General features: G+C 43.5%; 3 protein-coding genes and 3 long non-coding RNA genes across 9 annotated transcripts; 4 read left to right on the top strand and 2 right to left on the bottom strand.

Annotated features, from left to right (window-relative positions):
* The first annotated feature begins 37,812 nt into the window (after window positions 1-37,812).
* Window positions 37,813-43,112, top strand: LOC129678736 (uncharacterized). Its single transcript, XR_008720440.1, has 3 exons — window positions 37,813-38,366; window positions 38,450-38,588; window positions 41,347-43,112. It is a non-coding gene; the product is annotated as an uncharacterized LOC129678736 (long non-coding RNA).
* Window positions 43,113-44,268: 1,156 nt separating this feature from the next.
* LOC129678738 (uncharacterized) lies at window positions 44,269-46,794 on the top strand. Its single transcript, XR_008720442.1, has 3 exons — window positions 44,269-44,388; window positions 44,881-45,009; window positions 46,735-46,794. It is a non-coding gene; the product is annotated as an uncharacterized LOC129678738 (long non-coding RNA).
* Window positions 46,795-47,277: 483 nt separating this feature from the next.
* On the top strand, window positions 47,278-50,880 carry LOC129678737 (uncharacterized). Its single transcript, XR_008720441.1, has 4 exons — window positions 47,278-47,337; window positions 50,258-50,448; window positions 50,712-50,779; window positions 50,868-50,880. It is a non-coding gene; the product is annotated as an uncharacterized LOC129678737 (long non-coding RNA).
* Ccdc25 (coiled-coil domain containing 25) lies at window positions 49,316-79,784 on the bottom strand. Its single transcript, XM_055609625.1, has 9 exons — window positions 79,609-79,784; window positions 76,898-76,945; window positions 73,037-73,076; window positions 67,604-67,655; window positions 63,928-64,003; window positions 61,422-61,525; window positions 61,047-61,249; window positions 55,857-55,902; window positions 49,316-50,757 (listed from the first exon to the last, which is right to left on the bottom strand). The coding sequence occupies exons 1-9, from the start codon at window positions 79,634-79,636 to the stop codon at window positions 50,728-50,730; spliced, it is 627 nt and encodes a 208-aa protein (XP_055465600.1). The 5' UTR covers window positions 79,637-79,784; the 3' UTR covers window positions 49,316-50,727.
* Window positions 79,785-82,033: 2,249 nt separating this feature from the next.
* On the top strand, window positions 82,034-99,119 carry Esco2 (establishment of sister chromatid cohesion N-acetyltransferase 2). 2 transcript variants are annotated; one of them, XM_055609809.1, is made up of 11 exons: window positions 82,034-82,375; window positions 83,442-83,519; window positions 85,135-85,888; window positions 87,192-87,282; window positions 88,744-88,798; window positions 89,827-89,953; window positions 91,280-91,411; window positions 93,467-93,556; window positions 94,028-94,168; window positions 96,115-96,275; window positions 98,186-99,119. In XM_055609809.1, exons 2-11 carry the CDS (start codon window positions 83,455-83,457, stop codon window positions 98,334-98,336), a joined length of 1,767 nt encoding a protein of 588 aa, XP_055465784.1. In that variant the 5' UTR covers window positions 82,034-82,375; window positions 83,442-83,454; the 3' UTR covers window positions 98,337-99,119. The 2 variants fall into 2 exon arrangements, with proteins under 2 accessions (XP_055465784.1, XP_055465785.1); XM_055609810.1 differs by lacking the exon at window positions 82,034-82,375 and adding an exon at window positions 83,216-83,263.
* A 1,098-nt stretch (window positions 99,120-100,217) lies between these two features.
* Window positions 100,218-112,870, bottom strand: Pbk (PDZ binding kinase). 3 transcript variants are annotated; one of them, XM_055609855.1, is made up of 8 exons: window positions 112,683-112,870; window positions 109,444-109,521; window positions 106,863-106,956; window positions 105,212-105,354; window positions 104,278-104,447; window positions 103,232-103,361; window positions 101,448-101,627; window positions 100,218-101,031 (listed from the first exon to the last, which is right to left on the bottom strand). In XM_055609855.1, the coding sequence occupies exons 2-8, from the start codon at window positions 109,508-109,510 to the stop codon at window positions 100,832-100,834; spliced, it is 984 nt and encodes a 327-aa protein (XP_055465830.1). In that variant the 5' UTR covers window positions 109,511-109,521; window positions 112,683-112,870; the 3' UTR covers window positions 100,218-100,831. The 3 variants fall into 3 exon arrangements, with proteins under 3 accessions (XP_055465830.1, XP_055465831.1, XP_055465832.1); XM_055609856.1 differs by having other exon boundaries at window positions 112,694-112,870; XM_055609857.1 differs by lacking the exon at window positions 101,448-101,627.
* Window positions 112,871-136,530: the final 23,660 nt, after the last annotated feature.

Genomic DNA, 136,530 nt, shown 5'->3' with positions numbered 1-136,530 from the left:
TTCACAGTGAGATGAACTATTGGCAAGCTAGCAGTGAAATCCAGTGGTCACTGTAGCCACAAAAAAAAAAAAACAGCTCCACCCGAGTCCAGCTTGGAGGCTCAATGAGTTCAATTGAAATTACTTACAAGAGCACGGGCGACTTACAGGCAAATACACCGCCAAAGAAACATGCTTTCTCCAGCAACTGTTATCCACTTCCATATCCTCCAGGAAGGACTGAGCCCCTCCTGAACCCTGTGAGTCCTCCTTCCGTTTCGTTCCGTAAGAGAATGTTAGGTGGGCCCAACCTTGCAAAAGTCACTTATGAGCAATCACAGCTGCTCTGCTCTGATTACAAAGTGGCAATGACCATGTCATGCCCAGAGGCCGGAGGGCCACACCAGACAACACTGATAATGAGAGCAAACAGCAATGGTAGAGTCAGACAGAGGCCACATACCATCCCGGGCACTTCAAGAATAGTAACTCACCATTACTAACAGTAAACTTTGTTACCATGCCTAACGTGTAATGTTCAGTCTCTGCCTCGTAGTTGGGGAAACTGGGTTTTGGAGCAATGCATTGACTTCCCTGGGCCACAGACATAACTAGTTTTTCAGACGTCTCCATGCGGAGACAGCCCTGGGTAAGCTGTTTAATTGCTCTCTAGTTTCCTCCCATGAGACTGCCGGGAAGATCTTCCCGCCAGTTACTCGGGGTATTTGGTTAGCAACTCTGCCACTAGAAAACCCCAGACTGCAAAACAGAAATTTATTGTCTCACAGTTCAAGAGGCTGGGAAGGTTACAATCAAGGTGCCAGCTCTTCCTGGTTCATAGGTGAGGATGTGGCACAAAGGCAGACACAGCCTGAAGCCCAACCCTGCGGTTTCACTTAAGCTTGATGATCCCCTGAAGAACATGACTCCAGATAGATAGTTACACTGACTGGATCGCTGCATAAGTCAGTCGAGTACCCAGCAACAGTCAGTCTTCCATAGACATCAGCCACCATCCGGGTGGCAACCATTGCCTGGAATCTAAGCTTCGTAAGCTTCATTGGACACTCACCACCCTCTGCCAATGAACAGTCAGAGCAGGAGGCCAGCCCATTCCCTGCACTGTGAGAGGCCTGTGCTTCTGCCCTTTCTCTCTGTCAACCCTCATCCCTCTCTCCCATGTCATCACACAGTCCTTTAGAGTGTCTGACCTTTTTTTCAATTCTATTGAAATTCCAAAGAGCTTAAGGGGGTTAGGAATTGGCAGTCCTACCCATAAATCCTGAAATAAATGGCATGACTTAGCGTACTATCTTGTGAGATGGAGGCTTCCTGTGTGAGAGTGGAATGGGCCACCTGACAGGGTCCATCAGTGGACATAGAGCTGGGACAGGCTGTACTCCAGCCCTGCTGGACCCTTCTTCCTTGAGGGACCACAGGCCCAGCACTGACACCCTTGAACCTTCAGATTCTTCTTCAGAAAACAGAGTGGGCAGTCTTGACTGCCCTGAGCCTGGAGCCTCACATTTATCTGTCCTAATCAAGCTGTCTTCCTCCCCACCCCAATTCCCCACCCCTTATACCCCACCCCCCAACCCCACTCTGCTCAATTGCTTCACTGAATCTTACTAGAGCCCAAGATAATAAAGCTTGAATCTTTGTCGACAGGCTATATAGCCCGTGAGATTTCAGCTACAAGATTCAAAGCATGAACTTTGCTGTTGGTGTGCCTTTAACTCCAAAGTTTACAAAGCCCTGAAATTGTTCCTGAGCTTCCCAAGGAGAACACAGGACTTCCTAGAAGCCACATGCCCAAGCCACGGTCTCTCAGGACCTCTGAAAACTCCAGGCTTCTCATTCCACCCTGGCAAACCCTCCCTCCTTCCTGCAGAACAGGACAGGGCTGGGCAGACCTCTTGCCCTTCCCCCAGCTGTTCTCCTGAGGCTAGGGCTGAGCTGGCAACCTTTTGCTGCACCAACCCTGGATACACCTGTCAAAACAGAACCACTGGAGAGTCGAGCAAGAGCTGAAAAACATGATCTGACCACACCGAACTTTCCATCAGGGCCAGGCTGCCAAGGGCTGGCTTTTCCCGAAAGCCTTTCCCCCACGGGTGACTGAGCAGCCTTTTGGGGACTACTTAACTATGCAAGCACAGGCTATTTGGTTTCCTAGCCTTCACCTGTCCACTCCTTTTGTTTTCTTTTAAACTTCCAAGTTCAAGAGCTGTGCTTGATGGGTCAGGAGACATTCAGAGGCGTATGTAATGCCTCCCAGCAGGGATCACCTACCATGGTGCAAACACCCAGAGCCCCATCAAAATGCACACTCTATGCTTGGACCCCAAACCCACTGATTCGGAACTGTGGAGATGGATGAGAAGTCGGAGTGGGAGGGAATGAGCGCTACAGACCAAGACCCGGGGGAATTTGACGCCTCATAAATTTAAGGTCCACAGGTGTAGGAGATAAAGGAAGGAACACACTGTCTTTATCTTGTTTCATCTTCATGAGCATGGGTCACTGGCGTGTTCTAGGTCAGAAAACAGAGGCTGGGAAATGGGGAGTAGAGTTAAGTGGGGGCTAGAGAGATGGCTCAGTGGTTAAGAGTGCATACTGTTCTCGAAGAAGGCATCCAGTTCCCGGCACCCATGTTGGGGGCGGACAACTGCCTGTAACTCCAGCTCCACGTGATCTGATGCCCTCTTCTGACCTCCATGGGCACCTATGTGTATGCATATGAGTCTATGTGGAAATATGTAATCATAGACACATATGCATACACATAATTTTAAAATAAGTAAGTAAATAAATTAGGTGGTTTTGAGAAGATGTCCAGTCAGGCGGATGGAGGTTTTACTGATATCTTGGTTTTACTGAGATATCGCTTCCAGAATGGTGGGTTCGGGAGGTCAGTGAGCTCTGTGTTTTGGAGGAATAAATCCACAGAAAGGGACTTCCTCTAGATCTCAGAGTATGCTAGTGACAAAGCTGTAACGAGGCCACAGATAAAGGACTGCCAGCATCCCCAATTTCAACTGCTTTGTACTAAATCCCAGGAGCAAGGGGCTTGCAGGAGCTGGACTCAGGAAGGGGCTTTCTACCATGAGAGCTGGAAGGCTTCTCAAAGGGAGTCATGTGCTCTCCTCCAGGAAAGCCACCACCCAACCTTGTTAAAATGCAGACTCAACTCCACCACTGAGAGAGTTGCACTAAACACTGGAACTTATTCTTATAGCGTTTCCTCAATCCCATGCCATCTTTTTAAAAGATCCGTTTGAACACCACAGACTGAAGCCATCTCTATTGCTTCTGATGGGAAACGGCAGAAGAATCTCCGTGGGATGGTTTTACTCAACACTTGTGACCTATGGCTCCTTCTCCAGAAGGAATTCCAGATCCTCGCCATTTCCCAGGACAAGCCTGTCCTAGCCCCAAGTGGTAAACTGCTACTCACTTGCTCCCCATTATCCATCACTGTCCTTACTCAAAGAACTCCCTTCTTCTAGACATAGAAACATTCCAGAGTTTAATAGGGAGGTGAGGACTCCAGGGAACATGTTCACACATTCATCCAATGGTCAGCTGCCAGCAGCTGCTGCTCCATACGCAGGAGGTACGTGAGAGACAAGCACCAGCTCCTCTTCAGCCTCTCACCCGAGGCTTCTTCCCAAACCTCTGTACAGAGAACAAGAGTCGCTAGGGACGGGGGGAGGTTCTCAATCTTCCTAACACTGAGACTTAAATACAGTTCCTTATGCTGTGGTGACCCCCCCACCAGAGAATTATTTTATTGTTACTTCATAACTGTATGACTATAATGTCAATATCTGATATGCATGACATCTGAGATGCAACCCCCAAAGGGTTGAGGCCCACAGGTTAAGAGCCACTGCTCTACAAAAAGCAATGGTCTCACAGGAGGAAGAATCAGAAGTCAGGGATTGGGGCTGGGCATAGGCTGGAACTGGGTACTGGTCAAGGCACTGGGCAGGAAGATTCTGGGTAGAGAAGGAGCTCATGAATCTGTGGAGATCTCTCCTTGAGCAGTTGGTTCTGCAAGGTATGAACCGAGAGAGCTCGGAGCTGATAGACACACTGAGCAAGCACAGTAGTGAGGCGCTTTTGGAAATCTGACCAACTCAGCCTTGTGAGCCTCACCAAGCATTCAGCTGAGACAAAACAAATCCATCTCAGGCGGCTCACAACCCAGAAACTCCAGTTCCAGGGAATCTAACACCTTCTTCTGGTCTCCTTGGGTACCTGCATGCATGTGCCCCCATAGGTATGTATGTATGTATGTGTGTGTGTGTTATAGACTCAGTCACACACACACATGAACACAAAAAGCATGTAACTATCTCTCAAAAATCAGCAACAAGGAAATAACAGGTAGCAGTGACATGAAATGTTCAGCAATATTTCACTAAGAATACTGCAGTACCAGAAAAGATGGCCAATATCACTAGTGATCATGGAAATACAAACACTACACATAGACTAGAAAAGTTAAAATTGGCATCACAGCAACCATTGTCAGATATACAGCAATGAGTTGCTCAAACAGCACTAGTAGGCTTGTGAAATTATACAAGCACTTCGCAAACAGGTTAATAGCTTTTTACAAGCTAAACATACAGGCTGAAGAGATAGCTCACGTGTTAAGAACGCTTGCTGTCCATGTAGAGGACCTGTGTTCAGGTGGCTCTCATCCACCTGAACTCCAGTTCCACAGGATCCAGTGCCCCGTTCTGACCTCCACTGGCCCCAGTAATTCACATGGTACCTGTGCATGTATAGAGGCAAACATTCACACACACGTAAAAACACATTTTAAAATCTATCTCTGAAGCGAAATATACACCTCTCACATGCTTTACTCATCCCCTTCTTAGAAACGTATCCAAGAAATAAAATCCTGTACCCCAAAATACTTGCATAAATATTTTACGTAGAAGGCTAACGCGTAAAAGCCAAACCTAAAAAGGAACCAAATGCCCATCATCAGATGAACGGATAAACAAGTTATGACATATCTGTACAATGAGACAACAGTCAGACGAGAAAGAAACAAACGCCACTAAACACAAACTCGTAGGTGAATCTAAAAGAAAATGGTGCTGAGTCAAACCATTTGGAAAAAAAAAAAAGTACGCGGTGTGTGGTGTGGGGGGTGTAACCCCATGAGGATGAAACTCTACACCGAGATAGAAATGAGGTTAGTAGGATTTATCTGGCCTTGCAGGGATACATGGTCACTGGACTCTCCCAAACCCTGATTGGGGTAGTGGGTTTATATTTGTCCTGACACACCAATCATGCATGTAAATGCGCACATTTTACTGTAGGTAAAGTATATGCCACAAAATTGATTTTTTTTTTAAACAGCTAGGATATTCTCTAGCATCATAAAAATTGAAAGGATTTTGAAGGTGATGTGCTGGAGAGGATTTTTCTTGTGGGAGCAAAAGTTAGGAGATCCTTTGGGGGGAAAAGTTTGGCTTCTTATGCAGGTAAACAGGGGCCTACCTATGACTCAGCATTTCCACTCTTAAGTGTTTGCCCAAAAGAAACAGGAACAAGCTACACCAAAAAAAAAAAAAAAAAAAAAAAAAAAAAAAAAAAAAAAAAAAAAAAACAAAAAAAAAAAAAAAAAAAAAAAAAAAAAAAAAAAAAAAAAAAAAAAATCACATTTACAGCAGTTGTCATCATAACTGAAAAAGTAAAACACAACTCTGGAGGGAGTCCACATATGCATCCATTGGAGAAAGAGTAAGTCATGCTATTTGTGTGACAAGGAGCACTACGAAGAAGGATGAAGAAGAGAAGGAGGGGGGAAGAAATGGAGAAGGGATGGAAAACAAAAAGAGGAAGTATAACAATGAAATAAAAGCAACAACATGAGCAAAACAGCCAAACAAAACATCCCACTACAAAGAGGTCAAACAAAACAAAACAAAACAAAAACCCAAGACAAAGACAACATGTAACATGGTTCCACTTGTGTTAGATTTTAGAAAAGGCAAAGATGCTACAAGATGCGGAAATCAGAATCGTCACTGCATGTGGATGCGCTGGAAACAGCAAGGATGCGAACCATCCCTGTGCCAACGAAGTTCTAATTGACACAGCTGTGAGTCTGGTAGAACCTGTCTAATTAGATCCATCATCTATGCCTTCCACTGAGTACAAGCTAAAACTCGCTGTTTAAAAGCAATCATAAGACAGCAACTCACTTCCAAAAAAAATCGTAACAGGAGTTAGTTTACATAAATATAGAATATATTTTTGTCAAACTGTTTGATAAGGAGACTAGGTTGGAAGCTTAGGAATGTAGCTGAAGCAAAATTAAAGATAAAATTAGTACCCATAAAATATTGTTTCAGACAAAGAAGAAACGCTAGGATGTCAGCTTAAGAAGTGTGGAAATGTAAACCAGAACACAGTAAATTAGAAAGAAAGAACTCATAAAGATGTAGAGATTAAAGTGTAAAGACTGAAGTTTGGGATTTAATTAGGAGACAGTTTCCTGTATTCTAGGTTGGCCTTGAGCTCATTTCAGAGTGGAGGATGGTCTCTAACTGTGATCCTCCTGCCTCCACATCCTGAGTGTTGAGTTTACAAGCATGTGCCACCATGCCCAGTCTGTAAGAAGAAAGTCTGGAATAGACAGGGTCAACAAAGAGTATGAAAATTGAGATACCCTAGAACAGTGGCTCTCAACCTTCCTAATGATGTGACCCTTTTATACAGTTCCTCATGTCGTGGGGGCTCCCAACCACAAAATCATTTCTTTGCTACTTTTTAACTGTAATTTTGCTACTGTTATGAATTATATTGTAAATATCTGTGCTTTCTGATCATTTTAGGCAATCCCTGTGAAAGGGTCGTTTGACCCCAAAGGGGTCATGACCCATAGGTTGAAAACAGCTGTCCTAGACAATGTTGGCCAGGAAAAGTGTGTGAAGGCATAAATGGAGAGGGTTAGCATGGAAAAGGTAAAATTAGGAGGAATCATGAAAATCCAATGCCAATAATTTTGAAAACTCAGATGGAATAAATAAATTTGTAGGAAAATATAACCCACCAAGTAAACTCAAGAAGTAAAAAAAAATCCTAAAAGGTCTGAAACCACGTAAGTGGTTTAAAATGCTCCCACAAGAGAAAAACAGCAGGTCTGTGGAGAAAGACTCACAGGCAAACCCTACTAAAACACTCAAAGACAATGTTCCCATCCAACACAAACTCTTCCAAAGAACAGGAAAAGTAGTTCGCAGTTTCCTGGCTTGGTCTATGAGGATAGAAAGAAAATATTTTCCAAAATCAGAAAATAAAATAGATAGATACAAAAACAAGGCTTAGTAAATTGAGGACCTGGAAACAACTTTTACAAAATTGTATCAAATTAAGAATAAATATGTTCGGCCTAATACTTAGTATCTACCAGAAAATAATTATCCCACAGCAAATACCTTTCCTAAAGATGAAAAGTTGAAAGCGTCCCCTTTAAAAGAGCCAGACATCAGATGTTTCCTGGTAGGACACCATAGCAAACTTGTCACCAAGAAGGCGATTTGCCAAAACAGAAAACAGACCCTTATAAACAGATGCTTATAATTGAGCATCTACAGCATCCTCCAGTTTATAGCCAACACCCAAAGATAGAAATATGTTAAACCACATCTTCATGCTGTTGAGGTGATAGGCAACCAAACCCAGACAGATCCAGTTTATTTCTTCAACAAATAAACAGCATGGGAGCTAAGAGCAAAATCTTATACATTAAATAGACTTGAAATTAATCTTCAAATAAAAGTCTATTGAAAAGAAAGAAGTTAAAAAAGAACAAACACACACACATACCAACAGATGCAAGCTGCTGCCAGAACTTAGACCTTACTTGGAACAAAACAACTTATAAAGGTATTTTTGAGAAAAGTGAAATAAATCTTAACCCCAATTTAATAGGAGACCACATTAAAAGCAGTGTTAAATGTGGTGTTGTATTGTAACTACAGGTTTTAAGTGTCTCTGTGTTTTAGAGATCCATTAGTACTGGTTAACGAAGGAGTTGGATGCAGACATGGAGCTTTAGAAAAGTGATTGGATGGCAGGGCCTCTGCCTTTGTTGATGGATTAACCCAGAGATGGATTTAATTTATTAATTTAAATGTTTTCTACAACATATTCTTATTCATATTCATATTCTTCCCCCTTCCCAACTTCTCTCAGACCCTCCTCACCTCTCTATCCACCCAACTTCAGGTTCTTTCTCTCTTTTTAAAAACAAAACAAAACAAAAAAAAAAAGAAAATCAAAGCTAACAGACTAAAATACAGAAAACTAATAAGACCAACAACAACAAAAAAAAAAAACAAAAAACAAAAAACCATACACACATACACAAAAACATGGAGTCTGTTTTGTGTTGGCCAACGAAGGGGCCACAAAGACTGCCCTTGAGTATGGTTGACGTAACCGTTGAGACCCCATTTGAGAAAAATGAGGTTTTTCCTTTCCCAGCAGGAATCAATTTGCAAACAACTTCTTGGTTAGGGGAGGGGCTTTGTGTCCACTTCCCTGTCTCAGTGCTGGCATTTTTTCTGGTTTGAACCTTTGCAGGTCTTGTGTGAGCTGTCACAGTCACTATGGGTTCATAGGTGTGTCAGTCCTTTTGTGCCTAGGAGGCTCTGTTTCTTTGGGAGTCCTCCACCACTTGTAGTTTTTACAATCTTTTTACCTGCTCTTCCACATAGATCCCTGAACTGAATGGAGGGATTTGAAGTTGACATCCCATTTAGGGCTGAGTTCATGCAAAATCTCTTAATCTCTGCACACTATTCGGTTGTGTATCTGTGCTAATTACCTCTACTTCTAGAAGCTTCTCCGATGAGAGTTGATGGTGTACTTACCTATGTAAAATAATAATACGTCATTAGGAGCCATTTTGTTTGGTTGGTTGGTTTTGAAACAGGGTTTCTCTGTGTATCAAGCCTTGGCTGTCCTGGACTTGATTTGTAGACCAGGTTGACTTCAAACTCACAGAGATCCACCTGCTTCTGCCTCCCAAGTGCTGGAATTAAAGGCATGTGCCACCATGCCTGGCTGTTCAGAGTCATTTTATTGCTATGTTTCTTTATCAGGACAATGGAAGTAGGTTTCTGCTAGGCTCATGACTGATCTAGTCTCAGGTTCTTGGCCAATTTAGCAGTGTCATGGATGAGTACTCTCATGGAGTAGGCCTTAAATTCTATTTTTTTTTAAAAAAAGGTGGTTGCTTACTCCTATAACATTTGTGCCACTATTGCACTAGTATATTTTGCAGGTAGCTCTCTGTTGTAGGTCACAGAGTTTGTAGCTGGGAGATGTTGACACTTATTTTTCTCCTCCAGTAATGTACAACATAACTTTCAGTACTGTGAATGTTGGTAAGCATGGGTGAAGTTGGGCACCAGCTCGATTTCTCCGTGTTCAAAGACATAAGTAAGTTGTGTCTTCAGCAATAGGGGTTTACCATGAGGCTATGAAGTGTAACCAATATCCTGTGATATTTGATGGAGTATATTGTACCACGTTAGCCAATGACTCAACAAGATGTAACTTTATGTATTCTTTTTTTTTTTTTTTTTTTTTTTTTTTTTAGCTAGGATCTCACTATGTCATTCTGGCTATGTCCTAGAACTCACTATGTAGAACAGGCTGGCCTCAATCTCATAGAGATTCATTTGCTTTTGTCCTCGATGCTAGGGTTAAAGATATGAGCCACCATGGCTGGCTTTCTTGCTGTGTTTTAAATTTGAATAGACTATGATATGTAGGGGTGATAGAATTATGACAAGTAGGGACTCAGAGGAAGCATGTCACTGGGGTCATCCCCTGCGTAATAGTTAAGCTTCACTTTCAACCTGACTAGATTTGGAATCTTAGTGTGTCTCCGAGGGTGTTCCCAGGGAGGGTGGAAAACTCGCCTGAATAAGGACTGCGCCATTAGACAGACTGAGGTCCAAATAACAAATAACAAAGAGGAAAAGAAGGAAAACAACTGAATACCAGTATCCGTCTCCCTCTGCTTCCTGACTGTAGATATGTGTCCGCTGCCTCCTGCTCCCTCCACCATGCCCTCCCAACCTGCCAATGGAGACTGTACTCCCAAACAGTGATCCAAAATGAACTCTCCCTTCGTGCTGACATTGTCAGGTGTTTTTACCACAGCAATACAAAAAAAAGTAACAGGTACATCCTGGGAAGACATATTTGTCCCTTGCTGCCTTCATGCAGCACTCCCTGCTTCCTGGCAACCACGAGGAAAGAAGCCTTCCTCCACCGTGCTCCTCTCCAAGCCCAGGAACACACTGCAGGGTGACTGTGGACAGAAACCTCCGGATCCATAAGCCAGAGGGAGGTTTTCTTTCTTTAAATGCTTTGTCTTAGGTACTATGTCACAGCAATGGAAAACCGGTTGACACAATGCCTGACAGGTTCAGAGGGAGCAGGACGTGATGGCTGGGGTTCATCTTAAAGCACTCCATGAGGAAAGACAAGCAAGTTAAAATTGGCAGAACATTCATAATTGCAAAGCTGGGTGGCAAGCCCATGTGGATTGCTTATCTGACCTGCTCTGTCTTTGAGTTTGTTTAAACTCTTCCACAATGAAACTCAAAAGATGAGAGGAATGGCGTGAAAGTGAGAGCTACAACATAGGCTATTCTGAAAAGAGTAGCTGCCCTCCTCCTGCCATCCTGTAGCCCCAGAGGACAAGGCTGCTTGCTAGTTAACTGTCTCCAGTCCTCACCGTGTGCTTTTCTCATGTCCTCCCAGAATGCTTTTCCTTTCTATTACTGGAGTTCACCTCAAGTGATTCCTGTAGCAGATAGTTGTACTGGTTTGCCAAGCAGCCTTTCCCTCCACTTCAGAGATTAGCACCCCTGTTCTGCGGATAAACACTTTTAATAACACCATGTGGTTCACATAGGACTGACCTCACCACCCACATCTCCTCCAGAGCATAACAAGTGACTCAGGTCTGGCTGGTGATAATGCCACAATGACTACAGCAACGGGCATGTTGCCAAGGCTACCCATGAGCAGCAGATTATCTCCGGGACTTACTGGCAGTATCGGATAAAAGGTACTTTTTCCCCACTGGTTTACTAATTAATTCAGAAGGTGAGAGCCTGGACTCCTTGAGGCTATTTGCCTCAGTGTGTGAACACATGCTGCCCAAGTCAGAAGCCACCATAGAGCAGTGGCTCAGATACTGGTGCTTAACATAATCATACAGACACCCAAACTGGCCTCCACCTCAGTCCTCCAGTATATTAATTCAGAAAAGACCCCTTTGCCTGAAAGAGGATGGACGGGTAGAACAACAAAGATGGGGTAGAATAGAGGGGGAAAGATGATGGTGGTGATGGTGATGATGATGATGATGATGATGATGATGATGATGATAACCATAACAACAGAAAGAGGAAGAAATGACGGAATAGAAAGACTGACAGAAGAAGAGATGGAGGAAGAGGGAGAATTTACCTTTGGGGACCAAGAACAGGACAACTAGAGTACCAACCACCAGGACTGTATTTGTCAATGGAAGGGATGCCCTGCAAATTTCAGAGACGGAGAAGAAAGGAATGGTAAAGGATTCCAAGGGGCCGACTGCTGTTCGGAGATGCTTCTCCGCCTCTTACTTTCCACAGAGCTGTGTTAATCCAGGCAGTATCTTCCTGTGGCAAGTTCTCATGGACAGAAACTGAATGCACCTGGTTTCTGTGTGGTTACTACGCACAGTCAGGAGATCTTATCCCGTTATGTCTTAGTTACTTTTGCTTCACGATGACAAAATACCTGACAGAAACCATTCCCAGGAAGACGGGCTTATTCTAGAACACAGTTTCAGGGGTTTTCGTCCACCATTGCATGGCAGAGCAGCCCGGCTCGTGGTGTGAAGAGCGTGTGGGAGACATCCCAGAAAATGGTGAAGGAGAGCTAAGACACTAGTTATGACCTTCCAGTCCTGCCTTTAGAGGCCTACTTCTACCAGGCCGGCCCCGCCTCATGAAACTTCCACAGCCTTCAGAATAATGCTACCAGCTGCTCAACAAGTGTTCAAAACAGGGACCTGTGGGGGCCTTTTAGATTTAGACCATTGTTTTGGTCTTCTCACAGTCCATCTGGCTCCTCTGGAGGGTTGACAAGATGGCTGGCTTATCAGGTAGAGGTTCTTGCCACCACACCTGATGATGTGAGTTTGATCCTCAGGACCCACACGGTGGAAAGAGAGAACTCCTACAAGTTGTCTGCTGACCTCCACACACACACTATGGTAATCACTTGAGCACCCATACTGATGAATGAATGAATGAATGAATGAATGAATGAATGAATGAATGATTTTTTAAAAGAATTTAAATAATTCTGGGAAGAGGTACCCCCTCTTCCCTTCTAGAACCTAGAAGCAGAATGAGACTTCAGCCTAGGATGGGGGCACAGAGAAACTGTATCCTTGAGTTCTAGGTTCGAATCTCAGCTCTGACCATGCGGTCATTGAGGGATATGACTGAGATGATAAATGTGCACACACTTCCGAGTCTTACTCTTTCTATCCTTCTACTGAAGGTTCCATGGACCAGACTGAGACTACCAGGCTCGTCTGTAAAGTGTTTTTCCTACTGAGCCATCTTGCCAGCTTGAATCCACACATTTTACAGGGCTCCTGGGCTGTGCTTGCTGAGGACCTGCTGCTCTGCGGACTTCTCCATCCTCTCTATCTTTCAGCCTCTTCTCTTCTTTTCTCAAACATGTCAAATTCCTGGTCTTTCTCACGTGGGCCCAGCAGGTACCATCCTCAGAGAACAAACATAAGCGAATGTCCTAGACTACTATTCTTCCCTATGACCTTTGCATGGCTGCCTCCTTCCCAGCCTTCAGAACTATTCAAAAGTCAGCTTCTCCTTTGAAGGGGTCTCCCTGATCACTCTTCCTAAAATGGAGAAATTATTTAGTATGGGGGTGCTGACTTAGATGAAGCACGTTTCACATGAATGAGGAGTACTTTTCATGTGTAACTGGCACCATAGTGATGTGAGCACATAAGCACTCTGCTGACAAGCTGTAAGATATCCGGGGACGTCTCTCCCTCTGCAGACTCGGGAAAGATGTTTGGTCTGTGTGAGCTGAAGCGGAGAAGATATGATCTGAGCTAGTGGTCTCAGGGAATTTTGTGTTACGCTGCTGCCTGCTTGCCCCTCAGCCCCTCAGCCCCAGATTCAGTCCTCCACTCTGTACCCTCTTTACTGTGCTGGCCAAGAACTCTTCCCGAGCCCAACTGCATCCCTCCTGCCTAGTTGGCTCTGCCGTTTAAATGCAGAGCACAGTCCTGGAGTTCAAAAAGAGCTTCACCTCCCCCCCCCCATCTGCTTGCTACTTGCTGCTGGCCACAGGACAGGGTTCCCACCTATGAGCCCTTCCCAGCCTCCCACTTCATTCCATAAGCACAGTAGCAGTTCCTTCCCGTGGCAGTCAAGGAACCCAGCTTAGTTTCCCCAAGACAATCATGTGTTCACCCTGCCCCCATTGAAAACCCTAACACCAGCCTCTTTTTAGATGCCCAGAACTCCTTCTCCAAGATCAGAGGCACCAGAACTGAGACCCCTCTTCAGACAGCTCTCTTTCAGCTCATGGGGGCCCTCCTCAATGTTTCTTAACTTTGACAATGCAGACTTTTCCCCTTGTTCCTACAGCCTAGGGGAGTGACAAGGCTTCCTAGGGCTGCAGCTTCTGTGACATTGTAAGGTTTTCCCTTTGCCTTTTCTCTAGGGGATAAGTCCCTGTCACTAAGTCTTTGTATCAGACTCTCTCACTACCTACTATGGTCTCTGCTCCCAAGTGGACTATGGATTGTACAGCCACTCAGAGAGGCCAAGAGGGACAGAGGATGTGAGGGTAAGACAACAAGGAGAAACGAGGAATGGCTAGAGATCTAATGGGCTTTTTAGGGTCCATGGGAAGAGAAGTCTAGAGCAGAGTAACAGAGATGAACCCAAGAAGCCCATTCATCCGAAGAGATGTATTAAATGCCTCTTATATTTCATGGATTCTGGCATTTGGTAACTGGTCTTTGTGTCTATAATTAATGACGCATTTGGGGTTTGTTCTCTGTAATTGCTCCCATCTACAGGAGGAAATGCGTTATACTCGTGACTGGTGGTAAGTGGTGACTAATGATGAGGAAGAAAGGGATAAAGGGGACAAAAGGGACCCAGAAGGGAGAGAATGGTTTTATAGAGCCAGAGAGAAAACAGGACAATCCATGTCTACATGCAGTGAGGGCATCTATGGATGTGTCAGGAAAGGACACACTTGAATGAACATTTTCCAGACTTAGAAAGGGAAATCTAACCTGCAGCTTCCACATAGAAAGTGACCAGAGAGGGCGGTGCTGGGAGCTGTTAGGGGGTTCCCATATCCTACTTCTTGACCTGGGTGAAAAGGGTACAAGTATTAATTCATAATTATTTTTAAATATGTGTTTTTCTACCTTTCTGGATAAATATTTCATAATCTAAAAGGAAGGAAGGAAATGAGGGAGGGAGAGAGAGACTGAGAGAGAGAGAGAATGGGTGTGCACATGCGTGCACATGCGCACGCACGCGCGCGCGCGCGCACACACACACACACACACACACACACACACATGCACAGAACAAGTGTGGAGTTCTATGTTTGATGATGCTTTTTGTAACGGCCCCCAGATAAGATCCTTAGAAGCTGGAAGCTATCAGAAACACTCCGAACACAAGTCCAGAGCCAGTCATTAAGAAGAGGCCCTACAAGCCAGGCCAGAGTCTTTTTTTTGCAGAAATAAAGCCACCTTCTGGGGCCAGGAGTCTCTAGACCCTGCTCCCAACCAAATGATGGGCCTGGAGGGATAGTAGAGATTGTTCTTGCTCACACCAAGCATATTAAGCAAAACAGGACTTTGTGCCTAGCTGGGGATGGAAACCTCTGTGGGACAAGGAAGTGAAACAGGAGCTGTTGCTACTCAGGGTTACTCTGTGACCCTTCCAAGCTGAGCCAGTGACCCAGTGCGGCACTGATGCTGTGCATTGAGCTGTGGCATATTTGTGCCTCATTATCTTCCCACGACACAGACAAGGGACTCAAGTGGGAGAGCAGGATTCCCAAAACCCTGGGCTTGGGAACAAAAGTCTTATTGTACTTGGATGTAAAAGTTCAGAAGATATCTAATCGATCTGGAATCCTGGGGGGGTGGGTATACCTGTGTCTGCAATGGTGGCCTAGCCAGGTCATCTTAGCCCCCAGGCCTCACAGAAGTTGGTGGCATAGAAGACAGCACAGGTGCGCTGGCTTGGCTCTACTCAAGCTGAGGACCTTGGGTCCACATTCAAGACCAATTCTGTAAGAGATGAATATTTTCAGAAACCAAATAGATGGCACTTATTGTCTGGAGACCTGCCAACTCTCCTAGCACGCATGAGCCCGAGGAACTCAGCAGAAGTTGACCACTTACTCTGGGATTTCTAGAACCTTCTAAGCTTGACTGTCTGGAATGAAATAAATGGATTATATATGTATCAACATAGGGCATGCCTTCGTGCTAGAAGAGCTGAGGCAAAATAACAGCAAAAATAACACTCTTTGTGGCCCGTTTCCATGGTGACCAGCATAGTTTACATGCTGCTTCCACCTGTTCACACACAGGCATTTAAAAAGAGAAAGCAGTTTCCATATTTTAGAACACCCATGATCTTTGACCCTGCAATCCCATGCCTGCTCCTTCATTCTCTTACTCTCTTATTCTCTCCCTCTCTGTGTCTCTCTCATGGGAAATGATGCCTTCACAAAGCTGTCTATAACATCATAATATAATAGTAAACATTGGCAATTAATAGTAGACTAGGTCAACTGTGATACAGCTGTGAGATGGGAAATTATGGGATGTTGAAAGAAAGAAAGAAAGAAAGAAAGAAAGAAAGAAAGAAAGAAAGAAAGAAAGAAAGAAAGAAACTAACAAAGCCAGATATGGCAGTGCATGTCTGCAATCCCAGCACTCGGGAGGAGGAGTCAGGAGAACTGTACATTTCAAGTCAGACTGAGCTGTAAACTGAAACCCTGTCTCAAAAACAAAACAACTACAAAGGGGTTTAAGGTGTAACTCAGTGGTATTGGAACACTTTTTAAAAACTCTTTAATTTACATTTTTTATGTCTGTTTCTCCCTATTCCACTCCAATCCCTTCTAACACCCCAACACCAGGTAGGAGAGAGAAAGGTTTAGTGGGGAGAGGGGACGCAGTTCTCTTAGCTACTTCCTGCTGGTTAGGGTCGTAGGGTTCCTTGGAGCCAGTCCAGTCCTCATTACAGAAGATCTCCAACTTCTTGCCTCACTGCAACAACAGCAATTAAGAGCCTTAAGAGGGAAGCAGTGGTAGCCTTGTTTCTGGCATTTATTCTTTCCCCAGAGTCCTCAGATTAAACCAGCTGTCAAAGAGTGCCTCTCAGAGCCCACATGATGCAAAAAGTTTGCTGCTGTGGACTCTCTGAATCAGTCCCACATCACATGCTTGGGATTAAAACAGAAACATGTTTATTTCCACTACACAGCGGTTCAGTGGTAGAGTACTTGCTCAGCATGCATGAGGTCCTCAATTCAAACTTTTCAAAACCTATCATTTTAAAAAGAAGTAATCCAGCACTGGCAAGATGGCTCATCGGGTAAAGACGCTCACCACCGAGGCTAATGACCTGAGTTCTATCTCTGGAACCCACGTGTTAGAGAATCAGCTCCTGCAAATTGTCCTCTGGCCTCCGCATGAATATCACAGCTCACACTCCCATCCTACACATAAAATAAACAAGCAAGAACTTAATAGCTTTTATAAGTAATCAGACAGTTGTCTTCTGGGCCAGTAAGGAATCAAAAGACATTATTTAAAAGCTAATTCTTTCTTAAAGTATACATAGAAATGTCCAAAAGAACATAGTAGGCTTCTACATGAAAGCTTCTAATGCTGAGGGCCCCATGAAAGCCTCCATCAAGCCGGGTGACAGAAGCTGCCACTGACAAAGGATTTAGGAGCAGAGGCACCAGGGAGGACAATTTTGTTCTGTCCTGTGTGCTCTGTGTGACGCAAGCTGGACCGTGATGGTGCTGATCTCAGCACTCAGGAGGTAGAGGCAGGCAGATCTCCGAGTGTGAGCCCAGCCTGTTCTACAGAGCGAGTTCCAAAACAACTGTGGGAAGCAACTGTTTTAATTTTTAAATATTTATTTAAGTCAAGATGGAGCTGGGGATATAGCTCAGTTGGCAGAACATTAACTAAAGATGCACAAGACCCTGGGTTTGATCCCGAACAGCACAGACCAGACATGTTGATATATCCCTGTAATCCCCAAACGTGGGAGGTGGGGACAGGAAGTACAAGGGCATCCTTGGCTACAAAGGGAGCTTGAGGTCACTTGAGAGTAAGACACTTTGCCTCCCCCAAAACCTGCCTCTGCCAAAAACCAAAACAAAACAAAACAAAAAGTTAAGCAGGTAGGCTGCCTTTACAAAACAGGAAGTATTTACTTTTAACCAGCTTGGGGACAGTTTGGAAATTCAGCAGCTCAAATTTTTTATTCAATGTGACACTTGTCATGACATCATGATTTATTTCAACACACTTTCATGGCCTCGGACACTTAGTCATTTCATGGATGGCAGTGACTCACGCTGGCAGCCCCTGCCAGCAAGGGGGAGGCTGGTTTCCCACTGCATTGCTCTCACTACCCTTAGGCTGCTTGTAGAAAGGCACTTATCTGCTACATCTGTTACCTTAAGCCTGTCTCCCGCTGGGATTCCAGTAAGTTAAGTTTCAGTACACATGACCCCTGTCCTTCCTCTGACCTCATTCAGCATTGCAACACCCGTTTTTTTTGTGGGTCCTACAATTATCTTCCTGCCTTTTGCAGGTACCTGAATCTCTGCTCCCCTCAGGTGAGTTTCCTACCCTCTGCTTGTACCATGTCTGATCACAAATCCCCCCAGGTCACTCAGGTCACTCAGGTAGGAACTTACAGTGAAGGACTCCTAAAGTAACCGCCATTGGAAGAAATCAAAGCCAGACCATGAGTCTGCTTCCCTGCTTCATGCCGAAATCTCTCTCTCTCTCTCTCTCTCTCTCTCTCTCTCTCTGGAAACTATTCCCAGATGCCATGTGAAAACACTGAGTATCGTGATGCACACTTGTACTTCCAGCTCTGGGGGACAGGAAGATTCCAAGGGCTTCTGGCCAGCCAGTCTAATCCAAGTCTAATCCAATTGCTGAACTCCAAGCCAATGAGAGTTCCTGTCTCAAAGGAGATAGACAATGTTTCTGAACATAACATTCTCTGACCTCCACATGTACAGTCAGGAATGTGCTTGTGCACACACACACACACACACACACACACACACACGAACACACCACACATACACACACATTTATTTTTAAAAGTTGTTTTTTGTTGGCTCTTTTAGAGTCTAATTAAGATACAATAGTAGCCTGACTGAGCATGGTGGCACACTTCCTTTATCCAGCAGGTAGAAGCAGGTAGATCTCTGTGAGTTTGAGGCCAGTTTGGATTACATAGTAAGTTCCAGCACAGCCGGGACTATGCAGAGAGACCCTGTCTCAAAAATATGATACAGTAGTAGTCTTGCATAGTTTAGGAGTCAGAGTTGAGTGTGAGGCAGCTCAAGCAATTGTGATCTGCAGGCAGGGCACTGGGGAAGAGAGAGGTATGCAGAGTAGAGATCAGACATTGTGTTTGGGCCATCAATGGGGCCGTACAAAAAGCAGTGCTACACACACACACACACACACACACACACACACACACACACACCCAGGAAAGCACTGCACAGGGTCAACAGAGAGGCTGATGATGAGTTAAGAATGGCTTTGGAGCCAGCATGGTGTCACACACCTATAATCCCAGCACTCTGGGAGGGAGAGGCAGGCAAATACCTGTGAGTTCCAGGCTAGCCTGGTCTACAGAGTGAGTCCAGGAGAGCCAAGACCACACAGAGAAAACTTGCCTCAAAACAAAAGAACAACAACAACAACAAAGAATAGCATTGGATGGAAGTCTTGGTGATACTAGAGATCTGGACCAGAGAGGAGGGACAGAATTTCATCAATGAATCATTAGCGTCTTTAACATTAGGCTGAGGTGCACAGAGGCTAAAGACCACAAATTACAATAAGGTCTGTCATCCATCCAAAAGAAAGACTCCCACCTGTAATCCCAGCAAACTGGGAAGCAGAGACCAGGCAGATGGCTGTGAGTTGGAGGCCAACCTAGTCTACAAAGCGAGTCCAGTACAGCCAAGGCTACAGAGAGAAACCCTGTCTCAAAAAACAAACAAAAAAGAACCCTAAAGACAAACCTCCCCCAAAAAAGAAAAGAACCTAAGAATTGAAACATGAATTTAGAGGTTGGGAAAATGTGTGGGTTTTTCTCACCGATTTGCCTAAAATAATTCAAAGCAAATGGGAGAGGCTAAGCTGGTGATTGAACTGTGCAATGGAACAAAAAGTAATGCTCTTCAGGGAAAAATAAGAGATCTTGTGGTTTCTAAAAGTACGACATTAGCAATGTCCAGTAAAAATTAGAAGCTTTATAAACTTGGGAAAAAAAGTGACCATGTTGTCAAAAAAATAGAATAAAAATTATAGATAACAAATGTTAGCAGACAAAAACAAAAACAAACTTTGATAATAAAAATGTTCAAAGAACTAAAGTAAAATATAGCCATAATGACTGACTAAATAAATAATCTTAAAAAGAACCAAAAGATTGTTTTAAAAAATGGGAATTCTAAAACTGAAAATTAGAAAAACAGAAATGCATGCTGGATGTCTTCAATGACTCAGTAGAAATGGACATGTAATGTATATATTTGAAAACAAATCAGTAAAACTTACTCAAACCATAGAACAAAAACAGTCAAAACAACAACAACAAAAACAAAAAGCAGACCTTCAGGGGCAGGTGGAAAATTTTCAAATTCTAACACACACACGAAGCTGGACACTCAGTGAAAAAAATTTAAATACAAAGGAAAAAAATCACCCCTGTGTGGTGATATATTTTCTGAGAATATCTCACCTTCAAAGAGACTGAAGTTTTCCTGGACCTTGCAGCCAACTCAATAATATGTCTTTATATTGCTTAAGACTGTGTACTTAACCTGATGTCTGACTATGTGCGCGGCCTTTAAGAGAGCGATGGAACCAACCTTAGAATGCCTTGGATATCTTCTACCTCACTTGAGGCAGATTCTTCTATCGGTTACCATAATAAGTGACTGTGACGTGGGAAGTGGGAGTAGATAGCGAAATGTGAAAGGGAACAACGTGGGCTCTGAATAGACATTTTAGACTAGAGGTAACGGTTAGCCTGTCAGCTTGATCAAACATGAAATAACCTGGGAGCAGGGCCACTGAGGATGCCTGTGACATGATGATGCCTCGATTAAAGTAACTGAGATAGAAAGAGCCACCTGGGGTGGGAGGCGCCATTCCCTAGGCAGGGGATCCTGAACTGTATCAGAGTGGAAAAGGTGAGCTGAGCACTAGCATCTCTTTTTTTTATTAAATTTTTATTTTTTATATTAATTACAGTTTATTTACTTTGTATCCCAGCTGTAGCCCCCTCTCTCATTCCCTCCCAATCCCACCCTCTCTCTCTCATCTCCTCCCTGCTCCTCTCTAAGTCCACTGATAGGGGAGGTCCTCCTCCCCTTCCATCTGACCCTACCTTATCAAGTCTCACCAGGACTGGCTGCAATGTCCTCCTCTGTTACCTGCTTAGGCTGCTCCTCCCACTGGGGGTGGGGAGGTCAAAGAGCTAGCCTCAGAGTTCATGCCAGAGATAGTCCCTGTTCCCCTTATTAGCGAAGCCACTTGGATACTGAGCTGCCATGGGCTACGTCCGAGCAGGGGTTCTAGGTTATAACCATGCATGGTCCCTGGTTGGAGAATAAGTCTCAGACAAGCCCCTATGCCCAGATATATTTGGTCCTTGTGGAACTCCTGCTCTCTCCAGGTCTTACTAACTCCCCCTCCTTTCATATGATTCTCTGTGTTCTGCCCAAAGTTTGGCCATGAGTCTCAGCATCTGCTTTGATACACTGCTAGGTAGAGTCTTTCAGAGGCCCTCTATGGCAGGCTCCTTTCCTGCTTCTCGTTTTCTCCTACTTCCAATGTCCATCCCATTTGTCTTTCTGAGTGAGGATTGATCTTCTTACCCAGGGTCCTCCTACTGCTCTCTTTTGACTGTAGGCATAATGTGACCAGCTGCTCAAGCTCCTTCTGCCTGGACCTTCCTTCCACCTTGATGGACTGTACCATGAACTGTGAGCTAAAATAAACTCTTGCTTCCTATAGTTGTCTTGTTAGAGTAGTCCACAACAGCTACAGGAAATGCAGCCAAGACACTAAGGGTGCACATTATTTAGTGCTTGAAAAAGCACTAAAATAAAATGTGTTGCTACTAAGCCAAAACAAAATAGAGGGGAATATTTAAAACTGTTCTGTTAACTCATGAGGAGGCAAAAACAGAGCAACAGATGAGCATGAAGCAGAACAAACAAATGGGGAAGAGGTGGTAGATGGGATCTCTACTGTAGCCATAGGCATGCTAAATGCTGAAGGACTAAATATCTAAAGTTCAGAGATTGCTACTTATGTATGTATTAAATAGCCAGGGGCTGGGGAGATGGCTGAGCAATTAAGAGCCCTTGCTGTTGCAGAGGACCTAGGTCTGATTCCCAGCACCCACATGGCATCTCACAACCACCCATAATCCCAGTTCCAGGAGACCCAGTGTCCTCTTCTGACCTCTGTGGGCAGCAGGCACACACATGGTACACAGATGTAAATGCAAGGAAAACACTCATAAAACAAAAGAAATTACCCAACTTGATGCTACCTACATAAGGTACGCTTTAACTACAAGGGTAGATTTGAAGTAATGCTTGGCAAAAGATACATCATAAAAAGTAGTATATGCAAGAAAGCCGGCATGAGAGCTGGGGCTGGGGCTCAGTTGGTAGCATGTTTGCCTAGCATGTGCAAAGCCCTGGGTTCAATCACCAGCGCCTTACTCTGGTGCATGCCTGTAATCCCAACACAGAGGAGATGGGTGCAGAAAGGTCCAGAAGAGTTCAAGGCTAGTCTAAACTACTCAGAATGTTCGAGCCCACCTTGGGCTATATGAGAATTATACCTAAGGTAAACAGAAGTAAAAAGAGCAGTAACTGTGAGAACAGAAATAAAAAACAACAAAAAGTATCTCCACAGGCAATAGTTATCAAAGCCAAGAGTTATTTGAATAAACTAATAAAAATTGATGAGTCCCCCCAAAAATGAATATATGAGAAAAACGTAAACTTCAATACCATAAAGAAATGATGCTATTACATAGACCATACAGTGAAAATACACTTATACATAAGTGTATAAATGTATAAGTGTATAAAATACATTTATACATAAAAAGTATAAATATGTACTAATATCTTTGATAACACATGAAAGAGAGATATTTGAATAACACAACTTATGAAAATTACCTCGGGACAATAAAAATCTGAACTGCTGTATCTTTTAAAGATATTGATTTTTTTCAAACTAAAATAAAAAGTTCTTGCAAAGAAAATATGGCTTTATGAGCTGGAGATATGGCTCAGAGGTTAAGAGGACTGATTGTTCTTCCAAAGGTCCTGAGTTCAATTCCCAGCAACCAAATGATAGCTCACAACCATCTATAATGATATCTGGTGCCCTCTCCTGGCATGCAGGAAGGATGTTGTATAAATAATACATAAATCTTTAAAAATTTTTGAAAAGAAAGAAAATTGGCTTTAATATTTTCACATGGTTTAAAAGATTAAAGCATGATATAATACAATTTTTATGAATGCTGAGAAAATAAAAGGTAACTTAAGCTTGTGTCATAAGGCCAACATACATCTGATAATAAAAGCAGACAAAGGCAATAAAGAAAATTGCAGACAATCGCCATGAAGAACTTAGGAACAGAATTTATTAAGTAGTACAGTTAACAATTATTAAGAAATCAAAGGGTGAGGAGATGGCGTAGTTAGTGCCTCGCAAGCTTGAGGACTTTGTAAAAGTAACTTTTATTTGCCTGTTGTAATTATTGTCTTGGAGGCTTACTACCTTTGTCTGCTAACCTAGGCCTAGTCCTAGAAGCTTCTACCCTCCATACACCCTAAATCTAGGCCTAGAATGCTTTCAGCCTCTGAGATCTACTGCTGAATAAGCTCACCCTTTTTAGCTCTTTCTGAATTTTTTTTTTTGCTGGCTAGTTCAGCTCAGCTGTTTGGGCTCAAACTGCTCTCCAAGATGACTGATTCAAACTGGCTTCTCTCATCTCTGACTAAATTGCTCTGATTGGCCTCAGACTAACTCTAACAGACTGTTCTAATCTTCTGGCTTCATTCTCTGGCTTGTTCTGTCTTTGCCTGCGTCTAGCTTGTTTTCTCTTCAACCTCTCTCTGTAACTGTCTCAGTAAAACTGCCTCTGATTTCCACAAACTGAACTGCCATGAACTCAGCCCTACTGTACTGGGTCTCAACTCAGTGACTCACCCGAACTGACTGAACAGGACTGGAACTCAGAGACCTGATGGCTCTGTCTCCTGAGTGCTAGAATTTAAGGTGTGAACCACCTTTAATCCAGGTGTGTACACCTGGATTCAAGCTTTTCTTTACCTGAATCTTGCTCTATACCAGGTGGCCTTGAGTGCAGAGATCTGCTTGCCCTCTTTCTCCTTTGGTTAAAGGTGTGTCTGTAATCCAGCCAAATCACATAGATGTTGAAGGTCTTTGGGTGTGATCTCTTGCCAGAGCAGCTATGTTCTGAATTAAAATTCCTCTACACGACTTGAGTTTGATCCCCAGAACCTGTGTGTAAAGCCAGGTGTGGCAATGTCCACGTGGAATCTCATCATCAAGGATACAAAGGCAGGTGGCTCCTGGTGGTTCACAGGTCAGGCAGTCTAGTCGGCCAGTAAGAGACCATGTCTCAAAGAACAAGGTGGAGCACTCGTGAGGAACCACACCGGAGGTTTGCCTCTAGCCTCTACACACATATGCACATGTGGGTGCATGGGCACACACACACACACACACACACCAAACTGAATATAATAGGTGGAAAGAAAAATATAGTGTATTCTGACCAAATAGGCTTCATTCCAGCAATGTAATACTACTTTGACATTTGAAAACCAATTAGTGCCATTCACCACTCATGTGAATGACAGTGTAGGACAAATGAGAGGAGGAAGACTACTTAGCCATTTTAATAAAAAAAAAAAAAAAATCACATGACAGGTCTCAAAAGCCCCTTTGAATGTCAAAAGCAAATAAAAAATAGAGGGAAACTTTTCATAATAATGAAATAATGAACTTAATAATGAACATTGATGTGTATTTTTAAATCTATAGCTAATCATACACTCTGTGGTAAGAGGGGAAACTTTTTTTCTCCTAAAATCAAGAATGAGGTTTCCGTTTCTATTGCAGGATATTTGATCCCACTCTGAAATCTGAGATTTCACTGTTTACTGGAAAAACCTGTTTCTAGTTGTGGTGTGGCTCAGCCCTAGTGCACACCTTTAATCCAAGGCAGGATCAAATAAAATCAACCACAGGTCAAGAGGCAGAGCAAGCAACCAGTTGACAAGGAGTGAACACGGGGGAGAAAAAAAGAAACATAGAGAGTAAGAGGAAGTCAGGACAAATAGAGAGATGCACATAGAAAGGAGAAACATTTTAAACATAATGGCTTCCATTTTCTTTTGGGGATGTTGACTGAGGAGGAAGGTCAGCTGGGTGCTTTCTCTGCCTCTCTGAGCTAGCAGGCCTTCACACCAGCATCTGGCTTCCAAGTATTTTTTGGTAACACTGAACGATTAAGATTTTGTTCAAAACAATGCTTTACTGGAAATCATTTCTGAAAGCAGAGACAAAATTGCCTTTATTCATAGACCTCATAGACAAATATAGAAAATCCCGAGGGATATACCAGAAAAAAATAGTAGTAAGTGAATTTACCACTGTTACAATGTAGGATAAAATACAAACATTCTTCACACTGCTATATTCTAAGAGCAGAAATTAGGGATATTAAACAGTCATGCAGTAATTACATAAAGCACACAGAGAAATGAAATTATTAGGGATGTATATGACCTTCGTTACAAAAAAAACTACAAAACTGCTGAGAGAAAAATGTTAAAGGTTTATTGTTGTATTGCTTGTTGTTGTTTGGGGTTTTTTGTTTGTTTGTTTGTTTGTTTGGTTGGTTGGTTGGTTGGTTTTGTTTTGCTCTTTTTGAGACAGAGTCTCTTGTAGCCCAAGCTAGTCTCTAACTCACTTTGTAGCTGAAGATGACCTTGAACTTCTGATCCTCTTGGGGGAGTGCTGGGATTACTGGTGAGTAGATTAATGAATGAACCTTAAAAACAGGTTGAGCAGAGGCAGTCAGTTGAAAGAGAACAGAGTGTGATTTCAGAGTAATAAAATAGGCGCAGTGTTTCAGAAGCCAGGTGAGATGTGCAGGGCTGACTGTAAAGATTCAGGACAGTTTCTTGGATAATTTGGAGGTTCTGATTAGTAGAGCAACAACTTTGTATATTATATGCAATATATTATATATTAGAATATTATATATTAGAATATATATATATATATATATTAGAATCCATTGACTTGTGCATGTGTTGGGTGTAAATAATGCCTCAAAACAGCCCTTGTCTTATTTTGTTTTGTTTGAGATAGGGTTTCCCTGTGTAGCCCTGGCTGTCCTGGAACTCACTGTCCATCAGGCTGATCTTGAACTCAAAGATTCATCTGCCTCTGCCTCCTGAGTGCTGGTATTAAAGGCATACACCACCACTTCCTGGCCTTTTTTTTTTTTTAAACAAAGTATCTTTTTTCTTAGAAATGCCTTTATTTATGTATTTTATGTACATGGCTACTTTCTCTGCTTGCAGATGGTATCAGACACTTGTGAGCTGGTGAATGGGTGCTGGAACTTGAACTCGGGACCTTCAGAAGAACAGTGAGTGCTCTTAACCACCGAGCCGTCTCTCCAGACCCCCAACAGTTCATTTCTTAAACTCCATAAGGGTCCCCAGTGTCTACCTGCAAGATGACATTGCCTTCCTTCCAAAAGCACATCTACCCTCTCCCAAGCCCCATGCCTGCATATACTCCTTGGCATATGGCTTCCAGACTGGAAGCTGTTTGGTTCTGGGGCTCCATGAGCAACTCTCCAAGCCTGCCCAGAGCTAAGAGGTTGCCTGAACCTCCAGAGATAGTACAGGTACTGGATCAAAACTGGGAAAGTCCCAAGCAAGTTGGAGGGCTGGTTATCATCGGCAGACGCGTGTAGCCCTGTGTCTCCACCCCTGGGCTTGGCAGCAGGCATGTGATGTATGCTCGGTAATGTTTGCCCAAGGCCTAGAATAGACTTCAAAGTTTAACCTCTGTGGCCACTGCTGAGCAGAGACAGGAAGCCTAAGGCAGTGACTGGCTGACCTCCCGGCAGACCCAGGGTCACCCAGAACCTCCCGTGGGCTTGAGCTCTTACCCCTCTGTGGGGTGCTCTGGAAAGCAGATAACCTGCCGACCTCAGCCCTATTGAAATAAGCATAGGATAGCCAGAGTATTCCAGAAACAGCCTCCCTCCGCTTGCATGCTCATTTCCCGATCCAGTGAAGTCATCTGAGCCTGGGGGTGGAAGGTAGGGGCTGTAGTTTCCTTTCTCTCCACACCTCCCAAATAGGCTGTCCAGTCCCAAGCCGCCTGGGACCAGGACTGACCTTTCGGAGCAGTTTGCTCAAGTGCCCATAAGCAAACAAAAACAGCCTTCTGATTGCCAGGGCTGGCAGCCTGGGATAAAAAAAAATAATAATAATAACCAGCTGGAGAGAGAAAGGCTGGTGAGTGCCCTTGCCTTCCTGAGACCCTGGACCTCTGTCCTCCCAGCTCTGTCCCTCAGGTCCTCCTTTGTCCGAACTCTGGTCTCTGCTGGGGTTGGGGACAGGAGGGGCTTTGAACAATGCCACTGTGTCTGGCCACACCAAGCCTGTTTGACCTGATTAGGGTTCTGAGCCTGGGGCGGGGACCAAGGCAGCCTTCAGAAACTGTTTTCCACCCGGGCGGGCAGACTGTCCCTCCTGCCTCTGCAAGCGGCTCTTTTTTGGTGAAATAGGCCGGTTGATTCCTTTGCACAGTGGTACGATGGCCTCTCTGATCTCTGCCTACCCAGGCGCTGGGACCTGCCGGTCTACTTACTCTTATTGCCCTTCCCACTAGGCCGCTCTCCAACAGTGTTTTTCTCACTGCAGCTCTTGCTCTGGCCCTGCCAGGCTGAAGGCACCAGCACCAGAGTCCAGCTGGCACCCACTTGAAAGCCTTCCTGCTGAGAGCCTCAAGGTCGCCCACACCCATAGCCCTGGCCCTGGGGCCTGAGCATAGGGCCACGGAAACTTGGCCAAGAAACTCCAGAAGAAAAAAATCATCCCCCAGCCCCAGGAGGGCACCTCCCATCCCCTTACCCAGGTGGGCACCACAGTCCTCAGCATGCACCATTCCCATTTTGCAGCGCCTGTGCCTGGGGACACCCGAGGGATGCAGAGCGCGCTGGGCCAGCGCTTTTGAGTTTGTTGGTACAGATGGATGGGAAGCCAGAGTGCAGAGATTTCCAAAGACTTTGCAGAAACGGTGAAAGTGGAGAAGGCTAGGGTGAGGCCCTAGGATGGGAGGGGTGGCTCGGTGCACCCAGCAACCTGGTCTAGCCTTTGTATGTTGGCAAACCGCTTCCATCAGAAAGCTTCCTTGACAGAAACATCTGGTCTCTCAGCTTGCGACGGGTGTCGTTACCAGCTGACATTGCCAGGACTGTTTCCAGGTGAAACCTGGAGAAACTGAGTCAATCAAGATCACCCAATTCTTTCAAACCCAGGCCTCCACTTAGGAAGACTCTTTTTGCTTGTTTTCTGGGTTTGGTTGGTTGGGGGTTTTGCCATTGTTTGGTTTTGTGTTTTTCTTTAGTTAAATGGTTATAGTGTTTTGCCTTGCATGTATGTTATGTGCAACACATGTGTGCAGTACCTGAAGAGGCCAGAAGAGGGTCTAGGGTGCCCTGAAACAAAGAGTTACGGATCATTGTTATCCACTGTTTGGGTGCTGGGAACCAAAACCGGGTCCTCTGCAAGAGCAGCACCTGATTTTAACTGCTGAGCCATCTCTCCAGTCCTGACTTTTTTGAAACAGGGTTGCTCTTGGGTGACCTTGAATCCCTGATCCTACTACTTCCACCTTCCACATGCTAGGATTACAGGCCTCTAGTATCATGCGTGGCCTCCTAGAAGATCCTGAAGTGCTCATTGGTAGACAGAAATTTGAGAGACTATACAAAAGGATGTCGGTGTCAACATTGAGTTGCTTCATTTTCTAAGTTGTGTTTTGTTTTGTCTTTTGCTTAGCTATGCATCCTGTTGAAGAAAGAATGATTCAGGCAAAAAATGGAGGGAAAAGGGCGTTTTGATCCACGAGACAGCGGGAACTCAGCAGAATGAGGGAGATGGCCCTAAATAACAGATAAACAATATAAACTGAAATATAAAAACAGAAAACAGATAAACTGCTTTCTCCCCTCTACCTGAGGGGAGAAAGCAGAGGGAAAAGGAAGCAGAGAGGAAGGAAAAGGGAAGAAGAGGACCTTAGCTAGGGATGAGGCTCAGTTGTAGAACATTTGCTTGGCTTGCACAAAGTCCTGGGTCCCATTCCCAGCACTCCAGAAACTGGGAGTGGATGCCAGCTTGGGCTAGAGACCTTCTCTCAAGCCCCAGAGGAAGGAGAAAGAAAGATTGAAAAAGAGGAAAGAAATCAATGCCAAAGGAGAAGGGATAAGAGAAGAGGGAAAGAATATATAGACAGCAACCGTAGAGAACCTTCTGGGTTCTCAGGGCTCAGAGTTGGCCTTTTAAGACAGAATCAATGTTAGTCAGTGCCCACCCTGTCACTTTCCTTTGGGTCAGTGTTAGAGACCCTGGGGTGGGCTGGAGGGAGCTTCTTGAACTAGTCCTTCCAGCTGTGAATCACTGTATACACAGCCCCTGCCTGTGGTGTGCTTTCTATGTCTGGTTTCTGGGTCTTCTCCCACCTTTTATTCCTCTTCTTTCCTATGCTTGGAGTTTCTCTTGCGCTCTCTCTCTCTCTCTCTCTCTCTCTCTCTCTCTCCTCTTTCCTCCCCTTCCCCCTCCTATCCAGAAGCATCTTTTCTCCTATTTCAAAGTGTTTTTCTTGTCCCGCTCCTAAAATAATACACATGGAAGCGGGAGGGGCCTCTCCTGCCAGCACCCTGCAGGGCAATCAAACTATCCTCACTGACATCATGTTTTCTAAGTCGATGTTTGCTTTTAAAGCTGCAGAATAATCTAAACTTCCAGCCCAGCATCTCCCCAGAGATGCAACATTATTTGGATTTGGCCAGATAGGAACTCACACCCCTGCTCACGAAAGGGACCATTAGTCCACCAATTAGTGAGGACTTTTCTCATACTTTCCACCCCTTGTCCCTATAAAACTCTGCACAGTCTCGTATGTCCCTGGGTGCCAGGGACAGAGAAAATGAGGGCTGTAAGGGAGAGGCGACGGGGAGACCAAAGAAGCCTGGCACTGTAAGCAGAGTGACCTCCACCTGCCTCCCTCCAGGGCTGGCATCTTTGATTATGGGGCACTAGTTGACAGGAACTTTCTGCTAAACTTTGGCACACTCAAGCGAGACCAGTTAGAGATCAAGGCTGATGGTAAAGCTACCCCAAGGGACCAGGGAATTTAATCCTCACTGGGTGGAGAGAGCCAAAGTCAACAGCTCAGTGCCAGAGGCTGGGGCCTGGGAAGACATGAGCAGCTCTGAAGATGGTATACCCCATCACCAAACAAAGCCCCCAGGCTTGAGAGCTTACGGGGCTTCAGGGTCACCCCAGTGACCTTAAATTATTTGCTTGACTTCTTCAAAACTGTTTGTTGTTGTTTGTTTGTTTGTTTGTTTTTAGAGAGGGTTTCTCTGAGTAGCCCTGGGTATCCTGGAACTCTCAGGTTGATCAGGCTGACCTCGAACTCAGAGATCGGCCTTTCTCTGCCTCCTGAGTGCTGGGATTAAGGGCGTGTGCCACCACCTGGCTCAAACACGTTGTCCTAGTTACTTTTCTATTGCTGCGATAAGATACCATACCTTATAGAAGAAAGGGTTTCATTTGAGACTTACACTCTTGGAGGGTGAGAGTCTGTGAGCATCATGGCAGGGAGCATGCCATGTGCTGCAGCAGTGAGTGTCTGAGAGCTCACATCTTGAGACGTAACCACTAGGCAGAGAGACACTGGGAATGGGGAGGGTCTCTTGAAACCTCAAAGCCTACCCCAAGGTCACACCTCCTTCAACAAGCCTTCATTTCCTAATCCTTCCCAAGTGGTTCCAACAGCAGAGAACCAAGTATTCAAATATATAATCTTCTGGGGGCCTTTTGCATTAAAACTACCATATGTATTTTTTAACCTGACCATCAGAATCTGATTATTTATTCATATATTCATTTGCTGGGCAAGTGTTTCATGTGTGTCCTTTACATGTCAGGTGCTACGCTAGGCACTTGGAGACATAGCAGGCATCAAATTTCTATCCCTGAAGTTAGAGAACATAGATATTACGGACTTGGTTACTTTTCTACTGATTTTTCTACTTTTCTACTTAGAGAAGAAAGAATTTAATTGGGCTTATTGTCCAGGAAGGTTAGAGTCCATGATGGTGGAATGAAAGCATGGCTAAAAACAGATAGAAAAATGGAGAGTACAACAGGCAGGGCCCATGCATGGCTTTTGAGCTCTAAAAGCTCACCACCACTGACATATTTCCTCCAGCAAGGCCACACCTCCTCATGCTTCCCAAACAGCTCCAGGAACTGGGAACCAAATATTCAAACATTCTGAGTCTATGGGGACCTTTCTCATTGAAATGATTGGGGTGGGGGGAGGGAGAACGACAGAAGAAGGTTTGCAGAAGTGACTTCTAAGTTGGGATTTTTTTTTTTTTTAATCAAGCAAAGAAGAGGCCTGGGAAAGGAAATGGAAAAGAAATGGGGGTGAGTGAAAAGAGCTGGTGCAGAGGGGACAGCATGGCCGTGCAGAGGATCAGAACAAGCTCAGAAGATGGAGTAGTGAATGTACTATGAGGAGAAATCCAGAAGGAAAGTAGGAGTGTAGGCATGGAGGCCCTGTGGGCCATGCAAGAGGAGCCTAGATTCCACCCTGAGTTCGCACTTGAATGGACAGTTCTACTGAATGCAGTCTTAGTTGAGAAGAGGGTGAAGAGATGGTTGGAAGGGGGCTTTGGGTAAAAACAAATCAAGAGACAACACATTTGAACAGAGAGAACATTGAGGGCACCGAGGAAGAAGGTGGGAAATGTGAGCAGTGATGGGGAAGAGGCAGCCATGTGCTTTCTGGAGGAGAGACGCGGAGGCCTGGCGGTGGGAGGATGGTAACTCTCCCAGCACGAGGAAGCAGGTGCCAGTTTGGAAGGGTGCTTCTGGGAGAAGCTAGCCCACCTCACAGAACCGGAAAGAAAGGCTCAGAAGAACGTGAGGGTGCTGAGTAGGGAGGAGGGTGGACAAGAAATGGAGGTCACAGAGTAGAAACCTCTCGCCTTCTAAGTGCTAGTGCTCAGATACCTGCTCCTTGGACTGCGGACTGGGGCTCCATCTCAGGAGGCAAGAGGCTAGGACTCCAGGCAACCCATCATGCAGATAAGATTTAAAAAAAAAAAAAAATGATTGACAGAAGTCTAGCCATGGAACAGTCAGGCTCCCTTGACCTTCCTCTTGTTATCTTTGCCAATAGCCATTTTTTCCCTGGAAAGTGAGACTCTTTGAGGAGGTGACAAGGACTGGCACCTCCAAATGGAGGTCACATGTTATTTAAAGGCAGGGTTCCTTCTGAGAGACGGGTCACCAGATAAAGTCATCATTACGTGAACAACACGGCGACTGTGTCAGGGATGTTGCTTAGTGGTGTAGTCTGTGCCTGTCATACTCAACGAGCATTGACTGGGTATGGTTGAGTATTGAATGCTCTAATGCCCATTCCCCGGTGAGGGCACCAGCCAGCTTAGAGAACACGTATAGCAAGAACAAGAGGGACCCTGCTTCAACAAGGTGGAAGGAGAGTCCTCTGACCTCCACATGTGCTCTGTGGCAAACATGCCATCCCATGCACACACACATGCACACACACACAAATAAATTTAATTGAATTTTAAAAATTAGAAAGTTACTGGTCCAAACATAAGACCTAGGTAATGGGCTCAGGAAGAAGGGAGTTGAAGATCAAGTCAGGAGAAGGCCCTGCTCTCCTGGCCACACTGCTGCAGACACTCTTTTCCCTACTGCGTGGTTTTCTCTTCAGTGAACCCCAGTGAACCCTAGAGCCTGCAGTCACACACACCCATGGGTAATTGAAATTCAGTACTGGGGTATTGAAGAAATGGGGAGGGCAGGGGTCACAACCTTTGGAATCCAGTTCAGACTGACCTGCTCACTCTCTGATTCCTCTCAGGCCTGAGAAGCAGTGGGCCTCCTTGGCCAGTTGTCAGCTGCTGGGCCCTCCTGTGTCCAGAGGAATGGGGTGCTGGCTTAGTCTGGAGCTGGAAAATCCAGCTGTGCTATCTGCCTGACCCAGATGCCTGAGATGCCTAGCCACAGCCAACTCTGATTCACACATTTCAACCCTTTGCCACATCCCAGACACTCTCCCTGCTCCTCTCCCTGTCCCCTAAACACCCTCTCTGCCGGTGACTGACATGCTGCTCCCGTCTCTTCTACCCTTGGAAGCAGGTGTTGACACACCACTGGTCAGTGAATTTGACAGCCATTGATTGCAAAAAGTCAAAGAGAAACTTCTCTTATGCTTGAGCAAGTCTCCCTTACTCCCATCGCTTATGTTCTTATAGCTTGGGGGCCAAGAACAACCCTCTCTTGAGAAGGAACTGAAAATGAAAACAGGCTCGCCTTTGCATACCATTTTCTCCCTGCAAACTCTTTTACATACATTATCTCACACAGCCGCTGTCTGTATTTGTCAGAAGCTCCACTGTCCCTATCAACTTCTCTCGCAGGTAGGAACTCGGGGAAGGAGGTCTACAAAGGAAACACTACGGACACCTGAAAGGAGCTCAGAAGCAAGGGGAGCTAAGCTTCAGGCCTAGAGCTATGGAGGCAGAAGTCTTCGGCACACGCTGGCTTTAGTGACTCATAGAAATATGTGCGATAGAAAACAGCCACACCTGGGCCAGAAGACAAAGGCTGATCTCAGCATTAAAGAGACTTTGATTTGTAGTGAATGGCAGTAAATGCAAAGACACCGTGGCTGCTCCAGGTGCTTAGACCAAGTGATTGAGGTGCTTAGAATAAGCACTACTTATTCTGCTTCTAGGCCCTGAACAGGACATTTGTAGCACGCCCTCTAAGGTTCAGACAACATCAGAGGAGTGAAAAGAATGTAAGAATTGGAGGTCAGGGAGAAGGACTTTGGGCATGACACAACCTTGGCAAATGAGCTCACAGCAGGTACAATTGCCTGCGCTGGGCCTGCACAAGACTGCCGTGTCAACAGTCAGTAATGGATGAAGGAGGGGCTCGTAGGAACCTGCCCCTCCATGCTGAGCTATTGCATGGCCTCTGGGGGAGGGACAATCATTGTCTTCAGTTGTGTAACCAATAGTGAGCAGACTCCTGGTTAAAATCAGTGTGTCCCAAAACAAAACTAAAAGGCATGAATGTGGGAAAGAGACTTGTAGGGAGGAGGAGGGGTGACAGGGAGATTAGAGAGGGTTGGGCAGAGAGTAAACAGAAGATACTTAATGCATGTCAGAGAATAAATTTAACCAATAAAAGCAATCCAAAAAGAAGAGGAAAACACAATACTTAGGAAAAGTGAAAAGCTCCATGAGCCAGGGGCTCGAGAGATGGCTCAGTAGTTAAAAGCACTGTCTTCCCTTCCAAAGGATCCAGGTTTAATTCCCAGCATCCACATGGCAGCTTACAACTGTCTGTAACTCCAGAGATCTGACATCTTCACACTAATGCACATAAAATAAAAGTAAATAAATTATTTTGTTTAAATGGGGGGGGGGAGGTGGCTCAATTAAGAGCACTGACTGCTCCAGAAGTCATGAGTTCAATCCCCAGCAACCACATGTTGACTCACAACCATCTATAATGTGACCTGATGCCCTCTTCCGGCCTGCAGGTGTACATGCAGATAGAGCACTCATATATTCATATACAGTAAATAAATAAGTCTAGAATAAAAATACACGAGACACAAATCCCAGTCATAGAATGGACAAAAGTAAATAAAAAACGGCAGCCATGTTCAGTTGGGCCATTGCTTGCACCCATCATTGGCTGTGCCCTCACTACCACAACTCCTGTTGCCACAAAGGGATTCTTTAAGGCAAAGGCAGAACACCACCCAATACGAGGTCAGAACTCCCACATCCATTTGACGTCTCTGGGTTTATAGGCTGTTGCTTCCCTTTCCCCTAATAAAGGCCATTTGTTAAAGAAACCAGGATATTTTCCCTACAGAGTTTCCACCTTCTGGAGTAGGCTGTGTGAACTGAACGAGCAGCTGCACCTGTTAGACTATTCTGAGGGTGGCTGGGTGATGATAATCAATAAAGTCTGTGGTTCTAGAGAGCCGGAATGTTAAAGGCTCGGAATCAAGTTATCTTGGGCTGTCCTTGGTTTCCTGATAGCGTTTATTGTGATCTGACATCCTTGAGCTGATTAGGTAAATCCTTTGGAATGTGTAAACAGACTCCCACCGCCTACCAACCCGAAGGCTAAGAATGTCACCACAAGTTCCCACGCAGCTGTAACTCACCACCAACCCAATATTCCCACCAATGGTGTTTTTAAAGATGCCTTGGTTAGTGGCTTTGGAAAGATGGCTCTGCAGTTAAGAGCACTTGTTGCTCTTGCAAAGAAACTGAGCTCCATCCATTTCCAGCACCCACATGGCAGCTGACAACCATCCGTAACTCCAGTCCCACGGGATCCATCTCCCCTTTAAGGCTTCCAAAGGCACTGCAAATGTAATCTACTGATAGAAAAACAGGCCAAACACCCACACTCATGAAATAAAAATAAATATTTTAAATGCCTTGATTCGGGACCAACAATATGGCTTTAATGAATAAAGATACCTGCTGCCTGCCAAGCCTAAAATCCGGGTTCCATCCCTGAGCTCCACATGCCGGAGGGCAAGAACTAACCCCTGCAAGTTCTATTCTGACATGTACAGAAACCCACACACACGTGCACGTAAGTAAGCAAGCAAACAAATAAGAAATATTCAAAATAGAGACCTTATCACGACTCCCCTCTTCTGTTACTACAAGAACGTCACAGAACTTACAGGTTGGAACGTGATATTTGAGGTAACTTGAGTCTGTGTCCCTGAGCCATGGTTGGTCACTCACATTTGGCTCTAGAGCAAATTCTGTTCCCTTTAAGGTGAAAGCTATGTTTTTGTGTCAACATGTTTTAAATACTATAGTGTCTTAGATGTATCCTGAAACGTGATAGAGCCATATAGACAGAGCAGGAGATGAAATTCTGAGCGAAAGTCCATCGTAGAGTTTTAGGAGACACATAATGTTTACTCTGATTCTGTGATATCCGTGGACATGGACAGCCATCATTAGGTTCATTGGCTCATCAAGAGTTTATGAGATGGTTGTGCCAGTATTAACACCTGCATTTAGTAGCTGGGATTCCTCCAAAGAGAAGCCTTACCTCATCACTCCGGGAAACAATTGTCTTCCGGTATACTTCCTCTCTGTTGACCCTGTACAAGAGGGTTTGTTTGTTGAGACTGTTGTTTTCCAGTTTTCAGAATGAGTTTGCTTGACCTTTACCATACCATCCAAAAATGACTTATAAACTACTTTTTGTGTTTACAGTAAACTTATTGTTTTTAACAAGGTTGGTGCATTTTTCTGTCCATCCTACTGATTACTTTTATTTGCGTCAGTCCTTCTCCTCTTGGCTTCTTGGAATTTGCTTATTCTGCTAAACCTCTAAATTAACCTTCCTTCCTGAAAGGTTAATTTATTATTTTTAAGTTATATTTTTGGTTATGTGTATATGTGTGTGTGTATGAGTATGTGCACATGAGTAAGGCCAGAAGAATGGAATTGCCCTGAATCAGATGGAGTTCAGGTGGTTGTCAGCTACAAGGTATGGATGCTGAGAGTCAAACTCTGGCCCTCTGGAAGTACATACTCTTAACTGCTGAGCCATATCTACAGCCCAAGAATGATGTTTTTAAGTTCTTGTATTTTCTTTACTCTCTCCTGTCTTAGACAGTGTTTGAGGGACCCTGACTCCTTTCAGTGGTGCCTGGGGACTAGTATCAGGGCGCTAGCTGGACATGTTGTTTAGAAAGTGTCTATTCTATCTCTTAGACCCAGGATTAGCCCAAACCATCAGAAACAAAGGGAACATTATTAAAGTCTAGCAGAAGCCTCAGTTTTCCTCATTTCATCTTTCACCTCTACCTGCATACAGATTTGTCACTTTGTAGGGGACAAATATCCTTCTCTCCATCCTGCCTGCTGCCCCTGTCCTAGTCTATTCTCAATAAAAGGGATGCCTTCCAACAGCTATTCAAAACCTAGATGCCATAAAAAAAAAATCATTGCATATAAAATATAGTCTATGTAAATCCAAAGACAACATAACAGGGAAAATGCATTCAACTTGTATCCCAGCAAAAATCTTATCTTCCTGTAATTCAAAAGGTCAAAGGGAAATTAATGAAGAGATAGAAAAATAAATATAAACAGCCAGTAAAAGGATCATGAGCAGGCCAGGCATGATGGCGCACACCTATAAACCCAGCACTCAGGGAGGGGGAAGCAGGTGGATCTCTGTGAGCTCAAGGCCAGCCTGGTCTACAAAGTGAGTCCAGGACAGCCAAGGCTACACAAGAAAACCCTGTCTCAAAAAAAAAAAAAAAAAGAAAGAAAGAAAGAAAGAGAAAAAAGAAACACTGTGGCAGGTGGGATGAATCGATAAGTGAGAAGGTTTGCAGCCAGATCTGATCACCAGAGCTTGATCCCTGGACTCCACATGGTAGAAGGAGAAAACTGACTCATGCAACAAAACTGACTCCTCTGATCTCTAACATACGAAACTTGGCATCTGCGGGCTCACACACGCATGCACAGAGAACAAGTAAACATAAAGGGAAGAAGAGGGCATAATCAAGATTTTTTTTTTTAAAAGAATGAGGATGTTCTTTGTATATTGATAAGAAAGATCTCCAGGGCATGCAATGACTAACCACAGTCTGGAAACAGAGTCTATGTGTGTGTAGCAGGCACTGGCCAGCTATTGTCCAAAATGTTTCCTGTTTTCACGTGGGCACAGTGCAAACATGACTCTCAGCCTCCTTTGTAATAAGATGGGTTATTGACTGAGTTCCGACCGACAGGATGTAAATAAAAGTGACTGAATGCCACTTATCACAGGTGGCCAGTACTGGAAAGCCTCATAAAAATGAATCAGGGCTTATGGCAGGGAAGTCCAGCAGCTGGCTGCATCCCCAGGTTGAATAAAAACACATGGGACAATGGGGACAGCTCCCATGCTGTCAGAGAAAATAGGTATGAACAGCAGAGGAGAGAAAGCAAGGCCCAGTCATGGAATGGGCTGGAATTGGGAATGGTGGAGTGCCCTAGTTTAGTAAAGAAAGAGGGCCAAGAGGGAGGAAGAAAGGGAAGGAGCACAAAAATGAGGCAGAGGGGCCCGAAGGCAGCGAGGCTCCCAGGGAAATCAGTGCTCTCGAGCCTGACATTGTGCAGTATTAAAAGACCCAAGAGTCCATGGAAAATGACAGAGTCTATAAAAAATATATATAAGATGAACTTGAATTATTTTTAAATACAAGAAAATAGGAAAATGTTCACAGAATAATGAGGACATACGAAAAGACTGAAACAGTAGCTTGAATGGCTCCTGCTGGTCCGATAGTTCAGCCCTAAACACATGTGCATATTAGCGACAATAAATGGATCCAGTAGGTTCATACATGTATGACCACACCACGTGGGAACCTGGGAATCGAACTGAGGTCCTCTTGCAAGAGTAACAAGCTGTCTAAACTGCTGTTCCAGCTCTCCAGCCTCTGATACGTATTTACATTTAAACCCAGCCTGACAGAACAGGTATGTGTAGGAGAGAGAGCGAGTAGAGTCATAGCAGGGCCAGATTTCTCAATATAAACTATCGCTTTTATTTTGAACTATAGAGTTATAGCAATTCTCTGAGATATAAACCAGTTAGAAGACTGATTGGATTACACTTAGCACCTGAATGGTGACCAGATGAGAGCACAGAAGAGGATGGGCAATTCCTAGGCTGGGGCCAACAAATTTTCTACAGAGAAGGTATGTCTTCTTCATTATCATTACCCTCTGTCTGTCTGTCCATGCCCCTCACACTTTCCCTGCTGTCCTAGTCTCTAGTTATATCCACTCAAGCTCGCCCCCAGACCCTTGAACACTCCACACACTGTGGTGCTGTCTGAGTCACCTGTGGTCACCCTGTGGCATTCTGAGCAGCCCTTGGTGAATAGCATCAAACACCACTGTGGAGAAATTTAGTTGGTTCTGGTCTGGGAATCTCCCCTCCTCAGTGCTCCCAGGGCCCTTTGTCATCTGTTCACCATTCAGCTACTAAGACATCAGACTGCGGTGACCTCACCAGGAAGACTCATCTCCTTCACCAAGCACTCAGGCCAGTCCGGAAGGGGACAAGCACCTCGTGAATTTTTACTTAATTGACCTGAATGGGGAAAGTTTGTCTGAAAATACCAGACCAGAACAGGCAAGAAAAAGATGGATCCGAAGGAGGGTGGGAGGCTTGGGACACTTCAGACTCCCCAGAACCCTGGTGCTCAGCCTGTGGGGCCTCTTCCTCTAGTACTCTCCTGCCCCCCCCCCTTCAAGAAATACAGGGAGGTAGAGGTTCTGATTTTGGGTTTCTTGGGAATGAGAAGGCTTTCTTGGCAACAGGTTGGAAAAGAATAATTGACGCTGGCTCAGAAGCAGCTGCTGCTGTGTGAAAGTAGCTTTTCTGCTTCAAAGATAGGGCAAAGGCGATAAAAATCCTAGACAATAAAAATCCCAGAGAACTGTATAAAGGCAAAAAGCACAACCCTTTGCCTCCCCCTTCTCTGAGGTCAGATGTCTGTGCTCTCATAACCACAGAAACTCAGAGGACAATCCCCATGTGCTACTTTTGAAAGGGGAAGAGCCATCACCTCCCTCCCTCTGAATCCTCCAAGTTCAGTGTCACCCCGAAGCCTGGGCGAAAGAGGCAGCGGTTCTGTCTGGAATGTAACAAGCATGTAGAAGGCACATCGGCCCCTTATCAGCAGTTTTTTTTTTTTCCATGATCTCTTACCGGCTGTGAACTTCAGTCTGAAAATATTAAATGGAAAACTTAGAAATAAGCAATCTGTAAGTTGTAAAGAACTTTCATCAGAGTATATTGCTATCATTGTGCCTAGTTTGTGAATTAAACATAACTGTGAGTGTGGGCATATAGGAAGACACATACTGTACCATGCATGGATGGAGTCTGACCTGCTTGTCCATGGCTCTAGAAGTCTCCCTTAGCCTAGAGTGAATTTTGCTGTTTGGTATCGAATAACTCGACTACAACGAAATGCTTGTGAGTGGTAAGTCTGGAGATATAGTTGACTAATGGGCATTATGTTATATCTGGCTTTTATAACTTTAAAAAAGGATGTATTCGTGTATCTTATGTATGTGGGTATTTTGTCTGCATGTATGCACACCACAAAAGGACATCAGATCCCATGAGACTACAGATATAGCAGTTGTGAGCCACCATGTGGGTTCTGAGAATTGAACTCAGGACCTTGTGAAAGAAAAGCCAGTGCTCCTAATCACTGAGCCATCTCTCCAGGCCTGTGGCTGGCATAAATGATTATCCTGTGGCCGCTGTTTCAGTGTGGACGGCAGGGCATGTCACATGTCACATGTCTGTTCTAAGCCACTGAAAAGGTGCACATTGTGGCAGTGGATAAATTCCCATTCATAGACTCCTCCTGCACCCTCACTGTAGGGGGGGGGTGAAGCTGAATAAAGACCCCGGATGTGCCTGCCCATGATACACTCCTGGCTTATGGTCAGAGCACCTGCCTTTGGGTTGGGTTTCTGTTCTTAGTGAGGTCATATTTTTCCCAGAGGGAGGCTGTGAGTCAGCATCAGAGATCTCTAGGCCTCACACCCATCTGCCAGCCCCTTGTGCCTCCATCCACATCATGGATGCCATATCCTATCATCATCCTGAATGCTTAGTCCCAGAAGTTGGCTGTTGCAAAGACTGCTGTCCCTCATTTTCCCCTTGCAGTTTCATTCATCCTAACCCCCTTTTTACCTTTCACTCTTCTCTGTAACTAAATTGACTGTCTCCTGTCCAACTCCTCTGCCTGTTCTTTCCATGACCATGTAGGAAACCAGACCCTTAACTCATCACTGCTACCTACCAAAAGTTTGACAGTCAGGCCACCCAGATCTGTGAAGTTCTCCCACAACCCTCTTCTCTGTCCTCTAGTGACTCTGTGTGTTTCTGCTGCCCAGCACCTTGCTGACCTACCTGCTCCTTCTTGCCCTGTACTCCATTGCAGCAGACCGCCTCACATTCCCAGACCACACTGTCACCCTCTTCAGTGTATTTATTTGCTCAGCCTTAAACTCAGTGACTTCCCTTTCCTACCGTGACCCACTCACCTCTCATCAAACCACCCCCAATCAGGTTCTCTGACCCCCAATCAGGTTCACTTTTCCATGACACCCCCTTTCACATCTGATTTCCTTGCTATGGGGCTGAGCCCCATACACTGACATCAACACTTTAAGCTCATTTTAGGGTGTCGCCCAGCTGTTCCATCCACTGTCCGACTGTCCTAGTCCAAATGGAGAAAGTGGGCCAGTTACAGCCTTTCTGGCTGCTGCTTCCTTTGGTACCTCATGATTTATTTCTCCCACAAGTGTGCTTTCCCTTCTATCCTCAGGCTCTTAATTCCACCCCTATTGCTCAAAGTCCTGTGTGATGTCATCTACCAGTCTCTTGAAGATGACCATTAAGGACTTTGTCCCTGTCCCTTCTCTGCAGCAGCACTGGCCCCTGGCATTGGTGAGTCCTGGCTTCCTGACCCACATGAAGGATACCTAGGTACGGAGAACCTGTGAAGAGACCCCCTCAAGTGCTTCTGCCAAGCATGGAAAGGAAGATGTGGATTTGCTGTTCTGAATTTCTGAAGGCCAATGATGAATTTCCAGAACTCTAGAGGTGGAGGGTTTGCTATCAGTTGCAGGTGAAATCACAGAATCCAAGGGCCCACTTTATGTACACAGCCCCTAAGCCTTGCTTCCTTTCCTTCAGAGCTCCAGGACTGGTGTAGCAGGAAGATGCCAAAAATGCTTACCTGTGCTGCAAACAAGGTGTGTTTTAATAGCCATGTGAGCAAGGAGGAAAATATTGCCCAGATGAAGGCGAAGTCAGGAGGATTCACAATCCGTGGAAGACGCTAAACAATGCTGAATGTTGGACTGACCTCTGTCAGAAGAGATGTTTGGTAAAGGAACTATCCAAGACCTGCTGCATTCGATGCATTTCCAAGTTCCTAATGACGATACAGACAGGGCACTTCCAGACACGTAGATAATGTAGACGGAACGTCCAGACACACAGATGATACCGACAGAATGTTTAGAGACACGCAGACGATACAGACAGGACATTTACAGACTGTAGATGATGGAGACAGGTAGAGTGCAGACATATAGATGATGGTTATGAGCGTGATTATGGGGCTGGGGAGGCGGGACGGCTGATAAAGTGCTTGTCCTGAAAGCATGATGAGTGTAGTCTGATCTCCAGGGCCCAGGTACAGTGGTTCATGTTTTAACCCCAGTGCCAGGCTAGCAGAGCCTAGGTACAGCGGTTCATGCTGTAACCGCAGTGCTGGGGCAGTGGAGACAGGAAGATCCCTGGACCTGGCTGACCAGCCTGTCCACCTGAATCAGCAAGCTCTAAGCCATCAAGAGACTGTGCCCATCCCCCTCCGTCCCCAACACACAAAACCTCAAACAAACAAACAAACAAACAAAAAACAAGCAAGCAAGCAAAAAATAAATAAATAAAAACCAAGATGCTTCTCAGGATGGCACTCGAGGAGCAACAACTAAGGTTGACCTCTGGCCTCCCTACTGTTGTACATACATCTCCTGCACACACAATAACACACAGGCGTGCACCACACTGCACAAAGTTATCTTCGAATAACTAATTAGGGTTCAAATCAGTTCATTGATGGAGTCCTAGGTGATGTCTCTAACAGGAAAATTCATCAAAAACAATACTGAAAGGTAGCAGTGGTGACACAGGCCAGTAACGTCAGCACGCAGAGGTTGATGCAGGAGGACCGAGTGAGTGTTCGAGACCAGTGTGGGGTGCAGAATGAGAAGACCTCGCAAACGAACCGACAAAGGCCCGATATTCAGCACAAGTTACAGAGACAAATGACCGTAGGTTCCATGTGTAGTTCGAAGTGAGAGGAAACGAACTGTGGGTTGTTTCAAGGAATACCCATCAGGGTGAATGATGGAGAAAAGTAAGGAAAAACAATGACAAAAATCAAGAGTTGTAGGAATGGAGGGAAGGGTCCAAAGCAGGCTGAGGGGCAGGTGCTGTTCTGCTCTTGATCAGGGACCTCCGTTGTTATGGTAGCACTTTAAATGACTGTATCTGTTCATATGCCTTTTTGTGTATTTGTTGCTATTTGTTTAAGGGACGCTTTTACAGTCTTATACCACCTTGCAGGAAATATCAAATCCCAGAGTAATCCAATAAAGCAGAGCATTTGACTGATAGCAGGAGTCAGAGTGAAAGTGTCGTCTCTACCACACTCTGCCTGTCTGAGGTCCAGGCTGGAGACCCCTGCAGAGCTCAAGGGCTGTTCTCTCTGAAGAGTCAGGCAAATGGGAGTCGTTGGGGGTCCACCCCCATGTGATGTCAGGATGCTACTGGATCATAACAAATGGGGTGCTTAGGGGCAGCCACAGGTGGCAGCTGACAGCTGTCTTCAAACCTTCCAAGCTGTTACATGGCAGAGAAATCTAGCCTGGTCTCCGCGGTGCCGGATGCCAGGATGGCCAGTAGCTGAAGGCACTGTGAGGCTTACGTTGGCTAAACAACATAACTTCTTAACAAGAGAAGGCCTGCACGAAGTCCTGAGCCCCTTTCCCAGGCAGGGCTCAGGCCTCCTGTTTAGGCCGTTGCAAAGGGTACCACAGAAGAGAAAGGTGGCTCAAATAACCTCGGACATCCCTTCACCTCCCATCCACGAGATGAGACTGTGAAACTTGCGCATTGTGTGCACAGAGAGAGACAGAAGCCGACTCCAGAACCAGCGCCTTTATAAGCACCATGTCTTCTTGATGGCAAGTTATTTTTTTAAGTCAACGAGTAGTGTTGTATTTCTATTCCAATGCTAAAGCTCCCTGAGACACCACTGCTGCCCAAGAGCATAGGTCTTCCAGATCACTGCAGGATGCTGTGTTCAACCTCCAGAACACAGGGGCCTGGAATAGGATTCCTCAGGATTACCTGAAACAGAAGCTGACCGGCTTACTCTCTGCTGCCCTCTGCTGGCCCTTCCCTCCATCTCTTATTTATGCAGGACATTGATGGCACCTGGTTAGGATAGTACAAACCAAGAGCTTCAGTACCCCAAAGACCGATGTTCATGACGACTCAACACAGAGAGCAAGAAGTGGTGTTTAGAGCTGTAGTCCAGTTACAAGACATGGCAGTGTGGGTCTTGCCAAGTGACAGCAAAGCCAGTCACCTCCACAGCCTTTTGAGGCACAACTCAAAAGGGACACACAGAAGTAAATCCACCCGACTCCAGGGACAGCTGCGGTTCTTCAAAATCCAGGGCCCTTCAAGGACCTATGGGTGGCCTGGGGTAGGAGAGGTTCCAAGTCCTAGGAGATTTGTCACCTCCTAATAAGGTTTCACTGTGCTTGCAGGCCCATCTTTGGTATGGTCTCCATGGAGAATGACCCTGCCTGGAGAATTCCACAGACAGGACACAGGTTGGAACTCTCCACAGTGGCTAGGTAAAGATGGTAGTGCAACTGGCCTCATTTGGTGAGTGGAGTTTCCTTTTGGTTAAACAAAAGCAAAGGGAGAAAGAAAGATGGGTTAACAGGTGAGGTTGAATTGTGGCTTCACAGGAGAGAGCAGCCTGCCAAGGCTAAGTGGGCTCCAATCTAAGAGATAGGGGTAAAGGAGCTGCTAGAATTCACCCTGAATCAGGAGCTATGGTACCTGCTCTTTGTTTTTAGGGAGCCCCAAGAACCTGCAGAAAAGCCTTGAAGAACTAGCATCAGGTCACCTGTTCTTGGAGGCCACCAATACCCTGACAGCCTTTCCCCTTTTTGTCCAGCCCCTGCCCTGGGCCCCATCCTGGACTATTCAGTAGCTGACCCTCTTAGAGATGGCTTCTGGAGAAAAACCAGAGTGAAGGTTCAGACCTGAGGAAGGAAGTCTTGAAGACTTATTATGCAGAAGAATGTTCTATCTGGAAGTTTGTGTTAAAACTAGACGAAGAGAAATATTTTAAAACGAAGCCATTCTCAGGTGCAGTGTGACTGGAACATTGAGGAATTTGGGCTGTTCCTAAGATGTCATGAAAGTGTGGAGTAGAGAAACCCTGTTGAAGAAAGTGATTGGGAGAAAAAGCCACTGCCTTTGTCCTGTCCTATAAAGGTAAGCTCCTTCGACGCAGCTCACTGGCTTATTCCATAAGCTTGGCTTCCCGTAAGCAGCATGTGTCTGAGCTGACATGCTGCCTCTTCAGGATGGCCTTACGAGTGTGTGGTCGACTCCCCTGCCCTCCTTACATGCCACCTGCCCTATACGGCACTGGAATTTTCAGTCTCGGCTTTGGCCTCATTCCTCACTCTACAGTGGACAAACGGTGGCCCAGAGGAGAGACAGGTCACTCATGTTACACAGAATAAAAGGGCTGTATCTGAAAGTCCAGGCATGAAAATACTGCTTGGCTTCCCTAGCTCCGCCCCCACACTGCCAGCTTCCTCGGGTGCGGTGGGATGAGAGGTCTCCATCTGGCTAAGGGAGCAAGCTGAGCGTGGGGAAAGAATCGAGGGCAATTGGGTACTGGTCTGGAATTGCCCAGAGCCAGTCCTATTCCTACCTACACATGCTCCTTCTACACCCTACACCCCAGAGAATGAAAATGGCTCATTTTCTATGGGTCATTTCGTGAGCAGCTCAGGTGGGTGTGTAGTTGAGCGAGGTTGCACGCACACGGCACAGCATGTATGTGGAGGCCAGAAGACAACTGTTAGGAGTTGAGTCCTGTCTTCCACCTTGCTTTGAAGCAGGATCTTTGTTGTTGATGCTGCTGCCTGGTCCCGCAGGCTAGTTGACCATGAGTTTCTGTCTCCATCTCTTCTCTCACTTAGGGACACTGGAATTCCAGAGTCCTGTCAGTTATCTGGTTTTCTTTCCCCTCCTATTGTTTCACATGGGTATAAACTCATGTCATCAGGCTTGTGTGACAAAGTGGTTTGGTTCTGTTTTCTACTCCAGGGGCTGTAGGATGGGGTAGATGTAAGAAGGGAACACAATACTGACATTGGAGAATCTTTATTTTTTTTTCCCTAGCCTTAAATATTAAAACCTACTCACCAGATCTGAGAACAAGAGGAAGCTACATGGCTTTCCAGAATGAACAGTTATTTCCCATGGCTGCCGTCCCATGGCTGGTCACAAATGTAGAAAATGCTGAGTCAGTCAGGGCATGCCTATGGCAAGGTCCCATTTTGTGTGGTCTGAGTGTAATGTAGTCGTAACTGTTGTGGCAAAAAGCCCGGAGTTCCTCTAGTAGCTGATACAGCTGTGAAACCAAAAAGGCAAAAAGTAACCTGTGCAAGATGGAGGGACATTCAATTCAACGTACAAATATTTCAGTGTCAAGCTGTGTACCAGGGAGCCTCCGCTGCCAGCTGAAAAGTTACTGGCAGTTGATCGTTGCTAGGAGGGAGCATGCCACTTTAGGAGTATGGTTCTAAAGACCATATTCCTGCAGCTAAGCCCATATTCCTGCCGATATGGGTAATACTAGTTGGATTCAGTGAACTATTAAAAACAAAAAAAGGACGTGAGTTTGGAAAGTGGACGTGGCAGGGGACCTGGGAGAAGTTAGAGGGTGACTATGACCAAAATAAATTGTATACATGTATGAAGTTCTCAAATAATAAAGTGTATTTTTAAAAAGAATACAACTACCATTACAGCTGGAAGGGAAAAAACAAACCCATCTCTCGACAAACAGTAACATTACAGTACGTGCTGATGAAGGAGTGAGGCATAGAACCAATAGACCAGCCACCCAGAGCCCTCTGGTCACCAGGGAAAGTATTCCAGGAAGTCTTCACATAGGTAACTACTGTGGTTTGTCCCCTGCAGGTTCATGTGTTGGAATCTTGGTCCGTGAGGTGCTGAAGTGCTATGATGGGGCTCCACCATCATGAATAATGGATGGTGGATGGATCTCACAGGAACCTGTTCTCACAAGCGTAGGTAGTCATAAAGCCCACCCCCACCCCATGCCTGGTCCCGTTCTGCATGCAGCCATTTCCCTTCCCTCCTCTCCGTGTTGTGATGGAGGGAAGAGGGCCTTTGCTAGGATGCTCGCACCATGGCACCCAGCCCCCAGAGTCACAAACCAAGTAAACCTCTTGCATATGAATTATCCAGCTCCAAGTTATAGTACAGCAACACAGAACAGACTAACATTACCAGCCCAAAGTCCAGGCCGGCCAGCAAGAATCTGGGGTAGACAGGGAATCAAATTGCAGATGATAGGGCTTACATCATGGCCTTTTTAGTTTAGTGATGCTCTCTGATTTACTCCTCTCCCACTAAGGCCCAGAAGTGACTGAAAGGTATCACTTGTCACATGCTGTACAAGACTCTCCTCCTGGCCCTCCTAAAATCACTATGCACATCCCACTATAGAAGCTGAGCCCTAGAAGACATCCCGCAAGCACATGCGGCTTTACTCCAATGGTAAGGTTTTGTTATGTTTTACAGAACACTACTCCATGGCTGGCTCACGACTGGAATGACAGGCTGCACAGGAGCCTTGCCCAGGCTGGGCTTCCTGGTGCCTCACCCAGAGGAGCGCTAAGCACAGCTTTGGAGAACTTGGCTTGGGCAAAAGCTGGAGTAAGGTGGCTGGAGACTGATGCTTGCTCTGGAATCTAAGCTTTTAAATTTGTAGCTTGTTTTATGTTTAAAACTGAAAGGTCACTCATCCAGTCTAATATGACCATTTTCAATTTGGGGATGTTATCCATATGCTACGCTTCAAAGAAAAAGCAGACTTCAGTACCACGACCAAGGACAAGCTGGAAGATGGCATTATTTCTCCATTTTGCCACCCTCCCTGCTGTTTTCCTTTAAACTGTTCCAGCTCAGAAAAACAAGAGCGTCCCCCCTCTTACACACAAGGGCGGTGTGGACTTGTGTTTAGCTGAAGGCTGACTAGTGTCTTGCTGTGGCTTACAGAATTTTTTCTGGGGGTGGGGAAATAGAATCAGTGACAAGGAACAATTAAAAGGCTTTTGTTTTTGTTTTTGAGACATAATTTCTCTGTGTAGCCTTGGCAGTCCTGGACTCACTTTGTAGACCAGGCTGGTCTCAAATTCACTATCTCCCAGAGCACTGGGATTATAGGTGTGTGCCTAGCTTAGAGTTTAAACAAAACACAAAAAGATCCTGGGTTTGCCAGGTACGATGGTACATACCTGTACTCAGGGAAGCAGAGGCAGGAGGATCTCTGTATGTTCAAAACCAGCCTGGTCTACAAAAGTGAGTCCAGGACAGCCAAGGCTACAGAGAAACTCTGTCTCAGAGATAGACAGCGACAGAGACAGAGACACACACAGAGAGAGACAGAGACAGACAGTGATCCTGGATGGGTTCAACTAAAGCCTATATCTACTCTGCTGATGTCAAAACTTTGCCAGTTTGGTAAATGCCAGTTTGGTAAACTTCCCAGGCCCTATTCTAACACAAGCATCATGTCAAACTTGCTTTGCCCAGGCATTCTGACCTCACAGCAAAAGGTAAGAAATGGGAGAGCTAAAACTACCCACATGTAACAACAGCAGTTTGTGAAGTTAATTAAGTGATAAGGCGGGCCTCCTCTGCACAGAGGACAGAGCCAGGAGACTGGAAAGAGATGGCAAGGAACTCTCTCACACACAGATCTGATCAAAAGCGCAGCTCAGAAGCATAGAACAATCTGGAACTTCTCTATCACTTAGGACACATGCCAGCAGCAAGAAAAGACGGCTTTGATGCTGGCAGTCTGACTGGTGAACTATGTCCTTAAAAGAAAAGGTATCTGCCTTTCCCTGAGACCAAGTGAACTGGAAAAACATAAAACGGGCAGAGAGGCGGGGGAAACTCAGCCAAGAACAGCTAAAGGGGTGGGAGCCAGGTATTCAACTCTGAGAACTCAGAAGGAGCCTAGATATGGTAAGCCCCCGAAAGCAGAGTTTTGAACTTCGAATCCTCCCGTGTAAGCTGAGCACCTCGCACTAAGGAGATATTCTTACAAAGCTCCCCCTGTGCATGTTCACAGTCCTGCAGACGCCGAGGCTGAGGGCTCAAGGGCAATGCCGGGAGCAAAGCCTCCCACTGAGGTGTCTATAGCCAAGAACTAAAGAACTAAGGGATGTCCACAGGGACTGGGCATGAGGGCTACAGGACTGGGCAGCCCTGCCACCAGCTCACACTTAGCCATGCTTAGATCTGAGTGGGCGATCACTCTTGGAGGCCCCACAGCAGAGCCTGAGGGGCATGGGGCTGTAGCCCAGTGCTCACCTCAAATGCATAAGACCTGACGTCCACAGAAGGAACCAATGGTAAATGAGTTTTTACAGCACAATTACCTGCAAACCAGCATGGAGATGGGGGCTGCTTTTTTTTTTTTTTTTTTTTTTTTTTTGGTAGAAAACAAGTTCTAAGAATTCATATATCAATGTCTTTTCTGATTAAAAAAATGATACTTTTATTATAATTTTTTAAAGTACAGAGCTCCAATCTAGATATCACACACACACACACATGCACACACACCCCACACACTCACTGATCTCTGATGCTGACTTCCATACCCCCTCAAATTTGGCTAATGAGTTATGCTCCAAGGAGTTTTCCAGTTCAACTTGTACTGAGCTTGGAATACCAGGGATCATGGGCTTTCTGGCTCTGCCCAAACGTCCGTCATGGCAGCTGGCACATTTGCTGAAGAAATCTTTTCTGCTGGCTCAGCACACTGGTGCTGTGGGCACTGGGTGATGTGTGGTGTGCTACAATATGGACCTGCATGCCATCACTACCCTGCAGGCTTTGCTCTCCTCACTGTCCTGCTGTGCCTCTACAGGGGATTAAACACTGTGAAAAAAAAAAAAGGTATCTATTGGAGAGCAGGCAGCTCAGACCAATACCAATGCTGCCTGTGAAGTCACAGAGCCTCAACTCTGGGATTACAATTCAACATGAATATTATTTCAAAGTAAGGAAACAGATGACTTAGCTGGCTAGGAAAATGCTTGATTCTTTCTAAAACTTGCAATCCACTGTGGACTTTGTTTCATGATACAGTCAAGACAAAAATGAGGCAATCTGTGTCACTCACACTACTGGCGGAGCACCCCTTCCTGTCTCCCTCCCCACGGAGGAATGACTTCAGAGCCTCCTTGTCACATCTGTGACTTGGGTCATGTGACCAGCTCCAAACTTGGTTAAGATCAACTGTGTAGCTATGATGTTAAGGTGAGACCCTCACTTTGAGGAGAACATAACCCTTAGAATAAGCTAAGAACTGGGCCAGCTACTCTGACACCAACAATATTGAAATCCAAGTTAAGTAAGTACTGCAACTGTCTTCAAAACCCATATGCCTTTCTTCTATCAGGAAATGATTACTGAGAGCCTGGCCTGAGCAAACCACCAACAGTCTACTTAACAGAAGTAGAGAGATTTTAGAAGTAGGAAATGCATTTCATGATGTCTGCTTCCAGGACAAACTGCAGCCAAAGAAACACTTTCCGGAGTTGGTCTGATCAAATGTCTATCTCAAGAACAAAGGCAGCCAGCCTTCACGAGGTACTGACGTATGTTCTGCCAAAAATATTTTCCTCTTCCTAAAGTTATACATTGTCTTCAAGTTCAACTATATTATACATCTGTTCTTTCCATCAGAAAAAAAAAAAAAAAAAAAAAACTTTTTTTTTTTTAAACTCCAAAAATGAATGATGTCTATGTACACTGAAGGTAGAATTCTGATTGATTGGTTGGTTTCTTCTGTAATTCAGAACACAGATGAAATCAAAAGATCTGTAATGGTCTTCACATTCATGTCTTCCCAGGGCTCCTTTGCTCGGCTCACATGAACTCATCAGAATCGTTACCATCCTGTAGGAGACCAAGAGTGAAAGTATGAAGGCACTGAGAACAGTCAATCGGTACTTTCTGTTTATAATTACCATGCCAACCCACCAGCCCCTTCTTATTCCTAATCTCAGGGTTCAGAAAGACAGCAGGAAGACAACCAAATGCACCACTACCCAGTTGTCAGTAGCTCTTGGAATGACCAGGAGGAGTAGCCACAGCCTCCAAGGTGCCAGATACCTCAGCTTCCAAATTACAATGTAAAGCCCACCCCAACTTGTAGCCGGTATGAAGAGAGTGACTACAAGAAAATGTGACCCTGCAGAAGGGGAGTGAATAGCTCATCACTTAGCATAAACCCTGAACGTTAAAACATGAATAGCTGAGATGAGGGCTGTGGAAACTTTTTTCCTGCAGTGACTGAACACAGCTCATGTCATGGAAGGTATGTTAAATACACCAACAATTTTAGAAACTTTTGGACTGATCCTCAACAAGGTATACTACATGAACGGTATCTTGCTTCCTTAGGCCAATAACACTGTCATATGCAAAACATGTATGCCCTACATCCCAGCATGCTGAACCCCCTGGTTTTCATGGATTTGTGATTTCACATGAGAGATGCTGTGGATGTAAACATGGTTTAGTTTTGGTCCCAGGTGTGGGATGTGGGACTGATTCAGATGGTCCACAGCAGCAGACTATTTGCCTCATTTGAGTTCTGAGAGTTGGCTCTCTATCAGCTGCACATAGTTTAAATCTGAGGACTCTGGAGAGAGAATAAACGCCAGAGCCCAGAGTGAGGAGGTCTGAGAAAGAACAAGGCTGAACCTGCTTCCCCCTTGATGCTCCTAGTTGATGTTGTGAGACAAGAAGATGGAGATCTCCTGAAATGAGGATTGGACTGGCTCCAAGGAGCCCAACGACCCTAACCAGCAGGAAGCAGCTAAGAGAACTGTGTCCCCTCTTCTCACTAACCCTTTCTAATACCTGGTGTTGAGGTGTAAAAAGGGATTGGGATGGGGTAAGGAGAAAAAGATAAATGCAAATAGAAGTTTAAAAAAGTATGACAAGAGATAGCTGATTTTATTCACTTCTTTTTAACAGGTAAAGTCCTTAAGAAACCAAACACGGGCTAGTAATCAAGCTAGCTGGCTTGGTCTCCTACACAGGACAGCACACGGGTCAAGGGCCAATCTTACTGCATGGCCGCACGGCAGCTCCTCGCATTGGCGCACACTGGCAGGGTTCTTTTCCGGCACAATGGCTGGCTTGTGAAGCACTGGCCATTGTCCTGATTCAACTTCTGTCTCTTACTGCTTAACGCCAGTACTGCCAGAGACAGGACCGACTTAGGTTTCTTTTTCTTTTAAGGACTCTTGTTAGAAATGCTAGAAAAACATTGAGGTGAGGGTAGAAAACAGGTTTCTATAAACACTGTTTTTCTCTGGCTTCATTCGGTGGCTCTATATTGCTCCTCCCCCCTCTTCTTAAAAAATGTTCATTTTAGGGTCTGGAAAGATGGTGCAGTGGTTAAGAGACTTGCTATTCATGCAGCAGAACCAGGTTTGACTCCCAGAACCCATTTGGTGGCTCATAACCATCCATAACTACAGTTCCAGGGGATCCAACATTTTCTAGCCACCAGGACACTGCATGTGTGTGGTGCACAGCCATACACACACAAAGCACACACACACATAAAATAATAAAGTACCATTTAAAAATGTATTTGTGTGTGTGTGTGTGTGTGTGTGTGTGTGTGCAGTGTATGCTTGTAGAAACCATGGGGAGGTCAGAAGAGGGCACTGGATCCCCTGGAAGAGGAGTTCTAAGAGATTGTGAGCCACCATGTGGGTGCCAGGAACAGAACCCAGGTCCACTGCAAGAACCATGTGTCCAGCCCATGCGCTTCTCTTTTTTTAGCACAGGAATCAGAACAACAGGAAACTTGGCTCAACTGTTTGTGTTCTGTCCCAGTACCAGGAGGGCTGCCTCCAAAGTCCTCGATTCAGGAGCAGCTTCAGAGACATCAGAAAGATGGTGTGCACCTTCTCTGTCAGCTTCTCTTCTCCACCAGTGAGGAAAAACAACTCAATTTGGCCACCTGACTGGTAGCAAGACAAGAGCACTCATCCCACAGGGGCTACGCATTGGATGTCAGTGCAGAGATCCCACTGCCCAAGGGCACGTGTTCTGGGACCACCGGCATGTTTAATGACATACCTGCTGTCCAGGACTTTCCTTGGACAACTATTACATTTTGGATTTCCCAGTCCCTGTACTATCTGGCTTACCAGACAGACCTAAGTGGTAAACTGACAAATAAGAGGAACATAACAGTAATAATCTATGCCTCCAAGCACAAATAAAAAAAGAACTAAAAATTACAGATCAAAGAGGTCATGCTAAGGGCTGGAGAGATGGCTCAGAGGTTGGGAGCACTGGCTATTCCTTCAAAGGTCCTGAGTTCAATTCCCAGCAACCATATGGTGGTTCATAACCATCTATAATGAGAACTGGTGCCCTTTTCTGGCCTGCAGGCAGACTACTGTATAAATAATAAATCTTTTTTTTTTTTAAATATATTTATTTAAAAAAAAAAAAAGAGGTTAGGCTAAAGGGAAGACTACAATTCAGATGAAAATCTAGCTCAGACGGAGACTAGCACTCTTCCTGATGAGCTTGTACAGTCCTATCTAACGTGCGCATCAGCCTTTGAATGACGATCAAGAGATCACACGGCAAATTAGGTTGTAAAAGACAAGACAGTAACAGGAGACTGAAGCCTTTCCACTGGAGCCCCTCATGCATGGCAGCACGTAACAGAGCAGGAGGGGAAGGGAGCATTGGCCTCACACTGAACACTGCAGTCCTGGGACTTTGAACAGTGGCATCCATATGCATTTTCGTGCACCACTGGTCCTCTGCCCCTGCGGGGGTCTATGTCTGCAGATCCAAACGCACAGAAAGCACTTAGGAATCCCACAACACAGGCACTGGCCTTTTTCTTGTCATTACTTCCTAAGCAACAGTGTGAAACTATTTACACTGCATTTACACTGTATTTGGTATAAGTGATAATACACAGAGTAAAGCACATGGGGAGATAAAATGTAAGTTACATGAAAATACTTTTCCATTTCACAAGGCTTTTGAGCACCCACAGATATTAGATTTTAGTATTTCTATGGACTTGTAACCAATGCTGAAAACATTTCAGGAGGCGGCGTGTGCAAATGTATGTGTGCGCACACACACACGTATACATATGAGTGTGTGTTCATAGGCATGTACATGTTTCCAAGTCTAAACAACATGTAAGCTCTTAAAGATCCACTGTGACAGGAACAATATGTACAAGACTGAAACACCAGCTAGATTACTGGTGGAAAGCCACTTCTAAATACAAAGTTTCAAAAGTATCAGTAGGCAGAGAGGAGACAGGAGCATTAGTTTTAACTGAATTTGACTTGGACTCTATCACAGGCCCCTGCAATGTTCTGAGTTCAGGAAAGCCAAGACTAATGTGCAAAGGACTAAACAAACTCAGGACTTTAAGGAAGTCAATGACGATGACCTATGCCATGACTGAGTCTAGCAAAGTCTTGGGGGCACACCCTTGTTTACAGGTTACAACCGCCTCATGAGGTAATGTCTCTGTGCTAAGCAATACTCAGAAAGGCTAAAAATGAAGTAGGCTCACCCTACTGACAGCTTAAACGCCTTGACTTCACATTCAGTCCTAATGGACTGCACAGCGCTATTCTGAAGATTTTCAGAAATAATTTATAGACACAGCTCAATTTATAAAGGAGCCTCAAAAATTTAGTTCACAGAGGTGGGAGCAAAGGTGTGTTCTTGCCCATTTTTGTACAATTACTGGATATAAACAATGTCTAAAATCCTACTGATTGCAATTCGAGCACTTAACCTGGAGTTTGAGTAAATAACCTTAAGCGGAAAACTGAGCCACTTCCAGAACTTTCTGTAGTAATGGCAGGTACCAGGCCACACAAAGCTAGTATGGCTGAAAAACACAGGTTTTTAATTATTTTTTTCATTTAAGCAGCATTTGCAATTCATGTCTAGCACATCTGACCATACCGTCCTAAAGCAGGCATTTTAAAAGCATATTGTAAAAGAATTTGAGCCAAATGTGATGGTGCGTACTTGGAAGTAACCTCAGCACCTGGGGAGCAGAGGCAGGAAGGCTGGGGTTAAGGCGAGCTTTATGGCAGCCTGAGCAACAAAGCAAAACCCTATTTCAAAGAAAAAAGCAAAGCAAAACAAAACAAAAAACCTGAAACATGTCAACACTTATTCCAGGTCATGACAAGTATGAAAAAAAAAAAAATCAGTGTTGGTATTTAGGCTATAGCATATGATCTCTGTATTTGGTACATTTATTTTTTTAATTGAAAGAGATAATTCTGGTTACTAATAAATGGAAATAGCAAAGGAGAAAAAAAATGGACTACAGTACTGTGCCACAGTTGTGTCTGGAAATGTCCCCACGTGCAGAAGGCTTGTTCCCTAGCCCATGGTATGTCTGGGAGGTAGGACATTTAAGAGGCGGTGCCTGGTGTGAAGTCAGGTACCCAAAGCTTGCCCTTCACTGGGAACCGGGACTCTCCACTTCCTCTTTCCCTCTTTGTTTCCAGGCTGCCATAGATGAGTGGCTTGCCTTGTCAGGTATTCCTGCCATGATGTTGTCTTAATATTGGGCCCAAAGCAGCAGGACCATTGACCGAAAACTACAAACTCCTGAGTCAAAAGAAAGTTTCTTTCCTCATAAGTTGATTATCTCAGACATTGTGTTATGAGTAAGAGAAAGCTGAGTGACACATCTTGCAATATTAATAGGCCTGCCCTTCATAGGGGTGAGGTTCCAGACCCTCCTTTTACAAAGTGACCCATACAAAAGCAAACATAAGATCACAGGGAAGGAAGGCAATGCCTGCCATAATCCTCCTCTGGCCAATCCTCCGACACCCCCCATACTAGCTGCCAATCATGGTAAACAACTTGCAATGCTATAAGGGTCAGCGACACAATTACGAAAGACTCTCTGTGAAGTATTTCAAGGCACAACATTAAAGCAAGAAACAGGAACATACTTGATTTGAGGACATATTCTCAGCTTTCATTAGTGATGAGTAGCTCCTAGAAGGAAAGAAAATATTCAAAGTGAGATTATTTCTCAAAAAGCATTTCATTTCAGCCTAAAGCCCGAATGAGATTACTGTGTCAACCCCCATCTCACAGATGGTTACCACACTGGCAGAAGGCTCAGTAGGCTAGTTGTCCCCACTCTGATGAAAGTAGCACACACACAAATGTGCATCTCTGGCGGCCACGATTCCTCTGGGCATCCCCCATTAACCCAACTGCCCCAACACCTTTTTAGATTCCTAAGAGATAGTTCCACACTTTTGGTCTGTATCCAATGCAAAAATCTATTCTCCTATGGAAACAAACATTTCTTTCTCCTATTACCTAGAATGGCATCCCTGTCCATTCCACTTCAAGACAGAAACCCAGGAACCGTTTTCGGCTTTTCTCTTCAACCCAAGCTACCATCTAACCAGGTCCTACCACTTCACCAGTGATTTGCCTCTCACTGAGTCCACGCTGCATCCTCTGTGGTGTGGACCACGGTGAATCACTTCTTAACTTCTGTCTACACTGCCTCTGGCTCCCTCTATATTCCAATAGGCAAAGAGCTCTTACTAAAACACATGCTGCCAGCTGGACTCATGCCTGCAAAACCAACACTCGGGAGGCTGTGGCAGAAGACTGCCACAAGTGTGAGGTCAGCTTAGGGACACAGTGAATTCCCAGTCAGGCTGGGACACAGTGAATGCTGTCTCACAAAAAACTGACTTACTCATTCACTCAAAAGCCCCATCACCTTTGCTAGAGACTTGAAAGAGGAGATTCTTTCTTTAGTGTACATATGATGTGGAAGTACAGCATGTGCCTGGAGGTCACAGGGCAGCTCTTTTTCCACCATAAACTTTGGGGACCAAACTCAGTTCATCAAGCCAGTGGGGCACTTTTACCTGCAAAGCCATCACTCCAGCCCTGCTTGAAATGCTCAGATAGAAGACAAAACAGGCCAAGGGAACTTCATAGCCTGGGTCTACGCTCCTTGAATCTTCTCGACCCAGTATTCCAAACATCTAAAACTTTGGTCCCATTTTATCTTGCTGCTTCCCATATAAGGACCCTGAACTTACAGAATGGCTGCTTAGCGCACTCCTTAGTTCTGATGTTAGCTTCTAGAAGTATTCTATCAGAGAATTCAGTTCCATATATTCCTTCATGATACAATGCAAAATGCTGTCTGCTACAGCAGTCACAAGGCTTTGCAGGAACTTACAATCAACAGGAAGAGTCCCAGGCACACAGAGCATCAGTTTACGGTAGACAGCAGTAGGAGTTTGGCTGTGGTGGCACCTGCCTGTCATCCCAACTATATGGAGTCTAAGGCAGGGGGATCATGAGTATGAGGTGAGCCTGGACAACCTGGTGAGACTGTGGTAGAGTGCTTGCAAGCACAGGGCCCTGGGTTCAACTCCCAGCACTCTTTTTAAAATGCAAAGAGCAATAAAAAGGAGGAAGAGCAGTCACCTCTTAGAGACTGGCCATCCTCTCACCAAGGCTTTATCTTCTACTTGTTGCTTCTGCTTACAAGCCCACTTCCCCACAATTACCCCCACGACACTTACATACTGTGCCGAATCTTTCTAAGTCACTAAATGCACTATTTTGCATTTTTACTGGCTTGATAACTCTGGCCTTGTATCAGGGACAGGTTGGTCTCAGTTTCTTCTCTACCACTTAGAGCAGACATATGTGAATCTCCTTGCTGAAGAGATCTCTGCCTGGAAACCAAGTTTACATCTTAAAAGTAGTGACATACTTGCCCTGACTTTCCACTGTACTGCCCTCCAGGACTTCTGCCTCACAGAGCCGTAAGTTCTAACTTATATCCCCGATGTAAGAACTTATATCAGGCGGCTACAGTTCTCATCCTTTGTCATAATAGCACAACTTCCATACGCTACCTACCCAACTCCATCTTCATGACCGTGGCCACTGCTTTTGTCTTTTGTTCATGGTCTATACAGTGGGATCATGTTTTGTGTACATAAGTGTTTTGTATGATAATTCAAAAGGTCAAATAAAAACCAAGACCAAAACAAAGCAGGTAAGAAGCACAGGATCTGATCTGTTGGTTAGACGATTCAAAGATAGAGTTTAAAGAGATGCTAGAATGAAAAGTATATTAAAATAAATATTAATTAATTAACTAATGAATTAAAATAGTGTATTTAATAAGTGTATTAAAATTACAAGGAAAAAGAAAAAGCTCAGACTTCACTTGAGGCCAGCCAGGGCTAGTAAGACTGTCTCGAAAACATAGCCAAAATGTTAGAAGCATAAAGCCCACTGCTGAAGTTTTTCACAAATTGCAGTACTGGATTTGTGGAACAAACTGAAGGTCATCACCCCCGGGCACAGCGGCCCTGCCTCGTGGTCTGCCTTCCGAAGCTTGTGATGAAATGCTGCTTGGACAGGGCGTGAACAACAGAGACACCACCACTGAAGCTCACAAGGAAGATCAGCCTGGGTGAAACCAACGGACAGGATGAACTTCCCAAGCAGAGTTTATTCTGCAAGACAGAGACTTACCCTCAGGCCCATGAACACTTTTAATATAGATACTTTGAAAACAAACCGAGAAGAGCGTAAAACTGTTTTTTGTTAATGGGTTCTTTTGTTTAAATGCTTGCTGTTTTGAAACTAATAAAGCCAAATTAAGACCCCCAAAGTAGCTTAATTCAAAACCAAAAATGTTATTTCCAGGTAAATGATAGCCTCTATATAGTGTTCGATTTATTCTGAATGAATGCTGTGTAAAACTGAATTACCTGGAGGGCAGCAGAGGGCAGTAATGTGTTGACTGGAGAATCAGACAGACACTTAGCTGTAACTCTCAGCGAGATGCTCAGCTGCTGTTCAGACTCTGCTCTTTTGCAACTGCAGGTAGCAGAAATAGCTCCCTGCTGAGTGAGGACATGCAGGAAGCACTTTCAAGTACAAAGTGAGACAGATGGCAAACGTTGAAAGTGTGAGCTATTCCTCCTTAGGAAAGATGTAAATGAAGTGATACTGTGTTTCTAGCATAAGACACAAATTTCTAAACAAAACTGTTAAAGATGCAAAGGAAACAAAAAAAAAAAAATGTTTTCTTCAATTTTCCCCTACTACAAACTAAAAACAAGAATTAGATGCTGTGGTTTGAATGAAAATGTTCTCTCCCTCCCCACCTGTAGGCTGAGAGAGAGTGGCACTATTAGGAGGTGTGGTCTTGAGGGAGGAAGTATGTCTCTGGGGTGGACTATAAGGTTTCAGATGCTCAAGCAGGCCCAATGTTACTCCCCCTTCCTGCTACCTGAGGATCTGCATATAGAACTCTAAGCTACTTCTCCAGCACCATGTCTGCCTGCATGCTTCCCACCATGACGATAAACCTGTGAACTCTAAGCCAGACCCAATTAAATGCATTCCTTTGTTAGAAAAGCCATGGTCATGGTGTCTCTTCACAGCAATGAAAAACCTAACTCAGACAGGTGTAAATCTTGCGGGCCAGACTCACAAATGTTACCAGAGCAAGCCATTTTTAACAACTCATAGCAGGCTCTCATTTGCAGGCCATAGCAGCTATCCAAATCTTTGTGTCCGCCGGCTTCAGTCAGCAGGCCAGAGCAGGACAACATTCCCAGAGCCCTCCATCTCTAAATGTTCAACCTTAAAAGAAGTCAGTCTCTCCGATTCAGCAGAACTTGGATAGGAACATAAGCAGGTGCCTCACACCTGGCACAGACAATCACAGCAGCTATGCCCTTGCCCAGCAAGCTTCCTAAGAACCCAGGATGTTCAGAGGAATCTGAGTCAGGACAAATCCAGAGAGGTGGCTTTTAATTTGATGTCTCCCCACACTGTTCTTGTGCCCTTTCTGGTGCACATATCACAAATGGGACCCGTGGAAACCATTACTACAAGTCACAAGGGGAGCTTCCTGTTAAGGGAGACAAGAGAGGCCTCAGAGACAGAGCTCTACGCTAGAGCATTTGCCTGCTGTGCATGAGGACCTAGCTCAATGCACAGCACTACATAAAGAGAAAAATGAAAAGAAAAACAAGGGGTATGTGGGTGTACTGGTACATGCCTGTAACCCCAGCACGTAGGAGGCAGATAAAGGAGGTTTACTAGTTTGAGGCTAGCTATCTCAAAAAGCCAACACCATACTCTAAACAGAAACAAGGCAAGGGGCAAGGGCCTGTTCAAGTACAGTAATGCATGTTCAGTGTGGCAGGTGGAATGACGTTTCAGAAGCTCTCCCTTCCCCAGAATGATCATATCCAAATCCCCAGAAGCAATACACATGATGTCCTATGTGGACGCACACTCTGTGGGTGTAACAGTTCTTTATGACAGGGAGATTACTGGGGATGATGTGATTCTGTCTGATCTAGTCACATGGCTCCTGAAAGGCAGAGAAGGAAGAGGAAGGGGCAACAAGCCACAGAATGTGGGCAACCTCTGGAAACTGAAGAGTCTCCTCTACAGCCTCCAGAAAGGAACTGTCCTGTCGACTTGTCTGTTGATAAATCAGAACTTCTTGTATGTTGCTTTGAGGAGTTATATTTGGGGCAATCTATTATAGAAGCAATAGAAAACTGATAGAGTCAGCATTCTCATGGTCACCTTCACTAAGATTTCAAGAGCCAAACTGTATTCTAACTGCTGTTTAAAACTGTAGGATGGGCTGAAGACACGGCTCAGCCATTAAAGGCTAGGCTCGTCACCAAAATTATAAAACTGCAGGATACTGAAGCAGGTCTTATCATACTAACTACATTCAACTTACAAAAGGCAGAAAAGACACTTGAAAGCATCTCTGTGTTACTCGCTTTACATCACCGCTCCAATGGCACAGCTGCTCAACACTATACAATCCTATACCTTTTCCTTTCCCAAGAACAAACCGGATTCTGAGGAAAGCTCATGATAGCTTACGGTGAAGTGAAACCAGACCTTTAATTTTACTCGCTCACACCCAGCACCTCTGTAAGAGGGCAATTCGACCCATCAACACAGCCACCTTTTAACAACTCAATCAACACTCCAAGCTTCTCTGTGGTTTCCAGCCACCAGGGCATTATTCTTAGAGGGAAATCTGAGCAGAACCCATGGGGAAAACCCGTGTCAACAGCAAGGCCACAGCCCCAGCATACCTAAGCTCATCCATTTCTCTTTTCTTCTTCATTTCTTCTTTCTCTCTCCTTTTCATTTCCTGAATCTGGGCTTTTTTCTCATTCCTCTCTTCACGATCTCTGCCTTCTTTCTCTGCTGCTAGGTCTGGAAATTTCTCCAATTTGGTCTTTTCTAATCGGTTCAAGATTTCATTCACTTTCTTCTCCACTGTCACGATTTTTACCTGTGTGGGAGGTAAGGGGGAAAGAACTTAGCCTAAATTATTCTTCTCAAACCTCAGAGGTGCAAGGCTTTGGCTTTCCAGGGCTTAGGCTGTCCACGTTACTGCCCTTAGGAAGCACAGCACACGCAGCTTGGAGCCAGGCTCCGCCTCCTGCAGTGGTAGGAACACTTACATCCTTCTGCCTGTGAAAGCCTATCTGCCCCACATCCATATCAGCTGTTTTCTTCAGGTTAGACCACGGCGTGTACACCACATTAACGTTGTTCATCTTGCAGCCTGCCAAGAGAGACTGTCTTCAACAGGCAGGAAACATGAGACTGAGCAGCACAGCCCTCACCCGCAGCAAAACATCATCCACCCTAGATGAGGCTTGAAAAGAGCTCACTTCCGATGTCACAGAGCACCAAAGGAATTGGGAAACTGAACATTAAGCCAAAGTATCAAAGTAGAAAAAGCAAGGGTCCATCCATGACTAACATCATAGACTTCCAAGAACTCCTGAATCTTGAATGCAAATTCATCATGTTCTAGAGAAAAGGACCAACTGAGTTTCCTTATATTCTTATGGCTAGCCAGCCACAGCCTGGGATTTCCAGAGGCCCAGCCTAGCAATACCCAACCAGCAGGGCAAGTTGAGAGGTGACAATCACTCTCTCTTCTCAACAGAACTGTATAACTACAGAACTGCTACTGGGGTGTCCTCTGCAACTTCATAGTTCTCTTCAGTCCTCAGCAGCATCCTCGGTACTGATTAAGGGGCTTAGCTCCATTTCTGCTATGTGAGCGATCACTGTGGAAGGCTGAGGAAGAAAGGGGAGTAGTCCGTGTCACGACTCTTCCCCCCCCCCCGTTTTCTCTAGAGCTCATCAACTAAGGACATTTAGAATAAAGAGTCTACAGCTCTCTGAACCCAGGCTCCCCTGCAAGCCAGGGGCAAGGGAGAACAAGGCTGCATGGAAGAGGATGGCATGCAGAATAAACAGCTCATTACTTTCAATTTTTACTTCAGCAACTGAAAATCTAAGACATTCTAACTCTTCCCATAAAAGAAAATGTTCTCACTCATAACAACCTGTTGATTATGGAGTTGAAACCTGGTGGCTCCAAAAGGCAAGTCTGAAGCTTCTTTTGTCTACACACCTAGTTTGTTATTAGGGCTGCCTGGGTTGAGACTGAAGACACCAGTCTACAGGAATGCTGCCACGTTCCCATCGTGTAATCTCAGACTCCAGTGCCTGTTATCAGCTGTGTCTGCTCTGGATCACCTTCCAATTTCATTTATAACAGTTCTCTCTCTCTATCTAGGTCTACATCCTACCCCTAAAATCTCATCTAGTAGCTCAATCATTTAGACCTACACCTCTCAACCCTCTCCATAACTGCCAATCCCCTTCCTAGTAACCACACTTCTAGACCTTTCGAATAGATTTAATCTTATGTAATATAATTATGCAGGCCCCAGGCCCAGTATTTTAACCACAGCCTAAAACACATAAGGTGATTGTTCCCAACTCACACTGCACATTGGACTCACTCAGAGAGCTTTTGGAAGATAATGACACTCAGGGACCACCCAGACTGGCTAACTAAGAGTAAGTTAGTAAGGAGAACAACAGAGTCAAAAGACTCAAAATTAAATGAAGGAAAAAGTAAGGAAGAGAAAGAAAAAAAAAATTTAAAAAAAAGCATGATTTAAAGACTCTGGCTCTAAGCCTGGTGTAGTTAAACACACCTATACTTCCAGTATCCAGGAAGCTGAAATAGAATTGTGAGTTTGAAGCCAGCCTGAGCCACAGAGTGAGTTCCACATTAGCTTGTGCTACATAGAACGCTCCTGGTTCAAAAAACCCAAACAAGGGGCTGGAGAAATGGCTTACCAGTTAAAGAACCTTAGATATTCTTGGTTCTTAGAATAACAAATCCAACCTAATAACAAATCCAACCTAATAACAAATCAGGTATGTACACAAAGAAGATTCAGACTTGCTTTCTGGAGCCACCAGGTTTCAACTCCATAATCAACAGGTTGTTATAAGTGAGGACGTTTTATTTTATGGGAAGAGTTAGAATGTCTTAGATCTTCAGTTGCTGAAGTAAAAACTGAAACCTTAGAAGATCTGGGTTGAATTCCTAACACCCACATGATGGCTCACATTTGTCTGTAACTTCAGTTTCAGGGAATCTGACAAATTTTTCTGGGCTCCAAGGGCACCAGACATACACATGGCACAGAGACATACATGCAAACAGAAAACCATAAACATAAAATTATATTTAAAAAATTTTTTAAAAAGGAAACTGCAACAAAGCCCTCTAGTTTTAAAATCTATTGACAAATGATGGTAACAGACACCACTGTTAACGACAAAGCCATGAGACACATCTCCCAGCTATCAATATTGCCCTGTTACCAAAAGTCGTAGGCAAAGCTAGATGACCTCCTGTTCAAGGAAATGGAAAGAGTCAAAAGAGCCAAGATTCAGAACAGACAGTCACACTCAGAGGAGTGGGAGATGAGTTTTTAGTTTTCCGAGAAGCCACAAAATGGCCACCTCCTCAAACCGGTCTTCTGCTGTCCCCAGGCTCATGCCGAAGTCAACAGCGTGCTTGCTCAGCTGGCTTCATTCCAGACAGAAAAGGAGCATGCTGATTCAGAAAGCGCCTCTAGGAAATCTGACCTTGAATGCTGTTGGCCTTCACAAGTTGGGCACAGTCCATCAGAACCTCCTTTGGAATGTCTTCTATCTTCTCTCCCTATAACAGAAAACAAGGCAAATAACCCTCTTTTGTTACTGATGGTCACTGGAGCACTCCCAGGACATCTGCTGCCTTACCTGCTGGACACAGGCTCACAACGAGCTGGGGCTCTTCGGGGGAATCACAGAACACTGAAAGATGAAGTAAATTTACCATGCCCACCAGAGAATGCTACCTGAACTAAGAGAAGACACTAACGCAGAAAACTGTACTTAACACATTTTAAAAGCCATGTTGGATACATGAAGTGCAGTTATGTCTCGGCAGTTTTTGTCATCCTTGTACATTTCTGGAAAACTTGGGGGGAAATGGTACCCATTCTGACATAGAGGTCTTCCTGGCTGAGGTCCCTAAAACCTTCCTTTGAAAGACACCTTAGAATTCAAGATCTCAAACATCTCACCAGCCATAATCAGGGTGAGGTTTTTTTTTTTTTTAAGATTTATTTATTTATTTAATGTAGATGAGTGTTTTATCTGCATGTACACCTGCATGCTAGAAAAGAGCATCAGAACCCAGAAGAGATCCTTGTGAGCTGCCATCTGGGTGCTGGGAATTGCACTCAGGACATCTGGAAGAGCAGACAGTCCTCTTAACCACTGAACCATCCTTCCAGGGCCCCACAGTCAGGTTCTTATGTTCTTCCCCTACTGTGCTGCTCACTGTAAGATAAGCAGCCAATGGAGGTAGCAACAGCAGCAGCAATGCAAGAGCTCACGTGTCAAAACATGTAAAGGTCACAATCTTGCTTTGAGCCACCCACATTAGTGAGCTAAAAAAAAGGCTCCGTGACTTTTCTATGGGTTTCAAAATGGACGAAGTCTCTTAGCGAACACTGCTGAGAGTTTGCATCTTCACAGTTTGGGTTGGATTCAAAACTCAAGATCCACAGTGCCCAGTACCCGTCAGAGGCCACTCTGCAAAGCTTCAGGCATGCCAGCTCTTAACCCACATAATGACCAATAAGGGAAGAGCTGGTCCCTTCTATGCAGGAGGAAGTAGGTAGTTATGTACTGTAGAGCCATGAGTGCAGGCTGTTCTACACGGCAAGTTCCAGTGTGCAGTGGTGCATGTCTGCCTCCAGTCCCACCTACTCAGAGAGCTGAGGTAGGAAGGTCTTTTGAACCCCAGGGTTCAAGACTGGCATGGCCAACACAGAAACATTTCTTAATGAGGATTTATAATGCTGAAAAGTTGCACACAATCTAAATTCTGACAAGGAAGCTTTCCTATGAATTGTGCCATAGTCAAAATAACAAACAAGAAAACAACAAAGTAACAAGCTTGCAAACCATGACTCTAAAAAGTAATGCAGTCACCAGGAATACCTCTGCTGCAGGCTGAGATTAAAGAGTCTAGATATGTCACAGATGTTCAGAAAGAATGGGAAACGACAGCTTAAACTGATCTTTCCATATTTTTTGAGTGGAAACCACAAGCAGAAGATCAAAATCATTACACCACTGTCCTTGAGTTTCCAGCTTCTTGAAGCATGAGCTGCAGTCTCACAGCCTGGCAGCTGAGAAGGCTTCTGAAACACACGATGGTCCCAAATTAATTCATAAACAAACACTTCTCTTTTACTTCCTGTCATGTGCAGTGACTTCACTGCAGCCTTCGCTCTGAACACATACCTCGCACATGCTGTCATACAACTTAAGGGCAAGGAATGCTGCCACATCCTGCAGCTCATACTTTAAGTCTCATAGTTCAAGAGACTACGGAATGCTATAAATTACTTGCTATAAATTACTCTCATGTATCCTTGTAATCCCAGTATTCAGAAGGATCACAAGTTCAAAGGCAGCCTGCTCTACCTAGCAGGTTCCTGACCAGCTAGGACCACACAGCAAGACTTTGTTACAAATAATTTTTGGCTAGGTATAATGGCACACACCTTTGAATCCAGCACTAAGATGGCAGAGACAGGAAGACCTCTTTGAATTTGAGGCCATCCTGGACTACAAAATAAAACTCTTGTCTCAGAACAAAAACAAAACCAAAATTAAAATAATAATAATCCGGCTAAAGAGATGGGCCAGTGGTTAAGAGCACTGTCTGCTCTTCCAAAGGACCCAGGTTCGATTCCCAGCACCCATATAGCAGCTCACAACTGTCTGTTATGCCAGTTCTAAGGAATCTTCACACTAATGCACATAAAATAAAATTAAATAATAATTATTATTATTAATAATAAAATTTAAATTAAAATAAATAAGAGGTTGAGTACCTGTCAGCAGAGCACAGGAGGCAAGCTGAAAAGGATTTCACCAGAGCTAGATAAAAAACAACAGAACACAGCACTAGGGTATACACAAGGGCCCAAGGAATACAATAAACCCAAGCCCTTGCTGATACAAAAAAAGGGAAAGAAACAAGTCCCATTCTGCATGAATCCTAAATAACGCAATTACCCTACTCCAAAATGTGGAACTACATTTTACCCCTGCCTGCGTAGAAGCTGGACCCCAACTTCATTTGTAATAACCAAGTCTGGGAGTGCAGTGCCATGGTGGAAAAAATTGGCTGTCATAGACCTGGCCAGGCAGCCAGGCTCATGCCACCAGAGGGTACTCCCCCTCTGTGCTTTACTTCCCCTCAAGCCTGTAACTTCTATATAGTCATGAGAAAAAACTAAGACACATATAAGTTGATGACATTCTCTAAGATCACCAGGTAAACTATCAAGATTATAAAAAACAAGGAACATTTTCATCAGGGCAGGGAGAACAAGTGAATGTACAATGGTTTCTGGAAAAGAAACATTAATGGAAAAACTGCTCAAATAAAGTCTAGAATTTAGTTGACAGTAGTGTGTTTGGCCTGCTGGTTTTGAGATATCTACTATGTAACATGAGATACTAGCAACAGGAAAAGCCATATAACCTTTGTAACTTTCTAAAATCTTTTAAGTCCAAAATACATTTTTTAAATGTAATACATACAACATACATTCTATGTCCTTTAACTATCAAAAATACTGATAAAGAGCTGTACACCTGTAATCCCAGCACTCAGAGGCAGGCGGATCTCTGTAAATTCGAGGTTGGCCTGGTCTACAAAGTGAGTCCAGGACAGCCAAGGCTACACAGAGAAACCCTGCCTCAAACAAGCAAACAAAACTACCAAAAATACTGATTAAGGCAGATTAGGAAAAAAACAAAAAACAAACAAACAAAACAGTAGCACTGTATAACCAGGGCACATGGAATCTTTGTTCCTATTACCACCATGCTGTTTTAGACTATCCAAAGACACTCTGATAACCAGGAACAGGTGCCCTGTGAGGTAAGTGGACTGAAAGAGTCCGAGAAAAAGAAGCCACTAGAAATTGTATGCCAGCATCAACTGAACTGAAGGGGAGAGAAAGCAGAGAGGACAGGTGATACACTGAACTGGCTAGACAAGGTGGGGGGCCTTCTACCTGGGAAATCATTCAGAATTTTCCAGAACAATTTTCTAGGTAGGAGGAAGACATTTACAATCTTTACAATTTTGAACACATTTATTATTTAAGCAACTTAACCACACAAAAAAAGAATATATGATGTTCAAAGCTAAAGAAAAAGTCATGAATCCATGTTCACGTCCAGTTACCTTTTGTAATCGAAGGTATACATGAGCCGAGGAGAGTTTGTCCACGTGAAACCTACAAAGAAGGAAACCACTTTTAGCAAGAACAAGACAACCATGTCCTCAGCCACTTGCATTGAAAGCACCTCCTTCCAAGAAAGTATTCCTGGGACTTATCACATGTGAGGCACCACAGAGAGCATAAGACAGTCACCATCTCCAAACAGCTGGCCAGCAACCCGGAGAGACAAGATAACTTGAAAGTTATGCAGCTGTGCATGGCTACGAACCAAGATGAGTCAGATAATAAAGACGAAACATCCTGGGTAGACTGAAGCTTCAAGTGACAAAAAGCTATCAGTGACTAAAGGCTTTGTGGCAGAACTGAGATTTCCTGGCCCTTGACTAATTCAGGTCAAGAAGAAAACAGGAAAAATAATTCCAAATGAGAATGGATGGAAGAAATCAGTGAAACTCCACTATGGCCAACCTGGGAGCTTTGCAGGCCTGCAGCCTGAAGAAGAGGTGCCTCCCCCATTCCAAGTTTCAAGTGATGGTGAAACTATCAATGCCAAGTATCAAGTTCAGATTTGGAAGTAGCTCACTAAGCAGGCTACATCATTAAATGAATCAGACTAAGAATTCTGCCAACTCCAACCCCACCACACACACACTGACAACGACATCAACACACATCCCTGGGTGAACATAGCCTATATGGCACTAGTACTGTCCAAAAATCATTCAGAATGCCCCACAGACTCCCCCCCATACACACACACCTTTTTTTCTTGAAGTAGGGCCTCACTACATAGCCCTGGCTGACCTGGAACTTGCTATGTAGACTAGACTAGCCTTGAATGCAGAAAGCCTCCTGCCCCTGGCTCCCAAATGCTGGGAATAAAGTGAGACACAGCCTTAAGTTCACATAAATTCTCAAATTCACTTTTCTTTAGGGTTTGTACTGGATAGTTTTATGTCAGCCTGACTCAGCTAGAGTCATGAGAGGTGGGAACCTCAATTAAGAAAGTGTCTCAGTAAGATGTGGCTGCAGGCACGCTTTGAAGCATTTTCTTAGTGACTGACTGATGGGGGGGCAGCCTTCTGTGGGTGGAGCCACCCTGCGCTGCTAGTCTTGGGTTCTATAAGAAAGCAGGCTGCGCATCATGAGAAGCAAGTCAGTAAGCAGCACCCCTCTATGGCCTCCGCATCAGCTCCTGCCTCCAGGTTCTTGCCCTGCTTGGGTTCCTGTTCCTGTCCTCACTGCTTTTGATGATGAATGTCATATGGAACTGTAAGTGGAAGAAATTCTTTCTTCCCAAGTTGTTTTTGGTCATATTGTTTTACTACAGCAATAATAACCCTAACTAAGACAGGGTTCTCATTACCCAGTACTTTAATGTGATCTTTTAAAACCAATGCAACACTTTTCATTTATATAATTCACCAAATAAAGCTGATTCACTTTGCAACACACAGTGATGGGCTTAGAATGTAAGCACCCAACAATGAGCAAGGTTACACATAACTGACACTGTGGCTCTGTTAACTTTAGCTGGCACTGCTTCTAACAAGGTTTGGGGAAGCCAAATCTTTTTCCAGAATCTTTTAAATATTTGCTTTTATTCTTTATCTGGGCCTTTTCATGCCATTGGAGTCCTTCCTCCCAGCCCCACATGGTCCATCTAACCCATCGTGGCGTCCTCCTTCTTCCCCTCTTCCTGTCGATTATAGATGGATAGGATGGTTAAGGGGGGTGGCACTGGATAGGAGCTGGGAAATGGATGGTGAGGTGATCAACATAGGTAGGAATATCTGCCCTGCCCAAGGTAAATGAGGCAGTTATAAAATCTAACAGATGTCTATGTCTTTTATTTGTGATAGCAGGTTAGATAATACAGCTATGATAATCATAGGGCTAATAATAAAACCTTTTTTTTTTTTTTTTTTTTTTTTACTACAACACTGTGCATAGTGGCAAAGGTCTGTGATCCCAGCAGGCAGGTGTATCATGAGTTCAGGGTCGGCCTGGACTATTTAGTAAAACCCTATGTCAGAAACCTAAGGAAGTATCATTGCTGACTTCCCCAGGCATTGTCTTGCTATTGACATCTACTTTAGGTATTCAAAGGGCCATACACTCACACCCAGTACAGAATATAACAAGTACGATTCAGTTCGAAGGGTAAGATCATGCTGTTTCTAATGCCCTCAAAGACACCAAATATCTTGGTATTTGTTCTGGACACAGAACAATATTCATACTTTGGGCAAAAGATCTATGTTGCCTCTTATTCTTAGTCATTACTGATAGCTAAAAATAAACATTACATCATTTTTGATTCATGTTTTTCCAAGCTATTCATTTACTCATTTGCATTCCCATGCAAAATTCATACTAATTATCATCTTTAGCTGGGCATTTTTCTGTCCAGAAAAATCTTTATCTTTTACAAATCTAGAAATTTTATACATCTCATTCTCCCTTTAGAACCTTAAGAAAAATATTATGCTACAAACTGATCTCAACTTAAAAGGCACACCTGCCATTCTGACTTCTACTTGTTTAGTGACAGCTCTTTATTAATAACAGCCCTTTCCTACATAGCAATAGTAGCTCTATTAAATTCTGCTTTTTCTTCAAGGTCTTCTATATGAAATGCTGCCAATAAAAATATCAAAATAATTCAATATACACTACTGAATTCATACCTAAGTAATCAAAGCACACATGGGAGTACCATGGCTAGAGTGGTGGTTTGAATAAGAATGGCCCCCATAGGCTCATATAGTCACTGGGGAGTGAAACTCTCTGAAAGGACTAGGAGGTGTGGCCTTGTTGGAGTAGTATGCCACTAGGGGTGGGCTTTGAGGTTTCAAAAACCCATGCCAGGCAGTCTCTGTCTTTCTCGTTCTCTCTCCGCCCACTACCTGCAGATCAAGATGTAGCTCTCAGCTGCTGATCTAGTGTCATGTGTATCACCAAGCTCCCCGCCATGATGACAGTGGACTAAGCCTCTGAGACTGTAAGCAAGGCCCCAATTCAATGCATTCTTTTTTAAGTGTTGCTGTGGTCGTGATGTCTCTTCACAGCTTGTATATACCATCTTCAGGCTTACATTTAATGGTACATATCTAAAAAGGCAGAGAGACAGACAGAAGTATAGGGTTTGAAATACCCACCCCTGAAAACAATTTACAGCAAACTACTTCCTGTAAAAGGTGTTTCCAGTTTTCCTAAAAAATGCTCACTCAAAATTTAAATTATATCCTCTCTTAGACTCTTATGTCCCCATCCCTGCTCATCCTGAGAGCCTTCCCCAATTCAAAGTCTAGAATTTTCAATAAACAAAAAAAAAAAAAAAGCAACAATGACCTGAGGTGCAGAGGCACAGGGAGTGGTTCAATTCCTTAAGTGGGGTCTGTGAAAATACTACCCATTAGGCTGCCTGGAGGCAGCAAAGACACAGCATCTCTCTTCTCCTCACTTAGAGACTAAGTTCTTCCTAATATCATTTAACCTTTAGGAATTCCTTGCTTAAAAGAACCTCAGAAGATTTACCAGGCTAGACTCAGATGCCAAAACAGGTAAATTCTCCAAACCAGAATCAGAGAACACCAGGTTGGATGCAGATGAGCTCAGAGTTGCTGTTGGTACTCCCTGGAAGATTGTCAGGATTGATAGCACATGAACTAGAACAGGCCCCAAGGTTTGGGTCTACTCCAGCTCCCCGGAGTTCTCAAGTAACTTCTGGAAACAGAAGTCAACTGTGCTGAACTTTAGTCATTAACCTCTAGGCTACTAAAGGTGCCAAATAGGATCTCTAGGTACCTGTAGATATCAGCCTTAAAAAAACAAACAAAAAACCCAAGCTACAATTTACTAGTGTGGGCTTTAGAAATCTGTTTTCTAACTGTTTAATTTTAAAAACAAATAAAGACATTTAAAAGTTACAGTAAACTGACTTTCAAGGTGTATCTTAATATATATGATATACTATAAGATATATATATATATATATATCTTACTATCTTACTGTATAGGCAGCTATGCCTCACCTGCGTAGGCTAATGCATAGCAGAGGTGAACATGACAACTGTAGTTCTAGCACTTGTAAGGCTGGGACAAGAAATTCTGTGCTTTCAAAGGCAGCCCGGGTTCCACACTGAGCTCTGGGAAAGCCTGTAACAGAGTAAAACTCTACCCTGAAAAAAAATAAAAGGGGAAAGTACAACTGGTAACTAACTACCTTCCAGGTGCAGACACTGGCATCAGAGAGCCTGGCGTCGGCAGGAACTACTTCAGCTGGGGGTGACAGAACTCAAAGGGGAGAAGGACTAGTCGTGGTGAGGAAGTGTTCAGGAGGTGTGTTTCTAGGAAGGCAGCAGGTGAGTCAAGTATTGAACTCTTGTGTGCCAGCACCGATGACCTCCTGTTCACAAAGCAGGTGGCTTCCTAAAGGACATAAGGCGAATTTCCCAGCAGTACAATCTGCCCACCTGAGCAAAGGAGCCCTGAACAGTGTCTAACTTGATGGTACATTTGAGCTGAGAGGCTAGGACACTGTGCTGGAATAGCTTTTGGTTTTTGAAACCTTTCAAATTCCTCACATTTCTGCTACCTCCTGTTTCTCAGTGTAGACTTTGGAATGATAGAACATGTCCAATGGAGTCATGAACTAGAGTCCTTCATAACCAGGTAGGTAGAAAGCCAAAAGACCGTTTGGGGGGCCCCTGCAAATATGTGGGGGCCTCCATGCAGAGCCACTTGAACGTTGGAGCTTAAGTTACTCTCTGTACAATACTTCCCTGTTAAATACTCAAGGCCGTACACCATACTGGAAACTGAACCAGCTCTTGTGAAGAGGCCATCTAACCTCACAGCACTCTAGGGAAAGGAGGGGAGTGGAGAGCCCACAGCCAGAAAAAAAGAGGTCTGTAGAGAGTTGAAGCAATGGCTTGGAGTGGGAGGCAGCAGGGAGCAGTGATCTGAAGGCAGAAGAATGGTGCACTAAGGTAAGGGAGAATCGAAGATTTAGAAGCTGACTGGGCCTGTGAGATCCTGGGCTGACCCAGCAAAAACCAGCGCAGACCTGGCAGTTAGGTGCTTGGAAAATGTGTGCTATTGCCATCACACCCAAGCACACAGGTCTGAGAACTTACCTCCAGGAGAATCGTACCCCACTCACACGGTAAGACTAGGTTCCGGTAGAGAGAATACGGCGGTCAGAATAAGCAGTAGAAATGAACATGGAAAAAGAGAGAGGCTCAGGAGACCACCCACTTCTCTTGGGTCACGGGGTGGGATAATGAGGAGAACTGCAGCTATTTACTCAGGAACACCATAGACAAAAACACTGCACAGACATGTGGTTTTAATCAGGGGAGGCAGGTGAATGGCTGAGCCTAAAATCTAAATGACTACCTAAGTGAAGCAGAAGAGAAATTGCTACTTACCAAATATCTTCAGGCCATCCATATTTTATCAGATCTTCATCTACAGAAAGATACAAAGAAGGGGAAAAGAAATTAAGAAAACTGTTAAATGGAAATCTACCAAGATTCTTATGTTGGGAAGGGGAAAAAAAATACAAGCACCCCTTCATATTTTTTTCTTCCTTAACGGAGACCTGGAAACTTGAAAAGAAAGAATTGCCTCTGGGAGGCAGAGCAGGTGGATCTCTGTGAGTTTGAGGCCAGCCTGGTCTACAAAACAAGTCCAGGACAGCCAGGGCTATTATAAATGGGCAGACAGAGAGAAACCTCAAAAACTCAGCAGGGTATGGTTGCACATACTTGGGAAACTAAGACAGGAGGACGGTGAGTTTGAGAGTAGCCGTTACTAAAAAGCTAGATCAAGGCCAGCTTAGTGAGACCTTGTAAGACGCCACCTTAGAATGTAGCAATGAAAGAAAACAACCAACCTTCAATTATTACCTCAGGATGTTATGGGCAAAATATATACAAAAGGAAAATAAAAACCATACCTGGAGATTAAGTAGTAGAAGAAGGATGTGAAAGAGTGAAAAGGAACTGTTCTGGAAGGTAGGGAGTGGAACTCGAGTCTTGGAAGGAAAAGAGAAATGAGCTACTAGGGGCGGGGAACTGATTGGTTTTGGTTTTGGGTTTTTTTGTGTTTTTTTTTTGTTGTTTTTTTTATATGAAATATATTATCTGATATTTCAAATTGTACATGTGACAGATAAGTGCCAATCAGAACTTCAAAGAAAACATATGACTCCTATGTGATGATTTTAAATGTACTTAGTACTGGCTAAGATATATCCAGCGCTTGAAATAGCAGCTGGCAATAACAGACAGCAGGAGTTTTCTGGAAGACTCCAGGAAATTATTATATAAGTGGGAAGCTGAGCAAACAACAGAAAAGTAAAAGAAAACATTAACAGTAAGACATTTCTAAGTGCTCTATGTATGGCTGAGGCCACCTGCTGGCTATGAAGAGAACAGACCTATCAGCCCTTGGTAAACGCACAGCTTAAAAATCTATTAATGTTCTATCGAGTGCTTATTTGGAAACAGCAAGGCTATTAGAAATAAGTGGGAGGTACTATGAATAGTCCCACAAGAAGGCTTTAAAATGCAGCCCCCTTTCTTATGAGGCTAACTTGGAGGACTGACACGTCCACATAACTCAAAAGTTTCCCAAAGGCCAAATGTTCTATATACACACAAGGACACAAAATACCAGAGGGCTCTAGACATCCCAGAGTCACCCCTGTGAAAACGCATCGGTGTGTGTGTCTCTAGGCATAAATTCTACCACAAATATGAAGATTTCTCAGGTCAGTGCCTCAAACCACATTCGCTATCTTGTCTACAGCATGTGCTAGAAATGACTGCATTTTGTCCACATTATAAAACGTTTCATATTAAAGAGCAGTTTTAGGTTCACAACAAAATCAACACATGTTTTTTTTTGTGTGTGTGCATGCCTGAATACAGCAAAAGTCTTCCTCACACTGGAATGAGACCCCTACCTCCAACCCACCACAAAAGCCCTCAACAAAGCATAGACAACCACAAAAGGAAAAGAAGACAGGCAGGAATGCCAGAACCACCACAAGACTGCCCACGTGAACCAGAACAGGGCAGGCCTTCATTTAAGAAACATGTGAAGCCCTGCCTGCCCCCCTCTATCTCCAGTATACAGTGCAAAACCTGCCATCACTCATGAACAGCCTGGCTCTAAGTGCTTCCTGGTGGCTGCAGTCTCGGGCTCCACTTCTGACACAGGAGAAAGAAAACAGTTTTGGCAACAGATCTGCTTTCATACCCACTCTAAGTAACTATGGATCTAGTGGCGGTGGCTTACTGTTTAATGTAGAACAGGGAGATAGCATCCTTTCCTCCATGATAGCAGGAGGACACTGGGGAATAAGTGAAAATGATCAGTGATATTATAGGCTACAAGAAGAAACCTAAAACTCACATTTTTAAAAAAACATTTATTTATTATGTATACTGTGTTCTGCCTGTATGTATGTCTGCACACCAAAAGAGGGCAGCAGATCTCATTATAGATGGTTGTTAGTCACCTTTGGAAGACCTTTGGAAGAGCAGCCAGTGCTTTTAACCTCTGTGCCATCTCTCCAGCCCCCTCAAGTAGTTTTGTTGTTGATTTTTTTTTTCTTTTAAGATTTACTTATTTATTTATTTATTTGGCTGCATTCTTCCTGCATGTGTGCCTACATACCAGAAGAGGGTACCAGATCTCACTATAGATGGTTGTAAAACACCATGTGGTTGCTGGGAATTGAACTCAGGACAGGACCTTTGGAAGAACAGCCTTAACCTTAACCTCTGCTCCATCCCTCTAGCCTAGAACTCAAGTATTAATATAGAATGGATGACTTACCATTAGGTCACATCTCAGTCAATGCCATAAATTCATTACATTGAAAACTGTTTTTATTTTGCTGTTATTTGTTGTTTCTCTCTTCATAATGACACAGCCATTATCTTCCCAGCTCTGCTTTATAGCAACTATTTTTGGTCTTGTTTATTTCATTATTGTCAAATATCTCTTACTGAAGAATGGAACAAATGCCTCTTCTAATGAAATATAATCTATCAAATTCTAACTGCTGTCAATATCAAACTGCACCTAGACTAGACACTGATACTTCTAGAAAGAAACAGGGGAGAAAACACACAAGGAGTACCAAAAGCTTACACACTGAATGTGACCAGCCAGCTCCCGAGAATACGGAGGCAAAGGTACCTCATCCCAGTGACAGTGTTCCCGGAGGAGCAAGGTGGGGAGTGGTATCTGGGAGCTTAAGAAGCTCCCAGGGGGTAAGATGGGTAATGGTAGCACAGGTCTTTAATTCCCAGGCAGGGGCAGGCAGATCTCTGAGAGTTCGAGGCCAGCCTTATAGAGCAAGTCCAGGATAGCTGAGGCTATACAGAGAAACCCTGTCTTGAAAACAAAACAAAAACAAAAAAACAAACAAACAAAAAGAGAAGCTCCAGAAATTCTATCTACCAGCTAACAAGTGTTCATGCTCCTTCTCTCCAGCTCCTTCTAAGGTTCTGCCTCTCATCTTCACATTGTGAGGACCAGTGCTGCAAATTCTGTGCTCTCCTGACCACCAAGAAGATCAATTTGAGCTAGTCACAGTGGTTCACATGGGTAAGGTCAGCACTCCAGAGGCTAAGGCAGAAGGATTCCTATATTTCTAAGCCAGCCTGACTTATAGAGTACACTTGTCTCAAAGGCGGAAAATGTGTCCAACTGGGTAGGGCATGTAGCTTAGCTGTAGTTTTTGAGTTCAACTTTCATGAAGCTCTCAATTCCACCATCCCCTATAATGCTGGGGGGTTACAGGCATACAAGGCATAGATACTACAACTAAGCTACATGGCAGACTCAGTTGAACAAGACAGCAGAGGAGAAGCAGAGGGTCAAATGTCACAGAAACAGAGCCTCCCGGCAGCTGGGGCACTATGGGAGAGGCTGGTCCACCGGTAAAACAGTAATTAGCCAAGAGCACTTCCAGTATTCTGTCACAGAGTACAGCTACCAGCCAAAGTGGATAAAAGACACTTTTAAATGCTCTAACTGCAAAGAAATGGTGTTTGAGGTGGCAGATATGCTACAGATTCCAATTAGATCACAGCACAATGTGTGTATGTATCAAAACACTATATTAAAAAATATGGATAATTGTTGGTCAAGTCTAATTTTCAAAAGGAATTAAAGAAATTAGTAACAAAAACCGTAAACCCAACAAACAGGCCACAGGAATAACACTTACCTGCTTGAAACTTCAAAATCAAATGCTTTTGTATACTTACTTTCATATTTATCCTTTCCCATGTAAATAGTGTAAGTAGATGAATTAACTATAATAAAACAAAAACAAAAGACAATTAGTGGGGATGCAAACCTGGCTTACTCACCTGCTCTTGCACGTCAAGAATAAGTTTTATGCCGGGTGGTTGTGGCATACATCTTTAATCCCAGCATTTGGGAGGCAGAGGCAGGCAGATCTCTCTGAGTTGAGGCCAGCCTGATTTACAGAATGAGTTCCAGGACAGCCAGGCTACACAGAGAAATCCTGTGCTTTCCTCCTTTTCAAGAAAACAGCTCTTTTTATTTTTTTATTTCCCTTCAGGGATAAAGTTTAATGGCAATTTCCAGCTCAGTCCCACACTTTTGTCTTCTTTAATGATAATGATAACAGCAACAGCTATCCCCTTCACAAACAGAAAAATCTCTACTGCAAACATTTAAAAACCGGTATCTGCACTCAGGAGGCAGAGGCAGGTGGATCTCTGAGTTTGGAGCCAACCCGGTCTATAGAGGAAGTTCCAGGGCAGCCAGGGCTACACAGAAAAACCCTATCTAAGTGTATTATGTTGTAGTATTAGGAATATGTATATTTTGTGCCTAAACTCAGCCACCTTTTAATTTGTGTAGCCTCATCTAGCTGGCATTACTTTTATTTCAGTGTGCTATGATAGTGGATGGCCTGTTCTATTCAGGGGAACAACAGCTCTCCAACCTCTCCAAACACTGACTCTAACCATTCATTCTACCTCAGACAAACTAAATCCAAATCTTAAGGTGAAGTAATGGGCACTTTTGTTGTTTAGAAATCTTTCCTTAATCATTCTACAGTTCAAGATCTGCTTGCCACTGTCTCCTGGATTAAAAGTGTGTTTGTATTCCAGCCTGATCATACACAGACCTTGAAGGTCTTTGGATGTACTCTTTTGCCAGAGCAGCCATATTCTGAATTAAAATTCCTCTACAGAGAAAGGTCAAGAGGTCACTCCATACTTGGCTACATAGGCCAGCTCAAAGCCAGCCTGGTCTACCTGACTCAAAAAACCAAAACCAGACAAAAATTAAGAGGCCATACATTTTAAATGATGGTCAGGCCAGGGAGGTTCTGCCCCTGCCTCCTGAATCATGGCATTCCAGGGGTGTACGACACACTCAGTTTATGTGGTACTAGAAATCAAACACTCTAACTCAAACAACTGTTTGTCACTCCAGTCCCAGGGGATCCATCACCCACTTCTGGCCTCGACACTAGGCACACACGCAGTGTATAGATGTGCATGTAGGCAAAACACCTACAACAAAAATTTTTTTTAGAAATAGCATGACTACAAACACCTTCACACTGAGGGCCGCCACAAAAATAATGCTTCAATTAAAGCATCATGAAAGGTTAGGTGTGCATGCACTGAATCCCAGCATTGGGGAGGCAGAGCAAAGGATGGCAGATCTCTGTGAATTCAAACCCAGCCTGATCTGCATGGTGAGTTCTAGGCCCAGAAGGGGTGCATAATGAGATCCTGTCTCGAAAATAAACAAATTAAAAGGGCTCCATGAAAGCTGGGCTCGGTGACACTCTCTGTAATCCAGCACTCCAGCAGACACCGTGAGTTTGAGGCCAGCCTGGTCTACAAAGTTCATCCTGGACAAGCAAATGCTACACTGAGAAACCCTATCTCAAAACAAACAAAAAAACAAAAGTACCATGAAACGCAAACACTGAACAATCACTCCAGATTGGGGGACCTAGAAAGTAATGGCAACATTAAAGAGGCTTCAGGCAGGAGGGTTCATGTTTGAAGCCAGCCTGAGCTCCTCACTATCTCAAGAAGGGGGAAAAAAATCAACACAGAGCAGCCAACTATATGAGTTAAGTTACTATGCTAAGGAAACAATACAATCTGCCTGTCAAGAAATCTCCCCTGTAGCGCTAGCAGGCAGCTTTTAATGTCACATAAGAGCAGTGCTAAAGGAATGTTAAGCCGGTCCGGAAAAAAAGTATAATCTTGATGTGGAAACTAGGTCTCCAAAGGTGTCTTGGAAAAGTTAGAGCCATTTTAACAGGGTGAGAGTTTAAAATTAGAGCTTGATTCTGGACAAAATGGGGGCAGTATGGGCAGAGAAAATAAACCGACACAACATTTCCTGGAAACCAAAACAACACTTTCTGACCTTCCAAAACCAACTCGGTAGTATTACCATGTCAACTGGAAAGTCAACTCTGCCCGGTGAAGGGCTGTACTGACATTCTATTGCTTTCCATGGCATTCCAACCCCTCCCTCCTTAGAAGGGCAAGGTACTCTTCCCGTAGGAGACGTAGGAGACGGCTGTTGGCACCTGTCTCATTGGTCAACGAATCACTCCAGGGTGCTGCCAGAATGCTAAGGCAAAGGCTTGCGACGGGGAGGGTATGCAGGAACCCACACGCTGCCCAAGTCCAGGAAGCGTTGGCGGCTCTGCCAGGCTTCGGACAGGAATAGTTACCCGGCGTGAGAAAAGCGGGGACGCACTGCCACCGCGCCCACCAGGCCCTGACCAGGGGACGACCAGGCAGCCCAGCGGACGGCCACGCGGGGACCCCGAAGGCGTCGCTGGGAGAGGCGCCCGCGGGATGATGCGCCTCAGGACTAGGTCCGAGCACGGCGGCAGCGGCAGCAGGGGAATCGCGGCTTCGGAGGCAGCTGCGGGCAGGGCCCCAGAGGGCCCGGCGTCACTCACCACTGCAGCTGGTGAAGTAGAACACCATGATCCTGGCAGAAGTGTGGCGACCCTTGCTCAAATCGCGAAGCTCGGGAAACCACGGACGCGAGGGTGAGCCGGCTTCCAGGCTCTCCTCCGGACACTTCCGGCGGACGTGGGGTCGCGTCACAACGCCGGCCTGTCGGCGCCATCTTTAGTCCTGGCGAAGGGAAGGATCTTGGCGGGAGAGCAGGTGACCCGGTGACTTTGAGGATTGCGCCCAAGCGACTGGTTGAAGGAAATTAGCGGGAAACTACATCTTGTTTGAAGCCATAAAGGAGAAATGCTGTAGGCAGACCTTATGTTCAGAGCCTTTACTAAGCGGGCATGAGAGTTGTTCCTTGCTCCTTATCTGTCTTCCCCCTCCACCGAATAATAGACTCCTTGAATACAGAAGCTGCCTTTATCATAGATGAAAGTCCCTCTCCCACTACTTGAGGTTTTTGTTGTTGCTTTTTGTTTTGTTTTTTTCCTTTGTTGGCTTGACCAAACTGGTCAGAATAAGAGCTGGGTGATTTTCTATTAAACTCTGTTTAAACCTGAGATGGCCTCAGCAAGAATACAAGGTGGAGGAACCTCTGCACTGTCTTGCCCTGCCACAATTAAGTTGTTGGGCATAGAAGGTACTCAAATGAATTGTTATTGTTACTTCCCAGAGGCAGAATGCTGATTGGGGTTTGGACTAAATCTAATGTCTGCCCTTTATTACCTACAAGAGTAACCAAATCCCAAACTTTTGAACTTCAGAACCTCTTGCTATGAATTTGTAAAATGCTCCCATGCCGCCTAGGTTTGACTTGATAATATTTTCTTATTGCTAGTAAACATTCCATTTCGGACTGAATCCCTCCAACAAGTTAGACCACACAAAATGCTACAAAAACTGAAGTTTTAAAATCCTTACAGAGCCTTAGTTTTCCCCCAAACAGGAAATTCCAGTCAAGTAGAACCTTCATGATAACGAAGTCTCTTGGCTTTAACTCATTCAAAAAAGAAACTAGTCATAGTCTCTTATTAACCAGTTTTCCCTGTTGTTCTGGTTGTTTTACTTTACAAAACCACTATTATTCTGGGTCTCATAGTATTGGTCAGTATTGTGGAGTATTCACCAGAGAAGACTGCTCAGACGCAGGGTTAAACTAATAGAAAGTCTTTATTTGCTGGCTTGCTACAACACTAGGTGTTTGAGATCCCAGTGTGAGCTTTTAAGCACAAAAGCCGTGTTCTGGGTTGACGTACTTCAGTTAGCAAAAACAGCCAGAAGTGGAACTACAGAAGCCAAAAAGCAAGATTAGTGCATTTAGAGACTTTCCCAGAACTATGGACTTGGATGGATTAGGTCTTTGTTTTCCTTTGGCTGGTGGTGCTGTCTACATGCTGAGGTTTAGAGCCTGAATGGTACTTCTGTCATGGAGTCGGTTGTATTAAGGTCTGGGCCTTATTACAGTCAGGATTCTAGAACTCAGGAAACAGAGGCTGATTTTAAGTTGTAGCCAAGTTTGGGGTAGTGAGGCCTCAGTTTCAAAGACATCTCCCTCAAGAAAACATACTGTTCTACCGTTGCCCAATGGAAACTTTCACTCTATCTTCTAACAAAGAAACTGACCGACCCATCCACAAATCATGAGAAAAAAAAAGCCCAAACTATTAATAACTAAATTGTTACTCATTTGTTCTTTCATTCCAGTCAGCTTTGAAGAAGGGCACCACTTAATTAAACTTATTTAGAACTAAACGTGTCTGAGACTGCTAGATGCTGATAATTCCTTAGAAGCCTGTGGGTGCTTTTAGAGCATTTCTGCTTGCCACAGGACACATGATAAAAGCAGTGCTAGGTTGAGGTGTCCCAGGCCTTGCCCATAAATAGCAATTGTGTCCATGCCTTCATTTTATTTTTCTGTAAAGTAGGAATGGTAACACAAAGTTCATGGATTGTGATGAGGAACAAGTGAAATAAAATACGGAAAGCACCAAGCTGGAGATACTGAACTCAGCTTTTAAGAACATACAACTCTTGCTGAGGACCTGAGTTCAATTCCCAGCACCCACATTCAGTGGCCTACAAATGTCTAAAACTTAATCGAGGAAATCCAACTCTTCTGGCCTCTGCTGGTCCTTGCATTCACGTGCACATACCCACTCGCAGACATGCACATAATCAAAAACAATAAAATCTTTAAAAAATAGAAATGAAAAGTAAAGTATCTAACACCTAAAATTTATAATGAAATGGAAACCTAAAATATCGTTGACTTTAAAAAAAAAAATCATGAAAAAGAAGAGCCTTCAGTATCTTGGCGCTAATCACTTTATGTCAGCTGCTTACACCAAACAGACTACCTCAGATGGACTTCCGAGTCCTCTAATCCACAAACTACAATTCCCAGAAGGCACTTACACAGGCCGGCAGCCCGGAGCTAGAAGCTGCTGCAGGATTTCAGGAGACGAGGCTTCCCTGCACCGCTTCGCCCCTCAAGAGCGGGAGAATCTCGGCGACCACCTCCCCCTGAGGGCGGGGCCGGGACTGGGGAGGAGCCAATCACGGCGCAGGCCCTGGGCGGTGCTGCGCAGCGGCGAATCGGAGCGCAGCGGCGCTGGTCTCCAGTAGCGCGCGTGAATTTGAACGCCCTGGCCGAGCGCCGGGCTCCCGTGAGGAGAGTCGTGGGCTTCCTGAGGTGCGGAGAGCTCTCTGCGGGGTTCCCCGGCCCGGGCGGACGCCGAGCCAGAGGGAGACTGAGGAACGCGGGTAACGTCACGGGGCAAGGGGCCTCGGGTGTGGGCACGCTCTGCCTGCGCCCCCACGCGGGGCTCGGGCTCCGGGTGGCAGCTTCCCGGATCCCCGCGGCGTGTGGTTAGCTTGGAGGCTGTGGAGTTCTGTGGGACTGACACACCGAGCCGAGGGGAGGGGAAGGGAAGGAGAGAATATTCGAGAGATCATCTCCCTCCGGGCAGAGGCTTATCTCCGCAGCAGCCCGACGAGGGTCGGGTCGTTTAGGAATAAGGAAGCTCCCGCGAGGGACCTGGGGAGAGGCCGGTCCTTCCTACACTACCTCGCTCAGATTCCTAGGAAGGGGCCGCACGGGCTCTGCTTCGCCGAGCGCTCAGCTAGTCTGAGAGCGCTATGGATGTGGAGGAGGCATGAGGTGTGAGGGAAGCCGGGGAGGCGAGCATCCATCGCTGGGCAGGGTGGAAGGAGGACCGGTGCCAAGGAGGGCACCAGGAGTGCTGAAACTTCACGTGATTAGCTTAATTAGAGGGAAGTGCAGCCCTAATTAGGGACCCTCTGCCCTCGTTAGTAGGCTCACCTTTCCGCGGGAAATGCGCAGGTGAGGCGTATGTTTTCCCGCTCCCATCCACTGTACTGCAGCCCAGCCCACCCTCCTTCCCTTCCTTCCTCTAGCACTGTTTAAGTCTCTGTTAAAATTATTTACTGCTTTACTTCTCTTTTTGAAACCTCTGTGGCCCAGGCTGGCCTCAAACTAAGGAGACCTTTGCCTGAGCCTCCCATTGGCACCCTCACACCGGCCTGGTTTGGTTTTGGTTGCTGTTTGTTTTTTTAAAATCTGTTTCTTGGCTTAGCCTGTGATCCCAGCCTTGGAAAGCTCAAAAGTTCAAGTTCGTCCTTGGCCGCAGGGTGAGTGAGTTTGGCTTTGAGACTAACCTCAGCTATGTGAGGCTCTATCTCAAAACAGTTTTTCCCTTGGGTATTTTTTTCAATTTTTTTCAGATTTTTAAATTACCATTTTGACATAGTGCATTTTCTATCCACTTGATGACTTTGACTATAATGCTGACCTTTTGATTGCTTTTAGGATTTTAGTTAAAATGATGGCAGCTTTTACTCCAAGGAAGAGGAAACAACATACTCTGAGTGCTGATGATGATGATAGGTAGGTCTTAACCTATACATGAACTCTGTAAGAAAGAAAAATCCAGTCTTGTCAGCGATACAAAAGGCCTCAAGAAGACAGTTTATTGAAGAAAATTTATTATCATAGGGTATTTTAATGGCTAACTGGAAAAAAAATACATGGAGAATAATTTGTATGTTTTTTTTTTAAGTTATTTGGTACATGTGGTTATTTTATATGCATGTATGTCTGTACCACATGTATGCAGGGCCCGTAGATGGACTGAAGTTATAGACTGTGGGCCATCACGTGCAGGGACTCAGACCTGGGTACTCTGAAAGAGCAGCTAGTGCTTTGTTTTTTTCGAGACAGGGTTTCTCTGTGTAACCTTGGCTATCCTGGACTTGATTTGTAGACCAGACTGGCCTCAGAACTCAGAGATCTGAGTGCCTCTGCCTCCCAGAATGCTGGGATTACAGGCATTTGCCATCAAGCCCTGGCTGCAGCCAGCGCTTTTTAACAGCTGGGCCATACCTCCAAAACACCATCCCTTTGGCTTTTTGGTTTTATTTTGTTTTTAATAGTTTTTCTAGACAGAGTTTCTCTGTAGCCTTGGCTGTCCTGGGATCAGGACAAACTTCCCACCTCTGTCTCCCAACTGTGGAGATTAAAGCCATGCACCATCACCCTCAGCTATTTGAAACAATCTTAACTGAATACCAAGTTGGCCTCAAAGTAATTGAGATCTTCCTGCCTTTGTCACCTGTGCTTTGGGATTAAAGGTCAGTGCTACCATGCTCAGACCTAATGGAGAATAATTTTTATATAGCCCAGATAAAGAAATAGATTGTGAAATACACATACATGTATATCAAAGTTTCACTGTAAAGACTGTTTGCTTTTATGAATATTATCTTTTTTTTTTTTTTCTTTGAGACGGGCTTTCTATGTAGTCTTGGCTGTCCTGAAACTCCATATGTAGATCAGGCTAGCCTCCAAGTCACAGAGATCTGCCTGCCTCTGCCTCCTGAGTGCAGGGGGGAGAGGGGGTGTTAAAGGTGTGTGCCATCATGCCCAGCTTAGGAATGTTGTCTTTGGAAATGGAAATGTATTTAAGGGCTGGAGAGATGGGTCAGAGGTTAACACTGCTTGCTCTTCCTAACGGTCCTGGGTTCAATTCCCAGCAACCACATGGTGGCTTATAAGCATCTTTACTGAGATCTGGTGCCTCTTCTGGCATGCAGGCAGAACACTGTAAATAATAAATAAATCTTTTAAAATAAAGATAGAGGGGTGTGAGTGATGGTTCAGTGGTTAAGAGCACCAACTGCTCTTCCAGAGGACCCAGGTTCAAATCCCAGCACCCACATGGTGGTTCACAGCTGTCTATAACTCCAAGATCTAACACTCTCACATAGACATACATGCAGGCAAACACCAATGCACATTAAAAAAAAAAGAAAATAAATAAATTTAAAAAAATAAATAAAGATAGAATTTGAGGATTCTGTTAAACAGATAATGTGAATATGTCAAACAATGGAGAAGACTTTTTTTTGTATGACTAGTACAGAGAAGTTTACTAGTGGATGTAAATAAATTATGAAGAAAAACATGAACTTACCAATGAACTTTGTTTCATTTCTTTTTGTAGCCTATTAACAGATGTTTCATCCAGCAAATTAAGTTTAAGAACTACTGAGAATCTCTTTCCATCACCTAATAAACGTACTTGTCAAAGCAGTGATCAGAAGGAAGAAAAGTCTTGCTCCTACCAATGCCATTTCACTTCAAGTCCATGCAAAACAACTGAAAATAGGTTGACATTTACAAACCACGGCTCACTATTTAAATCTTTATCTGCTGTATCTTTCTACAATAAAGATAAGCACTACCTCAATCCACTCCAGAGGAAGTTGGTAAGAGAGTATAGATCTATTTGTGTAGCAACTAAAAATGGGGATAAGCCTTTTCCCAGTGTGACAGAAAAAATTCAGAAAAAAACGCTTCGCACCAAGAAGAACAAAAAACCACAGAAGAGTTTAACTGCTAAATATCAACCAAATTATAAGCACATCAATACTATGTCAAGAAATGCCAAAAATGCCAAGCCAAATCAAGTGAGCTATAAGCCAGTTGTGGATAAAGAGAACAGTTGTTTTCCAAATACTCCTCGAGTCCTAAGCCAGAAAATAAAACCACAAGTTACACTCCAGGGTGGAGCAGCATTTTTTGTTAGAAAAAGAAACACTCTTAAAAAATCAACTCTGGAAGAAAAACCGTTACCAGAGGTGACTGAAGATGCTGCTCCAGAGGCAGAGCAAGTACCAAAGGCCATGTTAGTGGAAGAGAAATGGAATGTTGAGCTATTGGATGCAAGAAGTAAAAATGAAGAGAAACTAAGAAAGGTAAGTTAAATGTATCATCTAAAAACAGCTGGTGGTTTAATAAAGCTTAGATATAAATGATGTGTGCCTAATTATGTAGATCATATTAAGTAAATAAAATTTTATTTTCGTTATAGTTTGGAGGACTGCCTTTATAAAACCAGAAAGTAAAAACAGGTAGAAAAAAGTGAGACCTCTTTTAACCTTAGTATTTTCTGGAATGTGTGGAATTTCCTACTTTGCTTTGGTAGCTCTCTGCTACTGTTAAAAAGTAGGAACTGAGCCAGGTGCTGGTGCACACCTTTAATCCCAGTGGAGGCTGAGGCAGGCAGATCTCTGAGTTCAAGGCCAGCCTGATCTACAGAGTGAGTCCCAGGACAGCCGGAGCTACACAGAGAAGCCCTGTCTCGAAACCCTCCCCCCCAAAAAAGGAACTGTTAATAGACAAGACTCCCTCCAATGACCCCAGGATGTGGTTTCTGTTTACAGTGTTTATGTTTGCATGCATCTGCATGCATACACATGGAGGTAAGAGGTCAATGGCAAGTGTTTCTCAGGTGCTACCTACCTTGAGACTTTTTTTGAGACAGGGCTTCTTTATCGGCCCAGGATCCACCTATGCTGCCTGTGTATACTCCCTAGCCCAGAGATCATAAGCACCATCAGATGCTGGGATCCAACTCAGATTCTCATACCACACAGCAAGAACTTTACCAACCTACCTACTTGTCTCTCAAGCCCTGGTTATTGTTTTTTATAGTCCATGATGGTAATTATCCCTTTTTAGTTTAAGAGAAACTGTATCGTTTTCTATTTTTCACTAACTTAAAGTTAATTTCATAATAATGAAAAGAAAGGTCTAGAATTTTCATTACGCCATCTTCATCTGGAAGTATACTTAAAAGATTTCATTATTACTTTTAGTGTGTATGAGAGCTCTGGATAGATATGTGTGTGTGTGAGTATGGTGCTCTCAGGACAGAAGGTAACTCTATTCCCTGCAACTGGAGCTACAGGCAATTGAACCACTCTGTGGGTGCTGAGAACCAAACCTGGTTGGAAGAACAGCCAGAGCTCTAAGCCGCTGTGCCATCTCTCCAACCCTTGAAGCACCCATTTTTATAAGTATTGCAGTCTCTATGTCTGTCTGTTCGCTGACATTTAAAAGATGATCCATATTCAATGAATGCAGAGGAAGTTTCCAAAAAAAAAAAAGATTGAAAATTGAATTGTGTATAAAGTATTACACATGATAAATCTGCTGAGAAAACAACTAAGAATTAGACATTTTCTTTTTCTTTTTTAACCTGTTCATTATTTTCAGAATTCCTCAGGTGCAGTAATTTCTTCAAAGGAATCTAAACTTGATAATCATAATTTTCCTTCAGAGAATTCACTCGGTGAGAGCAAAACAAGTAAGAAAATTTGCATTACTTAATCCCGCAACTTGTAACAATACTTCATTGTTCATACCAATATGAAACCATATATATATATATACACTAATATTTTCTGTGCCTTTTTGAAAATTACTGTGCTTACCATTAACATCTCTTGTTTTGTTTTGTTTTGTTTTGTTTTGTTTTGTTTTTCAAGAGAGGGATTTATGTAGCCCTGGCTATCCTGGACTCACTTTGTAGACCAGGCTGGCCTTAAGTGCACAGAGATCCGCCTGCCTCTGCTTCCCTGAGTGTTAGCATTATAGGCATGCACCACGGTGCCTAGCTAATATCTCTAGGGAACTGTTATCTATAGTAAAGCAATACCATATTTTGAAAAGCAGGAAAGGAGCTTTTAGATTAACACATCAAATGAAGAAAAATAATTATCTTTAAGTAAGCTCTGGTTATTTCTAAATTTCCTAAGTTCTCTTTATTGTCATTATTATTATTATTATTATTATTGTATGTGGGATTGTTGGTGCACTTATGGCATGGTGCATGTGTGGAGGTCAGAGGGCACCTTTCTGGAGTGACTTATCTGTTTTCCACCTTGTTTGGTCAGGGTCTCTTGTTTCTGTTTTTCATATTCCCACTAACTGACCTTTGGGCTTCTTTGATTTTCCTCTCTACTCCATTTTACCTTAGGAGTACTGGGATTACAGACACCAAACCCTGCATCTGTGTTTTTGTTTTGTTTTTGATTACATGGGTTGAACTTGAGATCAGGCCTCCACCTCAGATGATTTATCTGAGCATTTTACCAGTCCTATTTACATTATTATCTGTATTTCCTTTGCTCCAGCCCAGAATCAGTGATTTCTCCACCGAACCTTGAGTCCTTCTATTGGAGAATGGTATTTAGAAATCAGGATCTGGGCTCTGAGTATGATTGTTACTAGAGTGATGTTGCTTCCAGGTCCTCTCTCCAGACAGGACTGAAGAGCACAGACATTTGTTTCTGTGTGTCTTCCTCTTCTTGTTTTAGCATGAGTTCCTATTCCATGAGTCTCTAATCCAGGGTTACGAGATCTATTCTATACTTTTTTTTTTTCTCTTATGAGTCAGTGTTTCTTTTGTGTAGACCAGGCTGGCCTGAACTCATAGAGATCTACCTGCCTTTCCCCCACCCTCCAGTGCTGGGATTAAAGGCATGCACCACTACTGCATAATTTGCATTTTGATTGGTGATTCATTTTGAATGGTGCCCAATTGCTCTAGCACCATTTGTCAAAGACTACCATTGCTTTATTTGTGAGATTCAATTTCTGGTCTCTTTTGTTCCATACACCTACCTGTCTCTTTTTGGCATTGGTTTAATTATGGTTGACTCTTGAAGTAATGTAAATGTTTTGTTCTTCTTAATCTTCAGTCTTAGGAGGCAAAGCTTAGATTTTATTTGGTAATGCAACCTATTGCTGCTTTTCCCCCTAACAGTTTCTCCTGAGTCTGTCTATCCCATCTTCAGTGTTTCTTCAGTGAATACAAAAAGGTAGGAATTATTTTTGCTTTAATGTCCTGATTTTAGTAATTATATAGGTTTCTTTTACTCTCTTATAAGGCTTTTTTTTTCTTTATCACTAAGGTGAAAGAAGAATAATATTGAGAGTAGGAGACAAGAGTTTTTTCATTGAGGTGGAATAGATCTTCCATGGACTTGAGTGATAATTGTTACATTATTACATAGTAGCTGGCCTGTAGTGATTAGTTTATTATTTTACTTAACTATCGTCAGGACAATCTAGAAGGTAAATGCTATTATATTAGTATTGAATCCTCTCAGCTGAGGAAACAGTAATTTAGCCACTATTGCTCGGCTAGTAGGGTGCTCAGTGCCACAGCTAGGAATACAATCCACATTTGAATCAAAAGCCCATTGGGTTATAGTGCCTTCCTTAGATGACAATATATTAACAGTAACATTTATAATCGACTAGATGTTAGTTTTACAAATGGAAAAAATTATAGTCAGAGAAATAAATAATAGTTTAATGTTATAAGTCATAGCTGAAGCTAAGTAGTGTGATAGGGGAGGTGATAAGGGTAAGTAGAGAACATGATGAGTAGAAGGTATAAGTTTTGTATTGTCGGAACATCTTTCTAAAAACATTAATTTTTTTTTTTCTCACCCATTCGGTGTTGAATGACTAGGTATTTAGCAAAGAAATTTTGTCCTACTCTTCTCTTTCTCCTCCCTCCCTTTTCCTTTCCTCTCTCTCTTTTACTCACTCTCCCCGTCTGTGCCTGTGTCCGTACCTGCGTGTGCACACGTGTACACATTTATGTGGGCATTTGTGCACATACATACACATTCCCGTGGAAGCCAGAGGTCAACCTTGGGTGGCATTCCTAAGTTGCTGCTCAACTTATTTTCTGAGACCAGGTTTCTAACTGTCATGTCTAGTCCTACAGAAGAAAGTTCTTTGGCTACAAGTCAAATCTGGATTTGAGTATTGACACTGAATTTACTCATTATGTTCTTCTGAGTGATTATTTCTGGGTGAACCTTCTCTTTTCTAGATCACCACCTGAAGAGCAGTCTTCTGTGGAATCTACTGCATGTACTAACTTATTGAAACAGACAAATGTACAGAAAAATATTAATTCCAGAGATACAAATAAAGGAGGAAAGGACCAATTCATCATTGTGAGTAAATTTAAAACAAAGGTCTCTCTGCATGTAGAACAGGCAGCCTTTCAGCATGGTTATCTTTGGTTGTGGATTTCCAAATTTGTAATTGCCAGTTTTGTTGTAGTAACCTTCAAAGTTAGCCAGTACTTTGGGGCTCATAGTTTTGGGAAGTGCTAGTATGTGAGTAGAATGCTATGAATGGCTTATTCCAGGTAAGAAAAGTATTGATCAACAAAAGATGCAATGGAAATTGCAATGTTGAATTAGAATTAAGTTTAGCAAAGTCTGGCCATGGGCTGGATCCAGATTCTATAATAATCTCTAAGCTGAAAAATGTAGTTAACATTTTTAAGTGTTTTTGTTTGTTTTTGGTTCTAGGAATTGAGCCTAATAGTCTCATTCATAGATAAGTAAGACTCTGCCACTAAGCTACACAGCACCTCCAAGGCTTTTTATTTTTAAATTGCTTAAGCTGGCCTTGAACTTGTAATCCTCCTCAGCCTCTGGGGTAGCTGTAATTGTAAGCCTGTGCCTCCAGGACAGGCTTTCAGAAAATTTTAAAGCAAAGAAAGGAATATATGACTATATTAGCTACTTTTCTGTTGCTTTGATAAAATACAATGATTTAAAGAAGAAAGAGTTGATTTGGGTTTCTAGTTCTGGGGGTGGGGGGGAGAATATAATAGGCAGCCAGAGTGGGAAGCTGGCTGGTCCCAGTTCAGCCTCACACAGGAAGTGGAGACAACATCAAGAAGTCTTATTAGTTTGAAAGCCTGTCTTGCAGTGATAGACTTCCTAGGGAAGCTATACCTCCTAAAGGTTCCAAAACCTCCCCAAACAGGATGACCACACATGGCCTGAAAGCCTAAAGAATTTACTTCTATTTTTTCACAGAAAAACTGCCAATCCCTGTCTTAAATAATCCAGAATCTAAGTATTTTCTTTCTTCTTTTTGTTTGTTTGTTTGGTTGGTTTGTTTGGGTTGGGTTTGTTTTTTCTAGACAGGGTTTTTCTGTGTAGCCTTAGCAGTCCTGGAATTGCTTTGTAAACCAGGCTGCCTCTACCTCCTTGAGTGCTAGGATTAAAGGGGTGCACAACCAGCAGACTTTTTTTCCAATGAAATTAAAATGATGTTTTATGAGAATGGAGTTGGTAGAGCCTTATCAACTCTTGAGGCAAAGATTTTTACTATTGAAGGATAAAGAATTTAACACTCCAAACAACTTAAAGACAAAAAAAAAAACACTGATTAATACAGAAGTTCCAAAATGTTTTCCCTTCTCTTTGAAATGAGGCAATGTTTATGATTTTGTTTGGCTGTCTGCTTGTTCTTCAATTTAGGATGCAGGTCAGAAACATTTTGGGACAACTCTGTGTAAGTCTTGTGGCATGATCTATACTGCTTCCAACCCTGAAGACGAAGTGCATCATCTCCAGCATCACCATAGATTTCTGGAGGGAATTAAGTATGTGGTGAGTTGAGAAGTCTCTCAGTTTGTTCAAAAGGTAAAACTGTATGAAAGGACGCATTTTGTGCATTAATTGTTGGTATATCCATAATTATTTCATTGCTTCCAGAAGAGGCTAGCTGGGCACGTTAGCTCCCACCTGTGGTCCCATCATTTGGGAAAAGGTTGAGGTATGAGGATCATTGTGAGTTGATATTGATATTTGGTCTTGGGTACATAGTGAGTTTCAGGTCAGTCTGTCAGTTTGAGCTGCAAGAGTGAACCATGCCTTAAAAATACAAACATATCAGGCTATTGACTTAAAGAGTCAGGGTGCTTCCTGCACCAGATATGGCTACATAGGAGCCACAGGCCAGCGAGAAGGATTTCTGGGCTCTGCTAGGTGTCTGCATATTCAGTGAGAACCCTGTTTCAAGGAATAAGGCCGAGAATGATAGAGCAGGACACACAATGTCCTCTTCTGGCTGGCACATACAGACACAATCCTGGGAAACATAAGTACTTGAGGTTGATGCTATTAAAAAGTTAGCTATTTTGTTTTGTTGTTGTCGTCCTTCAGTGCTAGGCATCAAACCCAGGTCCTTACATATAGGCAAACATGACTGGAGTTATACCTAAGCCTAAAGTTTAGGTTGTTACATAATGCTGTTTCAGATTTAGCAATCCAGTGTACAACATTAAATCCCTGCACTCTGCAGAAGATTGGGATTAGAGTGGCAAAACGATGACCATGTACTCTTCAGGTACAGGGACGAAAATAACAGGATATTGCCAGTGCACACCTGTCACATATGTACATGCATAGACGGTTCACTGGCAGAAACCATGAAAGTAGAGAACTTAGCACAATTAGTAGGCTCTTCGGGACTACATCCTGTAAGGTTCTCCACATTTAGAGGGATATGGACAGAAACGCTAAATGAATATATGAATGAGAGTTTCTGCGTTTCTTTGTGTTGTGTTGAGCTAACTAATTGCTTCTCTCTCTACTGTGACAAAGAGGGAAGGGTTTATTCTGGAGTATAGTTGAACTGAATCATCCCACTATGGTGAAGACACAACTTAAGGCATGGTGTCAGGAATAGGAGGCCAGCTGGTCACACTGTGCAGTGAGTGGACAGAAAATGGAACCCAGCTGTAAAACCTCAATGCCTAGTCCCTTCCCCCAGTAGTCCACTTCTTCCAGTGGTGGTCCATTTTCTGAAGATTGCACAACCTTCTCCAACAGCACTATCAGCAGGGGAACAAGTATTTAAATACAGTAACCTGTGGGAGACATTTCACATTCAAACATGATAATAGGGTCAGACCTATGCTGAGTTACTGAAAGGAGAAAGCATTTGTTCCTCAGTATTACCTGGGTTTATCTTCTCTCTCTCTCTTTCTCTGTCTGTCTCTGGGTTTATCTTCCCTCCGTCTCCCTCTGTCTGTCTATCTTTAGTTTATTTGTATCTTCTTTTTATAATCTTTCACGTCTTGTAACTCGGCTTATTGCCCAGTCTCAGATAATTTAGCAGTTCTTATTCAGATCCAGTGCAGGCTACAGCTGCTTTGAGTTCAGAATCAGAGTTGCTGTGTCATAAGCAGAAGATGGCATTTTCTGGCTCTTTCTCTTTTCTCTTCTGCGATGTTCTCTGGGCTTTAGAGGGAATGGTATACATGTCCTGTTAGGACCGAACACTTGTACCTTGTTTGCAGCGCCTTAAATAGCCATGGGTATTCTGCATAGTCACTGCAGAGAGAATTGCTGCAACTCTTTAATGCAGTTCCTCATGTTGTGGTGACCTCCTCCCCCAGGCATAAGATTATTTTTGTTGCTGCTTCAAAACTGGTTTTGCTACTGCTATGTATTTGAATGTAAATATCTGATATTTCTGATGGTCTTGGGTGACCCCTATGAAAAGGATCTTGACCTACAGGTTGAGAACTGCTGGTCTATACAAGGAAGGAGTGGTCAAGCCTGAACCTCCATTTTGCCTTTCTTGACATCTTTAAACCAAAGTATTTTGTGTACTTTGTTTATAAATGAATAATTTTTCCTCTTTCCTGGCTTTGGCAGGGCTGGAAAAGAGAACGGGTAGTAGCAGAGTTTTGGGATGGGAAGATCGTGTTGGTCCTGCCACAAGATCCAAGTTATGCCATCAAAAAGGTATGAGATTGTTTTTCTCCTCTCCTCACTTAAGAAAACCACCATACTGAACTGCTTTCCTGGTGTGCCAACAGCCTTCTTGTTGCATAAGCTAAGCCTTTATAGTGGCTTTTACAGAGTCCCAGTAAGATGTGTTCTCTGTTGGTGTTGCTTCTGTTTCCTGAGTTGAATGTTGCCAACAGGAATAATAAATAAGGCTAAAATAAATCTGCTTCATACTCTCATTCTTCCTCTCCACTAGGATTCTGAATGTCTGTTAAAGGCATTCTTCAAAGTATGTTGTTAGGCCCTTTTCCCTAAGTACCAGGTGTGTGTATGAATTTTGATATAAGTCTGATAATATATAAATTTAGGAAATAGACATAAAAGAAGCTAAATGCTGGTGATCATGTTTTGTCAGGATATACACATACTTAATTTTTATTGTGATTTTTTTTTAAACAAATTTACTTTATGGTTTTATCACTTTAGGTAGAAGATGTCCAAGAACTTGTGGATCTGGAATTGGGCTTCCAGCAAGTTGTTCCCATGTATCCAAACAAAACCAAAACTTTCCTCTTTATTGATGAAAAGAGAGTAGTTGGATGTTTAATTGCGGAACCCATCAAACAGGTATGCTGTCTATGTAAGAATCTAGTCCTAAGTTATTATGTAGTAGCATAGTGGATGTATGAAAGGCAGAGTCTCCAGCTCTTTTAGGCCTGGAACTCAGAGATCCTCCTGCCTTCGCCTTGCAAATCTGGAATTAAATGTGTGTGCCACTATGCCCAACTAAAATCTACTTCAGACACTAATTAGTGGTGTTCTAGAAAACAGTTTTCCTGTTATTAAAAGTTAGAAAAGAGTAGCTTTTGTGTTTTATCAATTAAGAGCAGATATGCATTATCTTGTTGGTTATACCTTAATAGAGTTGATGCTGGGAGAGAATGCCAACAGACAACTTTTACTGACAGCAAAAGTACCAAAGGAGCAGTAGAGCATTTGGATAGCATGCACAGGGTTCTAGATTTTATCCCAGTACTGTGTATGCATGTATACATACTTGAAAATTGTCGAATGACATCTTTGATTTCCTCATGGGAAATAAGTATGGTGATAAAAATGTTAACTGCCTTGATTTATAATGTCACCATAGATTAAAACAGTAGGTTATACAGTTTGAGAGAAATTCTCTGCAAATTGATCAGGTTGACCTTGAAGTTGTGGTCTTCCTCCTCAGTCTTCTGTACTGGGGCTGGCTTAACTATACTGGACATACCTTATACATACATGCATATATACATTCAAGCATATAAACATGTAGAGGCCTCCAGAACTTAACTCTGTCTAAATAAACATTGACAAACCACTACTACCTTCCCTCACAGTTTTCTTTTTAGCTCCTACCATTTTACTCTGCTTCTATGTGTTCAACTTTTAGATTCTGCATTTGTTAGATTATGCAAGATCTGCCATTCTGTGATGACTGATTGTACTTGTCATGTCCTTTGGATCTATCCATTTGCCCCAGGTGTCAAGATTTCATGTTATAGTTGAATAGAATTTCACCAGCGGCTATTTTATTTCTTTATTCATTGAGGAACACTCAAGTTGACTCTGTGCCCTGAGTTTTGTGTGTGATGCTGCAATGAATCTCCCACTTTTTATTATGGAGACATACCCTGAAGTGGGAGCACTGAGTCATGGTTTTTGTTGTTTGTTTTAATTTTGGTGTGTTTGTTTTGAGAGACTTCCACGGTTTCCACTACTTACTGTTAAGATTCCCACAGGCTGCATACATGGGTTCTTTGTTTCCTGTCTTTGCCCAGACTTTTTACTTTTACATATAACCAACCATTCTAACAGATGTGCTGTGATACTTTCTTATTCTCACCTGCATTTCCTTGATGATAGTAGTATTGAGCATTTCTTCAAACCTCTGTGGGCCATATGTAAGTCTTTTTCAAAAGGGGAAGTCAAGTCCTCATCTCACTTTATAAATTTTACTTTATTATTACTGTGTACATGATGTATGAAATTGGCATGTGTGTGGTTGCTTCTCTCCACTGAGATCTTGGGAGTAAACTCAGGTTGTCATTTTTGTACAGCAAGTGCTTTTCCTATTAAACCATCTTGCTGAATACTTTTGTTTGATTTTAAAATTTGTGTTACTTTCTTGTTATTGAATTGAGTTCCTTCTATATTTTTTACTTTAATTCCTTATGGTGTATACAGTTTGTAGATATTTTCTCCTAAGTGGTCTTTGTCCATGTTGTGTCCTTCCTTTCCTGTGCAGAAGCTTTCTACTTTAATGTCAACCCACGTTTCATGACCATTGATTATTCCAGTTCCAGAGGGTCCAGTACCCTTTTCTGACCTCTGCAGACATCGGGCACACAAGTGCACATACATACACACAGAAAGAACGCTTGTACATATAAATATAAGGAATAGCAGAATATTACCTTTTTTGGAGATTAACTATAAACAGGTTTTGTTTAAAGTTTGGATTTTTGTTTGCTTTTTAAAGTAAACTTGTCTGTGTTTTTAACTGTAGACACTGCTCTGTGTCATTGCAGGCATTTCGTGTCCTGTCAGAACCAAGTTCCACTAAAGAATGTTCTAGAGCTTGGCGGTGTTCAGATGTACCGGAACCTGCAATCTGTGGGATAAGTAGAATCTGGGTCTTCAGACTGAAAAGAAGAAAGCGCATTGCAAGGCGACTGGTTGACACTGTCAGGTAAGGAGACAGAACAGCTCTAGACCTTGCACCATGACTTGTTAGCATTCCCAGAACCTCCCTTGGCTGGCCTTGAACTAGTGATTCTGCAGCTTCATGTGCTAGAATTGCAAACACACACCACCATGCCTACTTTATTTTGGATTTAAGATATATTGTTTGTATGTATGTCTGTGTGAGTATAACCATGTGAGTGCAGCATCTTTGGAGTCCAGAAGAGGATATTAGATCTAGAGCTGGAGTTATAGGTAGCTGTGAGCCACCTGATATAGGTACTGGGAACCAAACTCTGGTCCTCTGCAAGACCAGTACTGTTTTTGTTACTTGTCTACTACTGTGGCAAAACAGTATTATCAAGGCAACTTCCTAAAGATTGGGGCTCACAGTTCCAGGGGGTTGGAGTCCATGACCATCAGTAGGCAGGCAGGCAGGAAGGCATGGTCCTAGAGCAGTGGCTGAGAGCTCACATCTTATCCATAGGCATGAGGCAGAGAAAACTAACTGGGAATAGCATGGGCTTTGAAATAGCAAAGCCAGTTCCTAATGACACACCTCCTTCATCCTTCCCAAATAGTTCTACCAACTAGGGACCGAGTATTCAAATATGTGAGCCTAAAAGGCTATTCTCTTGAAACTACCACAAGTACATATGTACTTCTAACCATGGAATCATCTCTTCAGTCCCCTGCTTTATTTGTTTTTCTGTTTTGTTATGTTTTGTTTCAAGACAGGGTTTCTCTGTGTAGCCTTGGTTGTCCTGGAGTCACTTTGTGGACTAGGCTGGCCTTGAACTCACAGAGATTTGCCTGCTTGCCTCTGCCTCCCCAAGTGCTAGGATTATAGGTATGTGTCACTGTGCCCAGCTTATTCATTTTCACCACTTATTTCAAATGCCTTTCCAGCAGTGTTTTGATTTTGTTTTGTTTTGTTTTTTCTTATGATGGTCACTTCATATAGTGGTTATGTCTTTTAGATCCGCAGTTCTCAACCTGTAGGTGGTGACCATTGGAAAGAACCTATTTCCAGTGGTCTTAGGAACTGAGACACTACTTCTCTAAAATTACAGTTATGAAGTAGCAATGAAAATAATTTTATGGCTAGGGTACACCACAACATGAGAAACTATATTAAAGGGTCACAGCATTAGGAAGGTTGAGACCCACCACAGTAGGTGTTCATTTTTTTTTCATGCTGTGTGACATCTATGTACCTCAGACTATCCTTGAACTAATTACGTTTCTGCCCAGCCTGCCAGGTGCTGGATCTAACAGTGTTTGGCACCATGTCCAGGCTTGTTAGACTCTCCATTTACCTGGGATGATTTCTTAGCCCTTCATTGTCTTCTACAGCATTGAAGAAGTGTTTTGCCTTTTTTATGGTTGTAACAGGGTGCTTGACATGGTTTAAAGCTGGAATGGTTTATTTTGACTCATGATTTCAAAGTGTCAGTAGTCCACTATTACAGGGAGGGCATTGATGAGCAGAACAACTTCCCTCATGGTGTCCAGGACCAAAAAAAAGGGAAATACAGGATGAAGCTGGGACAACATAAAGCATCTTCAGAACATGCCCAAGCAACCTATTCCCTCTTATGGGGCACCACCTCCCATGAACCCATCAAGGATAATTCGTTAATTTTTAGAGCTTCCTGATCTAATTGTGTATGCAGATGCATGTGGAAATCAGAAGACAACTTGAGGAAATTGGTTTTCTTTCTCCTTCTAGCCTGAGAACCTTTGAGTTTCTCATCCGAGATAATGCCAAGAGTCATCATCTCTAAATCCAAGGCACTCTGGTACCAAAAATAGTAGTTTTAATCAGTTACTTATATTGTTTAATATATGTTTAATTGAAATCCAAGATTTTAGTGATAAATGAGCTTTTCTTTTTTTTTTTTTTTTTTTTTGTAGGAATTGCTTCATGTTTGGCTGTTTTCTCAGCACTAATGAAATTGCATTTTCTGACCCAACACCAGATGGCAAATTATTTGCAACCAAGTACTGCAACACCCCTAATTTCCTTGTATATAATTTTCATAGCTTAAGCCAATTGCAATCATAAAACTAGTACTGTGTGGAAAACTTCAGCTAGATAGAAACTAATATCAGAATGAAAATTATAAGGTTTGTATACATGTACATTACCAGTTTTGTTTTTAATATATTTGAGAGATAAAATTTTTGAGAATTATTTGGGATTCAAAGAAAAAAAGATCTTTGGATTAACTCTGAATTCTTAATTCTGAAAACTTCGCAGCAAGATGGCTTCTGCAGAACCTGGGCCATGTAAGGAACACACAAATACAGTTTTAGACTATGATTGTCTTATGCTCCATCAGTAGAGGCAAATCTAAACATGGGCAGTGAGAGATAATTCCTGAATTCTTCTGTAGCGTTCTCTCTTTACAATCATGTTGTAAATGAGTACTGTATTAGCAGATTCCCTGCCAACAGTAGCAACAGCTAGTGAGCAATCAGTCAACAGTTAGTGTTACCATATTGATATTTGATGGTTTACTATGTACAAAATACCTAACCACCACACCCTAAAACTTATGACATCTCCAAATTTTGCTTTTGGAGGGGATCTTAAGAGCAGAAAGTGACTGAACAGTAAATCAGTACAGTGGACTTGAATTACATGCTAGTACTTGTTGTGACAAGTACATTGATAAGTGATATATGGAAACTAGGGTTTCTATAGAAACTTGGAATAAATCTCACTGAAAGTGCCAATTTTTATATTTAAGTTAGTTCATGCTTTATGGCCAGTACGCAAGACCTGTCATTTGAGCAAACCTACTAAAAATGACCTATCAGAGAAAGAGTGGGTAGAACTACTGAATCCCAGTGTATACACTTAATTTTTCCATAAATAAACTTTCAATTTGATGTCATTTTCCTGCTGTTTTGATGGACAATATGCTAATTAATGATCTGTTGCTTGGTATACTCAAAAAGAACCTCCAAGAAAATTCTAGAAGATAATGCTTCTTAATTACTTTTAAAATTCTATCTGTTGCCAAGTCTGAGTACACCACCTAGTTTCACCAGTGCAGATAATTATGGTTGTGGGGCTCTGCTAGATAAGGTTGAATGATGTTGGTCTATGGTGAAAGACTGCCTTTTCTCAAAAAAAAAAAAAAATCTCCCCTCATCTGGGTGACCCCCAGATGGGTCACATAGCTCTTAGGGCAGATTACAGGCTGGACCCTTCCCTAATAAGGAAACTCCTAGCAAGCATGTAGGAATTACTGGAAATGCCCCACCCCATAAGGATGATCTTCCAGCACTGACCTTCAATCGTACTTGGAGATCCCTCCCACCCCCATTGGATAATTAAGTGCCGTATTTCCCTTGTGATGGGCCCATTAAGGATCTCTGACACCTGAGCCCGGTGAATCAAACACATTTACAAACACAGAGGGAGGGAAATCCCTCCCTCTGCCCAGGGTTTATATTGCCCTTGATTTCATATGAATAAAGGTACGTGCTTCTCACTTCAAGACCACCTGAGACTCATCATTCATCCTCCACCAGGCAGGCCTTGTCTCACCTGGCCTGTGTCTTGGCTGCAAGCTGGCCAGGCATGGGCTAAAGCCTGCATGTGCAGTGTTTAGCACAGCAGCCTAACCAAGAAGTGTAACACTTTGGTATTGCCTTATGCTTTGGAACACCACCTGTGATCTCATTCTATAAGAGCTAAACTGTAACACTCCGGAAAACCTTTTCCACACCCCAGCTTAGCATACTCTGAAGTGCTCTAGCTGCCCCTGAGAGAAATGGGACCCCTCTTCTCCATCTCAGAAGCCAAGTTCTAGGACCCTAGTGGAACGGAGAATGATATCTGGTAATTGCAGGGAACTGTGACAAATAACTAATCCAATTTAACCTCACTTTATACATAAAACAAGGTTGAGAGAAAACACATTTACTCCACAAGTCCAATGGCAACACAGCAACAAGAAAAGATAATGCTGACATGCCTAGTACTGAAACTGCTCTTTATTGTTTGGTTAGTCTTACAACTTTAGAAGACTTAGGATACAGTCAGTAAAAAGTAAATATTAGCACAAAAATATATTCCATAAATTAGACAACTAAAATGTGGAGATGCAAGACAGCTGTAACCAGGGTCTGAAACACCATAGGAGCTACTCTTCTGAACCATACACATGCTTTTCGAGTTCTGGAGCAGATGGGCCAATAGGACACTGTGAGCAGCTGTACATTAACTTTGTACTGTTTATAGTGAAATTTAGTAAACCATTAAAGAAAAGAATGCCTAAAAAGATCTAAGTCACCTCAGACATGGCTCACTAGTGTTTTAAATCAGTAGGGGCAGTATCTAGGTACTTGGAGAGTTACCACAGACTATCCAGTATAATAAATGCTTACAATCTAAAAATGCAACATGTCAGAAAATTATGCAAATGTTAACTATATACAGTGGTCCCAAGATAAACCGCTTCCAGAGTCTAGCCACTATAGGTCATAATAACTAAATAAATGCATCTGAGCTAACAGTACCCATACACACTATGCCACAAAACAGCATCATTGGCCATCCAGTTCCAAAGCGTCAACAATGTGTGCAGCAGACGGGCGATCTTTAGGATCCTCATTAGTACACACAGAGAAGAGTTCAATGACCTTCTGGTAGGATTCATCCAATTCTTCCATGTTGATGGACGGCCTGGTCCCCAGAGCTGCATAGTACGCTTCATCATCAAAGTCACTCTCATCAAAGGTTGTATCTATACATGTAGGAGTTAGAGATGAAAACGCAAAATCATGTAGGTCACGGAATAGCTCAACAGCTTACCCTCAAGATAGGGTTATACATATGCATTCCCTATACCACAGGCCAACTCTCCACAGAGACTAGCTATTTTCTCTCCAGCAAAAAATTAAGGAAACTGTTCAACTAGATCACCCACCCAATGTAGATTGATTAAAGAAAATTGAGAGAACCCATTAGTGGAGGGGTTACAGAGAGGAATACCCCTATCTTCCTATTCTCAGTCTGTATCATTTGTATGTGATTAAATCTAACAGTACTACTATAGTCTTAAACAACTTGCTATTTAAATTTTAACTTAGTGGAAAGACAAGTATATGCACTAATCTGGAAAGAAACTCAGGTTTATCTTAAACCTATTTCTATTTATACCTTCATCATCATCTTCTTCATCTGGAAGATTGATGTGTGGAATACATAAAGTCATCATTTCCCACAGAGTAAGGCCAAAAGCAAATATATCTGACTTGTCAGTAATAATGCCATTTTCCTCCAACGCTTCCTTGGGTTTCCATGGCTCAGTACCAATATAACAGGCCTCAGGATCAGTCACTGAAACACACACACACACACACACACACACAAAAAAAAAATACAAGTAGAATAGTAATAGTAGAGTAAGTATTAAAGATCATGGAGAAAGGCAAGCAACCAACAAAACAGCACAAGCAAAACCCATTTGTATGGGGAGTTCAACCTCGATATAAAGGATCTGTCCTTATCAGACTGGCAAATATTAAAATCGCATCAGTTAATGGAAATGTAAGAAAACAATAGTTCAGCTGGGTAGTGGTGGCCCATTCCTTTAATCCCAGCACTTAGGAGGCAGAGGCAGGCAGATCTCTTGAGTTTAAGGCCAGCCTAGTCTGCAGAGCAAGTTCCAGGACAACCAGGAATACACCGAGGAACGTGTCAAAAAACAAAAACAGTTCTCTTAGAAGGTGACAGAAATATAATGAATATAGATAGATGTCAAAATTCCAGACTCAAGCCAGACTGCCTTGCTTGGCTTCTAAGACGTACATAATAAGCTGTGTGACACTGCCAACCACTTCATGTCTGGGCCTCGGGTTTTCTGCAAGCAATGAAGTCACAATGGCTGAGAGCCAAATGACATTTCAGTACTTTTATGATTACTAAGTCAGGAGAACCAGAAGGGATAATCACACCGGCCTGTTCTTCCTTTCCTGGCTGGCAAAGAAGTACAGCTAATGGTGGTGAGTTTGGTCTTTTTTAACATACTCACTAAACACTACTTTTTTTCCTGGGAAACTAGAGATTGTACATGTACCACTTAGTGAATCAACTCAAAACAGTCTCCAAATTTCCTTGGCTGTGACCCAATGACCCCAAATATTTATACATTTACTTTGCTAAATTTTAAAATACTCAAGGCTCTCCTAGATATTTTGTTAGTTGTCTCTAATTCCTCTTTCAAGTATTATACCAACGACATTCTCCTTCCTTAAAGGCAAAATTTCCTTTACATGTTTAAAAACTCTATTTCTGTAACTAAGATGAATCAAATTCACTGGACAGGGTTAAAGTACATTACACTACAAATGTAATTTTTCTGCATTTCCTTACTTTAATATCCATTCTTATACAAGGGTAGAATTGAAAACAAAATGCATACAACTCACTTCCAAACAATGGTAGAAAAACACGCACTTTGTTTAATCAAAAACGTTTATCTTCAGAATTCTACTTTAAGGCTCTCAATAAACTTACAAGGAGAGAAAGAAACATTTGAAGAGAAAGGGAAAGAAGTAATAGCCAATTCTTATTAGCATGACTGCATTAGAATATCCAGAAGCTGGGGAAGCACTAGTCTAGCGGGTGTTTCTTTCCCAAAGTTCTTCAGTTAAAATCCACGCTAGTCAGGGCCAAGGTGGGCACAGACTGAAGGCTGTAGGAGGCCTGTGAGCCTGAGGCCCTCCTACACTGACCTACTTCAAACAAATCAAAGTAAAACAAAAAAATACACAGACATACCAAGATGTCATAAGGAAGGAAGGAAAGGAGCTAGGCTCAGAGGAGGCAAAACACTAAAGATGCTTTGTATTATATGCTTATCAAAACAGCTCATTTAAAACCATGTAGCTTTATTATGTTTTAGAACACAAAAATTTTATGAATTTAACAGAGCTATTTACCAGTCATATTCTCATCCAATGGCAGAGAGACTCCTACATCACAGATTTTAATTGTTTCAAAATCACCTTTAATTACAACGTTTGAAGATTTTAAATCTCCATGAAGCAGCTTCTTTTCTTGATGCAGATACTAAAATTGTAAAAGCAAATAAATAAGCAGAAAATACTAATAAAAACTTTCAATAAAACAATGACTTGAATTCCCTTTGTAAATTAGACTTACTTTATCTATTTCAAGGTATTTGAAGCCAAGATGGAAACATGCCATGTCATCTAAAAATATTTTTAAAGATGTATGGATTCTCAAAGGCCATTTAATTTTCTATTCAGACGATTTCAAAACACTCCAATTTCATTTAAGGCCAATAGTTTTAGATTTAATTTTGGAATCTTCACAATAAGGCAAACTTGTGAAGTAATCAAATTGTGATGTAATACAAGAAAAACAGGTGACATGAGGCCACTATAATTCATGAGCAGAAGCAGAAATATAATCCAAAGCTATACCATGTTTTGAACATTAACTTCTTTTTGGGTTGCAAGCAATTATTGTCCCATTTGAACAGTGCTGCAAAATGGCTGTCTGTTCCTTTGTCAGCATTTGAGCAGTTGAAAATGAGAGGCCATTCTTCCTGGGATCTGCTCTTACACAAGAGTTTACTATACTTACTTCAAATGCACCCATGTGGTGAATAGGCCCCAACATGGTTACACTACAATTTATTAATTTCACTAAACATAAATACTTAAAGCCATTAGTAAATAATTCAGGTGTTTCTACCCTTTTTGTTTTTCAATACAGGTTTCTCTGTGTAGCCTTGGCTGTCCTGAAACTCAGTCTGAGACCAGGCTGGCCTCAAACTCAGAGATCTGCCTGCCTCTGACTCTAAAGTACTGGGATTAAAGGTGTCTGCCACCACTGCCTGGCAATATATACATTTCTTTTCTTTTATGTTCAGTCTATCCAAAAACATGGCAACATAGGTATAACATATTTAATTTCTTCATAGTTCACCAATGCTATCTAAATATAATGGCATAGTTACCTTTAGCCCTCTCGCCATGTGCAGAGCAACTCTGAGAATTACAGCTGCTGGAAAAGGACTTCCACTGTCTTTGTTCCGTTCTTCTATTAGGTCATTCAGAGACTTCTCACCTCCATATTCCATAGCAAGGCACAGACTACCATCACTGGCTTCAGTAAAAGCACGATACCCTTAAGAAAACATGACATTTTTCTATCAGACTCTGGAAACCAGTGCTTCTTCAGTAATGTAACTTGGACCTGGATTAACACAATAAGATAGCTATTATTTACAAAACTAACCCAGAGGTATAATTTAAATGCCTTCAAGTATGTGTCTAGCACCACAGATCAAAACAGTTTTACTCTGCTTTTATAAATAGAATGGTTCTACCAGCACCATTAATACCAAAAATGCAAAGTTAAAACAATGCACGAAACTACCTAAATGAACATAAATGATCTAAATGAAGACTATTCTATTCTACATTCCTGAAATCTTTACCATCACCAAAATGACTACTTCCAATTCAACTCCATGAAGGTACACAAACACTTAAAACCTCTGAAATATGTGAATTTTAAATCTTTTTTAAGATTTATTTACGTGCATGAGTTTTTTGCCTACATGTATATATGTGCACCACCTGTGTACCTGCTGCCAGTGGACGTGTAGACACTGGCCCCCGGTGGATGGTTGTAAGGCACCATGTGAGTGCCTAGAACTGAACTGAGTCCTGCAAAGGTGACAAGTGCCCTCACCTGCTGATCCATCTCTCCAGCCCCTTATGTGAGTTTTTACTCTAGACAACTCACATTAACTTGATTCTTTACAGCTTGTAGGTCCAACTTTATTTCTATTAGCAAAATCAGTTCAGAGTATATCTATACTACTCCTAGCTAGATATACAGAACCTTGTTCTACCACATACTGCCCCACATCAATTTAAACTTACCTATAATGTTTGGATGATTCAGATTTTTTAAAATCTTAGCTTCATCAGTTAGTCTCTTCTGATATACAGTTCGATAATGATCGGTACATAATGGATTTATCTTTTTCACGGCCCAAGGAGAGTGAGACAACCCTCTTGGAGACCTAAAATATATATATATATGTAAATTTGTAGGTACAAAATGAATAAAAACCACCAACACACTCAAACTTTCACTCCATAGAAGTATGTTTTTAAAAATATATAAAAATTATTTAGCTCATCAACACTTGTTACATTTCTGCTTTGACTAAATCAGTGTCTTGATGCCCTGAACAGTACCTGATATCTAAGCTCTGAGAAGGGAATAAAGGGCAAAGATCAGGACGGAATGTTTACAAATTTACAAAAGTAAAATTAAACTTTAAAGTTGCTACCCTATTGTCTAACATTTCTATCTTGGCATGTCAGTCTACTATTTTATTAACATTTACCTATACATATTATGGCATGCTATAATTAATATTAAAGAAACTTAAGAGAAATGCTCAAAACAGGCTCAAAATAGTATGCTATTCTTTTATTATTTGAAATTTCATACTACTATGTATTTTTATCAAATCGACTTTCTGTTCTTTCCCCTCCGATTTCTCTTCTATCCCACCCCTACTTTTCCCTCCTAACTTCATGTGCTCTTTATTTTTATGCCTATTGAGCGGACTCAGTTTCTGGGCGGAGGACCTCCTACTCCCATGAGTAGCCTCTTAGGGGCTGCATCCCTAAAAAGAACGGCTGGCTCTCTCTCCTCTATAGGCATTAACTGACAACAGTGCCCCATCCCTAAGCAAGCTCTTTCTCACCATTACCAGTTCAGCTCCACACAGCGCAGTTCTCCTACCCTGTTCACCATACTCAAAGCCATGTTCTAGTATCTTTCTACCATTTCACCTTCTTACAGAAGCCAGAAGGGAAAAAGGTTAAGCTACTTCTCTTTTAATAAGACACTAGGAGGAGTTTAGGAGTTAAGTATCTGGGGCAGAGCTCTAAGAACTGGAATGTAGCCTTCAGGAACTTATGCAATCCAAGCACAATGGACCTACAGTCCCACAAGCAGGAAATTTTTTTTTATTAATATTTTTTTATTTTAAAATAATTTTATACATTCACTTGTATCCCAGCTGTAGCCCACTCCCTCTTTCCCTCCCAATCCTCCCCTCCCTCATCTCCTCCCTGTCCCCTTCCAAGTTCACAGAGAGGGGGCGTCCTCTCCTTCCGTCTGGCCCTAGCTTATCAGGTATCTTCAGCATGGTTGCAATGTCTTTATCTGTGGCCTAGCAAGGCTGCTCTTCCCTGAGGGGGGAGGGGAAGCTCATGAGTTCATGTCAGAAACAGTTCCTGTCCCCCTTACTAGGGAACTCACTTGGATACTGAGCTACCATGGGCTATGTCTGAGCAGGGGTTGTAGGTTATATCCATGCATGGTCCTTGGTTGGATAAAAAGTCTCATAGAAGACCCCTGTGCTCAGATATATTTGGGACTTGTGGGGCTCCCTGTCTCCTCTAGGATATACTAATTCCTCCTTCTTTCATATGATTCCCTACACTATGCCAAAGGCTTGGTTATGGGTCTCAGCCTCTGCTTTGATACATAAGCAGGAAATCGTGCACTCACCTTTTCATTAGGTACACGTTGACCCCTGTCCCAAAGCCAAGTTTTTTCATAAATGGAGAGGCAGGGATATTTATACATGGAGTTGAACATAATACTAAAAATAAAAAACAAAAGCAAAAACAGCATTTGAAAAGAGCAGTACAAAAGCACCTTGACAGTCTTGGAGCCCTATTGTAATTTGTACAGAGTGTGTAGATACCCTTTGACAAGACTACTGTAACTCTCACAGTAACAATAATGAAAATGGCTTGTTTTTTATGGCATACAAAGCTAAGAATTTTAAATATCTATTCAATTATTACATGTATGTATACATGGTGTATAGGTGTGTCTCTGTGTATGTGCAGACGTGAATGCCATGTCACACAGGTGAACATGGTTTTATTTGGGTGGGTCACATTTGGGTCAACCTGTTCAGCCATCTCCCTGGCCCTTTTTACATTTTAAAAAGGCTGTTTAAAAATAAAGAGACACAGGCAGGTGGATATCTGAGTTGAGGCCAGCCTTGTCTACAGAGCAAGTTTCTGGACAGCCAGTACTACACAGAGAAATGCTCTTGGAAAAAAAAATTATTTTAAATAAAGAATATAGAGGTTGGTGGCTCAGTGGTCCAGAGTATTTGCTGCTCTACAAAGGGCTAGTGTCTGATTCCCAGCACACACATCAGACAGCTTATAACCATCTGTAACTCCAACTTCCAGAGAATCCAATGCCCTCTTCTGACCTCCAAGGGCACCCACATGTATGTGACACACACACACACAAATAAATAAAAATATATCTAAAAAAAAGATAGAAGAAAATCAAATAAGCAAGCATTTGAAAGTCCTACTGTGATCCTCAGAGTCTACCAGGAACATGAACTTTGTGACCCTGTGACACACTGACATCTACAAAGTTCGTGCTCAAAAATGCGCACTAGTTACAAAAAACAGAAAATTGGAAGAAAACCTTGTAATGTTTTAAGTACTGTGTGCTGAGTCACATTCACACATTCATAGCTATCCTGGGGTACATATGACCTGTGTGCTACAAGATGGACATGCCCGGAACTAAATACAGCCTGGCCTTTTACATAGTTTCTTGATCCCATGGCACATGTTCAAGGAGACCACACACACACACACACACACACACACACACACACACACACACACCTTGTACACATGTCTGAATACTAGAATTTGCTTTGGCAGCTACACAAACAAAAACAAAATAAATTTAAATATAATTCAGAACATTCTATAATTATTAAAAGATGAGACAGTTTTGTTTCAGGTCAGGAATAACTAACTGCTCTTGGAGCTGCTCTCTCTGTGAACTACAAACCCCTGTAGAATACAGTAGGTTTCAGGTATGTGACAAGAGGTAGAGCCTCTGAGCAAAGAGGAACAGAGTAAGCCCTGTCATTTCCCCATACCACCTAAAGACAGTCCTAGGCTTAAACACAGAGGAAAGAGCCCAACAGAGTTGTCAAAGCAGGAAACAGAGCAGAGGTCAAGGACAACCTGGAAGCTATGAGCAGAACACAGGAGAGAGCTAAAAGAAAGCAAGCTGAAAAAAATCCCATTGAGTGCATGGCCAAGTACTTAACTGCATACATAACAGGTAACATCTCCCAAGCTAGGAACTGCAGTAGGCTAAATAACTGAAAATGACAGGCTCTAGGCATAAGATAATGTTACCGCCAGTACTGTAGCAGACTGTGGAGGAAAGCCCTCTAAAAGGTAACAACTCAGTACTACAGCTAACTTGTAGCTCAAGCAAAGTCTGTGAGAAAGTTTAAAAGCCAGTCTCAAAAGAAGTAGTAGGCTTGCCCCTGTTCACCTCTATTAGCTTTGGAACATCATGAAACCACTCTGTAGAGTGACAAAATTCAGAACTCAGTGACATAAAATCTCTACCACCTAATCAAAAATTTCCAGCTATGAAAGAAGCAAAAAACATTGCTCATGCCAGAAGAAAAACAAACCAATTGAAACATACCACCAAATGGCGGGAGTGGCAGAACAAATCATAAAAACAGATACACATCTCAGAAAGATACTCACTGATGTGAAAGACAGTCTGGGCACACTGAGGAATACAGATGTTCTGAAAGGTCCTGGTGGGCAGGGTGTGGAAGCACAAACTGTAATCTCAGGAGGCAATAGATTGGGAACAATACTAACATGTCCACTAGCCGGTGTAATATGGTAGTTTGTTAAAGTAATAGAGAATGAAGTGGGAAAAATATTAATGTTTCTTAATCTGCATATGACCAACTGAAGATACCCTAAACAATCTTCGAGTCACTGCAGAGGTAAAGTGCTTGCTGTACAAGCCTGATGCATGATTCCTGAATCCCTCCTAGAAGGAAAGAACCAACTCCTCTATTATCCTCCAGTTCAAGCCAGAAGACCATCAGTAGGCAGAACCTAAAATCCAGAAGGCCCTGTCTGGCCTTTGCTACTAGAACCTTTGTTATGATCAGCAGTTATAATGACCAATGCTATGACTATTTACAAACGATGACAAAGGAGCAAACACTAAAACATTCCTAGTAGAAACAGCAACAAGAGAAGGTCTTCTGTAATCTTACCAGATTTTCTTTTTTCAGATAATTTGTTTGGCGTCTTGAAATTATTGATTCCTTCCATTGTAGCCATCACTTTTGGTTCTATGATAAAAACAAGCTAAGTTATACTGCAGCTTTAAAGAATAACACTGTCATTTGTAAGAATTCTATAGCATCATTTTATCACAGAAATATACAACCTGGGAACTAAAAATTATTGTTTAAATGAAGGAAAATCCCAACTGTTCTATTTTACCAATAAAGACTCAGGAGCCAGATGCTGAAGTGAAAACCTGCTAGCTCAGAGAAGCAGAGAAAATAACCAACTAACCTTCCTTCTCAGCTAGGTCTGGATGGAAAACCAACTCCCCTGGTGAGCAAAAGGAAACAGCTCACCAGGAACAAAAGGAAAAACAAAACAAAACAAAACAAAAAAACCAACCAAACAAACAAACAAAAAAACCCAAGGCCAAAGGCTTGCTAGCTCAAAGCCCAAAAAGGCCAGGGAATTGAGCCTAAGCTAAAGCCAGAGCTTGAGCTAAAAGCTCTTTCTTCTTCTCCACGCCATCTTAAAAGAACACTCAACTCGAAGTCCCTCCTACTCTTTAACCTCTGTCAACTGGTTTCTAGCTCGGCTCTTGACCTAGGGTTAACTTTTTTTAGATTCAGGATACTGAGATCTCTAGGTGTGTGCCAGGGCTGGATAAACCACACCATAATCACCTGTTTACAATAAACAGAAAGCTCTTGGATTAAAGCCAAACCAAGAAAAGGGTTTTACAATTCACAATTTTGGGGCTCACAATGGCATCAAATATCCTGTAACAAAAAAATGACCTCAGCAAATACTGAGTCCAATTTTATTTACAAAGGTAAAATTAAAACCCAGAGATACAAATTACTTACTCATGGTCATACTATCAGTGACTAGAGGTTATAGTTTTAACTATAAGATATATATACTTAGAGTCCAGAAACAGTTCAGACGGTAACAGCACTTGCTGCCAAGCCTGTCAACCTGAGTTCAGTTCCCAGGTCCCATATAGTAGAGAGAACCAACTCTCACAAACTGTCTTCTGACCACCACACATACTGTGGCACATGCCTGCCCACACACATACACAACACATATATAAACAAGTAGATGTAATTTTTAAAACTTAAAAAAAATATAAATTGTATTAAAAGCAAAACAAACAAACAAAAACCCTATCTAGTTCAAAAAAGTATGCAAGAGCTAGGAGTGTAGCTCAGGGGTAGAGTGTCAGCCTACTATACACATGGCCACGAGTTCGATCCCCAGTGCCCAACCCAAAAGGTAAATACTATGTCTCCCTCCTAGGAGAAGTTAAAAACATGTCTCATTATCCTTTTTTTTTTTTTTTTAAGGTTTACTTAATTTTTTTATGTATATGAGTACTCTAACTGCACATACACCTGCATGCCAGAAGAGGGCATCAGATCCCAGTATAGATGGCTGTGAGCCACCAGATGGTTGCTGGGAATTGAACTCAGGACCTCAGGAAGAGTAGACAGTGCTCTTAACCACTGAGCCATCTCTCCAACCCCCATCTCATTATTCTTTAAGGCAAACCTAGATGTACATCTGTAATACCAGTCCTTGGGAGGCTAAGACCAGACTGGGCAACAGTGAGACCCCTGCAACAAACAAAACAAAAACAGAAAACTACATACAAGCAGCATTATTCCTAACAGTCCCAGCAGACAATAAAAGTACTCATTAGATGCTGAATGCAGAACACAATGTGGTGTCTTCATACAAAGTAACAAAGTAGTGCTATGTACAATACAAGTTAGCCAGGAAAGGATGCTAAGTGAAAGAAACCAGATATAGAAAGCCACACATGAGATTCCATTGATCAGCATGTCTAGGACTGTCCAGAAATGTCCAGAAAAATGGCATGATTTCCTGATGGCTTAACTGTGGCAAGGAAAGAAAAAAGGGGGTGGGTGTGGGGAGAGCTTTCTAGATTTGAACAAAAATTTTTAAATGAGGGTATTGGAGACTGGGAGCTCATTTTTGGATGCGTTCTTAGACATCTTGGTGGAAAGGTCAAACAGGCAGTCAAACACAGATCTAGAACAAAGTTGATTCGTGGGCTTATCAACAGAGGTGGAATTAAAGCTGAGATGCTAGATGAGAAAGGGTGCAACCCTTTCAGACCCCAATTCAGGAAATGGAAGTGGGAAACAGCCTGTAGAAATGCCAGCCATGTGCAAAATGCTTGGCAAAAAGTGGCCCCGGGGAATGTCAATGTCTTGCCCCCACAGCTTGAGGACTGGACACACAGACACAGTTCGTTTTTAAAAGATTAAAATACCTAGGTTTAAAGGTTTCAACATCCCCTTATATGCTGGACACTCAAAACTACCTTCCCTTCCACTTACGCTGTTTGTACCAAAATATGCCACGTCCCAGCCATTTCAGTCATCTAATATTTTTCTTTCCTGGTTGAGTTTGAGCCTTGGTCTAGATACTGTCTTAGGTCTGTGTATACATCCTATAGGCACTGATTGTTAAATAACTATACTAAACCACATCACCTTTAGGCTTAGGGTTCAAAGGGCATATCTGATGGAACTGGCAGATCTACTGATGGGCTAACGCTTCGTGATTATGATTTTCACTATGGATTTTCATGTATGTATGTAAACATACTTTTCAAAATTACCAATATTCTCGCATATAAGATTCTACCCACAGCCTCTCCTTTCTTCTTTGGTCTCCATTGCCCAGTGCTGGGACCACAGGCACTCACTACTGTTCCTAGGCTTTTGGGTCCTAAGTCTGGCACCGAGGGCTGCATGCACGAGCCACTGCCCTAATCCCATGCCACATCCCTACCTTTCTACTGTAATCCCACCTTAAAGGCAGAAACATTAACTGAGAAGTGCTTTCCCCGCCACCTGAGAAGGGGGTGTCTTTCCTCCCTGAACCCCGAAACTTCCCGCGATCCAGGAGCTCGGGGTCAGGGTCTCGGATATGCGCGATGGTTCTGAGGGGTTCCCTATTCTGCTCCATCGGCTGTCTTCCCGGATCCTCCCTCAGTCCTCCCCTGGCAGCTGAGTACACTCCAACCGCTGCCCTCTGTAGATCTCCGATTTTGTCCTCCGCCGGGCCCTAGGTCCTCCCCTAGCGGCTGTCTGTCCCGTCCGTGACCCTCTCTCCATCAGGTCCTCAATGCCCCAACCCCTGACCCCCGTCCGCGGTCCTCCCTCGAGTCCGCCACGCTTTCCCTTACCACGGGCGCACCCTGGCTCAAAGCTGTCTGGACACCTAGTCCGGAAGGTGCAGGGACGGCGGGAGCCAACACTCGCTGTAACCGCCGCAGCGTTTAGGGGGCGCCGGGCGGCACGGGGGTCTGAATCCCGCGCTGGCTCAGAGCTGTCGGGACACCCACTCGGTAAAGCCAAGAGCAGCTCCCGCCTACGAGGCAGTAACTGCCACAGCGTTTAGGGCGCGCGCGTTTTCAAAGGCTCCGCCACGGACTACAGGGCGGCAAGAGGGTCAAAACTTCCGTGTTCGCGCAGTCTGCCGGGGCTTGCTAGGATTTCCAGGTTTGACTGCGACCTAAGGGAAACTTTCCAGAGGAACGGCTGGAAAGCTATAGCAAGTGTCAGGCAGATGCTGGCGGAAAAACAAGGTATGTGCCTGTTTTGAAGGCAAATCTACCCTAATTACAGACACTGCTCAGAATATGCAACAGGTAGGATGTTTTATTGCAGGTTTATGCGATCTTAAAACACTAACTAGAAATGTGTAGTCACAGTTTCATCATTTGGGGCTGAGCCATCTCACTGGCCCAGTTTTGCTAATTCTTGTCATTACCACATTCTACTTATACATTCAGAGGACCTACTGTGTGTCGTGTGTCCGTACTTTGATGCCCATTGCATAGCATTATCTACCATGTTCACGACAAGAGACATGAACTACGTTTAGGAGAACAGAAAAAGACATTCTATGTGGCTCAAAGACAGTGTGATACCTTCAAAAAGAAAACATACAGCACAAGGCAAGAAAGACTGAATTGCCTCAGCGATGGGTGCAGTCTGTGCTGCGCTGTGAGCTCTCCGATCGTTGGGAGGAATTCAGCCGCAGCCTGATAGATGGGACAGCAGTTTCTTTACTAAGGTAGTTGTTATTATTTAGAAATAATATGCACAACAGATATTACATGTATTGGATGGAGATGGAGAGAGAGGGAAGGAGAGCGACAGGGTGAGGGGAGGGGAGGGAGGCGCCTGGACAGAGAAAGGAGAGAGGGAGAGAGCAAGAAAGAGAGAGAGAGAGAGGTAAGAGGCAGGGGGTCCGTTTATAGCTCCTAAGCAGCTGCAGCAGCTGAGCCTCACCTGCCAGGTGCATCCTACCTGGCCAGCGACACATGATGACATCATAGGTTACTAGGCAACCAAGAAGCAGGCTAGCTAAATGCTAACATTAGTATCAAAAAGTAACACAACCCATATATGCAGTCACATGCTTATATATATATTAATATATAATTAATATAATAGAATTAATGATAATTAATATGATTAACATAATATATATTAATACACACTTGTGTAGTGACACCAGCGTCATTGGCATTGTTATCTATTTTACTTCCAAGATTCCGTTTTTCACTTACATATCTTTTTATTTTTTTTAATTTTTTATTAATTACACTTTATTCATTTTGTATCCCCCCCCATAAGCTCCTCCCTCCTCCCCTCCCGATTCCACCCTCCCTCCCCTTTCTGCATACATGCCATTCCCCAAGTCCACTGATAGGGGAGGTTCTCCTCTCCGTTCTGATCTTAGTCTATCAGTTCTCATCAAAAGTGGCTGCATTGTCCTCTACCGTGGCCTGGTAAGGCTGCTCCCCCCCTCAGGGGGAGGTGATCAAAAAGCAGGCCAATCAGATTATTCTTTTTCTTTTTTTAAGATAGATTCTTAGTATGTAGCCCTGGCTGACCTGGAACTCGATATGCAGGTCAGGCTGGCCTTAGACTCACAGAGATGCACCTGTCTCTGCCTCCTGGGTGCTGGGATTCAAGGCATGAAACACCATTACCCAGGTAATATTTTAAATGATATTTTATACATTTAGGTGCTTTGCCTATGTGTATGTCTATGCGTCATAAACATGCAGTGTCCACAGAAGCCAGAGAAGGAGTCCGGGTCCCATGGCACTGGAGGTACAGACTGTCATTAGCCACCTTGTGGATATTGGGAATCAAACTCAGGTCCTCTGGAAGAGCAGCCAGTGCTCTTAGCTGCCGAGCCATCTCTCCAGCGCCATGATTTCTTTATTAAGTGGGTTTAGAACTATCTGACATCATCTAAGTAAAGTAAAGGTATTGTTTATTCTTTGCCCTGTCATATGTTAAGCAACTGTTGAAAATTGGTGCTGGAAAGACTTCATGGAGACTGATCAGGAGCTCTATCCTACACAGCCCTGCTCCCCAACAATTTTGGCTGTTCAGATAAAATGGAGATCAGTCACAGACCTGCCCTGTCTTCATTTGTAACCTTTCTTAGCCTGTTCCATTGGCCTGGGGGGGGGGAGTTCTCTCCTCCTACCTAGGGGACCCAGTCAACCCATAAGCTCGAGAGCCCTCTCCTTCTCTCACACATCACTGCCAAATCACCCGCCTCTCTGGCATTTTTCCCTTCCCCTCCTTTAAAGGTCCTAAGAAAACAAAATGGTAACAGTAATAGCAAGCACTTATTTAGTACTATGGTGGGTCTCACAGGGGTTCTCTTGCTTTTCCTGTATTAATGTATTTCATCCCCACAGTCTATCATATGGATCGCTATGATCAAACCTCATGTTTCTCTTTATAATATACATATATGTGTAATTTTAAGTGTAGACTCCCCATATGAAGAAAACATGCATTATTTGCCTTGCTAAGTCTGGTCTATATCTTTAACATATGATTTCCAGATTGATCTATTTACCTGAAAATATCACGATGAACTTTTTTTTTTTTTTCAAATGAGGAAAACAAGAAAGAAAAGAGTTAAGTAATGTGTCTGAGGTCAGAGCTAGTAATTTATGTGGACAAGATTCAAATATTTGTTGAACTTAGTGTTCCTTTTAAACAAATGTTTTCAAAATCTCTTCACACACACACACACACACACACACACACACACACCCTTACCTCTACTCCCAGGACCTTTCCACTTTGTATCACTCTCTTCCAAGTATAGTATCTTCTCTCACCTCCCCACCCATTACTTATTTAGATAATTTTTTGTTGCTGTTTTTTTTTTTTTTGTTTTTTTTTTTTTTTTTTTTCGAGACAGGGTTTCTCTGTGTAGCCCCAGGAGTCCTGAACTCAGTCTGTAGACCAGGCTGACCTTGAACTCAGAGATCTGCCTGCATCTGCCTCCCCAGTGTTGGGATTAAAGGCCTGTGCCAGCATGCCCAGCAGAATAGATTCTTACTATATAGTCCTGGCTGGTCTGGAGCACACGGTGTAGACTAGGCTAGCCCCAAATTCAAAGAACTCCATCTGTTTCTGCTTCCCACGTGCTGAGATTAAAAGTATGCACCATCATACATATATATGTACCACACACGTGTGCCCTTCAAGGCCTGAAGAGGGTGTCAGATTCCCTGGAGCTAGCGTTATAAGCAGTTATGAGCGTCCCAGGCTGTGTGCTAGGTCTCAGGTCCTCTGCAAGAGCAGCAAGCACTGTTAACTCTCCGGCCATATCATAATTGTGTGTGTGTGTGGAAACATGGTATTATATGACTTGTCATCATTACATATCTATAATGTTCTATGTTTTTATTAAGTCTTAAGTTTTTATGAGCCCTCCGTGTTTTGTTTTTAGTGGATAATAAAATCCTGCCTAAAACCAGACCCCAAAAGCATCTCAACCAACCACTGCTTGTGAAAAGAAGCTCTAGGGAGAAGAAATTACTGACACAGCTTTCAGTTGAAGCTGAAGTATCTGTGAAAATAAAGGTCCTTGCCTAACATTTACAACTATCCTGCTCTGTTCCCAGTCTTGGACCTGTGAAAGTATCCCCAATACTACACACAGAAACACGTGATCATCACAAGTTTGTTGCTATGGCCTGTGAAATGCATCCATTTATCTCAAAACCTTGCCTGCTAGTCTTTTGTCATAGAGAGCAGCTCCAACCAGGACTAGATTTTGTCTTCTCTTTGAGGTCGTGCCTTTGCTGCTTATTGGCTAGAAGGATGATGAGAATGTTTAGGAAAGAAGAAAAATATATTTTATCTTTTTGCTTCTGTATTTCCAACCAGTCGGTTCATCGTGGTCTTGAACATTACACATGTTCTGGTGTCCTGAGAGCTTTAGGTCACACAGAGAAGGCACCGGGACTTCCTGCTTATGCTCCTCTGTGCTGACCTTTGACTTTCTATATCCAAGGCCTGCACTAGAGATTCCCTTTTGTTCTGGCTAGTTTTATGTCAACTTGACACAAGCTAAAGTCATCTGAATAGAAAGAACCTCCACTGAGAAAAATGCCTATTTTCCAGCTCATTGTGGGTGGTGCCATCCCTGGGCTGGTGGTCCTAGTTCTATAAGAAAGCAGGCTGAGCAAATTAGGATGAGCAAGCCAGTAAGCAATCCTCCCCTGCAGCCTCTGCATCAGCTCCTGCCTCCAGGTTCCTGCCTTGTTGGAGTTCCTGCCCTCACTGCTTTTGAAGGTGAGCTGCTATATGGAACTGTGAACAAAATAAGTCCTTTCCTACCCTAGTTGTTTTGGGTCATGCTGTATCATCGCAGCAACAGACACCCTAACAAAGACACCTTTATCACCCCATCTATGTTATGAAATCTCTTTCTCCTGCATCTCTGATGTCTGCTCTTTTCCCTGCCTGGACTAGCTGCCCTCCAAGCATTCCCGCTCAGAACACTGCTAACCTTCTAGCTTACCATACTTCTACAGGCCTCTCCTCCCTTCTTGTAGCTTTCCATTTCGAAATCTGGTTGATCTTTTTGTCTGTAAATTTCATCCTGTCATTCCCTTGCTCAAAATCCTCCAGGGACCTGGTAAACTTCAAGGTAAAATTCACCCTCTTTGTCATATGACCCTAGAGTTTGCCTCGCTGGGTCTCTGGGCTCCCGTTAAGACTAAGTCTGAAGCTGTGCCTGGAGGGTTCATGGTTTTTTTTCCTCATATCTCCAGCACACACACACTCTCTTCTCAGCCAGGAATGTCCTTTCTGTCAGGTTTAGCATCATCTCACATTGCATTTTTCAGTCCAGGTACCAGAAACCCTCTGTTTTCCTCACATGGTCCACAGTCATGGCTGTTTTTCCTCTAGGCTCCCAGAGTGCCTTCTAGTTCTCCTAGTCCAGGACATTCCAACACAGTGCAATTCTCTTTACTTCTGTCTACCTCCTACAGCATCAGCCCCAGATCATTCTCCTGGGTGTGTGCTCAGAAATGAGTAGGTGAAAAGATGGACAAACTGATCTATCTGTCCTTTGGTGACATACCAGCTGGTCTGGAAGTAGTCACTGAGGTGAAGCTTTAATGACTTAGCAGCCGTCCCTGAGCCCACGTTTGCCATCTGCTGCAGCTGAGCTGTGTGCCTACATTCGCCCACCAATTCGCCAGAGCCTACTATGATGATGTTGGAGATGAGGCCTCCCTTTGGAAACTAATGAAATTTGAATGAAGTCATGAGGGTGGTGTCTAGTTTGACAGGACTCACTCTCTTAGAAGAAGAGAAGCCAGCCAAATCCCTGATACCATTTGAGCATCCGGTTTAACTCAATGATGACATTAATCAAAGTTAGCAAAGATCCCCCAGCAAAGGGTACAGTCCCATAACACTACCCTTCATGTTAGCTGACAATTGCAGGCGCTAGGTCTCCACCTTGGCTACAAGTCTGTGACGTACCCCACACTACACCCCACCCTACCCCTGCCATGGGTTTAGTCATTATCAATATCTGTTCATAGAACTAAGGAAATAGTTGACTTACTATTGCCAGTTATTACAAAGGATATTTTATCCCTATGAAAAAGTACAGAGAAGGGTACAGAAGGATACCCAAAGCAGGAACATTTGCCCCTGTGAACTTAGGGTATACCACCCTCTTGAAACATGGACACATTTAACAATCCAGAAGCCTCTTAAACCCCATCTTTTAGGGATGTCTCTGGAGGCTTCATTATATGTTATTAACTCAGTCTTTGCTTCTCTGGATCTCTAAGGATGGGGAGTAGACTGGAAGTTCTATGTTTCTAATCATGCCTTGGGTTTTTCTGTTGAATAACTTCCATGAAGAACCTGTGAGAACAACCAATGTGTCCATCACCCAGGAAGCTCCATGGCATTAAAAGCACCAGGCCAGCAGCTGTTATGCCCAAGTCTCGTGGACCCCAAAGACCACCCAGGAGCCAATTCCTATGCAAACACAGTAGGGTCTTTATCTCAAGCTCGGGCCCTCACGGTACTGATGCAGCAGTTCTCAAGTGTAGAGCCCCGAGCTGGGTGACATTCAGCAAGGGCAAACTTGTTACTAAGTGATTGGCTAACTAACATAACCAACATTGAGCGAGCTATCAATAGATCTCAGGAATGTTAGGTATTTCTATGCCATGAATGTTCTACTACAAGGTCTGTGGGCTGCCCAGCACAGATGCCCCACTCTGAGATAAGATTCCTTCCCATTCTTGTAGCTACCTCCAAGCTATTCCTTGGGTAAGGGATTTTATGGTCTTGTTCCTGGAACTGGTGACCTTTTACCTAATTCCTGGGACTGGTGACCTTTTTTGGTGGGGGGGGGGGGGGTGATGGGGAGGTCAGGCCTGGTCTTCTCACAGCCAGACATCTGGGAGAGAAAGCACAGCTACAGCCCTGTGGAAAGACATTGGAAGGCCTCTACAGCCACCTGCTTGGAAGGTGCAGCCCCTGCTCAACCCAAAGGTGTCCATGAACGTTTTTTATTTTTCTCACCTTCCAGTAAGGAGTGAAACTTGCTGGGAACATAGGGCTCACTTGAAAAACAAGAAGCGCTTTGGAAAATGTGCTATGATCTCAGATGCCTATAATTGATGAGTTCCCGATTCCATTGTGGTCCAGCGGACTGGGGAGATATGACAGGGAATTCAAACTCTCCCTGAGGAAAGATGCCCACTGCATGCCTAACAAAGCCGAGTATTCCATCTCCTGTGATTGTGTAAGACTCCAGGCTGGCCCCTGCAGCTGGCCACAGTCTCAGGTCCTGACGTCATTTCTGATCCACAGCACTCTTCACTCCAACTCAGCCAGAAAAAAAAAAAAAAAAAAAAAAAGTATCAGTTCTCAATTTCTAAGGGTGAGTGAATACAATGAATAACGGGAAATAAGCTCTGGCGGTTTGCATTTTTAAGCACTCAGTGTCCGCTTAGTGTAGGGTGTTGGGGGGTGGGAGTAATCGAAGTCCTTCTGCCTGCTGCACCTCTGTTTGATGCCGTCCTGCCACAGAGGCAATATATCACTGACTGTACATGTGGTGGCTTATCATGAGCATCGACCTGACAGTATCTGGAACTAACTAGGAGACGTGCCTCCGGGTAAGTCTGGGAGACCTTGAAAGGATTACATGAGAAGGGGAAGATCTTCCCAGAGTCCCAGAGTAAGTAACACCCCCCCCCCAGCAGTGACCCAGATAAAGAGGTCCAACGTACAAGACTCGGAGGACTGAGAGAACTGACCTGAAAGCCTCCTCCCTGGGGACTAGTTGTAACACCAATGAATCACAAGCATGGCCGGTGCGGTAAGATATCCCTAAGGGTGCAACAGAAGAACTCATGTCTTGGTTGCAGCCAACAACTGTCTAGTTGGACTTATGACCCACTCAACAGGAAGGAAAATATGCCGGGTACTGGAAACCTGCTCAACTTCCTGGGACTAGTGAAGTCATGGAGCTTAGAAGAAAACCTTATACCACCACTTTACTAAACCAATGGAATTCCTAAACCATATTCAAAAGCTATCCTTATATACCCATAGTTAAGTGTAGCTCTTGTGCCTCAACAAAGAAGCTTCTCTTTACAACACACAGAAACCATCACAGAAAACCACAACTGCTCTAAATAAGAGAAGACTGGTCATGGGGATCCCAGGCACAGGGGATGTTTTCCATCCAACTCTGAACCTAAGGGCTGGGCAATATCACAGGAAGAGAGGTCAGAAGAATTGTAAGAGCCATGATATCTCAATAATCTGCCTAAAAAAAAAGACCTGAACCATGCTAATGCCAATAGCTATGCCAAAGTAGAAAGGAAATAACCTCTTGGGGCCCAACCCCTAGACAGTGCATTACAGGGACCAAAGAATGGTGAGGACAGGAGAAAAAGTCTTCCCTAATTGGCTCTACCAAGTTGTTATCAGTCTTAAAATCACATATGTAAAAGTAACACTGAGCACAAACAGGTTGTATTTACACACACACACACACACACACACACACACACACACACAGTACTGGGAGAGTCTATGTAGCTTCCAAGGGACAGAAGCAACCACTAGTCCTGCCTAGCTATGACACCTATGAACCACAACAATGGCTGGCATGGCAGGATGTCCCTAGGGTGAAATGATGGCACTCCTATCTTGATAGCAGCTGAATATGTAACAATAACAAATAAAAACAGGCTGCCAATTTGGAAAGGAGGCAAGGGGACCAGGGGAGGAATTAGAGGGAAGAAAGGGATGGAGAAACTAAGCAATTATTTTAATTTAAAAAAAAATTTTTAAAGCAATCCGAGGAAAACCAGTGCTTCCTGCCTGCCTGCCTTGCTTCTTTCTGATGAGTATGTCTGTCTCTGATAGTGCTGCTGTTCTGTGCTGACTCTGGACTCCAGTTACTTTGGATACCTGGGACTGAAGACCAGCAATCCTTTAGAAGTTTTCCATTCTTTCAGCACCGGATTGGGACCACCAAGACATCCAGATCCATGGACTGAGCAGTTACCAGTTCCCAGCCTTTCAAGCATGTAATGTTGGGCTCCTCAGCCCCCATTTCAAGGGACCTTCCCAGAACTATAGAATTTGATGGGTTAAGTCTTTGTTCTCGTTTTGGCAGATGTTGCTGCCTGCATGCTGGGTTCCAAGGCCTGAATGCTACTTCCATCTTGGTGCCAGTTGTGCAAAGATTACCCAGCCTACTGAGGTCTGGAGGCCTGTTACAGTTCTGTTATTAAAGTACTAGAGGGAAAGAGACCTGAACACACATATGAACTTCCCAGTGTCTCTGTGTTGTGCTTTTCAGTGCCCCCAACTCTCTGCAAGAAGATTATCTTAACTACTTTTCTCATGACGATAGCCAAATGCTTGACAGAGAGCAGCTTAAGGGGGGAAGAGTATATGTTGGCTTGGCTTAAGAAGGGTACAGTTGGGCTAGAGAGGTGGCTCAGTGGTTATGACCACTGTCTGCCCTTCCAGAGGTCCTGAGTTCAATTCCCAGCAACCACATGGTAGCTAACAACGGTCTTCACTGGGATCTGCTGCCCTCTTCTGGCAAGCAGGCATATGTGCAGATAGAGTACTCATATACATAAAATAAATAAATCTTTTTTTAAAAGCCACTTACTATAAAAAGAAAAGAAGGGTACAGTCCGTCATGGAAAGGAAAGGTTTGTGGCAGGAGTGTAAGGCAGTGGTCACATTGTGTCAGCAGTGGGAAGCAGAGAGCAGCGGGAAGTAGGGCTAGGCTATCAAGACTCAAGACCAGGCCCTAGCGGGTCACACTCTGCCCCCTAAAGGTTCCACAACCTTCTCAAACAGTACAATTCAAATTCACATTCAGATCACTGCAAAGGTCATTGTCAAATACATCTCCTTGGCCTTGAACCAGGTCCCTGGATTGGAAAAAAACTTTCCTGTATAACTTTTCATGGTACTGTATTATTAGCAATAGGAAGTGGGCTAGGATGTACTAGGGGTATATGAGAAAGAAGACTTCTCAAAGCCTACTAACACACCTATTAATAGTCTCAGAATGAATTCAGCAAGCCTGAGTCCGAAAATAGTCCTAACTGCACATATAGCTTATTAAGTGACTGCTACAATGAATAGGAGTTTTCACCTAGTTTAAATGGCAAACGCAAAATTAGGTAGACTTAGTTGATGCTCCTCCTGTGCATATAGGAAGGATATCCATTCTTTTAAAGTGTGTGTGTGTGTGTGTGTGTGTGTGTGTGTGTGTGTGTGTCTGTAAGTATGTGCACATGAGTACAGGTTCCTCCAGAAGCTAGAAGTGTCAGATCCTCCTGGAGCTGGAGTTACAGGCAGTTGTGAGCCACCCGATGTCGTGCTCATAGTGAACTTCTAACCACTGAGCCTCTCTCTCCACCTAACGAAGGAATGCATTTTAAGAACTGCTCACAAACTGTCCAGTAGGGGGCCCTTGTGGGTAGGCCAACTTCATTTTCTTAGGTGTAGAGCTCAGTCTCCTTGGAGAAGGAATAAGAGGCTCTGACAAATGTTGGGGAAATGGAATGAAGCTGATTCTGTTGTTATAATATGTTGTGCACAGAGCACTGTCAAGCAGGACTCCTCCATTACAAAGATGAGCTCTGTGGATTGCCCACTTCTCCACCAATGCCGTTGTTCAGAAGAACAGATCTCTTAGTGAGATCTGAAATGTCTTGGGTGAAATATGCATCTCCAGAATTCAGTTGAGGATGACACCCATCCTCAAGCCCAGATAGAAGAGCTAATCCTTAAAGGATGTGATAACAAAATTACTTCAAATTCAGCTGCTTGATTCAATAAGCCACAACAGTTAGAAAGCAAGGATGAGACACCTTGTGGATCATGCCTACATTTCTGTAAAGGGAAACCCTGTAGCAGGCTGATGAGCAGGACCAGTGTTGTTTTAAAGAAATAAAGTCCTAAACATTCGACTTCCCAGGGGAGACTCAGGAGCTTATTAGCTAAGAGAAGTAGAGAAAGCTGACCTTCCTGCTCAGCTCACATCCCAGGAAGAAAAAGTCCTTCCTCCTTCTCCACGCTGTCTTAAATGCTCTCAAGTCAATACACCTCCTTTCTGCTTAATCCCTGTCAGCTGGTTACTTGCTTCGAGTCTTGACATAGGTTTAACTTTATTTAATTCTGTTTACAGAAAGCTCTTGGATTAAAGGGGTGTGCTAGAGCTGAGCCACGCCACAACCAGTACACAATCTCAGGGTTCACAGAATGATCAAATATCCTGCAACAGACTGGTGCTGCCAGCTGCAGATATTGGATTATAAGACCAACTGATAATGTTATCACTATGCAAGATGGATCAGTAGATAAAATCACTTGCCACCAAAGCCCAATCAATGGCCTGAGTTTGGTCACTGGAACCCATGGAAGAGGCTGGATACAGAAATGGGAGGCAGAGAGAAAAGACTGTCCTACAAAATTTCAGCTAAACCAGAGAATACATTGCAGGAGCAAACAACAGGAGAGACCCTGCCTCAAAAACAAGGTGGAGAGGCTGCTCTTTCACAGGAACCAAATTAGATTCCCAGCACCCATATAAATATATCTCAGAGAAAAGACAAGATGAGAGAAAAAGAACAACACCTGAGGCTGTTCTCTAATCCACATGTTCAAACTCTTGCACAAACATGTACATACACTTCATACACAAAATAAATAAATTTAAAGAGATTATCATGTGCTTATTTTTATCTTGCGTATGAATGTTCTGCCTGCATGTGTGCATATGTGTGTGTACAGTACCCAACAAGGCCAGAAGACAGTGTTAGATTCCCCTGGAACTGAAGTGATAGTCAGCTATGAGTCACCACGTGGGTGTTGGGGACAAAACCTAAGTCGTTTGCAAGAGCCCCAGCCCCAGCATGTACTTAAAAAAATAATTTCATGGAAGGGGAGGAAGTATAGAATGATTATTAATATTTAATATTGATTCATATAATTATTAAGGTGGTAGTTATTCCTCAACCTACTATTATATAAATACATGAACACAGGAACCTGTTAGATTTTTAATAAACCCTAATGCACTGTAGCTGAGCAGATCCTAACCCTCTAGCTATCTTGTCTGTTTCCCAGCAACCCTCCCCCATTAATACTTGCACATGAAAAAAAAATAATACTTGCACATGTTTTCCATTTGGGCTGCTTCTACTCCATCACACCAGTCCTCAGAGTAAGCTCCTCGTGGCCACATGCTTCCAGCTCACTGCTGCTAACCCATGGCAGCCTGCTGGTTTCTCTTCTCCTCTTCTCCCTCAGTGATCCTTCAAGCTCTTAATGCTCCGCCTACTCTTTTCTGCCCAGTCCAGGCTGTAGGCAACTTTATTAGCCAAATGGGGATAATGGGGATAATTATACAATGTCATTTTGGACATGAGAATTTGCTTGTAGGACACCAGGGATCTTGAGGGAGGCAAGCAATTAACATTTGGATACAACTTCAGATCAACCCCAACGAAGGAGGAACAACCATTACCTTCACGCAGTTTTAAGTTCACAAAGAGATTTTTGCAGCAAATACAGTTTCCATGCACTTCCTACCCGCTACACACATAGTTCCGGACATTACCAGTATCTTCCACCAGAGGGATACAGCTGTCACAACCCATACTGCCACATCAGTGTCCACTCTTGACCTCACACAGTCCAGGGGTCTGAACGAATGTATAATGACGGCGTCATGACATTCTCGTGTGGAAATTTTCTACTTCCCCAAGTTTTAACTTGCCACCCCTCTCTTATTCTGAATTCTCACCCACCAAAGCCATGCAGCCTTTTCAGATGGCTTTGCACACTGGGTGATATGCATTTAAGGTTCCTCAGTGTCTCGTCATGACTTGAGAGCTCATGCATTTCCAGTTGCTGAATAGCGGCCATTGTGTGAGGTTTGTGTTTTCATCCAGCCATCCAAGGGCATTTTGGCTGCTTCTGTGTTGTAGCATTGTGAATAAGGCTGCTATAAATATCCATGTGCGGATATCTGAGTGGATGTTTTCAACTCCTTTGAATAACTATCAGGATCTGAAAGTCACTGTCACCCTAAGGGCACTCACTTTTCAAATGCCTCATCTTCTAGGAGTTTTATAATTTTCCAGTTTTCAATGGAGTTTGTGATCAAGGTAGAGTTAATATTTATAAGGGGTGTAAGTCTAGGGTGTCTATGTTAATTTTTTTTCAGCACGTTTCTGTCCACCTGCTTTCTTTCCACCCTTTGTGGAAAAGGCAGTACTGCTTTTGTTCCTTTGATGTGGATGTCTGTTCTGACCCATTGATGCACTTGTCTATTTTGGCCAAAAAGCCATGTGATGGAGAATGGGAGAGCAGCACACAGCCATCTACCTCTGGTCTCGTGGCACCTGCTGGCAGACATGGGCACTTGAGCACACACGTTTTCATCTAATCCCTTAGTGTTAGCCTTGGCTTCACTCCCGCTCCCCCAAGCACCATATCTGAATCCCAAGCTTCGGGAACCTTTTAACTCCAGACTGAGGTTTCACTCTTAGATTTGACTCTGCTGGGTCATGTGACACACATCACTTCCATTTCTGGAAATGTGGTTTTGTCCTACCCGTGAGGAGCCCAGGGCATCCCTGTTGCCTCCTTCTGCTGGGAGCCCCCTACCCTAGATTCTTTCCAGCTACAGGAAAAGCCTGCTCTGACCCATAAAGTTAAGACAAAAACTACAGCCTTGCGCTGGTACACATCCTTTCCCAGGCGCTCTGCTATCACAAGCCTCAGCGCACTTCTCTCCCTGTTCCTGCACTCCCCGCTCTGCTATCACAGCCGTGGACGCACATTTGTTCCCATACTCTCCTATCGCAAATTCGGGCACACATCCTGAACGAGCCAGTGCTCAAGGATTTGAGTCATGTTTTTGTTGTTGTTGTTGTTGTTTTGTTTTGTTTTTTGCTTTGTTTTGTTTTGTTTGCCTGCTCCGTCCTCTCAAACGCCACAGTTCCAGCTCCAAAGTCTGGGCTGTGACCGGTGAAAAAAAGTTGCTTTCTGGCTTACTTACACTTTGTTGGTCTTTTCCTCATTGTATGCGAGACCCTCAGACCGAACACCCGCATTACCTCATTCTTGTAACTGTATGCCTATGAATAAGGTGCATTTTTCTTATTTCACTAGTGTTTGTAAAGTCAATAAAAGAAGGTATGTATGTCTAGTCTTCTACTTATAGCTTTGAGTCTCTCATTATCCTGACTTTATTTATTAATTTTTTGTATGTATTTATGTGTGTGTCTGTGTGTGCATGTTCTCATGTGTGAATGCACATTTGGGGAGAGGACATGCATGTGCATGTGTGTGTTGTCAAATTTTAAATTAGGAGTCTTCCTCAATGGCTCTTAACTGTGTTTATGGAGGCAGGGTCACCAATTCTGGCTAATGTAGCCAGTCAGCTTTCCCTGGAGCCCCTGCCTCTGTCTTCCCAGTGCTGGGATGACAAGCAGCTGCCATGTCTGCTCAGAGCATCTGAACCCAGGTGCCTACGCTTGCATTTCGAGAGCACTCAATGTACTGAGTAATCTCTCTCTAGGCTTCATCTTGATAATCCTTTTTTTTTTAAATTTATTTATTTATTTTATGTAGATGAGTGCTTTATCTGCATCTACACCTGCAAGTCAAAAGAGGGCACCAGAGCCCCATATAGATGGATGTGAACCACCACGTGGTTGCTGGGAACTGAACTCAGAACCTCTGGAAGAGCAGACAGTGCCCTTAACCACGGAGTCATCTCTCCAGGCCTCATCTTGATGCTCTTAATCCAGCTGCTTTATTACTCCTCGGTAAATATTAATGGGAAAGAACTAAAGCTCTCCTGAGAGGAGATGGCCCAGCTGGAACAAGTTGATTCTGGTGTGTTCCTTTTCACCCCACTTCCCTTTGCCTTGTGTGTTGCTTGTAATCTCATCACCCGGGATTTAGACCCCACGCCTGTGTTTTCCTGAACACCTCTAGATTCATCGTATGTGCTGTGGATGCAGACTTTCTGATTCAGTCAGGGTTAGACTCTTGCTGTAGTTTGGTATGGTTTAGTTGTATCTACCAGAGGTGTGTGTGCTAGGAATATTGCACCCCCATGCTCCAAGCTTTGCAGTGCTGAGGTGATGAAACCTCATCATGGATGGTGTGGTGATTTGAATGAGTTGTCGTGCACATTTTCAGACATTTGCATACTTGGTCCCCAGTTGGTGATACCATTTGGGTAGGTTTAGGAGGTGTGGCCTTCGTGAGGAAGCATGTCACTCGGCAGCTCCTCTTGTCCGAGCTGTCACCATTGTGGTATGATTTTTCTGTGATCTCACACCAGAGCTAAGCAGAATTAATTCCATGCTCTGAAAGCCTCCTGAACTGTGAGCCTAACAAAGCAAACTATCCAGGCTCAGAGGCTTAGTGAGAACAAGAAAAAATAGATTAACACACGTCTTGTTGTTGTTGTTGTGCTGCTGCTGTTGTTAACCTTGATGTTGACTGACTGGTTACCAAAACTATACCAATAGTCCCGATTCCTAGGTGCCGCTAGGTTTGGCCAGCTGTAAAGCACAACCATTGCCCTCTCATCTATAAAATCGCTGGGACATCCTGACTCTAAGGCAGGTCCACCTTCTCAAACGGGAAGAAGATTTCAGAAAAGGGCCATTCTACCCTGTGAAGCATAGAATAATGTAACATGGATTCTGGCTTGATCAGGATCTAATCTTACCTACCCATTCTAAACACTAGAGGAGATCTTTGCAGAATTATGACCTATTTCTAAGCATGTTATAGCCTATGGAAAGTTTTTTTTTTTTTTTTTTTTTTTTGTTTTTTTTTTTTTTTTTTTTTTTTTTTAGAGAAGACTTGACACTATTTGTTTCAGGAGATATTTTGTTTTGCCCCATTGATCCTCCTGCTCCAGATAATTTATGGTAAGGTTGGATGATTTGATTCCCCCTTGCAAAGAGGAAAGAAGGAAGAGAAAATGAAAAGCCCCTTAGAAGTCTTTGGGAAAGGGACCTGGAATTAGAGATGGGAAAGGAGGCACCAGCGGCATGCTGTGTACCTCCAGCGAGCACCACGTGGGGCATTGACCGCGGGAGTGGCCACACCAGAAAGAATGCCATTTTCTGATGCCATGTATTTTCCACAGAACTTGATTCTGCTCTTTGCTCTGGCTGCCTGTGGCCGCTCAGTTACGGGAAACCCGCTGTGCCAGTTCTCTGCTAAGTGGCTTTGGCAAGGCCCCTGCTAACATTTAATCATGTAAGAAGGCTCCAGAGACTTTATTAGATGTAGGAAGAATTATAGAGATGTTAGCCTGAGCTGGATGAAGACCAGGGTAGCTGGAGTGTTCTTTAAATGGTGAACTTCTCAGAGAGACTTAGCTATGTGAGTTGAAAGGCATCCTGGGATTTAGTCTCAGATCATATTACTAAAGATCCCGAGTATCCCATAATTCATAGCATTCTTGGAAGTTGTTATGTAAATCTTACTTATCCATTTAATATATTATTATCTTAGATGTGATTAATCTGCATTCATGGCTAAATGTCAATGTATAGACTCTTCTCTCTCTTACTGGAGAAATTCCTCATTTCACAAAGTTTCTTTGGCATCTATTTAAATATGATAATGTAAATACACTAGGGTGTCTCTCGAGTTAAAGTATTATTTATTGAATATTTTTGTAACATGAATATCCATTTCGTGTTTTGATATTGTATGCATTACAAGAATTAAGTCTTGGCTTCTTCCAAAATGTATGCTTTGGCTCACCGAATCTGGTTTACTTTACCTTCTAAAATGTATTCCATGGTTTAAATCTGAAGTGTCTTCTATAGGGTCATGTTGGATGGCTTAGTCCCCAGCCTTATGGCACTGTTTTGAATTCTGTGGGTTAGAGAGGAGGTAGAGTCTAGCTAACAGAGGTATGTTACTATGGGTATGTTTTTGAAGTCATACTTGCTTTTGATTCTGGCCTGTTTTCTTTGCCTTTTTATCTACAGCCATACTAATGAGCTGCTGACTCACTGCCATGGACCAAACACCCTGCTTTGCCTTTCCTTCTATGAAGGACTGTGTCTCTCTAAAACACATGAGCCAAAACAAGCCTTTCTTTTCTTGAGTTGTTTCTGTCTGGCATTTTATCACAATGACGGGAAAATAAATGAATGCAGAAAGTAGTACCAAGGAGCGGTGTCGTTGCTCTGTAAACTCAACTATTAGGTCCACAGGCCATGGAACTAGACTGTAGGAGGAATGTGAAAGAACTCCTAGAGTATTGTAAGCAGAACTTAATGGATCATTCTGGTGGAAGCTCAGAAGGCCAGAAATAAGGGTAGTAAAACTGTTCATGAGTTTCAGATAGGAATAAGGAATTTATCAGGAACTGAGTTAGAGAGTGTTTGTGTTACATTCTGACAAAAAAAAAAAAAAAAAGAAAGAAAGAGAAAAAGAAAAAGAAAAAAAACTGGCTACATTTTTTTCCATGTCCATACATTTTGAGTGAGGTGAATTAAAAAGTAATGAATTCATTAATCTGGAAAAGCATAACAAGACAGCATACATTTTTTTGGCTGTGGCATGGTTACTGATGTCTGCATTTAGCCAGGTTTATAGTGAGCAAAATGATGTAAAGGCACGCAGTTTGGTAAAGAAAGAAGCATAGGCATAGTTAAAGCTACAGGTATAAGGTGACTGTCATTAGGATTAGTACTTTTAAAGAGAACCTGCACATTGCACCAGCACATAGGAAAATGTTCTGGAGAAACCCAAGGTGTCAAAATGCATTTGGAAAATCTTTTCTGGAGAAGAGAGTATCTGGATTAGTTGGGTGGTAGAGCATTTGCCTAAGACATTCCAGACCCTGGGTTTAATTCTCAGCAATGCAAAGATGAAAAAAAGAAAGAAAGAAGAAAAGAAAAGGAAATTAAAAAGAAAAGGGAGTGTATCTGAAAAGAGGAAGCCCCAGGATACTGAGATGGAAAGGACCTGAAAAAGTGTCTTTCCTCTTTCTGTCACCCAGGCACTTGGAGACCACTAACTGAAGCTGTTATAAAAGGGACCCTGTGCCAGGCGTGGTGGCACATGCTTTTAATCCTAGTGCCTGAAAGGAAGAAGCAGGCAGATCTCTGTGAGTTTGAGGCCTGCCTGGTTTGCATGGGGAGCTTCAGGCCTGTCAAGAAAAACACTCTAAATCAGTAAATAAATAAAGCAGAGGCTGTTGACCAAGGTGGCAGCATAACTTATACTTATCCAGGTGGTACTGCTTTGCAAGCAAGCAGAATGTAAGACTCCTCTGGCCATGGAGGCTTGCACCAAGATTTAAAAAGCAAAGCCCGGGTGACCAGATGATATAGAATGAGGCTCAATTGCTTGCATTGAACCCGTGGGTAGGCTCAAGAAGGGGGCAAAGTGTGCTTAGACTAGCAGGGTGGCTCTAGCCTGTTGGAACTGATGATGCCACCACATGCCCAGATCCTGGGCTGCAGCTACAGAATCTAGTGTTTTCCGTGCTGGGTTTAAGTCTTGCCTTGGTCCAAAGTTTCCTTGCTATTCTCCTTCCCCTTTGGAGTTGGGATGTTTATTGTGGGTCATATTGCATCCTGCAATTATGTAGCTTCCTTTTTTAATTTACAGGGGCTCACAGCTGAGTATTTGCCTTGAGACAAAGTAAACTCTTGGAAATTTGAACTTTCGAACAGTGCTGGGACTGTTAAGACTATGGGGATTGAGAAAGATTTATTGTATTTTAATTAAGTGTGTGTGTGTGTGTGTGTGTGTGTGTGTGTGTGTGTGTGTGTGTACCAGAGAAGGTATCAGATCCCCCGGATCTAGATTCACAAGCAATTGTGATACACCTGACATGGTGCTGGAACTGAACTCTCATCCTCTGTAAGAGGCTGTTCTAAACTCCTGAGCCATCATCTCTTCAGCCCCACTATGGAGACTTCTGAAGTTGGACTAAACGCATCACGGGATAGACAAAGACCGTTTGGAGCCAGAAGTCCAGTGTGTTAAGTATTTGCTTCCTAGCTCAGGAAGCTATTGTAGGGGTTGTAACCTTCATACCAGTGGTTCTCAATCTGTGGGTCACAAACCCCCACAGAGGTTGCAGGTCAGATAGCCTGTACACAGATATTTACACTAGGATTCATTACAGTAGCAAACTTACAGTTATGAAGTATCAAGAAAAATAATTTTATGGTTGGGGGGGGAATTCCCCATGACATTAGGAAGATTGAGAACCACTGCTTTCTACGACAGTGTCTAGCTGGCTGGTGGGTCACCTGTGGCGTGCCTGTGAAGGTTACATCTGCTTTAGGTTCCAGCCTATTTCCTCTGCCCACTGGCCAGCAGCCACAAGAATAAGCTGCTACCACACCCTCCGCCACCAAGGATTGATACGTTTTGCTTTGCCTTATCCTGCAGTGATGGACTACGACAGGAGTCAATAAAAGCCTTTTCCATCTCTGAGTTGTTTCTGTCAGGCGTTTTATCATTGCAAAAGTAAATAAGGCAACAAATGCAGTACGTCTGCCTGTAATTAATGTCTTCTCCCAAGAGGTGGCAGTGTTTTCAATGCTGACTGCTCTTCTTGCTAAAATCATATTTTTTAATATTTCGCTTTCAAAACAAGACAAGCAGTGGGTTTGGTTTTGTTTTCCTTTTGTGAGATAAGGATGTCATGCAGCAGCCCAAACTCATTATGTAGCAGATGACCTTGAACTCTGGGTCCTCTTGCTTTCACCTCTGAGCACGGATTACAAGAGTGTGTCACCACTCTCAGTGTGTACAGTGCTGGAGATGGCACCCCGGGGTTCTGTGTGCGCTGGACAAGCATTGAGCGACACCCACAGCCCCTCTGACTGGAGCCATTGTCATTTCCAACTTACCTCTTATCAGTGTATTCAGTGCCTGCTTGTATCAATGTTTCTTCAGATCTGTGAGGCCTCTGGTCCTCTGCACAGTACTTTTCTGTGCCGCAAAACAAATGGCCATGCTCTTATTACCTTAAAACAGCAAACACTGGTGGTTCCCACTTTACCGAGTGACAGGCGAGGAGTGCCCTGGTCTCCAACCAAGCAAACAGATTGGTAAAACTCCTGGGTGAAACCCAAAACAGACGCTCTGGAAATTATCCTAAGGGCATACAGCAAATGAAGAAGAATTTATTCCAGAAAGCCCAGTAAAACTTGGTTAGAACAGTGGGAGTCTGAGGCTTCGAGCCATTCCCAGGTCACTGTGTCAGAAGCTCCACACTCAACAGTGATGAGCAGGCCTCCACAAGTTTGTGTGTCCTACCTTCTCAGCTACACGCTGAAGTCCAGGTGAGTACAGCAGAAAGGCCGATGCTCTCCCGGTTAGCCAGCATCCACCCAAAGGGTTAAGATCCCATATTAGGAGAATCACACTGAATGCAAAGGCTCCAATCATCTGGGCCCCAGCTTGTTTGTAGGAAGGGGGTTTCACAGTGGGAGGCCAGCCAAGGAAGCCAGAGGCTAACATTTCTGCCCCCTCATTTGCCTAAAGCTAGGCACTAGTCACAACGGAAGCAGATCACTACAGCTCAGGGCTGGGGCTTAGAAATTTCCTTAAGGGGGGCAGACAGAAAGCTCCAGGCTTCCCCTCAGAGGACCCAGCTTCATTCGAAACAGAGGATGAGGGGGTTAGAGCCTCAGCAGCAACTGAGGTCTGGGTTGTGAGGAACTGACATGAGTGTGTTAGCTTCATCGATTACTTTACCAGAGAGAATGAGGGAAGGAGGGAGCTAAGACAATAATAATGACAATAATACTTGTCATTGTCAAGTATAAACCACTGGCTTCAAAAGTTACCCTTGCAAATGGCCGCACATTATTGGATCAGACTGTGATGAGGTTTCTACCCCGGAGCGTTTACAGAGAACCACAGAGTGATACCCAGAATTGGTAGAGCCTAGCAGATGGGTGTGGTCGGGGAAAGAGAGTGCTAAAGAAAACCCTGCAAAAATAGCTCTCCTTCCAGGAAGAATATGAGCAAGCCCAAGGCTGTGTACCTTAGGAGAAGCCTATGTCTCTCGCAGACACATGGGCCTGTCAAAATCCCAGCATGGATGGAGGAGGGGCTCAGGAAGCAGGGAAGCTTCTGGCTTGGCTTGGCCGAATGCTGTGGGAAGAAGAGGCAGCAATCTTCTGGGTGTGTCTTCTGGTAGGTTGTTCACGCTCTATGCATGGCCCTGCACCCACACGCGTACTGGAAGCACTGACTGGACTCCGTAGGTTCGGAGAAGAGAGCACCCCAACATCTATCCTATCTATGAACTGCTGGAGCGTGGGAAGGGGTTGGTTCTGCAGATCCAAAGCCGAAGGCTCTCCACAACACAAGGCAACAACAGGAGAGGAGTCCCGGTGAGGGTCCATTATTGAAGCTGGGAGACTGCTGTTTCCTCCCAAGCAAAAGGCGGAAGAAGGGAAGCTTAGCCTCTTTCTTCTACTGAGTGAGCATCATCACTTCCCTTCTCAGGTCCCATCCCCCGGGGAGGGTGCAGTACCATCCCTCCAGGGGGTACAGCAACAAGGTGCTGCTCGCTGTTTGAGCTCCTCGAGGAGCTGGCTCTGCAAGCAGGATTGCCTCTGCCCCATTTCAGACCTAGTGCCCTTCAAGACCCTTTCTCTGGGAAGAAATGTCCCTCTGCGACAGGAAGGGAGGAGAGAAGCAAAACATCCCAAGAGTAAAAGTATTGTGTCCTTAAAAGCAGGGGTAAGGGGAACCATGGATCATAGCTGTTTCTCTCATGAGGTGAAAGTGGCTATGTGAGAAACAGAAGCTGCATTTCAGCTATGGGGCAAAGCTGAGACAGGAACTCAAGCAAACTACCTCAGCTTCCCCAGCAGGTTTCTGCTGGATGCTATGAGCACCTGATTGATGGCATCTCTGATTCTGTTTCTTCTTTTACTTTGGAACCTCATCCAGCAGACAGCCTTCATCAGGAACTCCAGCTGGCTGCCTTAACAGGACATCCCTGCTCCATTTCCGATGGATGTTTTGAGTATCTGAAATGATGATGTTCTCTCCCCCAGCCCCGATTTTATTTTAGCTTGCAGTATGCTTACTAAACTCACTCATTCAAAATCCTAAGTATGACTGTTGCTCGTTCTCTGACCATACAGAACACATGTTCATTGTTGTTAGTGATAAAAATGGTGTTGGGCTGAATATTTTGTTTTATTATTAGCCCTATAATTATTATAGTGGTATTATTTAGCCTGCTATCATAATTAGTAAGACATAGAAAGCTGTTAGATTTAATGATTGCCTTATTTACCTTAGGCTGGGCAGACAATTCCATCTATGCTATCTCAATAACCTCCGCACAAATCTCTCAGCACCTATCCAATGCCATTTACCTTAACCATTACTATCTAGGCTACTTTCCATCCATAATCTTATAAATACGTGCTTATATTTTTTATCTTGGTGTTTTCTCCATCCATACCATCCTCGGAGTCCTTCCTCCTGGCCCACATGGTTCCTTCTCCACACTAACCCAACATGGTCTTCTCCTTCCTCCTCTCTCCTGTCTAGTCTCCTTCCTGTGATTCTCCTGCCACCCCTACCTCCTTCCGCTCCGCCCAGGTACAGGCCTTCTTTATTAACAATCATGAATAATGTCTTAGGCAGGTTTATACATCAAGGATAGGTATATCCATGCAGTAACCAGATCTTGGGGTCCAGTAATTAACATAAAAATAAAAAACCCAAACAATTCATGGAGCTGGACTTTGAGGTGTTTCAAAAGTACATGGTTGGGAGTAGGGGCTGCCAAAGATGCTAGGGATTAGGTGCTGTGGAAGGAAAACAGATACTAACAAAGGCCCCATGAGCAAGCCACACGCAGGGGAAGGCGGACAACAGAGGTAAATGGTGGCTGTGCTACCAGTGATCTGGCCAGGGCCCTTTGTTCTACTTGAATGGTATCATTATAAAGCAATGAGTAGCTTTTGTAGCACCCGGCCCTTGAGTGCTAAAGGCTTATGGGTAGAACTGAAAAACTTAAATGCTTATAGCCTTGGGAACTAGAGAGTTATGTCTATGTATTCAGACAGGCAGTTTATTGATCTGGGCTTTGGTTACCAATGCTTTGGTTGGCAATGGCAGCAGCAGTCAATAGGAGTTCATGCCAGCCAGCTACAGTTCCTAACCTTGGGTGTCAGGACCCTTGGCCTCCAAGGCTTGGCAGCTCCCTGGTACTCTTCCAGAATATGGGGCTCGTAATCTGTGTTGACTTTGGATTTCTATAGCTTTTGATTTCCGCCACCTTGTGCCACCTTTCTCATTGTGTACTTCCACAGCCTCTGTCATCTCCACCAGCCAAACACTTGGCCTCCTCTGCTCCCCACCAAGTCTGCCCCCAGCCTTCTTGTACTGCTGCTGCTGCCATCACTGTTTCTGTGGCTACTGTTACTTATGGTAAAGAATGGAGTCTGCCTCTGGGTGAAGACATGCCAGTCATTGTCTCCTCTAAGTTCAGTTAGCCATCCACCTGGCCACTCCTCAGGAGAGCGGATCTACCTTAAACCAGGCTGAAGATTATCCCTTTAATGAGGGATACACACACCTTGCCCTCTTCCCCTCCCTTAATTCCTGCTCTCTGTGCAGTTGTTCCAGGGCTGCCAGGAGATTCTGTTGGGTCTGCCTCAGAAACGGTAACTTCCCCTTTTTCTGTCTTCTCATCTGTGTTTTGGATGCTAGCCAGTGCCTAAGCAGCCTTCCCTAACCCTCTGGACTTTGCTCTTTCTCTAAAACTGCTTGTCCGTCCTGTGGCTGACCTCCATGCTGGCTTAACGCAAACAGCATGAGTGTTTTCTTCCTCCTCCCCCAAGCAGCTGCCAGGATAGACAGTTTGTCTGCCCTGGCTTTTTTTTTTTTCTTTCTTTCTTTTAAACTCTGATTAAATTACTCTCAAGCTTTCTTCTGAGTTTGTTCTTCAATTCCTATATTAATGAGACTAAGAATCTCATTAAGGGGCACTGGTTTCTATGGTAACAGAGGCAACTCCACCAGGTGTCCCCCAAATTTTAAGTAATGCTACCACCGAGGCAAGGCCTGCTGTCTCTTCTGGGGCTCGACCGTCGACTGTCTCCCCTTCATGATACTGGCTCA

The sequence above is a fragment of the Psammomys obesus genome, unplaced genomic scaffold, assembly GCF_907164565.1.
Source record: "Psammomys obesus unplaced genomic scaffold, mPsaObe1.curated_primary_1811, whole genome shotgun sequence".
Lineage (NCBI taxonomy): Eukaryota > Metazoa > Chordata > Mammalia > Rodentia > Muridae > Psammomys > Psammomys obesus.
The sequence above is the reverse complement of the archived record's forward strand: the minus strand, read 5'-3'. Positions and strand labels throughout refer to the sequence as shown.

What these genes read in the sequence shown, in the direction of transcription:
- Esco2 (XM_055609809.1), top strand. Translation starts at nt 83,455, where the DNA reads ATGATGGCAGCTTTTACTCCAAGGAAGAGGAAACAACATACTCTGAGT. An exon ending in AGTGCTGATGATGATGATAG is followed by an intron (nt 83,520 to 85,134) that starts GTAGGTCTTAAC and finishes TTCTTTTTGTAG; the next exon opens with CCTATTAACAGATGTTTCAT. An exon ending in TTGCGGAACCCATCAAACAG is followed by an intron (nt 94,169 to 96,114) that starts GTATGCTGTCTA and finishes GTGTCATTGCAG; the next exon opens with GCATTTCGTGTCCTGTCAGA.
- Pbk (XM_055609855.1), bottom strand. Translation starts at nt 109,510, where the DNA reads ATGGCTACAATGGAAGGAATCAATAATTTCAAGACGCCAAACAAATTA. An exon ending in ATCTGAAAAAAGAAAATCTG is followed by an intron (nt 106,957 to 109,443) that starts GTAAGATTACAG and finishes TTTTATTTTTAG; the next exon opens with TATTATGTTCAACTCCATGT. An exon ending in ACATGGCGAGAGGGCTAAAG is followed by an intron (nt 103,362 to 104,277) that starts GTAACTATGCCA and finishes TTACAATTTTAG; the next exon opens with TATCTGCATCAAGAAAAGAA.
- Ccdc25 (XM_055609625.1), bottom strand. Translation starts at nt 79,636, where the DNA reads ATGGTGTTCTACTTCACCAGCTGCAGTG. An exon ending in GGGAAAGGATAAATATGAAA is followed by an intron (nt 73,077 to 76,897) that starts GTAAGTATACAA and finishes ATCTTTCTGTAG; the next exon opens with ATGAAGATCTGATAAAATAT. An exon ending in TATACCTTCGATTACAAAAG is followed by an intron (nt 64,004 to 67,603) that starts GTAACTGGACGT and finishes TTTCTGTTATAG; the next exon opens with GGAGAGAAGATAGAAGACAT.